Source organism: Oryzias latipes, chromosome 9 (assembly GCF_002234675.1).
Source record: "Oryzias latipes chromosome 9, ASM223467v1".
Taxonomy (NCBI): Eukaryota; Metazoa; Chordata; class Actinopteri; order Beloniformes; family Adrianichthyidae; genus Oryzias; species Oryzias latipes.
This window is the reverse complement of record NC_019867.2, coordinates 1,713,600-1,837,050: the sequence shown is the minus strand read 5'-3', so window position 1 is coordinate 1,837,050 and position 123,451 is coordinate 1,713,600. Positions and strand designations below refer to the sequence as shown.

General features: G+C 45.2%; 5 protein-coding genes and 1 pseudogene across 12 annotated transcripts; 3 read left to right on the top strand and 3 right to left on the bottom strand.

Moving 5' to 3' along the window:
- The first annotated feature begins 293 nt into the window (after positions 1 to 293).
- Positions 294 to 15,799, top strand: secisbp2 (SECIS binding protein 2). Of its 6 annotated transcripts, none has more exons than XM_011478752.3 (18): positions 297 to 481; positions 805 to 884; positions 974 to 1,100; positions 1,790 to 1,859; positions 1,990 to 2,159; positions 2,245 to 2,314; positions 2,396 to 2,478; positions 3,952 to 4,086; positions 4,157 to 4,243; positions 4,336 to 4,395; positions 4,472 to 4,604; positions 4,687 to 4,853; positions 4,938 to 5,061; positions 8,602 to 8,776; positions 8,843 to 9,063; positions 10,240 to 10,394; positions 10,473 to 10,668; positions 10,758 to 11,268. In XM_011478752.3, the coding sequence occupies exons 1-18, from the start codon at positions 449 to 451 to the stop codon at positions 10,868 to 10,870; spliced, it is 2,199 nt and encodes a 732-aa protein (XP_011477054.1). In that variant the 5' UTR covers positions 297 to 448; the 3' UTR covers positions 10,871 to 11,268. The 6 variants fall into 6 exon arrangements, with proteins under 6 accessions (XP_020561305.1, XP_011477054.1, XP_011477052.1 ...); XM_011478750.3 differs by having other exon boundaries at positions 1,990 to 2,168; XM_011478751.3 differs by having other exon boundaries at positions 802 to 884.
- Positions 15,734 to 27,793, bottom strand: LOC101171416 (prolactin receptor). The gene is made up of 9 exons (XM_004072093.4): positions 27,657 to 27,793; positions 23,227 to 23,364; positions 21,627 to 21,759; positions 20,325 to 20,494; positions 18,194 to 18,360; positions 17,371 to 17,512; positions 17,204 to 17,297; positions 17,033 to 17,102; positions 15,734 to 16,952 (listed from the first exon to the last, which is right to left on the bottom strand). Exons 2-9 carry the CDS (start codon positions 23,285 to 23,287, stop codon positions 16,227 to 16,229), a joined length of 1,563 nt encoding a protein of 520 aa, XP_004072141.1. The 5' UTR covers positions 23,288 to 23,364; positions 27,657 to 27,793; the 3' UTR covers positions 15,734 to 16,226.
- Positions 27,794 to 41,186: 13,393 nt separating this feature from the next.
- On the top strand, positions 41,187 to 51,923 carry LOC101171170 (mucosa-associated lymphoid tissue lymphoma translocation protein 1-like). 2 transcript variants are annotated; one of them, XM_011478748.3, is made up of 16 exons: positions 41,187 to 41,445; positions 41,610 to 41,776; positions 42,698 to 42,819; positions 42,916 to 43,063; positions 43,801 to 43,979; positions 44,055 to 44,151; positions 44,244 to 44,291; positions 44,948 to 44,992; positions 45,912 to 46,115; positions 46,285 to 46,462; positions 48,013 to 48,084; positions 48,167 to 48,294; positions 49,052 to 49,201; positions 49,772 to 49,929; positions 50,006 to 50,131; positions 51,327 to 51,923. In XM_011478748.3, the coding sequence occupies exons 1-16, from the start codon at positions 41,297 to 41,299 to the stop codon at positions 51,789 to 51,791; spliced, it is 2,436 nt and encodes an 811-aa protein (XP_011477050.2). In that variant the 5' UTR covers positions 41,187 to 41,296; the 3' UTR covers positions 51,792 to 51,923. The 2 variants fall into 2 exon arrangements, with proteins under 2 accessions (XP_011477050.2, XP_023813953.1); XM_023958185.1 differs by lacking the exon at positions 44,244 to 44,291.
- Positions 51,924 to 54,580: 2,657 nt separating this feature from the next.
- On the top strand, positions 54,581 to 62,763 carry emb (embigin). Its single transcript, XM_004072042.4, has 9 exons — positions 54,581 to 54,827; positions 56,172 to 56,249; positions 56,330 to 56,513; positions 57,785 to 57,867; positions 57,945 to 58,081; positions 61,213 to 61,368; positions 61,458 to 61,575; positions 62,070 to 62,103; positions 62,180 to 62,763. Exons 1-9 carry the CDS (start codon positions 54,614 to 54,616, stop codon positions 62,238 to 62,240), a joined length of 1,065 nt encoding a protein of 354 aa, XP_004072090.2. The 5' UTR covers positions 54,581 to 54,613; the 3' UTR covers positions 62,241 to 62,763.
- A 3,395-nt stretch (positions 62,764 to 66,158) lies between these two features.
- On the bottom strand, positions 66,159 to 69,161 carry LOC101158201 (annotated as a pseudogene).
- A 3,855-nt stretch (positions 69,162 to 73,016) lies between these two features.
- kremen1 (kringle containing transmembrane protein 1) lies at positions 73,017 to 122,780 on the bottom strand. Of its 2 annotated transcripts, none has more exons than XM_011478745.3 (9): positions 122,117 to 122,780; positions 103,269 to 103,431; positions 97,625 to 97,716; positions 81,992 to 82,116; positions 81,081 to 81,234; positions 78,497 to 78,829; positions 76,087 to 76,299; positions 75,684 to 75,768; positions 73,017 to 74,397 (listed from the first exon to the last, which is right to left on the bottom strand). In XM_011478745.3, the coding sequence occupies exons 1-9, from the start codon at positions 122,688 to 122,690 to the stop codon at positions 74,238 to 74,240; spliced, it is 1,899 nt and encodes a 632-aa protein (XP_011477047.2). In that variant the 5' UTR covers positions 122,691 to 122,780; the 3' UTR covers positions 73,017 to 74,237. The 2 variants fall into 2 exon arrangements, with proteins under 2 accessions (XP_011477047.2, XP_011477048.2); XM_011478746.3 differs by having other exon boundaries at positions 76,117 to 76,299; positions 122,117 to 122,775.
- Positions 122,781 to 123,451: the final 671 nt, after the last annotated feature.

Below are 123,451 nucleotides of genomic sequence, written 5' to 3'. Positions count from 1 at the left end.
AATAGTTTCATTAAAATATAAACTCTTTAAAAAAATGCTTAAAAAGTTTAATAAGTGACAAATACATTGTTTAAACTTTGTTTTGCCATTTATGTTTAAAAATTCTCTGTACACTTCATCAAAAAAGTACTGTTTTTGAATTTCTAATTCTAATCTATTATAATGATTATGCAGAGAAAATGTGAAAATGTAAAACATTTGAGCTTTTCAGTCGTTTTCTGATGTAATTAAAAAACACTGGATCCGCTCCACGGTGCACTGCTGCATCCCGCCGCAGGGGGTCGCTGTATCGCCGTCTCCAGTGTAAACATCCGCCGCTTCTGTCAGCTAGCTGCGCGTGGTCCGGAGGCTGCCGGTGCACCGTTTCCCGGCGCTTTGAGCAGCAGATAAACGCTGAAATGCGGAGTTTGAAAACGCAGAGGAGCTCAAATGAACACGCGAAAAGGTGATGGACTTGGAGACGCGACAGAAGATGGAAGCGGTAATATTACGTCTGTTTTTAAGCTAACCGTTTTAAGCTAACAGGAGCTACTAGCGCGCGCTTGTGTGAAGTGTTTTCTTAATTAGAAGTTTAAAACCGGCGGCTTCAAAGTTAGCTAGTAGTTTAAAAATTACACGAAACAAGTTAATTTTAAACATGACCGAGGGCTCAAAAGTTAAAGCGCTTATAAGTTAGCCTTCCTTTATCTTGATAAAACCTCGAGTTAAGTAACCGGAGTTACTCAACAATTCGGGGGATTAAAGTGTTGCGAAAGTGTTTTTGGGAAATGTGGTTTATATGGCGTGTTTTCCTGAACCCAGCAGAGCAGAGCTGCTCCTGTCAGCGTGGAGGTGAAGCGGCTCTCTGCTGCCACAGCTGCTGCTCCGTCACCAAACCCTTCAAGGTGTGTGGATTCTGGAGGTTCTGCTAGTTCCTTCCACATCCGAGCCGACTCCATTTTTACCACCCCCGAAATCTGTCGATATTGTTTAGGACCTGGCCAGATTTAGGCCCCAAACATGGAGCAAACACTGTATCAGGAAGTTCTGGCTGTCCGGTCCAGGAGACCAGCGCCGGTTTCCCGCAGAGGAACCGGGCCGAACGAGATCCAGGAGTGAAGGTCGGACTTTTTCCCTAAGTGTAGACCAGTTCACAAATACGGCAGTGCCCATTGGGTCCTGGCACAGGTCAAAGGTGACGGCCTCACACAAACACGGGGAAACCGAGTTCTTGATGGATTGACGGAGGACTGTCCATTTAAGTCAGTGCTCTCCATTTTCTAAGACATAGCTTCTGCAGAGCGGCAGGAGTTTATTAGAAATTCACCTCTGAGTTGTGGGCGGGACTGTTGGCAAGCCGTATTTTCCCATCATCCCCTTTGTTTACAATCTCTCCCACTAGCTTACAGCCCCTCACACCCCCCAGCCTAACGTTAGCGGTGCAACAAAATTGGCAGCAATATCAGATCTGTCCATCCGTCCAGTTTGGATCCAGATTCCAGCTCAGACCAGGAAAACTGAGACCTGCATGGATCTATTTGTCTGCAGGTGGATGACAATAAAAGGGGCGGAGCTTGGAGCTCCATTGGAAAAATGCTGCAAGAACCCGTTAAAAACACAGTTTTTATTAGTTAACTGACCCACTAACGTGAAAGCGGCGTTTCCACAGGAGCTCCTGTGATTTTTGCCTTCAAATGTGTGTCGTAATAGCTACGTGTTTGCTGCCTGGCGAGGCCTCGACCTTTGACCCTGCATATGTGTGAACTGGTCTGGAAAATGAACTCTACCAACGAGTATCTGGTCCTTACAGACCTCCAAAAGCAGCAGAGACTTTCAGGGAAGAAACGTGGGCAGAAACTCAGCAGAGCGACAGAAAAGAGGTACCAAACACCAGACGTGCTAAATGTAAGGTCATGTATGACCTTTCCGTGCATCCGTGTGGGAGTGTCATCATTTCTATGGTATGTAGAAATGACTTGTGTCGGCGCTTTTCTTTGGTAAACCTCTCAGCTTCCAGAGGAGCCCAAAACTCAGCAGCAGTCCAAGCGAACCTGCTTCAGTTTGAGGGGAAGATGGTGGATTTTCCACAGCTGGAAAGTGTGTCCTTGTCCAAAGAAGCAGCTCAGAAAGACCGCTGGGGTCCAGACCCCCAACCGAAACCCCCCCAAACAGCAAACCAGGTCTGGACGGTGAGCTCATCACCCGAAAACAGTCGGCTGCCATCACACATTTACACTCGGCTCTGACATTCTGTCTCTCTAAAAGGCTGTCGGGAACTCTGACCCTCCTCAAAATGCCCCCCATGGTGAACCGGGGGCTGCCGCCGTCCCAACAGGTGAGCCTGTCGTTTTCAGTCTTTGATCACCTGCAGCCCTCAGAGGTTTCCGCTCAGCCGTCCGTCTGTGTTTGGTTACAGCGGCGGGAAAGTCCTGGGCTAACGTTGCCTCCCAGCCTCCAAAGAAACCCGTCAGAGCCGAGCAGACGACCAGCAGCTTTCAGGTTAGACCACACGGTTCTGAACATGAAGAACGTGTTTTTAGTTTGATCCATGCAGGAACCACTAAAGTTATGTTGTTTTCTCATCCAAAAAGACATTTTTTAGGCTTTTTTAGTCTTTGCTTCATTTCAACTGTTTTCCTTTTCAGCCTTTTGGTTAAAATCTTCTGACTTTGTTGTTTTCATTTAGAAGAAAAAACCTCTTTTTGTCCTTTAAATGTGGTGTTTTTTGGTGAGTTTTGTGCAGAGAGCCCCCAACAGTTTTGAGTGCTTTAAATGTCGTTCTAAAAGCCTTTCCTGCTGCAAAAGCTGCTGCTGAAGCGCTTCCTGTCAAAGAGCCGCTCTGATGAAGAGACTGTTTTTTCTGATGACGGAGGACATTCATGAAGAAAATGAACAAACACATTTTTGTTTGTGCAGACGTTCACATGCATCCCGCCTGCAGCTCCCCCGTTTCCTCGTTTTTCCTGTCAGAGTTGTTCTGCATCGCTGCACTTTTCTCCTGTCAGTCATCCGATCATCCACCTGTCGGGGTCAACCTGAAACAAGTTTAGATGTTCACCCCAGATGCATAATTCAAGGATTTTTCCTAATTAAATTAAATATATGATGAGTGTAGGCCTGTTGTTGCGATATCGAGCTGTGCAACATCGCGAAATACGCTGAAAATTGTGACAAATGGTGCTAAAACAATCTTAAGGCAGCTTAAAGTATTTAACGAATCAGATAAATCCCTTCATATCATCGACCAATCAAATGGAGCTCTTATATGTTAGATGTAGACGAGGGTCATTTGAACTATAATTGAAGTTATGTTGACTTATTTCAATTAAACTGTTGCAGTGACATGGAAAAGATGTTTTTGGTTGTTTTCTTTACTTGTTTATGTGCCGCAAGTTATATCGTCATCGCCATATTCATCACTAATATCTCAAGTTTCCTCGTATCGTTCAGCTATGAGATGTGAATCGTACACGATTGGTTTTATATCACATCCCTTTCTGGTAGAAGCCGTGTCTCTGCTTTCGTTGTTGTGTTTCAGTGTTGGTTCATTTGTTCTGGGATTTGTTGTTGTTGAATCTTAAATGTAAAGTTGTCTTCCACCTCTCAGCCACCGTATGCAGCGCTAGATGACGGCATTAACCCCTTCATGCCAAATATAGAAAAGATTCTTTCATTTCTGTTTTGTTCTAGGTGATGTTGAGTGAAGTGGGGTCCTGCATTATCGGCTGCTTAGCTAACAAACGACACACATTGTGAAGTTATTAAATAAAATAAAAAATGATTTTATACAATTGAGAATCAAATTTTATTTATTCTAATTGCAACATAATTCTTTGAGATTTTAAAATGATTAAGAAAAATGTTTTTCAGTTCATGCAAAAGTTTTTTACTTCGTCCTGATTGTTGGATGAAATCGTTTTTGCGTTCATGTCTAAAGTTGTTGCCTGATTAGTTTTCGTTCGTCATCGTCAGACAGAAGAACCAAAAGACGACGAAGCTCCAGGAAAGAAAAAGAGGAAGAAGAAGAAGAAGGCTAAAGGCGGCGCTAATGACGCTGCAGCGGAGCCGCAGAGCCCCGCCGTCCCGCTAAGACCCCCCAAATTCGAGGTTTGTTCTCTGTTCTCCTGAAGCTTTTGGTTTTCCCTTCATGCCAGGAGATTTTTCCATTTTTGTTCAGGATGAACTTGAGTTTCCTGGTTTGGGAGTCGCTTCGAAAGGAGCTGAGATGTTCATAACCAGCAGTAGCACGAAGCTAAACAGCGAGGTAGAAAATCCTCCAAGTGTCATTTGCAACACGAAAACTCAGTTTCTACATAAATGAAGCTGGTTTTGTGGTGTTTTTTTTTTTTTATAAAGGAGAACCAGCTTCTGTCTGCAGAGCCGAGCCTGAAAAAGTCACCCATTGGAAAAAGTCAGGTTTGTTTCGATTTCACTTTAGCGTTTCTCTTCAACAGAACATTCGCAAACTCGCCTCCTGTCTTTGACTCCACAGAAAGCTGAGAAAGTTTCCGGCAAAAAGAGCAAAGTTCCCGTCCAGCTGGACATCGGAAACATGTTGGCGGCCTTGGAGAAGAAGCAGCGATTCCAGGGATCCAAGCAGGAGGCCAAGCCAGTCAGTCTCTCAGGTCGGCGCTCTCCTCCGTCGCCGCCAGGTGACGCACTCGCTTGCTTTGAAAGTTTGCCCTTTTAAAAGTCCCTTTTGTGCAGTTGGTGGAGGACTGCCTGTCGTTCACAAGCAAGCCTTAGCCCAGAAAAAGCCTCCATGGCAGCAGGAGAAAGTGGCGCACAACCCTCTGGACTCCACCTGCCCTCTGGTGAAGAAAGGCAAACAGAGAGAGGTGCCCAAAGCCAAGAAACCGACTCCTCTCAAGAAGGTGTGTGCGCCCTTTGGCTCTGAAACGCCCTGCGTGGAAACGGCTTTTTACCCAAGAGTTCTTCTTCTTCTGCCGGATCTTTAGGTCATTTTGAAAGAAAGAGAAGAACGGAAACAAAAGCGATTGTTGGAGGAGAGAGGTCTGCTGCCAGAAAACGAGCAGGAGTCTAGAAATGACGCCGCGGAGGAGCAGCGTGAGGAGAACACAGGTGAGCAAACGCTACATACGCACGCCGCTGCTATCTGACCAGGACTTTCACACCGGCACTCATTTGGTTCTGCTGTGTAAGAGGAAACGCTCTGTTGAGTTCTTCAGGGGAGGAACCTCTCACATAGTTGACTTCTTATGCACCAAACGCCACATCATTTGCTGGAGTTCCTAATCCTGCTGCTCCCGCCGCATGTGGGAGGAGCTACCGTCCAACGTTTATAGCAGGGGTCGGGAACCTATGGCTCTTTTGATGGTCACATGTGGCCCACAGACAAATCTTTAATTATACTTTTTTTTTTTTTTTTTTTTTTAGACCAGTCCTTGTCTGGCGCGATGCGATGCCAGGGGCGCGCAGTAGTAGCGGTGCTTGGAGAACAAAATCTACACCAGCACTATCAGTTACTATTATCTATTATTTCACAGAGTTTGTACCAGCCGGAAACCTGTGAATTGCCGTGCCTAAAATTACGCGCTCCCGTCTCTGAGAAAGAGCGTGCAGTTGAGGGGACGGGATGTTAGAGGAAGAAAGCGGGGGGGGGGGCACGGCCAGTAAGGTGAACCGCGCAGGGATTGTAATAACGTAAAACCCGCTGCCCGTCACTCACTGCAGCGTGTGAGTGTGTGTTTGACTCCACGTCTGCATGTGAGCAGTCTTTGTCACATCTACAGAACATTCAGACCTACGATCACGTTTAAAGTCTCAACGCCTGAACGAAGCAGAAACTCACCACGGATCAACCAGACTAGACCATCAGCTAAACTACCATGAGAAATACTCATCATTTATTAGCAACAGCATAACGATATTATTAAAAAGAATCCACAGACTTATTGTACTTTAAAAATGTTGAAATTACATCAAATGCACACATTCATTTGTATATTTAGTTTTAAACATATTGTTGCGGACTTAGTTTAACTTGGCTGTTGGGCCGCATTAAAAGTTCTGGGGTTCATTAAACGCATCAAGCAGAGATCTGATTGGCTCTCAGTTCTGTCGCTCAGGTGGTTGTTAGGTAGTTTGGACCAATGGGGTTCAGCTATGGGCCAAATAAGGGAAATGGGAGGGCTGACGCGGCAGGAGCGAATATAAAGTTGGGAGAAGCGCTCTTGTCTCGGCGGGAGAGATTCAGGAGCTGCTGAATTAATTGAACGGCGTTCGTTGCGGTCTGCAGTAATCAGAATAAAGAACCTTAAATGAGGTTAAGTCTCCGTGCCTCAGTGTGGGAAAGGGACACTACATTAATGGCTCTTTGGAAATTACATTTCAAAATATGTGGCGTTTATGGCTCTCTTGGCCAAAAAGGTTCCCGACCCCTGGTTTATAGCCTCATCGCTACATGGAAGACACGGATGAGGTTGAGAGATCCGGTTTGCTCCACGTCTTCATGTCTGCGTTCATGACATCATTCAGAGACTCTGCCGGTGCGGTGATCTCTACCGTCGGACGCTTTCAGCGCTGCTCCTGTCTCCCTGTTCAACCACTTCCTGTCCCGCATGAGTCTGAGGAGGGACTAAATAAATGTAAAATTAGAGGAACCATTTAGTATGAATAAGAAAACTTCTGAAGTTCAGGAGAACAAACGATCAGATTGTTCTGTGTTAGTTCTGGACTCACCCAGATCACCAACATGACCAGCTTCTGATTGGGTGACGGGTCTTCCTTTAGAAAGCTTGAAGTCTTTTTTCAGCAACAGAGTAATAATATTTTCTCAAACACAGATGCTTTTACGACCTGTGAAAGAAGATGACTGAACGATGCAGCTAGCAGGGACTTAGCTGGTAAGCTAGCATCAGCTTTCCTTCAGAAACTTGCCGTTCTTCGTGCAACCAACAAGTGTTGGAGGAAATTGGACGTCATGGAGTCTCTGTCTGTTATCTTCGAGCTGCAAACTGTCGTTTTAATTCCTGCATGTAGAAACCTTTGGAATCGCTTCTGCAAATGGAATCTGGCAGTTGGACAGATCGTCTTCATTGGATGTCCTGCAGTTTGATTGGTTGGATTGTGTCGGGTGTTGTGCCGACGGCAGACGCACACGTCTACGGCAGCGTACTTTTTACTACTTTTTGACCTTTGGCCGGTGGGCAAAGTCAGTCTTTGTGAGTCAAAAGGCTCCATTCATCCTTTGGTCCACCGTAATCAAATCCATGACTGGAGTCCAAACCTCTGGTGTTTCCTCCAAGGAGGGGTCCAGCTCCAAAAAAAGGGATTTCATGGTTCGTTTGTATTTTTTAATTTTTGGTACATCATCAAACATAATTACAAACATGCAAAAGAAAAACAATAAAAACAACTAAACATATAAGAACAAAAACAGATATACCTCTACTAGTCAGGAAATAAAAGGGAAGCCATCCTTTGAGACATTTTTCCAATACAAATCCTTTTTTTTTTTTAATAGTGAAGGTTTACAGAGTATTTTTAGTCTTGGTCGTCCACAGATCCATTCTCCTCACAAACGTTTTTAGAGGACCTCACATGCCTTCCAACACTCCCCTGTCCTAATACATGTAATCCTTTCTAATGGGAAGATTCAAGATTTAAGATCAATTTTATTAAACCCTGAAGGGAAATTTAGTTGTAGTAGCAGCAGACACAAAATATACAGGGAAGAAAAGAGGAAGAAATTGAATAAAATAGTAATAAAATAACTATACAGTCGAAAAAACTCTAGAACTCTCAAAAAAATCTTATGTACATCCAAGTCTGCCAGATGAATTGTGGAGTCTAATGGCTGATGGCAGGAATGACTTCCTGTATCGTTCTCTGGCACAGCGGGGGCGTATAACTCTGCCGCTGAAACTGCTTCTCAGGTTGTCCACCTCCCTGAAGAGGGGGTGGGAGGGATTGTCCATGATGGTCCCCAGTTTAGCCAGTAGTCTGTCCCCCATTACCTCCTCCAGATTGGCAAGCTTGGAGCCAAGGACAGACCCTGCTTTTCTAATGAGTTATTCAGTCTGTTGGCGTCCTTGGCTTTGATGCCAGCTCACTGCAGCAACGAAGATGGTGCTCGCCATGACAGACCAGTAGAACATGTGGAGCTTCCAACTGCAGACATCGAAGGACCTGAGTCTCCTCATGAAGTAAAGTCTGCTCGAGCCCTTCTTGTAAACCGCCTCAGTGTTAGTGGACCACTCCAGTTTATCGTCCAGATGGACACCCAGGAACTTGTAGGACGAGACAATTTCCACATCCGTCCCAGCGATACAGAGTGGGGAGGGCGGAGACTTTCTCCTGCTAAAGTCAATCGCCATCTCTTTAGTCTTGGCCACGTTCAGCTGCAGGTCATTTTCCCCAGACCACCAGACCAAACGCTCCACGAGGCTCCTGCACTCAACTATGAGCATCTGATGGGCCTTTTTTCCAAAACATTGCAATGGATCTGTTTTATGGTAAAACAAAAAAAACAAACACGTCAATCATAATTTGTTTGCTTTTAGAAGTTATTTCATGTTAACAACCATTTGTCATTCTAAAACCATCCAACCGCTCTTCCTCCTTTCTAACGGCTCTAGATGGTCATTCTGGTTTTTGCAGATGCCGTTGGGTTGGACAGTTCTGGAGGAGAACCTGACGATCCGATGGAGTCAAACGAACCAAATCCAGTCCCAGAAGAAGAGGCAAACGAGGACAAAACCGTTCAGCAAACCGCGACCTCACCTGTGCCCCCCCCAGCAAATGTACCTAAAATCCACAGCAGGAAGTTCAGAGAGTGAGTGTCTGATGTCGGAGAAGTCCTCCTCACCGCTCCTCTGACAGCTCTGCTCCTCTTCGGCAGCTACTGCAGCCAGATGCTGAGGAAGGACGTGGACGAGTGCGTCACCGTCCTCCTGAAGGAGCTGGTCCGCTTCCAGGACCGCCTGTACCACAAGGACCCCATCAAGGCCCGCATGAAGCGGCGGCTCGTCATGGGGCTCCGGGAGGTCCTGAAGCACCTCAAGCTCCGGAAGGTCAAGTGCGTCATCATCTCGCCCAACTGTGAACAGATCCAGTCCAAAGGTACCGGCTCCTCCCCGCCGCCCCGTCACTGGTTCTGATCCAAGCTGTGACTCCCAGGTGGAGCTTCTCCACGACCTGTCAGTCATCCCAATTCTTATTTCAGTTCCTTTATTCCAAAGTCAAACCTCTGAGGTGGGAAAAGTGACGTTTTAATCTGTAGAATCTGTAGAAAAAACTGCTCCTGAAAAGGAAGCTAACCGTTTCCATCTTTTTAGCTTTAGCGCCCATGTTGACGTTCTACCGTAACTCTTCAACCGGATTCGGTGAACAGCAGCTTTTGTGTCCATCAGACTTCATCGGAAAAACGGGAATTTAGTGAACGGTTGAAGAGCTTCTGTAGTTTAGAGCTGGTGTGTTATTTTGGTGTTGTTGGTGACACCTCCAGTGTTAAAGGGATGAAGATCCTCTTGCTGCCGCTCTTCACCAGCGGCCGAGCTGGTGTTCCACGTGTTTGACTGGAGCATTTACCGTATTTTCACGACCATGGGGCGCGGTCTCAGTGTATTTGACACATCCAAAAGGTGCACCGGGTTTTAAGGCGCGGCCACGTTAACACATACCGGTAAAACACGCGTGTTGGTGTGTGTTTAAAACCGGCAGCGGGAGCAAAACTGAGTTGGTTGGGATTTATTTTTTCAGTCATCAATCAGCATCTAAACATCCATCCAAGTCCTCCTCTTCTGGATCTGAAATGAACATTTCTATCAAACACGCCGGGTTCCTTTCGTCATCGTGGGAGTCCGGCTCGGTGCCGTGCGGCTCCTCCTGAAGGACGCCGGCATCTACAGTCGTCAGGCATCTACAGTCCAGCTCGCCCGGCGCAGCGGCGGAAGATGGACGGCTTTTCACCGCAATCCGCTGGAAGTTGCTTTTTTCAGCTTCCTCCGCTTTGATTCGTTCATCTGGAATTCTCTGCAGCTGCTGCACTTTAGTCCTATTCAGGCGTGGGGGGTGTTGTCTTCATTCACGCCCTCACTCCCCTCCTCACCGTTCTCACGCTGTCCTCTCCTACGTCCGCTTTGCTGAAGTCACACAGCAACATTAGGGCTGCAGCATTGGGCGCCCTGTGCATTTGCAGAAAATGTAAGACTTAAGTGCGCCTCATGGCAGTGAAGATACGGTAAAGATAGGACCGGTGGTGACGGCTGGGGGGGACTAAGGCTGTGACCCTCACAGGCGGCCTGGACGAGGCGCTCCACACCATCATCCAGACGTGTCGGGAGCAGGCCGTGCCCTTCGTCTTTGCCCTGTCCAGGAAGGCTTTGGGACACTGCGTCAACAAGGCCGTGCCCGTCAGCTTGGTGGGCATCTTCAACTACGACGGCGCTCAGGTCAGGCGGACATCCAGTACACAGGCTCAAACCCCACGAAACAATTTCTGAACGGCCGGAAACGTGTGGCGCCCGCAGGATCACTACCACAAGATGATCGAGTTGTCGGCCGAGGCCAGAAAGGCCTACGAGGTTCTGGTGTCCAGCCTGGAGCCGGGAGACCAGCAGGAAGAGGCAGACGGCGGCGGAACTGCAGAGGAGCGGCTCAGTCATAACCCGACCGAGGAACCTGCTTCTGGTTCTGTCACAGCAGAACCTGAGAAACCACATTACAGTAAGTTCTGACCAAACGTTCTTATTTTTTAATTTTGACATGTTCAAACGATCTTGTTCTAAATAGAATCGTTTCTTTTTTCATTACAGTCAAATTCTGGGAAACAAAAGAAAATGGCACATTTCTGAACTTTGAGGAGCAGCTGAACTTCCTGCATTTAGACCATGAATGTACAGAAACCTTTGAGGAGCAGAAGAGTTGATATTGGTTAACGCACTTGTTTAATACATTTTTCCCCACAATTTTCATAAACTACTTTTGTTTTCTCATTTGAGAATAAGTTCTGATCCAGATGACGTGGAAATCCTCTTCATCTGAGTATCTATCAGGGATGTCACAACCAGCTGGAGAGAGACGGATGGAGGAAAAAGACTGACTGAAGGAAATGTGAAGCTTTTAATGTGAAAGAGCTCAGAAAGGAAGTTTTAGGCTCAAAAGATGTAAATAAAAGATCTTCTGATGTTAAGAAGACAAACGTGGTACTTTTAGTTTAGAGCTACAAAAACCTTTATTTGTGAAGACACTCGCTCCAGATGAACCGGGTCCAGTTGACCCACTACGTCAATAGAATCAACCTGAATAAAGGAGGAAACACCCAGATATTGTTGTACTCGTTGTTCAAGTCCACTTCCTGTGTGAGGGACACCTCCACACCTGGTCCATCCGCTCTCCAAGGGGCGAAAAGACGAGTCCAAACACGTTTGAAAAGACGGGATGGCCGGAAACGCCCGGCGTGCGATGCTTCTGGCACACGCCGCTCACACGCCGTTTAACTTTAGTCCTTTAACCTTCTTTGCTCAAGTGGTGGAGTGTGTGCCCTGAGACTGGGAGGTTGTGGGTTCAAACTGGTATCTGGCTGAGGGAAATCTTTCAGCAGTTTCGGCATCAACCTTTTCAGCGAACGCCTTTAGCTTCCCCAGCTTTAAATTCACATTTCTGTAGGTAATAAAGGAGACAAAACCTCAAATTTTTAGTGAAATCTGTAAATAAATGGAAAGCTATAACAAGCGTTTACGCCTGCACTTGCAGAAATACCCAAAATATTTGTTAGCAAAGATTTTAGAAAGTCAGTTTCTGTTCTGATATCGACTTTGTGTGCATCAAAAGTATATGCAGATCTGTAACCGTAGAATCGGTCAATGAGACTGAAAAACAAGTGCATATGCGTCTTTACACGATTTTTAGCCATAAAATGTGTTGGAATTTATGTCCAAAACTTTCCATGAAAGTGTCTAGAAGTCAGGAAAACGAAGAGAAACGGAGAGAAAAAACGCCGTTTCTTTTAAGTTAAATGTGGTTTTGAATATTGACATGCATACATGTATGAAAAAAATAGAAATATTTCGGTTCCAAACGTCTACATTTGACCATTTCATCGGGTTCTGTTTTGCACGTAAACATCAGAAGTCATCAGAGTGGAACTGAAAGAGTAGGCGCTCATGGAAAATCATTCGACTGCACCGATTTCCAACTTTAACCTAATTGAGAATCTTTGGAATGTGCAGGAGAAGAGTTTGTTCCCGTCTCCTATCAGCAGGGCAGCGTTGCATAAGAGTCTGCTACCGGGTTCCTGCTGCAATAAACCAGACAGTAAAACACATTTTCCCCAGCTTTTCTTTTTCCTCATGCAAGGAATTACGGCAAAGCACAAATCAGGAGAACGGCACACTTCATCCAGTTTCAAAGCCTCCTCTTAGAAAAGTTGCATTTAATGTGTTTGCTTCTGAAAAAGGTCTTTTTTTTGCATGACGGCCTGCAGAAAAACACATGCGGAGGATCTTTGTTAAAGATGGAAACTTGCATTTTAAGAGGATTATCACTAAAAGAACCGATAGGTGAAGGGCATTTCCAGCATGTGTCGAAAACGGCTGTTCATGCTTTGGAGGAAGAAATGAAAGCAGGTTTTCTAGTTTCGTTACTCTCCAGTGTTTTCTCTTTTAGAAACCCATCCTGTGAAATGAAAAACAAACTATTTGGTGTGGATCATTTCAGCCTGTGAGCTGCAGCAGGTTTTAGGAGTTGTGAGGTTGAAACATTTTGTTCTTTAAACGGTGACAGAACACGTCGTTTCCAGATGAGTTCCTCTGTGCAGCGAAGGCGTTCATGATGGACGTGGAAGGCATGCAGAAAGTTCAGGAATTCAAATGCTTGATCTCCCTGAAGAGTTTATGTCGTTTATTTTAATCAAACGGTTTTCTTAACAACACAATGTGAGTACAAAAAAAGAAGACGTCTGTGGAGTAAATTGCTCAAAGAGAAATGTTATTTTGAATTTTAGAAACAATTTAAAACACAATTCTATGAACTAAATTTAATTAAATCTTCTTGATATCAAATAAAAATCACGAAGGCTGTTAGATGCAATAAAACGACACGATAAATTTCTTGATGAAAGAATGTTTCATTAAGTCATTAGAGATTATTTTTCTTCATGTTTCTGCACAGAAATGTGGTGGAAAAAAGTACAAACTATTAAAGTCAAATAAAAAAAAAGGACTGTTATCCAAAGTAATGTTCGGTCTAAAGGTGAAATGAGAAGAGATGAAAATCTTTTCCATGTTTAGAAAACTTCTATCTTTAAAACAATTCGAATAGTTTACATTTAATTTAACTTCAAAAATAAACATTTGTGAAATGTTTGTCAAAATAATATTATTTGAATGTTCTTCATAAATTCAGCTGTTTGATGTTTGTAGTTAAGATCTGTAGCGGTTTTAGGCATGGGCCATATGAGAAGTTGCCCGGGGCGCCAATTCAAAGGGGCGACTGCATAGCGCTGGGGGGGACCTGCACCGCCATGGGTTCCTATTATTACTTACATCACAGTGTCCTGAAAGCTGTGAATTGGCGCCCCCTGCATCTACGAGCGCTTAGCCGACAGCAGCTAACCCCAACTCTAGGGACCACAAGACGATGATTTCTAAGCTTTCATTTTCTTCTCAAACTTTTGCTCTATCTTTACTTGTAACATTAGTGGCAACTCTCAGACGTCATGACTGGTGCGTCTGCTGTAACACGAAGGTTTTATTCTATAATCATAATGATCATCATAATAATGAAATAATAATAAAAAATAAATAATAATAATAAAATAATTATAATTAATAAACAATAATAATAATAAATAATATTAATAATAATTGATACTTTATATATCCCACAATGGGGAAATTCTTCTCCACATTTGACCCATCCCCTGGGGGAGCGGTGAGCTGAACCGCACTCGGGAAAATTTCTATATGACTATAATTAGCTCATAGTTCAATGATATAACTATCATTAGTCCATGATAAAGGTGGAAAGATTTCATGTAATCCATGGACACCAGTGAAGATCACAAATCATTGAAGAAGAAAGGTTCAGAGCTCTGTCTAGTGGGTCTAGATGACCCAACTCCCAACGTTACTACTTTTCATACGTCTTTAACCAGTGAACTGGGGATTTTAAGTTAAAGTGGGTATGGCGTTTATTTTTGATTTCTTTCCATCATGTTAGGTTCTTAGTCCCTATTCACAAATCTGTAGTTTTGAAGATGAATATTTACTATTTACTACAACTCAATGGTGAGAAAACCTTATTTAACCAGTCAGAACTGGAAATGTGCCAATCATAGGATTGAAAACAGCAACCATGAGCTGATTTTCCACTTTATGTGTTATATGGTGTTAGATGTATTTTGTATCAAGTGGACATGGACAAACACAATTACTAATGGGGGTTGGGGGGGGGGGTAGTTTAGGGTAGAACTGCCACTTGTTAAGACGATCTTTTGGTGAAAAATGGAATATTGATCAAATCCACAAGTTCCTTTTCTGTTTAAGATAAATAGTTTGGCGGAAAGAAAAAGATTTTTTTGTTGGTTTTTATTTTTACAATTTATTGCTGAACATAAAATATCTAGTACTCTGCAGCGTTTATGAGCAAGCAAAACTGGTTTTAGGATTCAATCCAGTTTTATTTACCGTATTTAGCTTTATATAACTCAATGGGCTTCATAGAAGAACAGAATTCACTGGAGGACCTGGTTTCTCTGGACAAGGGTCTGGGTATCTTTGGTGTCCGGACCCCCATTAAGAGGGAGAAGATGGATAAGAGGAACACAAAAATGTCATTTAAATTCCAACGTTGCTTCCATAAGCAGATTCAATTTGTTTCCTGTTGGTCAATTAGAAGTATTGAATCAAAGCACGAGCTTGTGTTTGGTACCAAGTCCAGGTTCATAGTTCAACAACGAAGATTGTTTTATGAGTCCCGATGGCAGAAGTGTGATAAGTGTCTGATCACCTGGATCAGTCTTTGATCGTCACCGTCGGTCTTTCTGTCGTACATCCTGGATCTTTGAACCCACATTCCGGTCAGGGTCCGGTTCCTGTAGACGCTCCTTCATCTCCCAACAGTTCTTCCCGTCAGCTTAACGTTTTTTCTATTTTATCTTTTAGAGTAAAAATGTTCTGGAGAAGGTTGAAATAAGAAAATTTGAACTAATATCAAAATTTGGGGTTTTCATGAAAACTCGAGGACGGGCGATGTGGGAACCCAAGCTATAATCTTCTGATCAGCGGTCGACCGCTCCACATCTGCGCCACTACAAAGATATTGAAGTGTGTTTTATACTAAATTATGAGTGTGCGTGGTTTGAATCCATTCTTTTGATGATTTAAAAGTTTTAACGTAGCGTTTTAACCCTCGTGCTATCATGTGGGGTTAAAATGAACCCCCCCTTCCATTGACGTGTTCTCCCTACCATGACAAAGGTGGATAAAGGTGGAAAGATTTCATGTAATCCATGGACACCAGTGAAGATCACAAATCATTGAAGAAAAAAGGTTCAGAGGGTCATCTGGACCCCACAAGACAGTGCGCTGAACAAGCCAATACCTGTCTTGTGGGGTCCAGATGACCCCACTCCCAACGTTAACGTGCCTTCCTGGGGAGTGGGGTCATCTGGACCCTACAAGATAGCAGAAATGTTGCGAGCGAATGAAAATGAATGTTTGAACTTGTTTTTTTCTCTTTCAGTGCCCTGAACAAACATTTAGAAAAATGAAGAAACAGACTCCTGAGCTGGATTTGAGAGTTTAATCACCCACAAGTTTGTTCAAAGGGAAAAGCAGGGCCTTCCAAACCCAAGGCAAAAGCCCGGCATACCTGTAGAAGTAACATCACGAGCTTACCACGGTCAGGAGTGAAGAGGAGCGGCTGTGGCGTCGTACGAACGTGCCAGCAGTTGGACGTTCCACCACCAGCTCCCGCCTCTGCAGCTTAACTTTAAAGCAAACGCTGAAAACGCCACGACAATCTGGTGATTATGAGCAACACAAAAACATCGAAACCAATCAGACGGCTAGATCAGCTGGTGAGCCGTCCGGCTTCTTCGGCGTGACGGAGGGAGGAGCCGGAGGATCCTCCGTCACTTCTATTCGTATTGATGCAACATAAATGATGAATTCCACTCTGAGCGTCATCCATGAACGTCTTTATCCAACCAAGTCCATCGCTGATCAAAAGCTAATAAAGAAAATCCACGTGTGGCATTTGTCGTCATGACGACGGATCACTTAACAGAAATTTGGCACAGAGTCCACGTATCCGCTGCCGACCAGCTGTGTGGACGATCCTGTGCTGACCTCAGTCCCAGGAGGCTCTGGTTTTTTGCCAACAGTCCATCCCGCATCATGATGCTGCCTCTCCTTGCAGACGGGGAGGTTCTGCAGGAGCACTGTGGCGTCACTGTTCACCTCTGCCACCCTGCTGTAGTCGCTCGCCACGTTGGCCAGCTGGATCTGAGCGTCCGGGCACGGCGGGACCCTCTCTTCTTCCAGGAGGACATCCTCGCCGTGCACGCCTTTCACTCTGCTGTAGTCGTCCGGGGTCGCCGGCGTCCGGCAGTCCTCGGGCGTGGGAATGTCCACGTAGCTGTGGGCGGGGCACTGCCCGGCGCTCCTTGAGGCAGCATCTTGGCTTGCGCTCAGACTCTGAAGCTCAGGCGCCGGCGGGAGCGGCGTCCTGCCGTCCCCGGGTCGAGACGAGCTCCTGTCGAAGACGGGATCCTCCTTGCCGTCCGCAGCCTTTTCCAACTCGAAGCTCTGGGTTTTGGCGCCGAAGACGAAGCCGTTGGGGATGATCAGGCTCCTCACCTTCTCAGACAGGCGTTCGTCCGGTAGGAGCCAGTCCCTGCTGTCCGACACGCTTATGAACTCTTCCATCTCCTCCGTCCTCGCCTTCATGTTCGCCAACTTCTGGTTGCCGAATAGAGCGCTGACCACATCTTCAGCTCTCCCGCTCTGGGAGGAAGAATTCATCCACAGTGAGCAAAAGGAGCGGTTCTGAATGTTCTGGAGATCTTCCAAAAACTCGGTCTTACCTTGAGAAGTCTGGGATCTACTCCAATTATCTTTGGACCGGGAACAGGAGGCAGGAGGCACTGCTTCACCCTGAGGAACGGCAGGTCATTAGCGGCACTTCTATCGATCTATATCCATAACTACCTCTATTTTACAGCATATAAAGCGTCTAAAGATCATCAGGTTCTTACGAATTCCTCTTTACAACCAAGGCACAGACGGCGGTCAACAGTGGAATCAGAGAGACCAGCATCAGGACCCACAAGAGTCTGTCCTTCTGAGAGCCTGAGGGTTCAAAACACTGTTTAGAGGGCGGCGGCGTCTCCTCGGCACTCAATGAGGGGCGTCGTGGACCTACTGCCGGGGATCTTTAAGGAGGCGGTGGAGCTCCACTCGCTCCAGGTGCTGTGGTCCAGGGCGCAGCGTACCTCCACCTCATAGGTCACCCTGGGGTCAACCGTGTGCAGACTGAAGTTCCTCTGCAAGTCAGTGTCGTAGATCTGAAAGAAAAAAAAGAGTTCAGGGAAATTCAGGTCAGACAAAAAAGAACGAAGGGCATCTCTGGGGCTTCATCAAACTCTTTGAAATCTGCTTGGCTTCAGCCTGGAAGTAGAACTATCTTTAAATCTCTAATTTAAACCTTTATTGTCAGTGTTCATATGAACCATTAACCAGCTCAGTGGCCTTGTGGTTGGAGTGTCCGCCCTGAGAAGGTCGTGGGTTCAAACCCAGGCCGAGTCATACCAAAGACTTTAAAAATGGGACCCAATGCCTCTGTGCTTGACACTCAGCATTAAGGGGTTGGATTGGGGGGGGTAAATCCACCAAATGGTTCCTGAGCGCGGCTGTGTCTGCAGCTCACTGCTCCCCCAGGGGAGGGGTCAAATTTAATATCATTTAATTGAATTTAATTAGACAGTCACAGTATGAGCGCAAAAAGCTACACATACCTGACATAAACATGCACAAATAATGTCATTTAATAAAAAAGTAGATAAGACTGAAGAAATATGAACAATATTGAAGTAGAATTAAAGAAGCTCTGCACAAATGACATTAACTGAGAAGAACTTTTTAAAAACATCCGTTTAGCACCACATATATGGGAAAAAAAACAACAACATTAACAAAAAAGTCCTGCTTTCTTGGCTCCACTAAAGCGTTTTATTTTGAAAACCCACCTTCCATTCTTTGCTTTTCTCCGGTCGGACTCTCAGCTGGTATTTGATGGTGACCCATCCGTACGTCTTGGTTTTGTTCAGGGGGCTCTGCCAGCCGATGAACAGGTAGGGGTTGTCGTTGCTCTGCTTCACCTGGAGGACGACGTTTTTGGGGGGGTACGGCCGCACTGTCGACCGGGGGGGGGACAAACACCCGTCAGACCAGATTTAAAACATCAGAGTGAAGCGACACTGAAAGGAAACGCTTTAGCTTCAAAGCTGCTTTATGATCCATCAATATGTTGAGACTTTTATTGAGACTCAGCTCTCATCTGTCTGCCCAGCTGTTGGACAGGACAAGTTAGAAAAAAGAAAGAAAAAAGAAAAAATATGTTGAGACTTTTATCTCTCTTTGCTGCAACTTTTGGTGAAAAAGAACAAACCGTTCCAACATATCATCGGTTTTCACAAAAAGATCATTTATATTTAACTTTCGTGGACATGCGGAAAAGAGGAAACACATTTGTCGGTTGACTAGTTGAGACTTGTTAAAACCGGAGCCCAGCTGGACCAAAACCGAAATATTTAAACCACGTGGAGACGATGATTTTAATATACTGATTTTACGCAGGTGTCTGGATGAATAACAACTTTTTCCGACTAAATGAAGCCAAAACTGAGGTCCGAGTCTGTGCTCCTCCCCCAGATAGTCCAGTGGTTCGGTCCACTTGCTTCCTGTCTGTCAGGAACCTCTGGGTGACTCTAGACCCGGTTTTATCCCTTGACTCTCATGTCGGGTCACTTGTTGGTTCTTTTTTTATCATCTAAAAAACATCACCAAACTGAGTCCAATTGTGTCCTGAGATGGAGATGCTCATCCACGCTTTTATATCTCCTCGTCTTGATCACTGCAACTCCATCTTCACACGTTTAAGTAAAGAGTAAATCTCTAGAACGGCTCCAGGTTGTCCAGAACGCTGCTGCAGAGGGTTCTAACTACGACTGAGGGTCAATGCTGCAGCGGCGTGGAAGCAGCCAAGAAGACTGAATTCCTCCAGAACAGCAGATCAGTCCCAGTTAAGGTGGACTGACAGGCTGTTGGACCTTCTCCTCTGTCATTGAGAACGTTGGGAGATGTTTGGGTCAATCTTTGTACCAAGTCATCTTTGGCCTATAAAAACCAATTACCGCCAAGGACACGCCCCCTTCCCTGAATCCCAATAAAGATAAACCCTAAAACGTTTTCAAATCCCTCCAGATTAAACATTTATAACCTGAAAGAGAAGACAGAACTAAAGGAAGGTTCCTGATCTCCAGAACCACCGGAACAACAAACAACCAGCGTTAGGCTGGACCTTTTATCTCGTCCACGCCGCCTTTCAGCAGCTCAGTACTTTTCCATCCTTCACTGAACCCAAGATAGTTATGCCGCCAATAAAACCTAGACAATCATTAGCTCGGCCTGTGCAGGTAATTCTCCGCTGTGTTGATTTCTAATTTAAGAAGAGGACCTCTGTGGGCGAGGTCAAAGTTTCAGGCTTGTTTTTCTCCGGACAGAACGGCAGAAAAGCGAAACTGCAGACCAGGAAAACGCAGCTTCAGCGTGGCTTCATTTGATTTCTTTCCCCCATCTTTTCTGTGTTTAGTCTTTGTTAGGTTTTTCAACATCACAACGGCCACTTTCTATCAAAAGTCTACGAAAGCGGCCATTTTGGACTTCAGAAGTCTGGCATTCATGTGCAGATACGCACATTTTGAAGACCATTTTCAGAATCTACGTACAAAACGCACCGTTAAATTTAAACCAGGTCGACCGTTACAAACAGGATCGCGAAGAGGGAAATCAAGAACTGCGGTTTGTGTTCGGACGATTTTCGACGACAGAGTCTTTCATTTATCGGAATGGAGCTGAGAAAGAAAAAAACCCGGAGAGAGGTTCCCAAGATGTACACCGCTGGACACGCGCTGGTTAACAGTTGAAAGAGAAGCCCCTCCCTGCTCGCACATTGTGAACACCTTAACCCTTGTGCTATCTTGTGGGGTCATCTGGACCCCACAAGATAGCACAAGGGATAAGTACGTCACACGCCGCATGCCTGATGAGTCTGCAGTTTTAGAACCATAAGCCCCGCCTCCACCCCTCAGAACTCACCCACATTCATGACATCGATACTCAGGGTGTCTGAGGTGGCGTTCCCGAGGGCATTGGTGGCCACCACGGTCAGCTCGTACTCCACCCACAGGGTGGTCTGACTCTTGTCAAAGTAGCAGGAGTTACTCCCTCCAGAGGTGTAGTCGGGACACTCCCGGACAACTTTAGACCTGTGAACACCCAAACCATGGAAAAGTGTGTCAGGTGGAAGCTTCAACTTACCGGACAAACCTAAATAAACAGATCTATCCTTTAAATCAGCGTTTTCTAAACCCTTTCAGGCTGCGGACCGCTTTAACGGCAGACAATATTTTCCCGAACCGACCTGGACCAGGATGAAGTTGGCATCTGATTTTTTAGAAATATTTTTTTTTTGAGAGAAAAGTTTATTTTCATCCTTTTTAAAATATCTGCAGCTGATTTCAGCGTTTTCTGTCCCCTAGATTTGATGTAGGAGCCATTAAACCAGGATCTAGATTTTCACCCATAACTGTCAAAGTCGATGCTATAATGTCAGACGCCGCATTGGCAGCATCCTTGTAACATTAGACAGCCAACTGTGGAATATTCTGCATTATTTCATGTACAGACTCCTGTTTTTCTTCTTCTTTTATTTTGAAGTTGAAGACTCTTATTCTGTTTCCTCTTTCGACCAAAAGAAACGTTCCTATTAGATTAATTTTTTTGTTAGCTTTGGGGTCTCGGTTTAGCGGTTCAAGCAGCTTGAGCTTCAAAAAAAGTAACGCGACCGAGTGACCCGGCACGTGTCTTGGATGTGGTGGGGAGAATCCAGTGGTTTTTCCAAAATAAAACTTCCTTCAGAATCAGACTAAAAATGTCATTTTTTTTTTCTGCTGAAGTACCAACTGTCCTCCAGACCGCTACCGGTCCTTAGCCCTGGGCTTGGAGACGTCTGGCCTAAATTTTTCATTTTTAACACCAACATTTCTGCGTCTGCTTTACTTTGACAGCTTCCTGTCAGAAAAGTCTCTTTTGCAGAAACCTTTGATCTGCGTTTTAACACGTCCACTCGTTTCTTACTCCTGTTTCCATGAGTCAGGCCAAGGTCGACGAAGGTCGGATGGGTGACCCGAGTGTTGGAGGCGAGCATGTGTTCAGCTCACCGCGGCCTGAGCGGAGGGCCGGGTACTTTTCCACTCGCTTGTCTTTAGTGTCATTAGCTGGCGTGGCGGGGGGGACACACTTATCTAAAACTCAATTGGCCATCTGGTGGCTAATGCAAACAAACTGCAGGCCGAGGCTCTAGCAGGAGAACGGGAGGGCGGTGGTCGGCGCACTAACTCTGCTCTGTGGTAGTAAAGGCGGTGAACGGTCGGCAGGCCTCCCGGAGATCCAGGCGTCCACCAGCACGTAAACGTCTCCTTGTCGGGGGATCTGCAGCCAATCAGAGCGGGTTTACCAGGCGGAGATGCGTCTGACCGACAAAAGGAAAAAAAAGAAGGGTTCATAACGTCACAGCTGAGTTTTTAGAACAAGTCACAGGAAAACAACACAGAAAAGGCAGGGAGTGCCACTTCCACATACTAAAGCAGACATTTATGAAGCTGTGTAATATGAACAGTCATGATTTGCATTCCTTCCACAACATGTTGTGTCATTTCCACGCCTCGCCAGCGGATGATCGGCCTCTCGGACGCATTTTTAGCGTCTGTTTAAAAGGGTTTGTTCGTCTGCGATCCAGCAGCTGTTTGTTTACAGCAGCATCAAACCCACAAACTGCAGCCGAGCCTGCCAGCTTAAAAAAGCAAAAGTGGGGCCTTGAACGCAGCCCCGTCTCCGGCAGGAGGGCTGCCAAACCGGCTCCTCCGGTTCTCCTCGCATGTGCACAGACTTGTGAGTGATGACGACGGTCGGCTGTAAAGTGATTCCGTTTTTCTCCATCGGTGAAAAAGAAAAGCAAAGAAAAGTCGGTGGGAGAGAACAGCAACGTGCAGCTGTGCTCCCTGATAAATGGCTAAAAAAAGCAGCAGGAACCACGAGCAACGGCAGGACCGATAAAGGAGAAATTCTTCTACCACCTGCACTTTTTTCTAAACCAATAGTCAGAAATCCTCCAACAGTCAAATCTTTTCTAATCATATTTAAAGAGTCAGATTTAAAGCCTTTTTTGTGAGCTCTTGTAATTGATTTGACCATAAAAAACATTTGATTTTAAAGAGAGCAGCCTAAAGACATAAACTCATTTATTGATTTATGAAAACATTTACATCCCTGTGTAGTAAAAACTCAACACAATCTCATCTAAATGATTCGACCCAAAACATCTACAGTCTGTAGGACAGACCTCTTTGAAGGTCTAACCTTTAATCTGACTTTTAAAGAAAAGCTGTTTTGTGCGTTTATTACATGTTCTTGCGGCATTTTTTCTGACGATGGAGGACATACGTAAAAAAAACTAAGCCTAAAATTGCATTTCTGATTATTCCTTTATTGAAATCGTGAATCGGGAGGAGAAGAAAAAAATCCAGTTTGAAAGAGATTATATTTGTGACATAAAAAGTGTGCTGGGCGGGGCCACGAGCTCCGTGCTCCGCCCCTTTCCAATCATCCACCGTTAGACAAACCGATCCATGAACGTCTTTGTTTTCCTCGTGTGGATGGATCTGATGTTGTTGCCATTTTTGTTGCACCGCTAATGTTAGGTTGGGGGTGTGAGGGGCTGTAAGCTAGTGGGAGAGACTGTAAACAGAGAACTCTCAGCAGTGGGGAGGGAAGGGGGCGGGGGGCATTTCTAATGAACTCCTGCCGCTCTGCAGAAACTATGTTCTAGAAAACAACGCAAGTTTCTGATTTTGGCCCAAAACTGTCCAAATCCTGATTTAAAGACCACTGGGAAGGCTTTGAAAACAAATCAGAAGACGATCTGAGTGTCGGGACCTACCGTGGCACCAGACCGCTGCAGACAGCAGCAGGAGCACCCCGAGAACCAGAGCTCCCCTCATCCCGGCGGCGGCGGCTGCACCTGCCCTTTAACAAACCCGCAGAAAAGCGGTGGCCCGGCGCTGGTTTCTGTTTTCACCTGAAACAAGCAGAGATAACAGCAAATGAGAGCCGTGACTGTTTGTTCCGACACATGCAGGCCTCCACAGACGTGGAGAACGTCGACACTCCGGGTAACAAACGGGGCCGAAACATTCTCCCGGCGCAGGTTCATACGTTCATTCATTCATCTTCTACCGTTTATTCCCTTTCGGGGTCACAGGGCTGCTGGAGCCTATCCCGGCCACTTGTGGGCGAAGGCAGGGGGCACCCTGGACAGGTCGTCAGTCTGTCGCAGCCGGCGCAGGTTATGAGCGGGAAATATTGGCAAAAGTGCTTTGTTATGGTGCTCACATCAAGCATATCAGATCCCAGCATCTGCAGGGTTCTCCTTTCAGAACCGGAGGAACTAGATGTGACAGGTGAGCCGTGAAAAGTGACGTTCCCCTCATTCATCGTCAGGGATGAATGGTTTTTGTGTACTCATCAGGATTCCTCATTAAAACCACTGTTTACATGTTTTTCAGCTTCAGGTGAAAACAGAAAAAGCGCTTTCAGGATCCGTTTCATGACATGCAAACACGCCGCTGCTGCAGCAACGGCTGCAGGTGAAGGCGCCGTTACCGGAGAAGAGACGGCCGGCGGGACCTCCGCAGACCACGCCAAAAGCTCCTAAAGGTATACTTCTCAGTTTATGATCATTTTATGATCTCATATAAACACGTGTGTGGTTTCAGTCACGCTTAGGCAGCCATGTCACGTGTTTGAGATTCAGGCGACCTTAAAACTAACCAACCAAAAAAAACACAAACCCAGAGAAACGACGTTCACTTTTGATAAAGAAAATTCAACTTATGTGGATGAATTCAGCTGTTTTTTTTAACACTATCAATAAAGTTTGAATCTTCAATTCAAAATGTAAAAGGCTTTTACAAGCAAACAGAAAAAAATAGCATATTTTTCCAAAAAGATTTCAGATCTTCACTGTGAAACTCAGGCTTGCCAGGAATCACTTCTGACCATCGATTGTATATAATATCTGTACTGAGTGGCCCCGCCCCCTGGCATTCCAAACAGGAAGTGCCCGCTGTCTACACGAAAGCCAGTCATTCTGCTGGTCAGAATAACCATTCTTGCTCTTTTTTCCTATTTTTTTTCTGTAGTTTAAGTTACAAACTGACCAATCAGATGTTTAAATTAAAGTAGGTGGAGCCTGCTGGCGCCCACGACCAACGTTAAAAACAGATTTCAAGGGGTGTCCAACAAGCTTATTCGTGATTCGTCAGAGTGGTTCCCATAGAAACAATAGCTGCGTTTACATGGACAAAAGTAATCGGAAAGAACGCCTGATCGGAAGAAACATGCGTCATGTAAACACGCCGTTCGGAATACTCCGCCCCGATCAGACTCTTTCAGATCAAAATTCCTTTCCGATGGAGATAGGTGGTTATGCCGATTGTTGATCCGATCGTTGTTCATGTAAACGGTTCATTCTGATCGTGTGTCACTACTGCTCCGGTTTAACGTCACGCAAAGACGGTGTTTCACTCCAGAAAAGCTTTTGAGCTCAAAGGACCGAACGGCGGTGCGCAGCGCCACCCCGCCCTCGCCCCGCCCTCGCTCCGCTGGCCTCTTCGCCTCTCCCCTCTCTTACACCCCTCACGAGGGGGTTGCAGGGGAGGAGCGCTTCGTGCCCCGTGACGTCTGGACCCTGCACGGCCAAGGCTTCGGTGGACCGAGCAAACCGTGTCTCTGAGCAGAGCAGCCGGGTTTATAACTTTGTGTTTGAGGGGAGGGAGGATGCTTTGTTACGTGTGTGTTTTGTTGTTTTGTTATGTGTGGGAGAATTCGGACTGCGATCCGTCCTGCCGCTCTGGGTTTGCGGCTGCCGGACTCAGGAGAACCGTGTGTCCGAGCAGAGCTTTGACCGTCAGCTCACACACAGCGGCTTTGGGGCGACGAGCAAACTTTTTAAAGCAGAGATGTCGCTCAGTCCTTAGAAACTGTTAAAACAATCACGTGGATTTGTGTTTCCAGTCGTGTCCCGACAAAATAAAGGCTGATGTTATTCCCACATATTTACGTGCAGCCAAGATGCAGATTGCAGCATTTCCTCCATGGATTTATGTTCATCAAAGGCTAAATGTTGTTAGCGCGTGTTAGCCTCTCCTAACCCTTCTTCCAGCTCCGTTCTTTCACAAAAAAAGCACCGACCACACGGATTAAAAATAAAATGATGAGCGAACAGGCGCTTCATAATATTCATCACATTAATAAAAGCACGTTTGGAAGATCGTCTCGTATATCGCCGAGCTGCTGCATGAATGTATATGGCAGCTAGGTTTGTTTACAGCGGGACTCATTTCCTCTTCCGGTATTTTCAACACTACTGCACATGCCCACATGATTTATTCTGACTGAAACTGAGACCATGTGAAGGTTTGTTCTAATCTGAAAAAGGTTTTCTGATCCCATGTACACGGTTGGATTTTAATCTGACCATTGGTCCCATCAAGATATTTTGCACATGTAACCACGGCTACTGACTCAGACCGACTCGGACCATCACTGCTTAGTACCGACGCCTGGCTCCAACATGGCGGCGCCTGTATAAGAAAAAAAATGGCGACTGAATTGACTTGATTTGGTCGAAGCTGGAATAAACCATATTTTCATGGATGACGTCGCGCTCTCGCCCATCAGGTCTTAGATACGGTTGACGGTTCACCAAACAGAAACTACAACCAGCGATCGCTGTCAGAATCCAAAAGATGATCAACAAAACAAAATTATTTTCAATTTAGTGCAAAGTCCAAACAAAAAAACACATTATCCAAAAAATCTGTCAATTTCAGACTTTGGTTCCCACAAGTCCCTTGAATTTTCTTGAAACGCCCTGAAGGATCTGAATGAGCAGACTTTTACCAGCAGCGTCTGGACGGCGCGGCTCAATCCGTGCTCCGCCGCTGCGCCTTTCAAACATTCAGTCCACCTCAGAGGCGTGTCGGCGCCCGCGGCTGAGGTGACCCGCATCCCGGGGGGGGGGGGGGGGGGGGGGGGGGGGTGCAGTGCTTTGAACAAGTCAAGTGAATGACAGCTAACCGTCGTCTGCGTCTTCAATAGAAGAACCAACGAAACGGCTGAAAATTGATGTTTTTCTCAATTGAATATAAGCTGTTATATAAAATATTATTTTTTATTAATATATGAAGATGTTTTGGGTATTTTCTGAATAAAGTGAGGTATTTTAATATATTTTAAATGTTCTGTTTCATGGACAAGTTACATAACCGTGTTCCTACTGGGTTTCCTGTACGATTTTGTGCTTGTTTTGACCTAATCCTGTCTGTTTTAGCAAAAAAAAGACAAACACGAGCACATCCTCCTCCTAACATGCCAGAAAATGACATTGAAATGTCGACTCCAGTGTTTTGGCTCAAAGCTTGCTGCCTTTCTGCCCTCAGGACACGTGGAAACACACCAGCTGGGGGAGAAAACTCCCCACTCGAGTCGTTTTTGACTCGGTGTCAGCCGTGAAATGCTTCACGCCGTAGACCTGTGAGAGCTTCCCTCTGCAGACCTGCAGACCGAACAGAGCGGCTACCAGCTCCATTTAGGAGCGGCGCCCGCCGCCCGCTCTGACAAGTTCTGACATGATCACCTGTCGCAGGAGGCGGGACCTGCAGCCTCATTTCCTTATTTCTGGGAAGAGAAAAAAAAGAAAACTCAAAAGGTCAAATTGACAGATTCCACTGAGCGTGAAAGCATCAGTGATGATCAAACACGGCGCCTGTTGTCATCTCATCTTATATTAAAGCATATTTTTAAACAGTATTTATTTATCTACAACTGTACATTTAAATGTGCCTGCACAGAAACAGAGAAGACATCAAGATTATTGGAGACAGTCGCCAAGGCAACTGGGTTTCCACGTTGCTCCATGTAATAATAACACATCTCAGCAGAAGTCAACAGCAGCTTTTCACACTCAAATCAACACAAATCCTCCACTTTTATGCTGACAATGATGACTTCAGGACAAATGAAGCCCAGAATATATTAAATATAGATGCAAATCTATATTTTTTTGTTTTGTTTCTATTATTTTCAGAAACAGTGGATTTATTTTGAAAAGGATGTGCAGGACCCTCCCGGTGACACCGGCTGACCGGCGGCGGGACACCGGCGCAGAGGGAAGTCCCGCAAAAAGAGCGGAGAGAGAGAGAGAGAGAGAGAGAGAGCTGTGTGCGCGCGCGCCCGTGCGTGCGGATAAAGTGGAGAACGTGTTCGTTTGTCCGTCAGCCCCAGACAAACACCCGGAGGGGCACTCACCACTTCGGCAGATCTCCTCCCGGTCGCTGTGCGCGGAAAGTCCGTCTCCGCCGCGGCGTCACATCGCTCCGGAAGACCCGCCGCACCTGGCAACCGCGGCGCGCGCCACTCAGGTATGACGGGTTCCGACGGAGGGCGGGGAGGTGCCGTCCGAGTCCCGGGGGAGGGGCCTGTGTGCGTCACGGCTTGCCCACCTGAGAGCAGCCAAAGGTTCTGCACTGAGCGAGATGCCTCACGTCTTTTTCTGCCTTGTTTGGGGTTTGACTCCGGCGGTTTCCGCTGAACATGGAGTCACACGTTCGAGTCCCTCCAGGTGACAAACTGAGTGCTTTGAAGAGGTGAAGCAGGTGAGACCGAGCAGTCATGTGTGAAGTTAATGTGTGTGAAGAACGACACATTAATGGAGTTTTCTAAGAAAACTACGGATCTTGTTGGAAAAGAAACTCATTCCTCTGAAAAAATGTGAATCCAGGCTGAGAATGAAGGAGGACTGTTCCTGCTTTACATAACATAAGCTGTCATTTTCATTTATTTTATGCTTAAATTTGTTTTGTAAGTGTAATTTAATGTTTCCTCCTGCCTTAAAAAGATTATTAATCTTAATCTTAATGTGTTATTTCCTGGTTAAATTAAGGTTTACTATAAAATAAATAAATAAAAAAAACTCTCCAAACTGCAAAAGGTCACTGGAATGTGACCTGACAGGGAATTTAACCGTCAATCAAATCCTGACCCAAAGGCTTTCCAAGTGACCATTGACTGATATATATATATATGACTATATATATATTGACTGATATATATATATATATATATATATATATATATATATATATATATATATATATATATATATATATATATATATATATATATATATATATATATATATATACGAGATATATATACGATCTTTGCATTTTCACTTATCTAACTGTATAAATTATTAAACTACATTTATTTTTGTGTAAAAAATGATAAAAATTTACAAATAGAGTTTATTTGCAGAAAAACTGCATCAAAGTTCTGACCAGAAAGACATTTTTACTTTCTGTTTTTGATTTTATTTTCCTTTTTTTTTTTTGTGGTACTTTTTCCAACATTTTTTCCAAAATGATGTGAACTGTTCCAGCAACAGCTCCAGTTTTCCAGCCTAAAGGTCTAAAAACCACCACAAAAAACATCCAAAACGTTCATCAGCAGTAACTATTCTTCCTTTATTTATTACTTCCAGATTTCATTGAAAATCCAACTTTGAGACGATTGTAGTAATATTAAATCTGCCATTTTTGTGGTCGTTGGTCCAAAAAAATATAAATCCTTGAAAGCGAAGGTTATGGCATGTAAAAAAAAATGTCTAGAATGTTAAAAAAAAGTCATAATAAAGAATACCATTGTTTGCATGCGCTGAGTAAACTAAATTCCCTAAATTCCCGAGGGATCTTCAGATCTACCGTGAGGCAGAGTTCATTACTGCATCACCTCACAGCCTGAAAGCCTGAAGTCCTGTGACAGCTAGTCAGCTGTTCAAATGAACTTTATTGACAAAGGACTTCCAGAACAAAGTTGCATCTCAGCATGAACCCATCTAAAAAACCGTGCACACACACAGACACATGAATACACAAACACATACATACACACACACAAATACACAAATACACACATGTGCACACAAAGACACACAAATACACAAACATATACATAAACACACACAGACACACGAATACACAAATACATGCACAGAAACACACAAATACACACACACATACACAAAAAAACACATACACGAATACACAAAGACACATAAACACACACAAAAATACATGAATACACACAGTTGAACACAAACAAAAATTAAACACAAACCCGCATAGACATACAAACAAAGATTTTACACTAACAAACACACTTACTAACAAACACACATGCCTAAAGAACACAAACGCACCCACTAAAACACAAACGCACACATTAACAAACACACATGCATACAGAACCACAAACGCACATACTAACAAACACATATGCACATACACACGCAGTCGCACACAAACATACACTAACAAACATACACATTTAAATACAGATTCATAAATATGCATACAAAGCAGATACATATTACACATATGCACACAAACACACACATTTCACACAAACACACATGTACAAAATGTAAGAGTAGTGAAATTCAAAGAGAGGGATCTACAGCAGAGACACTGAAGTAAATCAGTTTTTTATTTAACATCTGACATATCTCAGACATTTTTAGGTTTTCTGATAGTTTTTTCCATCCTGGTGCGTTTGGACCTGTGACCTGTGACCTGTGACTTGTGAGGAACTTGCTGTTGTCTCTTTTCACACCATCAGGACCGACTTGATCAGACCCGATCTACAGTCGGACTTCATCTTTACGAGGAAAAGGTCAAACGTGACGATGATGAGGGTTTTACCATCATTCAACACAGAAATGATTTTTTTCCCCTCAGCTCGTTCACGTGGAGGCGGGCGTCCGTAGACGGACACGGGACGTCTGCACCGCGCAAACGCTCCCCCAGGAGCAGACTCCCGTTCCAGCCTTGGAGATTACAGCCTCCCTCGGTGATACACGTGTTGCAGAGCAGCCAGCTGGTTCTCCTGAGAAACGGCTTCATGTCTGCCGTGTTGTGTCTTTGGAAACCGGACGTGTGTCTGTGGGACGGATCAGAGCAGCAAAACAACAACACAGGATGGGCTGAGTCTAAACACTCGCACAGTTGTGGCTGTAAATGCATCCATTTTGAACAGTGTGGTGGCAGATTAGATTAGATTAGATCAGAACAGGCATGGTTCTCACACAAGGTTCTTTGAGACTCCAGTTAATCTGCTTCTCAAGGAAACCTTTAGGAAAAAGGGAAGTAATGGTTTCCCTGGAATAACAAACGGTCTGACAGCTCCTATAGAAAGAGCAGAAGCACGGCGTCAGAACATGAAGAATCCGCCTGTCACAAAAAAAAAGGCCAGAGAGCGTCTGGTGTGTGGGGAAAGCAGCGGCTGACGTCACACCTGAGAGGAAAGGAGGACGGCCGGCACAGGTGAGTTGATGTGTGCAGCGCGGCCTCACCTGAGCCAAAGAGGAGGAAATGTGTACATTTGCAGAAACGTCTTCTAGCTCGGAACATGAACTGATGTGTACCTCAGAACAACTTTTCACTTTCCTTTTCTTTTCTTTATGACCTAATTTTCCTGTTACTGTACGTCACGTGTCAAGGTGTGCCGCCACTTACTGACGGCACCGTCATGGCAAAACGCATCAACAGTCGCAGCAAAAGAAAACGCCTTTTATCAGAAAGTTGCTTCTTTGTTCTCATGAATTTTCATCAAAAACGTTATCATGTAAGTGTGAACACTGACTGTCATCAGAACTGGACTGAGTGGCCCCGCCCCCCTGCCGTTCTCAAGCAGGAAGTGGCTCCAAGAAGCCAAAAACCCGTGGACGTCCATGGAGAAACAAACAGCTGTTGCTCAGTCGTTCTATCGGTCAGAAGAGCCTTTCTGGATCTGATTCCTTTCTTTAACATCTTCTTGATAATCCGCATTTTTTTATATTTTTTCTGTATTTCAATTTATTCAATTTATAAATTGGGCAATCAGATGCCCCAATAGAAGGAGGCGGAGCCTGCCGATCCCCACGTCCAACGTTCAAAACGTTTGATTGACAGATTTTGTGTAGCCTGCTTTTAAGCTGTAGGGGTGTGGCCTTCCAACAAGCTCACGCTTGATTGGTAAGAGTGGTTGCCATAGAGACGACGACTCAGACCGACTCGGACCACTCACTGCCAACCGAAGACGTCTGGCTCCAGCATGGCGCCGTCGGTGTTGTGAAAAAATGGCGACTGAATTGACTTCATTTGGTTGAAGCTGGAATAAACCATTTTTTATTTGGGGTGGGGGGGTTACACTTACTCGGTCCAGTTCGGTGTTAAAGCCTCTTTAGACTCAAAACTCCATCAGGAGGTCAAATGATTGTTTTTCCCGGTGGCAGATGCAGACGTGAAGGTTTTTAGATCAGTGTTACATGAACAGCAGGTCAAACTGGAGCTTTTTTTTTCTCAACAAAAGCATCTTTTTGTTTTTCTTCTCAAAGAAAGGAGTTCCTGTTCGGTACGTGATGTTCTCCTATTATCTGAACCCTCGCGTGTTAGAAAGGTCATGGCCTGGACTCCGTGTAGCAACAGAAACAACAAACTGTTCTTGACGTTTTGACTTTGTAACACATTATTTAGTCTGATCAAGTCAACAAACGTTTGCAGTAAAACTCCACCCTTCATCTTATGGAAAGCACTCAGTTCTGGAGGATCTTCAACCTCAGCCTCATTTATAGTAAATGTAAAAATACTGAGCTGAAATATTGAAGGATGTGTTCAGACTGGAAAAGTCCAGACCGAGTCCTGATCCGTGCGTATTCAGACTCCCTTTAACCCGACATCTCTGATTTGAAATGTCAGGTTAAAAGTTGAAGCTTGTAAACAAAACCATGTGACTAAAGATCTCGTCAGTCATTGGCCAGGAATTACGAGGGCGGGGCAAAGCCACCAGAAAAGGAATAATGGAAGTCCTGCACTTTGCAATCCTTGTCGGGACAGTTCACTGACCCAAACTTTAGATTTCGCTGACCAGTTTTGAACGTACGGATCAGCGTCAGGGTCAGCGCTTTTTACCTCGGTACGGTGGAGGCGTGCTGCAGGGCGGTTACTGAGGAGACGACAGATGAGAAGATAAATGTTTACTATAGGTTATCGGAAATGCGGGTAGAAGCGATGTGGATCCCGTTGAAAGTTGTTTTAATGAGCCTGCATGCATCAGACCACATTTGAATACGTTGCTGTGTCTTACGGTGGCCGTTTTGGTCCAGTTGTTCCGCTCTGACTGTTCAGACTGAGGGGCGAACGAAGCTCAGTCCAATCGGAGAGGAAAGATGTGTTCGAGAGGAGTCGCTGGTCCCAGGCCGGGGTGACCAGCGTGAAACTCTGGTTCATGCAGAGTTGAAACCAGAACCAGGACAACCCAGATCATCCCTCCTGTCGTTGGTTACCAGCTCAGCTGATTCTAAACGGAAACTCATGACTCCCTCAGAGGTCTCCGACGGGATCTGAGAACCTGTCCGATGTTTGGACGGTTCAGAAATGCAGCAGAGCTCTGAGATCAGCTGTTAGAACCCAGTCAGGACCGGACAGAAGATGTTCTCCAACTGTGTCTGTGTTTAGATTCAAACCTAAAATGTTCTTTTTTCTTCTGTATTTGTCCAAAACTGTCTCTGTCTTTCATTCTCCTGCACGCCGGAATGCTTTTCCATCGCTTTCTGCTCTTTGAAATACCTCCACATGTGAAATCAAAGTTTTGTCCTGACTCAGCACAAGAAAACAAAAGACATTAACAACAAAACACAAAATAAACAGCAGATTACAGAACATACAGCACAGATTTCCCACCTAAACAGGCAGCTGGTTTACGATGAGGAAGACGGCGCCACCAGTTTTTTTCTACCTTTTTGGGAAAATCTGAAGAATGTTTTTCAGCATCACTGTGGACGAAAACACTCCCTAGTCCTGCTGGAGGATTCAGTTGGATCCCTGTCCGTCTGGTGACCTGTTTATGGGTGTACTCTGCTGGGATAGGCTCCAGCCACTCCGTGACGCCCCAAAGCCATTCAGCATCTTCAGAAGATGTGAGAAACTGAAAGTTTTGTGACCAGAATTTATTTAATTTAAAAGTTTTCCAGTTAGAATTATTTTTAATGATGAAAAACATTTCCTGACATCTCATCCATAGAAAGTGTCTTCATCCTGTAATCTGGAGTTATCCAACATTTAGGAATATTCCTATTTGATATTTAATTTTCTTATATTACTTCTGTTTTTACTTTTTACTTGTTTGATTTCATTAATTTTTTTACTCACTTTTAGTGATTAATATGTGCTTACTATAGATATTTATTTATTTTTTTATCTGGGTATTTAGATTTAGACTTAGATTTGGATTTAACATTTAGATGTTTATTTAATATTCAATTTTTAACATTTAGATTTATGTCTTTATTTAGATTTTACATTACGGTTTGCATTTAGATATAATATTTACATTTACGTTTGGGATTTAGATGTGTGTTTTGCTTAAACATTTACATGTATTATTTACAAATAGCTTTAAATTTTACATTTATCATTAATATTTAGATTAAAATGTAGCCTCTAGACCCTGCGACAGACTGGCGACCTGTGCAGGGTGTCCCCTGCCTTCGCCCATAGGTGGCCTGGATAGGCTCCAGCAGCCCCGTGACCCTGAAAAGGATAAACTGAAGAAGATGAATGAATGAATGAATGACTGAACAAATGAATGTAGCCTCTAAAGGTTCATATCTTCAAGTCACAGAGAATCCTCTTATTGGTGATAAATACAAACAAAACGTGATTTAAATGCAGCTCATGTTGAAGGAAATGTCTAAATGTGGTGAAATCGTCACATCATTTTCATGAGGTGAACTTTTACATTCGGCGCCCCGTAGCTTTGTTTGGCGTAAAACGAGTCATTTGACGCTTCGAGCTGTTTATTCTCAGCGGTGCTGCTTTTTCATTCTTTCTTCTTTTTTTTTTACAGCATCTGAATGGTGAGAACTGAGAAAAGAAGATCTCTGTCAGCAGGGAGCAACTCTAGTGTCCAGATAACTGGATCTCCGCTGAGGCTGAAGCTGCAGATCTGAAATTTAGGGGAAACGAGCAGGAAATCCCTGAATGTTGTGATGGGAGACTTATGTCACAGGTTGTGTTATTTGTGTGTGTGTGTTGACACATACCAGCTCCACCTCATTCTGTGGCGGTTTGTGTTGCCAGTCAGTTGTGTTTTTCCATCCTGCCGCTGGAGGCTTGGTCCAGATGGATATCTTTTCCTGCTCTGCAGGAATCAGGTCTCTGCTCTGCAACAACAATGCTTTAATTCTGCACATTTGTTGTTTGGAGTCAGAGTTAATCATTTCCCATGAGCCCCTGCAGCGCTGGAGGATCCATTCTGGATGATGCTCTTTTTGCTTGAAGAATTCAAACATTTGTTTTTGTAATCCATCACTTTCCTGTTTCTCTTTCTTTATTCTAGCATCTTCCACCATGTTTTTTCCGCTTAGCTCCTCCTACAATTTTTCATCTATTTCAACCGTTCAACTATTCAAATGTTCAGCTCTTTCAGCTTTTTCGAGCTGTGACTTTTGGTCCTTCAGATCCTTGAACTTTTCAGGATTTTCCAGGATGTATGCCTCCATTGAAATAAATGGGGAATCCTTGGTGCAGAAGCTCGCTGGTTCGATACCCGGCTCTGGCATTTTACACAAACATGTCTTTGTTGTTATTGTGCTGTTTTCACTTTATTTATGGTCAACTTTGATCATTTCTGTTTCTTTTTTGCCAATTATTCCCCTTTCAGTTTCATTTTCATTCAGCAATATAGCATCAACCTGCAGTTTCTTCTGGAAATGCGGCTCCTTCTAGTTGTCTTTATCAGTTTTTTTGTTGAAATTTAACAGCCAAAAAGGTCAATTTTGACCAACTATTCTGTCTAGACTTTACAAACTAAAAACGTGAGCGTCCCCCGCTGGAAAAGTCCAACACGGATGGGTGTGTTTCTGCTGACAACATGTTTTCCTTTTTACCCTGACTGATGCCTTCGTGGAAAAGCAGGCTTTTTTTCTTCAGGGTCAGATCTTTTGCCTGCGTCAAACAAACAAAAGGGCCGTGAAGAATGTGTCAACAGTCATCGCACGGTTAAGACTGAAGGGACGGAAAGGAGACTCTTTAAACGTAGGAATGATTTTAAAAACAAAGAATCGCTTTTTGCAAAAAAAGTTGCAAAAAGCAGCTGCTCGTCACCTCTGTGGCGTTGTGGCGTCTTTCCGGAACCGGAGGATTTGATGGGAAGCGCATTATGACAACTGTGCAAAAATATAAAATGAAACAACTCAGCAGGTGTGGGATTCTTTAAATGTGCTTCTTCTCCCATTTTCAAGGAATAAATCAAACTTTAGTTGACTTCGGTGATTGATTACTATATTTAGTAATCAAGTGTGTCCAGTCACGATTATGAGTGATTACACTGTTATTTTCTTCATAAATTTTTGTGAAATTTTCTCTGTATTTTGATAAATAAATGTCTTTATTTCTGAATGAGTTTGATATATCTGTTATTTTTATTGTCTAGAATTAATGCTTGAAACAAACCAATATAGCAAACTAGAAGGAGATGCTTTTCCAGAAGAAAATGCAGGGTTAAATAATAATAATAACAATAATAATAACAATGATAATAATAATAATAAACTATTTGTAAAGCATCTTTCAAGGTAAAACTCACAAAGTGCTTTACAGTAAAACACAACAAAACACAGAATAAAAAGAATTATGAAAAAGCAATGGTGAATGAAAATGAAACTTAAAGGGGAATAATTGGCAACTAAAAGAGAGAAATGATCAAAGTTGACCATAAATAAAGTGAAAACAGTCCAATAACCAAAAAGATATGTTTGTGAAAAATACCAGAGCCGGGTATCAAACCAGCGAGCTTCTGCACCAAGGATTCCCCATTTATTTAAATGGAGGAAAAAAATCCTGGAATATCTGGAAAAGTTCAAGGATTTGAAGAACCAAAAGTCACAGCTGGAAAAAGATGAAAGAGATGAACATTTGAATAGTTGAATGGTTGAAATAGATGAAAAATTGTAGGAGGAGTAAAGCGGCAAAAAATGGAGGAAGATGCTAGAATAAAGACAGAGAAACAGGAAAACAATGGTTGAAGGATTTATAGCATCAACCAACCATTGATTGGTTGATGCTATAAAGCATTCAACCAATCAAATCAAAGCAAAAAAAACAGTAAAAGGAATGAAAGTAAAAGTATTTATGCGACCATGATGTAAAGAGTAAAACTGAATGTTCCTGAAATCTCTTCAGAATAAAAACACCAAGTTCAAATCTTTGTCTTTTGGTTGCCATGGTTTCCAGAACCATCTCAAGATCTTGATGTGCTGCTGAGTCATCTTGTAACACCTGAACCGTCATTGTTGGTAGATTCAGGTAAATGGCGTATACTTGTATAGCACTTTTCTACCAACAAGGACAAAGCGCTTTTACAGTCACACACGTGTTTTGGGCTTCCGCGGTCAGAAGGCTGCATTCACACCGGCCACGTCGACTCGCGTTCAAGCATAGACTTAGACTGAGTTAACGCGCGTCCAGAAGCCCCGTGTTCACTATCGCTACGCGAGGTCTTAAGTCCGGTCGTGAGCTCTACATACAGAACGGGCGTTCATTAATCACGCGCTGAAAGTTACTCTGGCGTCCTTAGGGATGATGGTGGACGTCTTCATCATCCAGGTGAGGACGGCTGCCTGACAGAGGAAGATGTTCGGAGTGTTCCTCATCTCCATGGAGACCAGGAAGCACAGCCCCCGGGGAGATTATGCAATCAAACATGGCAACGCAGCTGTTTATGAATCAAGAAATTCATCAAAATTTTCAAAACTGTGTCGCAAAAATCATGAATCAACCTTTTTGCAGTTGTATCTCATTTTTTGTAACTTTATCAGGTTTTTGTAACTTTTTGCTTAATAAAGTTAGTGCCCCCCCTGAACCTGGCAACGATCCTGCCGTCATACTGTCAGTATATTTCCATTCAGTGAGGAAAACCTTTTGGACGTGTCTGTAAAACACCCAAGCTCCCCTGTCAGGTGTTGTGTTAATGAGGTTTGTGGAGCTCCGCTCAGCGAGAACTGAAAACGCCGTAGTTTTCCACGTCTCTGCTGCAGGGCAGAGGTCGATTCTTAGAACGCCGTCGTTTCTGAAAAGGGACAGAGACAAAGACTCCGTTTAAACTTTTTGTTTCTACATAAATGTGTCGTCTGGGTTCATTCTTGTTTTTTCATTTCATGTAGATGTAAAGGGAATAAGCATCAAGTTTAGCTAAGCTGCTTTCAGGCAAGAGGAAAAAGGAATCAAACTGATTCGCTGACTCACAATCCTGTCTTTGTAATTGCAGATGCAAAACTAGGTCAGAAAAAGGTTACATTTTCTTTCTTGCCAAGTAAATAAATAACTATTTTGGGTAAGAAGGGAGCTGAGGAAAAGTTGTCTTATTCTACCCTGCAAAACAGTCCCTGTAGAAATAAGTAAAACATTCTGGAAAAAAATAAAAAGTCTCTGTAAATAAGCAAAAATAACTGTGAATGGGGAAAGAGAAATGGTCTACGAAGAAACCTTCTACTCACTATGTTTTCTTACACTAAGGTTATTTTGCAGCTGAAAATTTTCTTGATTAATTTAAATTTTTCTTGCTAAACATAATTAAACATTTTTTCTAGAAACGAGGGTCTTTTTAATTTCTCAAGATTTCGTTTTTGCAGTGTAGATTTTTCTTACCAGACCGTGTCGCACGGCCTCTACGCACATTCTGCGCGTGTTGCACTGATTGGATTGGATAAATATACGTGGAAAAAGTGAAAATAAGTTATGGTCTTTACATTTTCACAGATGTATCAGAAATGAACGTCGTTAAAACCACAGAAGAAGTATGAAATTACCACGCAAAGAACACGTAAATGATGAATGACGGACGCAAGACACACATGGATATATATCACGCAGGTAACAACAAAGAGCAAAATTTCAGACATGGAAAATGCGCCAAATGTACGTAGTGACCGTGTGACGCAGCCTTTAAGTTTAATGCAAAACAAACCCAACTCAGGATCCACGCTGACCTCAAACATTGTTTGATTCAAATGTTGTGTTATGAAACCAGAAGTGACAGCAGCACCTGGGAAACGGGTCAAACTGAGATGATGAAACCGGGTCTTCACTCTCTCCAGTGTTTGCACTTAAGACAAGGAGCTGTGGTCATTACAGATGACACAACATGAGAAACAAATGAAACATCTTTGTGTGAAAGTTGACACTACAGTCTGATGCAGAGTATAAAGGAAATGTATGGAAGCTAAACATTTTGAGGTTAAGGTTCACACAAAAACATTATTATTAATCATTTTTATGTGATTATTGGTTTAAAATAAAATATATGTATAGTCATTATTAAAAAGAATGACTAAAAAATTACATTATTATTAAAAAATGTTTTAAATAATAATACAATAATAATAATAATAATAATTAATAATAATAATAAAAAACGTTTTTGTTATGATTATTGAAAAAAACAAATAAAACTCACTAATTTCTACATTTTATTATCTTTTATGGAAGCAAAGCGGAAAAATGACAGAGAAATACTTTACAACAATCTCAGATATTTGGTTAGGAACATTAAATTAAAATAAATTCAAAGCATTAAAGTTTTTGATTTTGAGTTTCGCCTTAGCCAGTTTGCAGATGACACCGTATTTTTTCTAAAAGACAAAAACACGGTAACGAAAGCCCTGCACATTATTTCCATTTTCTCAAGAGCTTCTGGTCTTCGACTAAACTTACAAAAATCTGAATTACTCCCCCTGTTCTCTTGTGAAAACATGAAGTGAAATATTTAGGAATTAAATTAATTAGAGATGAAAAAGAAAGAGAAGAAAAAAACATGATGGAAAAAATAAACCAAATGCAAAAATCATTAAATCATTGGTTAATCAGAGATTTAACCATTTTTGGAAGAAATCTGTTGTGCAAATCAGAAGGAACTTCAAATTTAATATATCCATGCCAATCTCCCTACATTACCCCAAAGAATGTAAAAGAAAATTAATTCGAAAATAAAAATTAAAAAATTAATTTTTGAGAGGTATAAAGACGCAATCAGTGGTTGGAACCTTTAGAATAAAATGGTTAAAGACTTTATGGCTAATCCTGACTCAATATGGTTTCATGTTCCCAAAAACATCTTCAAAAAAGTAGGTGGATTAGATTTTTTGCTGAGATGTGACTTTGAAATTTCCAAACTTCCTATAAAGATTTCAGAATTTCACAAAGTACTTTTCCACTGGAAAATGATATTTAGTCACAATTTCACCCCCACTGCGCCCCCCTGTGGAACAACAGAGTAATGACCATAAACAGGAAGACAATGTTTCATCAGAATTGGTTTGACCACAAGATCATTTCTGTAAGTGATATTCTTGATTTAAATGGAGAAATTCTTCAGTTAAGAGACTTCAAAAGTAAATATGATATTGAATGCAAAACCAAGGAATATTAGAAAACCTGCAGAGCAATTCCAATTGCTTTAATACACGTAATAAAAAATACAAAATTGTCTTCCTATGTTCAAATTAAACTACCAAATTTAGTAATAGGAGAAATAAAACTAAGTGAAAAAAATGATAATAAATGATAATAAATACCTAAACAAATCCTTTAAAGGTAAATTGTACCATGACTTTAATAAAAAAGTGAAATATAAAATAACTGAGACACCTGTCACATCAGGTTCTAAACTATGGAAATTCATAAAATGGCCAATGGTCCCCAAAATTCAAGAAACGTGTTTCAAAATCATAGACAATTATTACCCATCGGCAGAGACGTTGAGGAGTGGATTTGGCTTTGAGGTTGATCCGTGTGATTTCTGTCACGAGCCCCAGAAACAACCAAACAGCTGTTTTTTTCATGTCCAGTGATCATAAAGATTCTGGCAAGATTTCCATAACTGGCTTAGTCAAGAAATTTAAAACATACAATTCACAGAAAAATATATTTTGTTTTATGACAGTAAGTTGCCAAAAGAGACAACAAAATTAGTGAACATCCTCCTGATTTTGGGAAAATATCATATTCATAAGAAAAGTGGAGAAAAGATCGTCTGAATTTCCTGTGTTTTAAAAATGAAGTCAGACTGTTTTTATCATCATTGAAATGTATTCCCAACTCAAATCCATTCATTGATGACATTTGTAAATCTGCTACAGAATGGTTACAAATCTAGGGTCCAGATTGTTGTTTGCCTTGTATTTTAATTTATGCTGAAAGTTTTTTATATTTTTTATATATGTGTACATTCTTGTTTTGTTATAGTTTTTTATCTTTGTTTTTGTGAAGAGCTGTGACTTGCATTTTTGCGTGGTTGTGTCTGTTAGAGTTTTGTAATGATTATGTTTAAATAATTTAAAAAAATAAACTAACAAAAACTGTTCTGTTGTTGACGGACTTTCGGCTAAAACCTTTGACTGATGCTATAACAAATGAACGCATGAAAATGACGTAATGGAGGCGGAGACTGTCTACGTCACAACAAAACTACCCAATCTAACTGAAGACAAAAGATTGTATATGTATTATGAAGACACACTCCATCCATGTTATCTTGTGACACACATAAGTTTACAGTTATTAATTTTGGGTCTCGTGTTTTTTTATTTTAGTTACTTTGTTGTTTTTTATTTGAACATCTGATATTTATAACATTTTTGCATCAGGACATGGGTTTATTTTGGGTTTTTATCCATAGAGTAATGCATCTTTACACATAGAGGATCTTTGGCAAAGAGCAGCCGGGGAAACCTAAGGTGGAGTGGGCGTGTCTCTGTATGTCTGAATTTCAAGGAAGTTGTCGTTCTCGCGGCCGGCGGTGGTTGTTGTTCACGGTCGCCGGCGCGGAGAAAAGGCCGGTGGGGAAGAACCACCATGTCCGACGCCTGGGACAGATCTACAAAGATCTCCTCTCTGAAAGAAACTGTTCTGAGGAAACTTTGCGAAGTTCTGGACAAATCAAGCGTCAGAGGATGGAGACGGCTCGGGGAGATCGTCAACAACGACAGACGCTTTGAAGTCAGGTACGTTCACGCATCGTCTTCCGTTCTCGGGTTAACAGACAAACTTTGAGGCTTTGGGTCCTGAAAAAGTTCAGGAAAGTCCTACCAAGTTCTGAAAAGCCTTTAACAAAGGAGAACAGCGCCATGTTTTGTGGTTCTACACGTTTGCGTTCTTTCTCCTGCAGCTCCGACCACATGGAGATGTGCTCCCTGAGGGTCCTGGAGGTGGGAGGGAGCCCCAGCCTCATGCTGCTGAGGCTGATGGGAGATCGAGGCTGCACCGTGGGTCATCTGAGCGACTACCTGCAGACTCTGGGGAACACGGAAGCCCTGCAGTGTCTGAAACCACAAGGTTGTCTGCTGTCACTCACGTGCTTAGCTGGAATTCAGACCTTTCTGATGTTGAATTATTCTGTCAAACATGAGTCATACACACACCTGCAGAAACACACACCTATACACACCTGCAAAAACACACCTGCACACACCTGGAGAAATACACACCTGCAAAACACGCACCTGCTAAAACATACACCTAAAGAAACACACACCTGTAAAAACACACACCTGCAGAAACACACACCTGCAGAAACACACTTGCAGAAACACACACCTATACACACCTGCAAAAACACACCTGCACACACACACCTGCAGAAACACACACTTGCAAAAACACACCTGCACAAACACACCTGCAAAAACACACACCTGCACAAACACACACCTGAAGAAACACACGCCTGCAAAAACACACCTGCAAAAACACACTTGCAAAAACACACACCTGCAGAAACACACACCTGCAAAAACACACGCATGCAAAAACACACCTGCACAAAGACACATGCAAAAACACACACCTGCAGAAACACACACCTGCACAAACACACCTGCAAAAACCCACCTGCAAAAACACACACCTGCAGAAACACACCTGCACAAATATAACTGCACAAACACACCTGCAAAAACACACCTGCAAAAACACACACCTGCAGAAACACACACCTGCACAAACACACACCTGCACAAACACCCCTGCACAAACACACCTGCAAAAACACACACCTGCAAAAACACACACCTGCACAAACACACCTGCACAAACACACACCTGCAAAAACACACACCTGCAGAAACACAGCTGCAGAAACACACTTGCAGAAACACACACCAATACACACAACTGCAGAAACCCACACCTGCAGATGCACACGCCTGCAGAAAGTTTTGCGGTTCTTCTGACCCGCCACGTTCTCCGCCCCCTCAGCCCTGCAGATCCTCCTGCAGCCTCAGTCCGTGGCTCTGCTGGTTGGACACAACCTTCGCCTCAGCTGCCTCGCCGTGGGGAAATCTGACGTGCAGTACCAGTGGTTCAAGTCCCGAGAGGAGGTTTGCTACCACACACACGGTTCCGGACTTCTCCCGGTTTTCCTGCGTCCGTGTGTGGATGACAGGCTGCAGACATTTCTTGCGTCTCCACCTCAGGTTCCTGGCAGCTGCTCTCCTGACCTGCTGATCAGCTCCGTCCAGCTGAAGGACGCCGGCTTCTACATCTGCAGGGTGAACGGCGAGGGCGCCTGTGAATTCAGCCAGTGGGCTCAGGTGGACGTCCTGAACGTCGGGGTGTCTTACGGTCAGACTTAGGGTTTCATTTCTGAGGAATTCACCTTAAAGCCCCCCGCCCCCCTCACTTTGTGATTCACTGTGGTTGTGTCCGAATTCCCACCCTAAATACTAAAAACACCATGTAGTGCCCTGGATTTTAAAAGCTATTGGGACACCACGCTCACTACGTGTTATTTTTTATAAATGGCAGATATGACATCATCGATTTCAAAAGGTTTAAACCTAACTGATATGAGTGTTTTGTGACGATTATTTATGGTTGTGTCGGAATTCCTCCCTACTTCACTCTATAGGGCGTTGTTCATTTTCCAAATCTACAATTCCAAAATCCAGAGCCCTAGAAATTTCCCAGAAGTCTCTGCAAAAAACCAGTGTGCATCGATGCTCACCAGATCTGTGAAAATAGACCACAATGCATTGCGTCGAAACAATTTTTTCCCCAAAAAGTATCATTAAATGTATTTTTTTTAATAAATCATCAACATTTTTATCAGACTCATAAATAATCATCGCAAAACACTGATATCAATTTGATTTGAAAGTCCTAAAATCGATGATGTCCTTTCCGTCCTTAAAGAACAAATTAGCGAGCGTGGTGTCAGAATTGCTTTTAAAATTCAGGGCACTAGATAGTTTTTTAGTAGTTAGGGGTTTGCATTTCTTACCTTTTGGTAAAACAGTTTTTTTTCTATGAGAGGAAAATTGGCTCAGAACCGAACTTCCCCTCTGCTCCGCCTCCTCCAGGGCAGAGCTACCACTCCCTGGACGGACGGTTGAAGCTGGTGGTCCAGCCGCAGTCGCAGACGCTGCACGCCGGGGAGAGCCTGCAGCTGGAGTGTGGCGCCGTGGGGCGGCCCATCCCTCGATACCAGTGGCACCGGAACGGAGTCCCGGTCCCGAACGCCACCAAGCGAAAGCTCTCGGTGACCTTTTCCCGTCTCCTCTTCCGAGTCGATCAGATTCCTCGGCTGTAGTTTAACCAGACGGCGTCGTTCCAGATCCCTCACGTGGCGCCGGATCACGCCGGCAGGTACCGCTGCGAGATCAGCAGCAGCAGAGAGAGGATGTGGACCAACGAGGTGGACGTCTCCATCGGTACGTAGGGCGCCGTTTCCTGATGCCTTCAAGGACAGCAGGTTTTCCGAACGTCTGCACAGTTCTCATTTGCTTCTGCTCTTGATTGAAAGCGCCGAGGATTTCGGTGAAGGTTTCAGAGCCAGAGGAGGTCTCTGAAGGTAGAGTGGAGAGCTGCCTGCATGCTGATGTCACTACTGCTGAGGATTATGGGAAATTAACCCAAGCCAGCCTTTCTGTGGGTTGTTTGTAGATTCTGAAGGGACTAATATTGTGGGCTTTGATGAACACTCAGGATTTCTGTGTTTTTTGTCTTTTCTAAGAGACGACAGAACCCATGAAAATATAAAATATGAATCTGTAAAGTGTGGTCGTCAAAGAAAGAAACGTTAAACGGGAGACTTGATCGTGTCTTGGGCTGCACGTTCTCATTTTAGCGTTCGTTCAATTCTGGTTTCAAAGTCGTGCAGCTTAAAGACTCTGATGCTTTGATCACTAACATTTGTCTTTTGAACGTTAAGGTCTGCAGGGATTTACTTTACGGCGTCGCCTGAGATGTTTGGCGTCCCTTCGACGTCTGCTGATGGGTTTTTGCGAGGCTCCTTTTTATCTTTTCATGGGTTTTGCATGAAATAAATTCAAAAAACCAAACTTTATGTTTCTGTTTTTGCTGTAATCTGTAGTTGCATGAACATTCTGATCCGTTGGCCTCTGATTCTCCCCCGTTTAGTGTTGAATGCTTGGAACGTCTGGAGTCTCATCGGACTCGCTGCTTTGGCCGGTTGGATTGTGACCCTGGTTCTGTGTTTTGTTTTAGTGTCCGGTGAATATTTCCTGAACAGTCTTCCAGAGAAACTTTACGGTGAGTCTCTTTGAGCTTCTTCCTGGTCACATTTTCTCATGACAGGAAGTGAGCCTGCAGAATCCAGACCCCAGAGGCTACAGGTTGAGGACCGCGATGACATCATTGGTCGGACATGGGTCGTTTCCACAGAGCGGTTCAGATCGGTCCAGTATTTTGAGCGTTTCCATTATAAAGAGGACCGGTTAGGGCGGAGCTACTGTTAAAACCTGTTTGAGTAGCTCGCGTCGTAAAAGTGCTAGACGAATAAAGTTTGATTTGATTTGATTTGATTGGCTGAGGGTCATTTCGATAACAGAAAGCACCATGGAAAGGTTCACCTGAATAGCCTGGCCTGTTTTAAACTGGACCGGACCGCCTGATTGTCCTCAGTGTGATCCTTCCTCTCATCATATCTTATTTGATTGTATAATCATTTCATTGTTTTTCCGTATATGTAAATGCCTGACGAGGTTTCCATCATCAGAAAAGAATGGTCACCTCGCCAGGCATTATCCTGCCTATACCACGGTCACGTGTTCAGTTCAATGCAGTTTTATTTATTATCACAACACAGTCGTGTCAACGGGCTTTAGTGGGATTTAAACGCAGCGATTAGTAAAAGGTTTAAATTGATTATTAGAGGATTATTGTTTTTTGCATTTGACTTTGATGTGTACGTAAGGGAGAAATACACAAACATCTGTTTTTCATACCTCTATGTTGTCAATAACTTTAATTGAAGGGATTCCATTTTTAGACAAAGTTTCTACTTTTTCTTCAACTACAAAAAATTCCATTCAGACAGGGGTTTAAAAAGATGGGCGGAGCTCCTTTGGACTCGCCAACCACAGCGTGCTTCAGTTTCCCGCCCGTTTTTTGGGAATATAAAATAGATTTTCATCACCCTAACGACCGTCTGTCTGATATTGAATCCCAGCAACCGACAAAGTGGCGCTGCTGATCGGCAACCTGTCGTACCAGAACCACCCGCAGCTCAAAGCCCCCATGGTGGACGTGTACGAGCTCACCAACCTCCTCCGGCAGCTGAACTTTAAGGTCGTGTCGCTGCTGGACCTCACGGAGTCGGAGATGAGAAACGCCGTCGACGAGTTCCTGCTGCTGCTTCACAAAGGCGTCTACGGTACTTTCAAAGACATTTCATCTTCATTCTTTTATTTCTTCCTCACCGTTATCACTTATTTTAACTGATGTGGCTGGAAAATGTTTAAGAGAATGAAAAACTGTAAATGAGATTGTGGAAACAAAAAGTTTGTTGGACCTTGGTGTCATGGCGCTCCATCCCTGTTCAGGTCTGCTGTACTACGCCGGTCACGGTTACGAGAACTACGGGAACAGTTTCATGGTGCCGGTGGATGCCCCAAACCCCTACCACTCGGCCAACTGTTTATGTGTGCAGAGCGTCCTCAAACTGATGCAGGAGAAGGAAACGGGCCTGAATGTCTTCCTGCTGGACATGTGCAGGAAGAGGTGGGTCCTTTCTGGACTTCAACTTAAGTTTGTATGAGACGCTCAAACCAACCGTTACCGCCAAAGAAAAGACAAAGTTCAAAGTCTCAGCTGTCCTTACGGGTGGATACGGGCTGTCTGTGGGGGGCAAACCCGTACGGGGCATGCAGGTGACCCGCGACATATGTCAAGGTGGTCAACCGCTCAGTGAACCCGTAGAAAAAGATGTTCATGCACATTTTTTATTCATTTATGCAACCAGGTTTATGCGTTCAAGAACCTGTGTTCACGCTATTAGCTTACGGTGATCACACTGGACTGTCGCATAGTACTGGGTACTAGCACATGTACCTGGTACTGGGTACTAGCACATGTACTTAGTGCCCAGTACAAGTTACCTATACCTAGAACTGGGTAGTAGCACATGTACAAGGTACATGTACCTGGTACTGGGTACTAGCACATCTACCTACTACCCAGTTCTAGGTACATGTACCTTGTACTGGGTACTTTCTGGTGGATCTTGCTCCAGGCGTTTTCTTTCACAGCCTTACTCCAGAGCTTTTTTAAAAGGTTTTGCACTTTTGTGAATCCATACATCACTAGAGTCCCTGATTGGTCAAAGTTTGACCTGGTTTAACTTTCAATGCATGTTTCGTCCGGAGAGACCTCAAACGATCGTAGTAACTTGAGTAGCAACACATGAACGCTTAAAAACTGTAACATTCGCACATACGTGCATTTACATAGACTTTTCGCGTTGCGGAGGCCAGTGTTAACAAATCTTTAGAGTAAAAAAGGCTTTAAGTACAATTTGATGCACGTAGAGCCAAAAAACTGACCTAAAACTGTGCATAGCGACACGTGAACGCAAGAGTTTCGAACTCGGAAGTCCGAAACGTGCATTTACACGCATATACTTGGATTTTTCATTGGAAGCGGTCACTTGAACACGTGTTTCTGGGGCCGGTGTGAACTTGGCTTTGGAAATGAGGAAACCAGGCAATCATAGTGTCGTTTGCGTGGACAACCCACTGCCGTCCTACGGACACTTAAGTATCGCATCCACACCCTGTGAGTGCAGCATTTGTGCGCGATCACTAAGGAGCCAGAACTCACGCCTCACTAATCACTAGAGTGAAGCGTAAAAGCGTAAGGACGGCCTACGGCCGCATCACCCGAACGCCATATGCGTGGAACGTCCTTACCAATACTTCACGATACACTTACTACAAACACGGCAATGGTACGTTCCATTTTCATGACGGCCCTTGAGGTGGTCGTACGAGCCTTAAAGGAATTGAAAGACTCACCTGCGCTCCCCTTAAGAGGTAGCCGCTCCTCTCTACGACCCTCCACGGGTCAACATACGGGTCAGTCCCCCTGTGAGAGCATGTGACGAAGGCAGTCTGGTCCTCTGAAGAGTGCGGCGTAAATGCTGACTGAACCAAACCAAACCAGTTCCCCGATTCTTCACGTCTGTTTAAGGCTGTTAACCCAAAGTTTTAGATATGAAACATTCCTGGCTAAATCCGTCTGTAGACTTTTGTCCCGTGTCATCGCTTCTCCAGGAATTTCCACGATGACAGCACGCCAAACATCGTCCTGAGAGTGACGGCCAACATCGTGTTTGGATACGCCACGTAAGCGCCGTGCCTTGGTTGAAACCGTAAGTGTGTGTGGTTTCTGCTGCTCAAACGTTGGATTCGCTGTTTGGCTGCTCAGCTGTCAGGATGCGGAGGCCTTCGAGCTGAGCTCCACCAGCTTCATCAATGGAGTGTTTGTCAAGTTTCTGAAGAAGCGTCTGCTGGACGATGAGAAGATCACCGTGGTGCTGGACCGAGTGGCCGAGGGTGAGAGATCCCAGTTAGTAAGGCATCCATTTTCCATACATGGTATGGCCCCGTCCTATATCAAATACCTCATAGTCCCTTACCATCAATAAGAACACTTCACTCACTAAATGCAGGACTGCTTGTGGTTCCTAGAATTAGTAAAAGTACAGTTGGAGGTAGAGCGTTTAGCCACCAAGCTTTTTGTCAGACTAGCTAGTAATTAGAGAATATTTACTTTACTGTTAACATGTTTGAATTAAACTTAATAACAACAATGAGTTGCTAGTAGGCTGCTCCAGATCCTGCCTGCATCTTAACCCATCTATGACCCGACCCGACCTATGACCCGACCCGACCCTTGCACTACACACACTTCCAGGAAAGATCTGATCCCATTGCAACTAGATCCCATTTAGGAGTTTTTTACCACCAAGGAGGGTCTTTGGGCAGGGATGTCCAGTTGAGTTTCATTCTATCACTTTCTGTTCTTTATGATTCATGTTTATTATCCAGTTACCAGTATGAAGCCCGTTGAGTCGACTGTTGTTGTAAATATTGGGCTATATAAATAAAATTGAATTGAATTTTCTAAAAGCCCCCGTATCCCTTTCGGGGTCACCAGAGCTTAACCTGCCTACTGTTGGGTGAAAAAACTGTGGGTTTCTTTTAAAATGCTAAGGTGTTCCTGGAGGGTTCCAGAAGGGGGCGCTGGCCCACGTGTTGATGGGGTTTGTTGTTTAATTCCAGCGTGCAGACTGTTGTTTTTCTCTTGCAGACATGGGCCAGTTTGACGCCACGAAGGGCAAACAGGCTCTGGAGATCCGCAGCAGCCTGTCTGAGAGGAGAGCGCTGACCGACCCCATCGTGTCTGGAGACGGCCACGATCTGGCTCACGTTCACAGCCGCCAGTGGGCCAAAGCTCACGGTAAGTCTTTCTGATTGATGGAAAAACTTTGCCCAGTCAATATACTAAACCAGAGTTTCCCCTGTTTTCTGGGCTAAACCCGCTGACATCCCTCTCATCTTGTACGATATAGTTTTCCATTCGTACCCCCTGCCTAAAGAAAGTTTTCCTCTTACATTTTCTCTCACTTGCAATGAACAAACATTGTTGAAGGCTTGAATGAAATCCTAAAAAAATGTACTCTGATCTGAATCTACTTTGAAATCATGAATATGTTTTGTGAGGAAACTTGATCAAAACGACGTTTTTAAAACGCCATTGTGGCATTTTTCTGACGATGGAGGACATAAATAAACAAAAGTAGGCATAAAAAAGCAATTCTGAGTATTTCTTTATTCAAACTGCTGTGAATCAGAAGCAGAAGAGAAAATGCTGCTGGAAGAAGGTCGTATTTGTGAGATAGAAAATGCGCTGGGCGGGGCCACAAGCTCTCAGCAACAGAGAAGGGAAGGGGGGGGGGGGTTGCTCTGCGAAGAAATGTCTTGATTTTGTCCAAAAATCAGTAGTTGAAATGTTTGACTCCGTGTCCAGAGCTTCCGGAAAGCATGTGTCTCAGCTTTGACTGCGGCGTCCAGATCAAGTTGGGCTTCGCCGCTGAGTTCTCCAACGTTCTGGTCATCTACACGCACATCGTGAAGAAGCCCGCCGACATGACCTTCTGCCAGGCCCACGTCACCGACTTCTCGCCGGTCGTTTCCCTTTTAAGTCGAATCTATTTGGTGGTGTTTCTGCTTTGTTCTCTAAACCCCGGGTTTGGTTCTGCAGGACCTGGATGTGGATCCTAAAGAGATGAACAGAGAGACTCCAGAGGAGACGGGGATCTACCTGCTGTCCAGCAGCCTGCCGCAGCACTGCCTCTACACCCGCCTCAGCTCTCTGCAGAAGCTGAGGGTAAGGATGGGCGCTCGCCCCCACGCTTTTCAGCATCTTCTCTCTCTGTGAAGAAGGATGTGAATCTATTATTAAACGTCTAGACGGAGCGCTGCGCCAGCTCCTCCCTGAAGCCGCGGCTGAACAGTAACAACCTGCTTTTCTCTGCTTCTGCTGCCGGGACGATGATAGCAGGGCAACATTCGGAAGACGGGACGTTTAGACCTTTAGTTATGGTGATGGAAGCCAGCTTTAGTTCTGCAGGCGGAGAAAAAATAGTAAAAAGGATCACTGAAAAGAGTAAATACAAACACACTGATTTAATCACACATTGCTTTGATAATAAAAAGAATAATGAACACATTTCTGGAAATCGGGTAGAAAAGATTGAAATGATGTCCTAATCAGGAGGACAGTTGACTTCCAACCTGTAATCAGTTGTTTAGAGAAAACAACGGTGCAGTTTGTTGAAGTGAAAATGAGAAATGCCAAGGCGGGAAGAGCTTCTCCAAGCAGCTGGGAGTGACTGCAGGGACTCCGGTTGTTCTGCGCAGGACTAAAGCCAACCTCTGAACGCCGTCAGGGTCAGACCACTGCTCCAAAGAGGCCACCGCTGACGTGCTCCGCCTCAGCTCACAACGCTTGGTTTGGGTCCTGAGTCTTCCAACAAGACCCAAACCAAAGCAAGCAGCTCAGGACACCCCAGCCGGGCCAAAACCAAAGCCCTGGACTGTTTTCAGCCGGTTTGTCTTCTCGTCCAAACCTCACACCGGGCATTTCAACGCACCTTTAGCCAACAGTGTTTACACTGGGCAAGCAGGGAGGGGCTTCCTCTTCTTCATGTGCTGTTATTAGCGCATGTCCAGCACCTACGGTGGAGCGGTGCAAATCTGCTGAATGTGGCTCCAGCCGTTCTCTTTCACAGCTCTATTCCGATGCATGAAACCCTTGACGTCGTAGAATTCCAGCCAGACACAAACCGCAGTTATCAATTCCTCCTCCATGATCCATTTTCACTTCCATGAATAAAAAGAGATTTGACCGTACCATTTTTGACAATGGTACGTTCCATTTTTATGACTGAACCACACGCCTGCGCCCCCCCTTAGGATGCGGGAGCTCCTCTCTGCGACCCTCCACCCCTCGTACGGGTCACGGGGGCGTGTGACTCCAGCTTAACCCTAAAGTGTGACCTTCGTCCTCCGTGTCCCAACAGGAGGAGCTGGTCTTCACCGTGTGCCTCCAGGGCACCTTTGAATCCATGGGGGAAGAGCCCCCCATCCACTGGACCAAGAGCGTCAACATCAGGAAGCCTCTGATCGCGCGGCTCGACCTCCACCGGCCCGTGCGCCGGAACAGCTGCCTGCAGACGTGCCTGATGCCCCACAGCCCCTGCCACAGCCCCTGCCACAGCCCCGGGCCCGAACACCACGCCCACCTCTACCACGGCTCCGGCCAGGCGCCGGACTACAGCCGGCTGCTGTCGCAGCACCACTTCCTGGACGTGGCGGACCTCCCGCTGGGGGCGGTGGGGGGCTGCGGGACGCCCTTCGGTGACAGCACCAGCCCGTGTGGGATTTCCAGCTCGCCCGGCAGGTTCAGCATCCCCATCGAAGCCAGCGACGACATCAACGAGGTGCAGACCGTGTTCATCAACAGCCTGCAGCTGCAGCCGCAGTGAAACGGAGGAAACGATGACGCTTCCTCTGGATTAGAGGCATTATTCTGCTGCTGTAATTACTCTCTGTACCTAAAAGTCACATTTTATACATTTATTTTGATTTAAATTAAAAGAATATAACTTATCAGTCAATAGCTGCTGCTTTTTCTTTTGTTTGCTATTGTTTCCTTTACAGAAAACAATCAGAAAAAGTTTCTTGAATTTGCCTTCTGTCGGCCTAAAACACAGTTTTGAGATGTTAATAAATCATTAGTAGTGAAAAAAGTCACCCTCCAAAGAAACCTGATAAATCTCATCTACTGGACCAGGCGGCTGCTTTTATTCTGGAGCAGAGGAAGTTTGGTTTATTTGAAATAAAAATAGTTACGGTTGTTCAATGAAATCCTTCAAATTTTCTTCTCTGCTTTTTACAGCTGAAAGACGACGACAGAGTAGAAGAGCAAACTTAAAAAAGTTCTGGCAAAGAAATGTAAAATGTTTAAAAATATACTTACTTTAATCTTAGCATTTAAAAAGTAAAATAAATAGATGTAGAACTAACCCTCTTTTATAGATTTTGAATGTTAAGCATGAATTATTTTGCATTTATAAAAGGATGTAAATGTGCACAAAAACAACCAATCAGGTGTCGTCTTCACTTTGGAGTCAATCAGATTCATGTTTGATGAGTGAGTTTGGTTCTTTTTATCAGCCGTTGTGGTTTTATAACTGTTTTTCTGTCCAGTGTGAGAGAGCAGCACCCTGAGGTGAGCAGCACCCTGAGGTGAGCAGCACCGTGTTCCCAGGGTGTTACGTTACCGACATGAGGCCTCCCGCCTGCACAGCCGCACTTCCTGCAGAGCTGGTGTTCAGTTCACTACTTCTGTTTTCTGCTACAGAGAGCCGGAGCCTGGATTACGAAACATCGTTTTATTCCATTTCTGCCATTGTTTGTCGGGTTGATCTTAAAGAAGGTCAGAAATGTGGTGAAATTCTGCGTTCAAAGGGGAAACATCCAACGTTTCTCTACCGACCAATGGGATAGCGATGACACAACCAGTCTGTGCAGCACCACCACACCAAGACACAGCGGCGCTAAAATACTATGTAATACTATGAAATACTATAAAACTTTGAATTTTCCAGTGACAGGGAGACCATAAACATCGTGTCTGGAAGATATTATATTAGACAGAAAAATTTGGGAAACTACGGAAGAGGATTAGGGCCACAGAGAAAGAAAAAAAAAAAGAGCATAGAAAATTCTTACTTTATTCTCAGAATTTTTTCTCAGATTTCTGAGATTAAAGTCAGAATTTTCGATGCCCTTTTTTTTTCTTTCTCCGTGGCCCTGATCCCTTTCCATAGAAAACAGCATCTTATGTTATATAATTTTCATTAGAGCAAATGTAAACTCATGTCACCCTAAAAACAAAACAAAAAAACTAGAAATGAAGACTTTCATTTTGGTGTCGACACACGCAAAAGCACCACCGGTGTGTCAACATGTTCTGAGCATCAATCAACGTTTCCATGACGTCAGTCAACATTTCTACACCTCTTTTGCTCTTCCTTTCCTGTTCAGTCAGAAGAAAATAAAGTAAAATCGTTTGTGGACAAACTAAAAAACGATCACTCCAAATAAGAATCTTGATGGAAGGAAACATTTTTGAGTATTTGACCAAGACGATTGTGACATTTTTCCTAAAAAGGGGTTTTATGTATTTATTTATTATTTTTAAATTTATTTTAGAATTTAGACTTTGAGTTCTACATTTTTTTTTATCTCTTTTTGATCACAAATGTAAGTCTTTCAGGCTTTTTATTGAGAGTTTTTTCTCTCCCTATAATTTAGACCATTTTCCCTCTGTTTTTTCTAATCTAGTATTGAAATTTGTTTTTTTCTTTTATTTTCAGAATGGAATAGGCTCTAACAACGTTGTGACTCTGAAAGGGATTCGGCGAATTCAGAAGATATTATACGGAGTTACGTACAAACAAGTACAAATGTTCACATTAGACCAGCAGGGAGGGGCTTCTATTCCGTGTTCTACTGCTCACTTCTTTAAAACAAACGTTTGCTTCCACCGACCTCGACCGTACCGCACCACGTGACCAATAGTCAGGTTTTGTGAGAAAAAAGCGATCTAAACCGAACAAATAAAAGGAAAAAAGTACTAAAAACGGACTGTTTATGTCTTTTGTAAGTGACCATAGTATAAGCGGGTTAATGGGCTTCGAAGTGCGCATTATTATAAAGAAACGCACTTCCTGGACGGAACCATACTCTGCTTCGCGTAGGATGGTTTGTTCCGCGAAGTGCGTTAATTTCTGATAATGCACACTTTGTCCGCCATTAACCTACATAACCGCCAAGTCCGAGTCCTTGATTGGTTAAAGTTTCACCCAATTTAATTTTAAATGCGCAAACGGCTGCAGGTTTTGCACATAGAGTCTAAAATCCGACTTGAAACTTGCGTCTACTTGAATCGTGCATTAACATGCGTTTACTTTGACTTTTAATCGGAAATGGCCACGTGAACGCGCGTTAGCTCGATGTGAACGTTCCATAAAATAAGAACAGAAAATTCTGAATTTGGTACCAGAAATTTTTACTTTTCTGTAATTTGCTTCTCTCTTTTCCAGATTATTGCTTCTGTGCAATAAACTCCTTCTTTTTGTCTGTCTGCCTCGTTTCTTTTAGAGGCAGGCGGGTCAAATTGGACCCAAACATCTTCTCAAACATGCCCTGCAGAGGTGACCTTAGATAACCTCTGCAGAACATCAGAACGGTCCTTTCGCGCACGCGCAGACTCTGACAGTTCCAGAACCACAGGACGGGGATGCGTCCTGACGGGATCACAAACACAGAGATGTCCCATGACGTCACCGTCAAACCGGACGGGGGGAGGGCGGGGGCGCGCTCGTGCGCGGCAGCTGCAGAGAGGAGCGCGCGGCGCTCCAGAGGACGCAGGATGAAGACCATGCCGGCCTCCTGGAAGCTGCTCCTGCTCCCGACGCTCCTCCTCATGACCTCCTGCGGACGCACCGACACAAGTAAAAGCCAATTTCATCTGAATTCTGAACGGTTTACGCGGGTTTGGCTCCGTTTCTCCCGCTTCTTCTTTAGGGGAATTGTAAGGGTTAAAGTTTATTCATGTATTTTTAATGCTTGTCTGTAAATGTCTGCGTTTAAAGGCCCAGAAAGACATGAATCCACTCAGAACCACAGGTTTAGGACCCTCAGAACCTGAACTGAGACCTGAAGGACTTTTTTCCTGTTTGGTCTTTTAGTCTAAAACACTTGACTTGAACTGAAATTACATCTGCTCTTTGAAGGTTAAACTTCCTGACACAAGTGCGCCATTTCCAGTTTGCAGTGTGAAAGAAAACAGAAAAAGAAAAGACTTGAGCCATTTTGACCATGAGGGTAACAGTCTGCACGCACATCAAATGTTTAGTTATTTTTTCCGGTATTGGCCGTAACCCGCACAAATGATTGGGGTGACTTATGTGTCGGGAGCAGCATCAGAACACACACACTGCCAAATTACTTTTATTATTTATTCCTAATACCCTCTGATGGATGTGAGTGTGGTTTAAGAGGGAAAAACTATGAAATGAGGCACAGAGTATATAGAAAATATGATGAGATGCAAAGAGCCGCGTGCCTATTGGTCGAGAGCCGCGTGTTCGCCACCCCTCCACTGAAGGAACATTCCACTGCACCCAGAACCGGGTCCTGTTCAAAAACCACAGGACCTGGACTGCACAAACCTGAATCATATTATGATTTAGATAGTAAAGAATACATTGAACACATTCTCTGAGTTGTGAAACCTTTATCTTATTTGTGACAGCTTTCTGTTCACAGCTTTATCACATTTTACGCACTGACCTGGTCTTAGGTGGTGTCAGCGCGTAAAATGTGATAAAGCTGTGAACAGAAAACCAACTTCAGCATCGTAATTAATGAGAGGACCCGTCTTTTGATGGTGATGCTGGAGTTTTTACCGTTTGTCACTATTCCAGAGGTTAAATCATGACAAATATAAAAAATGATGTTTGGTAAAAACATGTCAAACTCATTCTATGTTTCTTCTTTGACATAACTTTATTCTTCACTTTTGGTAAGGACATGATTGATTCCTAGTTTTTCTAAACACTAATCAGTACTTATAAAAAAAAAATTCAGTTCATTTTGAAAATTCCTTTAATTCACGGCTCAAACTAAAATTCAAAGTTTGCTCCTTTTCTTTGTTTTTCTGCTCATTTGATTCCCCCAACATCTGAACTCAGACTAGTAATCGGATTACTGGTAACAGTAATGCTGCGTTCACAACAAACTCTCACGTTCCCTTTGGCACCATTTGGTGGTTCAACTATTGCTTTTGCAAACAGAGACACTGGATCCAACCCAGACGCCTCCGGCATCAGTCCCTCCTCTGGCAGACCTAAAGAGGGAAGTTGTCCTTAAAAGTAAGTTTGCTTTTCTTCAGTTCACACTCTGAACTCTGAGACGTCAGGATCACCTTTGAGGCCCTTTTTGTGTCACACAGGTGAGAATGTCACTGAAAACATTGAGCTGCGGCAGCTGGTCAGATTATTCCTGGAGTGTTCCCTGACTGCCGATCAAAACAAACTTCCAAACATGACCGCTTTCTGGAGCCGAGACGGACAGGAAATTCCCGACAGCCGTCTGACGGTGGCGCTCGAAAAGGAACAGTACGGCATCCAACGACTGTGAGTGCTTTCGTGTGCAGGAACCTCACCTCAACTTTAGCATTAAACGAATAAAGAATATATAAATACATAAATAAAATAATAAGAGATAATAAATTCAATTTACCCCCCCCCCCCCAATTACATTTCTTTTTTAAATAAAAAAAATAAACACATAGAAAATAAAAATAATACCTAATAAATAAACTACGAGTATTCTGGGGCAGTAAAATGCAACAAACTTCATTTAATTGAACGATGGAAAATCAGGGCCAGTTTATTTACAAAAACTTTTTTTTTAAATTTGACTTTAAAGTCATAAATTTACAAGAAAAATGTCAGAACTGTTAAACTACCGGAATAAAGTCGTACCTTTACGACTTTCAAAGTTATGCGCTAAATTTATGACTTTCTTTCTGGCAAATCTATGCTTCTGAAATTAAGTATTCTATGCACACACAAAAAAAACAATTTTGAAATTTAAATACTAAAATCCGAAAAGATATGATTCATTATTTGTTTTAGCCAAACAAACTGATAATAAGATTTTAGGGGAATATTTTGTCAAATTAGAATTTAGTCTTTTTAAGATTCTGATTAATTTGGTTTCTGACTTTTTTCTCTAAAATGGTCAGCTATTTTCAAAATCGTAATCATCTTCCTCTGGTATTAAACAGTTGTCGACAACAATTTTAAACCATTCCTAAAGTTACACTTTTAACCATTTAATGCCTGTTGTCGCAAATATGCACCAAACCACATGAAAGCAAAAATAATAAAATAATTTTTTTTTTTCATTGCTGGAAATAAATTCCCACGTCAAAGGAGTTAAATTCAGATTTTAGGGCTCTTGATTTGATTTGATTTAAATGTTGTTTTTTTCAAGCAATAAAAATAATTGAGCAGTACAATGAAAATTGCAAAACAATGTCAGATCTCAAGTCAAACACTGATTAAGAAATGAAGATGATGTTATCGTCTTGACAGTGTTAATACTCATAATCATAATAATTCATTTAGACCCTCATGTCACATTAGATTCATTAGATATATTAATAGGATCTAAAGTTTATAGTAGAGTAGGATTTCTTGCTTGAAAGGGAGTTTTATAATCCTGTTAATCTTATCAAATTAAGTGGAGATTACTGATCAAGATCAATGCGATCTTTGAAAAAATGAAACAACATTTTCATGTACTGTCTAGATGAGTTTTTTCTGCCTTTTCGAGTCACTTCAGTGGGATTGACTTTGGCATTTGGGGCAGAACTAGTGAACCGGTTCTGTCTTCACAGGTTCAATATCACCAGTGAGGAAAAGGTGGGAACATACTCGTGTGTGTTTGAGAATAAAGTCCGAGCAGACTTTGTTTTGGCCAGTAAGTCTCATCTTTGACCCTCTAAGTCTGTTCCCGGGAACGGCAGCAGCTCAGTGACCCTCTGCGTTTGCCGTCAGCTCCACGCTTCCGCGAGAAACGAGATAAGCCCGTGGTCAGCTACGTGCACGATTTCGTGGTGCTGCCATGCAAGATGGAAGGTAGCGAGAACGAATCCCTCACCTGGCTCTGGTTTAAGGGGAATGAAACCCACAAGGTGAGTGAAGGCCTTCCATCTTTGCCTGAATGTTGCTTTAGCCCTTGTGCTATCTTGTGGGGTCCAGATGACCCCACCCTTACATTGACGTGTTATACCTACCATGACAAAGATAAAGGATAAAGGTGGAGAGGATTTCATGTAATCCATTAACACCGGTGAAGATCACAAATCATTGAGGGAAAAAAGGTTCAGCTCACTGTCTCTTGGGGTCATCTGGACCCCACATTGGGAGTTAGGTCATCTGGACTTAGTTGGACCCCACAGTGGGAATGGGGTCATCTGGACCCCATAAGACAGGTATTGGCTTGTTCAGCCGACACCTGTCAAGACAGGTTCAGCTGATACTTGTCTTGTGGGGTCCAGATGACCCACTCCCAACGTTAACGTACCTTGGAGACATGTTAACCGTGGGGAGTGGGTCATCTGGACCCCACAAGACGAGTATCAGCTGAACCTGTCTTGACAGGTATTGGCTGAACAAGCCAATACCTGTCTTGTAGGGTCCAGGTGATCCCACTCCCAACGTTAACGTACCTTGGAGGCACGTTAACGTTGGGAGTGCTATCTTGTATCATCTGGACCCCACAAGATAGCACAAAGATTATTTTCTGTGAATCCGCTTATGTTCTGTCAGGATTCTCTGCTGCTGGATTTTAAAGGCTGATCTAGAACGAAGTCGTCCAAACCTTTTGCAAAGAGGGCCAGATTTGAAGACTGCTAACGACATTTAGCCGTGGATGAACTTAAACTGGAAAACCATCAGCCTTTATTTTGTCTGGACCCGACTGGAGACTCAAATTGTCATGATTGTTTGCACGGTTTCTCAGGACCATTCATTCAATAGCTGCCCGTCCCAAAGACGCTCCTTTGCTTAGAGATACAAATCTCCCGGGAGACATGGTTGTCCAGACAGAGTGCGGTCCGAAGCCTCTGCCCTAGTGCACACCACAAACACGTCCGGCTGCTCTGAGGCCCCTGAAAACTTAACTGCAGGCCAAACAGTTACAGTTACTGAACAGTGGTACTCACACCGGTCACGTATGACTCCAAACTCCCACAGGAAGTCTCCGAGCGATGTGTGCCTGATTGTGCAACGGTACGAGCACAATTGATTAATCCGTGCGCAGGGATCCTAAAACGAGACAGGTTTCTGGATTTTGACCACTGAGAAGGCTTTGAAGGCAGATCAGAAGACGATCAGATTGGGACTGTAACCGTGTGGTGAGGTTGGATAAGGCCCATTGACTCGAAGAAGGTGTTGATGTGGCTCAGAAGTGGGGCTCTCGTTAATGTTTTATAGACCGATTTCTTAGGAAGTCCCAACGCAGAAGGTTCTCACAATCAACCTGAACAGAGTGGTCTTGTTCTGCGTTATAACCGGTGAGGGAGGAGAACGGCGTTCCTCTGTCATTCTCTTCTGGGCTCACTTCTGGAGGTTCTCCTTTTCTTGGTTTTCATGAAAGTCCAGCTTCAAGAACCTCCGTCAGTGTCATTGTTGTTTCTTTGTTCTTGTTCTGATTCTGGTTCTGATTCTCCTAGCTTATGTTCAGTGTTCAGTGGGAGGCATTTTTTTCTGCCCTCCTCACATTCATGCCTTGCTTAAAGTCCCCACACCGCAGCTTTATTTAGCTCCAATAAACGGAATTCCAGCAGATTCTAAAGCGGGGAAAAGCAGCTATTTTGCAGATATGCAACACATTACCAACGTGACGTGCTGGCATCGGTGCCCGGATGCTTTTTTTCTGCTTCTGCCATTGGTTTGGTTTCCTCTGGCATGATTTTGTCTGGTTCTTGTCTGGTTCGAGTCGGGTTTTAGTCTGGTTCCAGTCTGGTTCTTGCCTGGTTGTAGTCTGGTTGTAGTCTGGTTTTAGTCTGGTTCTAGTTTGGTTCTAGTCTGGTTCTAGTCTGGTTGTACTCTGGTTCTAGTCAGGTTCTAGCCAGGTTCTAGACTGGTTCTTGTCAGGTTGTAGTATGGTTGTAGTCTGGTTGTAGTCTGGTTGTAGTCTGGTTCTAGTCTGGTTTTGTCAAGTTTTAGACTTGTTGTAGTCTGGTTCTAGTCTGGTTCTAGTCTGGTTCTAGTCTGGTTCTTGTCTGGTTCTAGTCTGGTTGTAGTCTGGTTGTAGTCTTGTTTTAGTCTGGTTCTGGTCTGGTTTTAAACTGGTTCTAGTCAGGTTCTAGCCAGGTTCTAGACTGTTTCTAGTCTGGTTCTAGTCTGGTTCTTGTCTGGTTCTAGTCTTGTTCTAGTCGGGCTTTAGTCTGGTTTTAGTCAAGTTTTAGTCTTATTGTAGTCTGGTTCTAGTCTGGTTCTTGTCTGGTTCTAGTCTGGTTGCAGTCTGGTTGTAGTCTGGTTCTAGTGTGGTTGTAGTCTGGTTGTAGTCTGGTTGTAGTCGGGTTAGTCTGGTTCTGGTTTGGTTCTTGTCTGGTTGTAGTCTGGTTGTAGTCTTGTTCTAGTCTGGTTCTAGTCTGGTTTTAGTCTGGTTCTGATTTGTTTCTAAACTGGTGTTAGTCTGGTTTTAGTCAGGTTCTAGCCAGGTTCTAGACTGGTTCTAGTCTGGTTTTAGTCTGTTTCTTGTCTGGTTGTAGTCTGGTTCTTGTCTGGTTCTAGTCTGGTTCTAGTCTGGTTCTTGTCTGGTTCTAGTCTTGTTCTAGTCGGGCTTTAGTCTGGTTTTATTCAAGTTTTAGTCTTATTGTAGTCGGGTTCTAGTCTGGTTCTTGTCTGGTTCTAGTCTGGTTGCAGTCTTATTGTAGTCGGGTTCTAGTCTGGTTGTAGTCTGGTTCTAGTCTGGTTGTAGTCGGGTTCTAGTCGGGTTCTAGTCTGGTTTTAGTCAAGTTTCAGTCTTATTGTAGTCTGGTTCTAGTCTGGTTCTAGTCTGGTTCTTTCCATTTTTATGTCTTCCTTTGTGGTAATCATTGGAAAAGGAACGTCAGACTGGAGGAGACCATCGAGTCATCTTGTAGTTTTGCATTCGCCTGACTAAGTCCTGGATGTTAAGAGGGTCATGGGGTTCTGGAGCAGCCTGGAGTTTTGCATTTTTCCAACCTTTCAAATTTCAGAACACGTTCTAGGTCCAAATCCAAACCTTAACGTTGGGCTGCTTTTCCCCCTCTGGGCTGGTATCTGTCCATAGGAGCGAATCTCTGCTCAGCCGGATCGCTTCGAGATCCGCAGCCAAAACCTGACCAGCAGACTCAAGTTGATCAACCTGACCTTCGCCGATGCCGGCTTTTACTACTGCGCCGCCGTGTACGCCGTCGGTTCCACAATGAACCCCATAAAGCTGAAGGTCAGTCTGGAAATACAGAATGGAAGAAAATACTTTTTTTTCTTTTGAAATGAGCTGGGAGTGTTTTTGTTTTCTCCTTGGTTCTGTAGGTGATCACCTTCTGGGAGCCTCTGAAGCCCTTCATAGCCATCCTGATCGCGGTGGTGCTTTTGGTCGTCGTCATTTTTCTCTGCGAAAAACAGCAGTCCAAGAAAAAAGTGACAGAAGGTACCTGAACAGATCTGCACGGTCTGTGACCCTTAGTAATGCCCCTATGGGGGGGGGGGATAAGAGCTGTCTGCGGGTTAAAAATGGTCAAACTTGACTTCATACACCACTCCGGGAACCCGCGGGGCGAAAATCTTCATGCACAAAGTTTTTGTGTATTTTTTCAACCCCCCCCTTCAAATCTTACGGACTGCACAAGAAGCTTAACAGTGCTGTTCACGTGACACGTGTGCACTTCACCATTCACTTACCACACGCACGATAATGGTACTTTCCATTTTCATGACGATCCATTTCAAGACTTTCATTTTCAATTACTGTGATGCAAAGAGAAGCCTGTGATGAGTCCACATCATAACACTTCCACCTCTGTGCCTCACAGCTTGTGTAGACCTCCGTTTTTCAGACATTTGCTGAATATGCGACCTTGTTGTGCATCTTTTTTTTTAGAATCTTTTAGTACAATTTCATTGAGAGCTTAATTCTTTTTTTAGGAAATGAAGAGAATGTCGACCAAAACAACATTAAGTGAGTTTTTTTTCTGGAAGAATTTCCACATTTAAATGCCGAGTTGGAATCTGTTTCATTTTAATGTCAATTTCAGGCTGCAGGAAGAAGAAAAGGGAGCAGAAGAGGGTTCTTCAATGAGGCATCGCAAAGTTTAAAAGCTGATTTCAAACAGATTGCAGCAGATTCCGTGTCTGACCTGAAGAGGCTCAAAGCAAAAACTGTAGGAATGACTGTCTTCACACCAAAGCATAGCAGCAGCAGACACTCTTTACTCATCAGCTTCACTCTTCATATGTTAGTCACGCACATCCTGAGAGGAAACCACTTCTTACTTCCTGTGTTTGGGCACCTGAGCGTGCACACCTCCACTTTAGGAACCGTGCAAAATTCAAAGCATCTTCCAGCTTCTGGATGCCTTTAATGGTTTGCTTGCAGTGCCTTAAAATCCAAAATCCTCTGACACTTTTGAACTCGTCCTGCTTTTCAACACACTGTGTTCCCCTCAACATCAGATCCACACATATCCATCCTGTAATATGCAAATATTTCACAGTTTCACTGAATCCTCATCTAGAACAGATGCTTAACTTAACAAAAAATAACATGTATTTCATGAGTGCAGCAATAAACAGGAGTTCAGTTTACCCAGAAATCCAATAAAACGTGATTTGACCTGAAGGTTTTTTTTTTATAATCAAGACAAACCGGAAGTTGTTTTATTTTGAAATGCTTCTCCGTCCTCTAACCGCGGGACAAAGCTGGACTGTAGTACATCGTTCTGCCACCAGAGGGCGACAGACTGTAATATCTCGACTGTGGCTGTCAGGCACAAGACCTGCCGGCAGGGATAGTTACTAAAGAAAGAGAAGAAAGGACCTTCTGGGATCACAGCCCGAGCCTCCAGGGGTCTACACACCTGCACAGGTATGAAGGGGGAGGAGTCACCGCCAGCTTCAGGCAGTTCAATGATCATCTGGACTTTCAGGAGCAGATAAACTAAAAACTCCATGTTTGAACTCATCAGAAAAGTCATTTCCTGTTTGTCACACGATGCTTTAATGCTGGAGCTATTATTTGATTGACACACTGTGTGGGTGTGTGTACGTGTGAGCACAGTGGGGCAAAAAAGTCGTTCTCCATCTTAAAAAGATGAAAAGAGTTCTGTAATTTTATTCATAGCTACACTTCAGCTTTAAAGGAGACAGACTGAAAGGTAATGCAGGAAATCTCGTTTTAGGAATTGTAATCAAATAATTAGTTACATTTGTGAAAGTGAATAACTTCTGGCTATATGCATTACTGATGCTTGTTATCTTGTATAAACATATATAATATAACACCTGTCCACACCCCAAACTTCACTATGAACAAGAGCAAAGAGCTGTCTAAAGACACCAGAAACCACATTGTTGACCTGCAACAGGCTGGAAGACTGAATCTGCAACAGGTAAGCAGCTTGGAGTGAAGAAATCACCTGTGGGAGAAATTATTAGGAAATGGAAAACATAAAAGACCACTGAGAATCTCCCTCCATCTGGGGCTCCCCCCAAGATCTCACCCCATGGGGTCAGAATGATCACAAGAACGGTGAACAAAAATCCCAGAATCCCACGAGAGACCTAGTTAATTTGGTCAGATGAAACCAAAATAAAACAAAACTTACTCGTCGTGTTTGGAGGAGAAAGGACGCTGAGCTGCATCCAAAGAACACCAAAGCATGGGGGTGGAAGCATCATGCTCCGGGGCTTTTTTTTCTGTAAAGGGACGAGGATGACTGATCCATGTAAAGGAAAGGACGAATGGGGTCGTGTGTTAAACAATTTTGAGTAAAAAACCTTCTTTCAGCAAGGACATTGAAGATGAGCTGTCACAGGTTTGAAACCCAAAGCTGCATTAGAGGGAGAACCGGCTTCTACGAAGCAGATGACGGAAAGACCCACCAGGCAAACGGTAAGTCTGATGGCAGAGGGAGTCTGGTAGTCCTGCCCTTCACACATCTGTACCTCCGTCCCGAGGGGAGGAGAGTGAACAGAACTTGTTGGTGGGTGGGTGGGGTCCTTGATAATGGAGGCAGCTCTCCTGTGGACCCTGAGCTTGTAGATGCTCTGCAGCGAGGGCAGAGGGGTCCTGGTGATCTTGGACGCAGGCTTCACCGCTCTCTTTCAGAAAGACAGTGGTGATTATTGTGGACTTCAGGGAAGTCACAGCCCCCTCACCCCCTCCCATCCTGACAGACTCTCTCATCACCATAGTGGACTCGGTCCGTTTCCTCGGCACCACCATCACTCAGGACCTCAAGTGGGAGGTGTCCATCAGCTCTCTGCTCAAAAAGGCCCAGCAGAGGATGTACTTCCTGCAGCAGTTGAAGAAAGCCAGGCTGCTGGCCCAGATGATGGTGCCGTTCTACACGGCCATCATAGAATCCATCATCACCTGCTCCATCACCGTGTGGTACGCCGGAGCCACAACCAGGGACATAAACAGACTGCAGCGTAGTGTGCGCTCAGCTGAGAAGGTGATTGGCTGCAGGCTTCCATCTGTCCAGGACCCATATGTCTCCAGAACCCGAGGACGTGCAGGTTGGACAGCAGCCGACCCATCTCACCCTGGACATGGTCTACTTGATCTACTCCCTTTGGGCAGGAGGCTAAGGTCCATCAGGACCAGAACATCCTGACACAAGAACAGTTTCTTTTCCTCTGCATGAACTCATGAACACTTTTTAACTCCTCCCCCCTTAAACCTTTTCACCTGTATGTCCTGATACCAGTCCACTACCTCAGTTTGCACTGTTTGCACAATTCTTTTTCTATTATTGTTCTGATCATTGTCATTTTTTTTGCTTACTGTTGTTCATTTTTTCTATTCTTAAGTGTTTTATGTCGCACATTAGCACCGCAGCAAATTTCTATTCTGTGAAGCTGCTCTGTTCACTGAAAATGGCAATAAATACTCCTTGAATCCTTGAATCATCTGAGTGCTTCAGTTGTCACACCCACACTGTAATTGGGTTCCCCCAGGAGCAATGTATTTGCCTCGCCCTTGTTAAGGTCAGGGCAAATACATCATTATCCCTTGTGTTATCCAAGGCACGTAAACATTAACAAGACAGGTATTGGCTTAGTAAGGGTACTGTCTTGTGGGGTCCAGATGACCCCACTCCACTCCCATCGCTAACGTGCCTCAGAGGCACTGTAACCCTTATGCTATCCTAGGCACTTTAACGTTGGGAGTTGGGTCATCTAGACCCACTAGACAGTGCTCTGAACCTTTTTTCTTCAATGATTTGTGATCTTCACTGGTGTCCATGGATTACATGAAATCTTTCCACCTTTATCCACCTTTGTCATGGTAGGGAGAACACGTCAATGGAGGGGGGGGGGGGGGGGGGGTCATCTGGACCCTAAAAGATAGCACAAGGGCTATGACAGTGAAGTTCCGGGGGGTGGGAGGGTCGGGCAGGACTAAGGGTGATTCCTTTAAATCTTGAGAATACAGAAACGGCAAAGATCCAGTTTCCATGTCTGGAACAAAGGTTACCCGCTGTACTTTAAAAGTACTGTACCTGTAAAGGATGATGCTAGTCAGGTGGCTGTGCTGTAGCGGTGTCCCCTGTTAGACAGAGTCTCACATCCAGTCAACCCAACCTCCTGGAGGGACAGGATGGGAGTCTTCTAACAGGGGAGGTTGCCCCAAATGTCTGTGTTTGCAGTTGGCCAACAAAACATGATAAAAATCCCACTGGCAGAGATGAACATGAACTTGGAAGACAATCAAGCGTGCTCTGTGATTGGATGGAGGAGGACGGAGGGCCGTCCACACGGATACAGCCAAAGGATTCTGTCAGGTGGGTTTTCTCACTAACATGACGTTTTTAATGACGTCTGGTGTGCAACAGGGAAGTCTCTTCTAACAGAGCCTACAACTGCAAATAGTTGTGTTGTGTGGCGGTCTTTGATACGTAACAAACGCACATCTTTAACGGAGACAAGTGTTACTGATGCAACAGCGTGTTGGTTTGGAAATGTGAAGAATACAAAAAGAGATTTCTTTACTGTCTGCGACAAAGAAAGCATGTTTTGAATAGTTTATTAATGTAAATATATTTGCAAAAACAACAAAGAAGAACAGGAAGAGCAAAAAAAAAAGAAGCACTAGCTTCAGCACTCCATTCAAAACAATACCGTTGCTAAAAGTCACAAAGTGAAAAGATAACAAACACGTGCATGTCTGCCCTGGAGTCGCATGAGAAAAATAATCATTTTCAGCAGCTTTCCAGGAGTCCATCTCAGTTCTCCAAAAGTCGTAGGCAAACCCAAATAAGAGTATGAAGTAACTAACCTCCAGAGATGTGGGGGCCCAAATGCAGGAATCTGAGCTTGGTGGTAGAAACTGAAACATGGAGCTAGAAGGAGCTGCATTTCCAAGATGAATGCTGTATTTCTGAATGAAAATGAAACCTAAAATGTAATAACTGCCAAAAAAATACAAATAAGGAAAAAAGTGATCAAAGTTGACCATAAATAAAGCGAAAACAGCACAATAAGAAAAGATACGTTTGTGAAAAAAGCCAGAGCCGGGAATTGAACCAGCAAAGCCGTGCACCACACCTCATGTCACACCATGACGCTACCAACCAGGTTCAGCAGACAGGTCATGGAATAATATAATATATATAATATCTATTATATATTATATAATCCTGGAATATCTGGAAAAGTTCAAGGATTTGAAGGACCAAAAGTTATAGCTGGAAAAAGCTGAAAGAGCTGAACATTTGAATAGTTGAATGGTTGAAATTGATGAAAAAGCAGCAAAATATGATGGAAGATACAATAATATAGAAAGAAATAAAGAAAAAACAGAAAAAAATGGGCTGAATGCTTTATAGCATTATAGCTTTATAGCATTCAACCAATAAGTAAACCTAAACAGGTTTAGAACCTGTTTGTGGAGAAACACAAAGGGGTTAAAGTAGATGAACTGGTGATGCAGAACTGAAAACGACACACTTCAGTGCACTGAGGACTAAAAACAGAAATGGAGACCGCCGTGGATGAAGAACTTGAACCTGGAGGGACTGACAGAGAACACGACGAGCCAAACGAAAGCCCACAATCCTCACAGCAACAACATGACCACAACACAAAACATTATTCATGATTCCAGAGAGATTACAACAGTTCTGTTGTTTCATTCTAGAGGAATCATTTGATGAACTTTGATGAAGTGATGAAGAAAATCTTCCCGTTTCTCGTCATCATCAGATAAAGGGGAATGTGGGAAGAAACACGGATCCAAATAGGATGAAACAGAAGTTGTCGGTGGTTTTCATGACCAGGGAGTCCAATCAGGTCAATCAGTCGGACAGATCTGGAGTTTAGACGTTTTCGCTGCTCCACATTTCCCAGCACAGAAATACGGGAAAAGTTTCTCGGTGAACGTGTCTCTGTGAGTGTAGACGTCCGCCTTGTCTTCAGCATCGGAGAAGGTCACCTCCTCGCCGTCATAGTCCAGCTGGACTCTGATCCTCCGGAGAATCGTGGTCAGGGTGACAGTCTGACCATCACCGTTGGTGTATTTTCCCTCCCGGTGAACCAAACACCAGATCCCATATTTGGGTGAAGCAGAACACTCGTCCCTCCTGTTGACGGACTCTTTGGCCACGCCGATGTTCCAGTGGGGGTGGTCTCCCACCTCCACCTCCCAGCCGTGTCTGCCGGAGCTGAAGCCCTCGGAGCCGAAGACGTTGCTGTATTTCATGTGTCTCTCTGGATTGTCTGGAAGCTGCTGAGGAGTTTCTCCGTTTCTCACGCCGGTCAGATCACCAGAGAGATGGAGCCATCTGTTCGCGGTGTTTGGGTCCAGCAGGACCGGGCTGAAGTGGACCTTCTCCTTCATCTTCTCCCAGACTCTGAAGGACAGGTTGCCCACATGTTTGGCCACGTCTAGCAGAGCTCCTGAGGGCGGCTGAGGTTCTGGCAGCGAGCTCTGGACTCTGGCTCTGCTCTGAGCGGCTTTATAGCTGCTGAGGAAGGCCTCCTTGTCTTTCTGCAGCTCTGCTTCAACAGCACTGATACTTTCTGACAGAGAGGACATCTGCTCCTGGATCCTCTTCATCTCTCCCATCATGGTCTTCCTCTTCTGCTCCTCTTCCTCCCTCAGAGCTGCCACCCTGGACTCCTCTTCCTCCTCCAGGAACTGGTGGAGCTTGTTGAACTGGGCTCTGATCTGCGTCTCCGTGGACAGCAGCTGCTTCTCAAAGTGCCGCATCACACGTTGGAACGTCTCCTCCACTCGTCTGCATTGGTCCTTCCTGTCCGTCAGAGACTTCATGTCTGATTCCAGCTCCTCCTTCAGCGCTCGGACTGCTTCCTCCACAGGAACCACTGTGTGACTCTGGTGCTGAGAAAACTCACAGACGGGACACACAGCTCTCTGCTCGTCTTTGCAGAACAGTTTGGGTTCTTCTTGGTGTTTCTCACAGACCACCAGGACCTTCTGCTCTTCTGCCCCTGATGAGGATCCAGATTTCCGTCTTCCAGCAAACGAGTCAGCAAGTTCCTTCAGGCTAAAGTTCAGTTGCGTGTGCTTTTTAGAGGATTTCTTTTTGCAGATGGACAGTTTTTTCTCTGAGTTTGTTCCCAGAACGTCTTCAGGCAGCTCGAGCAGAAGTTGTGGTTGCAGCTCAGAGTTACGGGATCTCTGAAGGTTTCTGAACAGATGTGACAGCTCAGGAAAGATTCCAGAACAGCAGTTCCCTCGGCCATTTCTAACCAAAGTCACTTAGTCTCAGGACTCACCGGCTTCAGGCGGAAATTATTCAATAAATGTGGTCTTTTTCTAACAACGGTCTGATCCTCTCTAATGGCGCCAGAGTTCAGTCCATCAGTCGTTCTTTCAGCTTCTGCGGGTGTCATTTCCTCTCACAGGAAACCTGCAGCAACCAGTAGGCAGATCCGGTTGAAATGACAGAGCAGTGGATCTAACTAAAGTTCTCTCTGCAGACAGATGTTTGTTTCCATGGTAACCACTTCAACCTGGATCTGATTCAGGTTTAAAGCTCTTTATGGAATGAAACTATTTCAGTTCTTGGTCTGAACTGAGCAGATCTATCTGCTGCATCTCTGTCTTTAACATTTTTCATGTCATATCATGTCATATCCACCCCCCCCCTTTTTTTTTAATAGTTTCTATTTTTGTCCCTTGATTTGTTTCATTCCAGGTGGGCTGAGGCTTTTGGAGCCTCCCACTGATTTGAGCTCTTTACGCTTCTGGGTTCCCTCCTGCCGGCTGGCTGCTAACAGAAACCTGCAGAGAACTGGGGGCAGAGCTTCTGTTCCTTCACCTGCAGAGGGGTCGGGCCGTGTCGGGGGCCCAGGTATCTGGTCTGGATGCCACCTGGGGAGGTGTGCTGAGAACATTTGCCAGACTTTGGTCCTCTGCTGGATCATTCAGTCTGAATGCAAAAAGAAGTTGCTGGGACTCCACTGGTCAGTAGGGGGCGCCAGATGAATGAACAATTACAGCTTTTGTTTCCTGAATTGTTTGAAATGGTAACTTTTTAGTTTTAAATTTGACATCCATATGTCTTAGTAAGTAATATCAATGGTGTGATAGTTTGACAGTTATTTTCCCACAGCAGCAGCTTTATTCTCTGTTCTACTTCTTCTTGAGCTCTAAATGTCTCAGGTTGATGTTGGTTCTGCCTCTTCCATGGAGATCTTTTACAGATTTGCTCTCTGACTGCAGCGGGCTTTGTCCTCCGGCCTTCTCACCTTCCCTTCCTTTCAGTAACTGGATCCTGGCTCTTTTGTCCCATTGTTGTCCTAATTGACTGCTGGACTTGGGTTCAGGAGGATCCTCTTTCTCTGCTGTGGAAGGGCTGACCACAGGGACAAGTTGGACCTTTTCAAAGAAGCTCCCCTCTGATTCTGCAGCAAACAACACAGAAGAATCCCCGGGACGATCCCTCGGGTCGCCTCTAGAGGGCGACACAGGACGGTTTAGGCAAGGCAAGGCAAGTTTATTTGTAGAGCACAATTCGCACACAAAGTAATTCAAGGTGCTTCACAAAACAGAAAAATGAATTAAAATCACAATATATCATAGAAATAATCAACGTAAAATTTACCTTAAAAGAAAAGAAAAAATGTGAAAATTGATTTAAAATAAAGGAAGGAAAGGAAAGAAAAGTGCAGATAGGACCTTTCAGTCATATACACGGCTAAACAGAAATGTTTTAAGTCTAGATTTGAACATGAACACAGAAGAGGCCTGTCTTACGACTTCAGGGAGGCTGTTCCATTTTAGCTGCAGAATATTGAAACGCTGATTCCCCTTGTTTAGTTCTGACTCTGGGAATCAACAGGAGGCCGGCCCCTGAGGTCCTCAGAGTACGAGATGGTTCATATGGCACTAACATGTCAGAGATGTACTTTGGTGCTCGGCCATGGAGAGACTTGTACACAAGCAGAGCTGCTTTGAAGTCTATTCTTTGAGGTACAGGGAGCCAGTGCAAAGACCTGAGCACAGGACTAATGTGATCATACTTCCTGGTTCTGGTCAGGACTCGAGCAGCAGCATTCTGGATGTACTGAAGCTGTTTTACAGCTCGTTTGGAGAGGCCGGTGAGCAGGCCGTTACAGTAGTCTAACCTGCTGGAGACAAATGCATGGATAAGTATCTCCAGGTCTGGCTTTGACACTATGTTTTTGATTTTGGCAATGTTTTTCAGGTGGTAAAATGCCGCTGATGTTACTGACTGGATATGGCTGATAAAGTTCAGGTCAGAGTCCATGATTACCCCTAGATTTCTGACTTGATTTGAGGGTTTAAGAGACAGAGAATGAAGGTAGCTGCTGACACTTTCTCTTTGTTTCTGTGGGCCAAAAATAATAACTTCGGTCTTGTTTGAGTTTAGCTGGAGAAAGTTGTTCTGCATCCACGCGCTGATCTGTTGGAGGCAGTGGCTGAGTGAATCCACTGGCCCATATTCACCTGCTGTCAGTGACACATAGATCTGAGTATCATCTGCATAGTTGTGATAAGATATGTTATTACTGCGTATTAACTGCCCTAGTGGCAGCATGTAGAGGTTGAACAGAAGGGGTCCCAGGATCGATCCCTGGGGCACACCACAATTCAAGCCCATGTAGTCTGAGACACAACTCCCAATTTCAACAAAATATTTCCTGTCTTCCAGATAAGACTTGAGCCAACTTAGGGCAGATCCAGAGATGCCAACCCAGTCTTGGAGTCTGTGCAAAAGGATCCCATGATCAACAGTATCAAAGGCAGCACTCAGGTCTAGCAGGATTAAGACAGTGACTTTGCCATCATCAGTGTTCAGGCGGATGTCGTTGGTTACCTTGATAAGAGCAGTTTCTGTGCTATGATGGGGTCTAAAACCTGACTGGAAAACATCAAACGAATTGTTTAATAAGAGAAAATCAGTGAGCTGTTGGTAGACAACTTTTTCAAGGACTTTTCCTAAAAATGGCAGATTAGAGATAGGTCTGTAATTATTCAGTACAGTGGGATCAAGACCGCTTTTCTTCAGGAGCGGTTTAATGACTGCAGTTTTTAAAGCCTCTGGAAATATTCCAGATTGAAGAGACATGTTAACTATTTGAGTAATTGATGGCAACACACTGTTCAGGACAGACTTTAGAAATCTAGTGGGTAACACATCAAGGCAGCATGTAGACGAGCTCAGACGGGTGATGGTCTCTTGGACAGTTTGGTCAGTGACAGGTATAAAGTGAGTCAGCTTAGAGTGAGTAGGTGGCCGTTCGATAGTTATATTGTTGTGGAGTTGATAGCTTTTTTAATGCCCTGAACCTTGTCATTAAAAAATACAGCAAACTCATTACATTTGGGTGTGCAAACCAGTTCTATTGGTAGCTGGGTTGGAGGGTTAGTTAATCTGTTTACTGTTGTGAACAGGACACGAGAGTTGCTGCTGCAACTTCCAATTATTTCAGAGAAATACCTTTCCCTTGTTCTGCATAAGATCTGGTTGTAAGCGTACAACTCCCCCTTATACATTTCATAATGAACCTGGAGTTTTGACTTGCACCACTTTCGCTCAGCTCTGCGGCACTGTTGTTTCTGTGCCCTGACTAGATCATCGTTCCTCCAGGGAGCTTTCTGTCTATGTTTTCTCAATTTAACCTTCATAGGGGCAATGGCATCCAGAACATTCAAGATGCTAGTTTAAAAGGTCCTTTCTGTCCTGAAACTTGAAAGGTCCACTCTGATCGCCTTCTGCTCCATCTTCAAAGTATTCTCAGTGGTCTTTTAATTATGATTATGCCAATTAACCCCGCCCACTTCACCTCCTCGTTGCTGAGAGCTCTCTGTTTACACACCAGCAGAGACTCACACACTCCAGCAGAGTCACACAAACACCGGCAGAGAGTCACACACACCTGCAGAGACTCACACACTCCAGCAGAGACTCACACACACACCGGCAGAGACTCACACACACACACACACACACACCAGCAGAGACTCACACACACACACACACACACACCAGCAGAGACTCACACACACACACAGAGGCTGGTTCCAGATGGAGGAGCAGCTTTTAGGAGTTAACGTTCTCCTGCTAAAGTTGGGAGCCTCCCAGCGTTTTGCACACATCCTCCCATGTTTGTTTTCTGCTGTAAAGCTGCGCTCCTGCTGTTCTCCTCAAATCTGCAGGTTGCATGCTTGACCTCATCCCGGGAGGAGAGGCGAACGGAGGGGGGGGAGATGAGTTGCACATGCTCCCCCAAGTCCTCCCAACAATCTGGGACTCATTGCACCGACAGGAAGAACAAAGTCCCAACATGCAGGCGTCCGTTTAAGCTTTTGGTTTGTTTTTGGACTGGAAAAGGTTCAAATGACCTGAAGGAAAATCCACCAAACCAGACGCCGACTTAAGAAACATGCATACAGTGTTTATTCTGCAACCAGGACACTTTAAATAAAACTACAGATACTTCACGTATACAAAAGATAGATTATATTCCATTCACTTACAAAATAAGAATAATTTACTGTATAAATTAAACTTTTGACTATCCTGCTATTTACAGCTCCTCCAAAACAAGTTTTGGTTTGTTTTCCTGTCATTGTGCATTTGGGGGACTTTCACGATGATCTGGGGAAAAGCGCGTTCTCTCCTGGGAATGTTCCGACTGGCGAGCGCACAGAGCAGAAAACGGCGGTTTGCATAGTTCAAAGGGCAATGCAAACACTGGATCCGCAGTGTCAGCTTTGGTTAGCCCCCGTTTGGTCTGAGCGCGCTCAGAGAGCCTCCTCTGTCTGAAGTGCTGATGCGTTTGTGTTCTGCTTTCACGCTGAATCAGGAAGTGGCGGCGTCGTTAAGTGCAGGTTAGGTGTGTAACCTGTCAGGGAGGAAACACGGCGGCGTTGAGCTCTCAGCAGCGTAGGAGGCGGCGTCCTCCGGAGCATGTGTTAGACATTTGAGTGACATGTAAAAAGTCAGACGAGCTCTTGGAGCTTCATAAATATCAGTTCCAGACAGAATTTTTTTACAAATATTGACACCAGTTTGGACCTTTGGTCTCCTGAAAACAGAAAAGATTTGTGTGAACAATATGTTCAGTAAAAGACCACAGGAACCTGCCGGCCCCCACCAGAGAAGATAGCAGGGTGATTTTACATGGGGAGGGGGGCAGGCTCTCCATATCTGAGATCTTCATGGAGGAAGACGAGGTCCTTAAGGCACTTGAACTGGACGATCTTCAACCCCCCGGCGGTGAAGAAAAAAGATCTCAGATCTCCACAGACATGCATGTGCCCCCCCCCCCCCCCCCACACACACACACGACAGCGTGGTGGTGGTGGTGGTGGGGGCATCCTTTGGCTGAAGTGCTGTGATGTAATTTTGTCCTGCCCCCCCCCCATCAGGAAACAGGAAACAGATTCAGTCTTGGCGGGTGGAGGTACTACTGGACCGGTCTGCTCGTCATGTTCCCACAGTTTGCTGCAGACCCCCCCTGCTGCAGTCCTCACCCCTCCTCTTTGGTGCGAGTATTGGGGGGCAGTCTGAAGCCCCCCGCTGCAGTCGCTCTGGCAGACGGTGGCGTCACACAGTGTTCTTGCCAGGTGGGGGTGTCGGGGTGGCGGCACCGCTAGTTGCCCACCAGGGGGCTGAGGTCTCCATGGTGATTCTTCAGCTTCTTCTTGAAGAGGGAGATGGTGGATGGTCGGTACAGGATGATCCACGGCTCAGAGGATACCGGGCCCGGGCCGCAGCCGTCAGAACCGCTGACAGTCGGGATGGTTGGGGACCTGAGAGGAGAAACGACAACGTGAGGAATAGGGGAGGAGAGGAGCAGGACAGGAGAAGGAGGAGGAGGAGAGGAGGAGGAGGAGGAGAGGAGGAGAGGTCTGAGGAAAAAGCAGCTGAACTTTAGACAAAAACTGCGTTTCACAGATCAAAACCATGAAATGTTTTGAAGTCCGTTTCCAGATCATCTAGGTTCATGTGAAGATGCTAACGTCGTAGTAAAGATCGTCAAAAATCATGTGACCCAGAAACCATCAGAGACGCCACCGCTCTCAGTTTCAGAACCGAACCGTGATTTACGCCGCTGAACCGAATGCAGGGAAAGTCTGTTTATGTTGGACTGCACTGACACGTGTAACACGCCCTCTAGTGGCTGTGAGCTGAAACGCCTCTGATTCCTTCAATTCTACAGAGGATTCCATCCAGAAGTCTGACTGGTGAAAAAAGTACTGAATCCGGCAACCAAATTTGGGTTTGACAGAGAAGTTTGGGCAACATGGAAATGAAATAAACCAACAAACTGATCTGATGTTTCTTAAGCAGCGTTCACACTGAACGGGGTTTGGGCCTAAAGCAGATTGACCCGCGTCAGGTCAAAAGGAGGTCGCGCGGCGTGATTTGATCGTCGTGTGCAGTGTGGCGATCTTTCAAGCAGCATAAAAGTTGGATGAGATCAAATAATTGCAGCTTAAATCTCGCTCTGGAGGAGCAGCAGAGATCAGACTGTTGGTGGATTTTATAAGAAGTATTGATCCCATGACCAAACTTTCAAACAGTGTGAGATTTAAGAATATCTACCAATCACTGGCTTCCTTGGCTTCTTTACTAAATAATAGACTAGGTTGGGGTCAGAATCCTCTGTTCTCGTTCCACAGTCACTCCGTGTTCAGGTGAGGTCGGTTCTAAAGATGCAGAACATCCAGAGAGGTTCCCAGCAGCTGCAGCAGAAAGAGACTTCAGGAAGTAATTGATGTTCTGTGAGAGAAGCAGAACTCCGGTTTGGGTGGATGATGACTTCTACAGATGTCAGGAACGCTGAGCTGGAACATCATGAAACGGGCCGGTCTCTTCCTGCTGCCCAGATTGCATTTTTGTTTGCATCTAAACCTCATTTTTTATTCCTCCTCGGCTCGCTGCTTCTCAGTCTGACATCATTTTTACTCAGAAAAGATCCGAAAAGAGCAGCTGTATTTTTGCGGGAAGGGTTCGTCGGTTTTGCTTCCATCCCTCACCGGCATGAAGGGATGAGGGATGGAAGAAGGCGGAGCGCCAGCATCCTCATACTCACTTGACTGAGACGTGCAGGAGCAGCTTGGCGACCATGGCGAGGACGGTGAGGATGAGGAGCGCTGCCAGAGCGTAGATGGTCCACACTGCAAACAGGAGCAACACGGAAGCATCAGAGAAGCCGTCGCAGCCAAAACACCAAACGGGAGAGGCCGGCCGAAGCTCTGAGCGGCGTGGCGCACCTGTGAGAGCAGCTCAGCCAGGAAGTTGTCAGTAAACAGTGACAGATTATTGGTGCACATCTGCTGCGCTGTGCTTGTGAAATCGCTGATCGCTCTTTTAAATCAAGCATGAAGGGATTTGAATGAGGAATGTTTGCAGAGAGAGGCTGCGGCACATGTGCTGAAAAGATGCTGCAGGGAAAACATTTGAACGGCTGCAGTGCATTGTGGGTGTTAACATACTAGTGGTCTCGCCGGGTCCAGCCCACTGACCTGGCATGTTGTGCTCCGGTTTTCCGGGGCTGGACGTGATGAAGAGGATCTGGGTGGAATGCCCGTTGGACGTGCCGTTGGATCTCTCCGTGATGCCGGCCGGCGCCGGCTTCGCCGTGCTCCGAACGTCCCCCTTCACGCCGTCATGGCCTTCTATTGTTCCAGTCTCCTGGTTTCGGAGCGCTGCAGAAACAGGAGCGGAAATCGCAGTTACCGTCCCGGCGGGATCCCTCCTGAAGTTGTGCTCCCCTGACCTGCCTGCCGCTCCATCGGTGCAGTTTGGTTTCGTTGGACAGCATCTCTAACATAAACTGACCAATCGGATGTCTCAATAAAAGTAGGGGGAGCATGCTTGATTGACAGATTACATTTAGCCTGCTTTTAAGTAGTAGGGGTGTGGTCTTCCAACAAGCTCACTCCTCATTGGTGAGTGGTTGCCATAGAGACGTTGACTCAGACAGACTTGCACCAATCACTGCTTGCTGACGGCGTCTGGAGCTGAAAGGAATTTTCTATGGACGACGTCACGCTCAGTCCAGGTCTGCGATACAGACGGTGGCTGTCAGGCAGACGTTCCTGCAGCTTCACAGAGATCCATCATCTGATTTAAACAAATCCAAAAACACCTGGAGGACTTTTACATGTCCTGAAGAAATCTGACCTCCATCACCTCAGGGGCTCAAGAGCGAAGAGAGACTGGGAGTAAATCCGACTATGTGAAGTTTGGGATGATTCATGATCCTAAATAGACCATCAACCTCACTTCATGAAATAAAAAGTGGTTCCATTTTTTTAACCCTTGTTCTATCCTAGGCACGTTAACATTGGGAGAGGGGTCATCTAGACCCACTAGACAGTGCTCTGAACCTTTTTTCTTCAATGATTTGTGATCTTCACTGGTGTCCATGGATTACATGAAATCTTTCCACCTTTATCCACCTTTGTCATGGTAGGGAGAACACCTCAATGGAAGGGGGGGTCATTTGGACCCCATAGGATAGCACAAGGATATCTTTTAGCCTGATGATGCATCAAACGTGAGGAAGGCAGCAAGGACTGACTAAGCTGTCAGTTGGTGAAGACGTGAGCGTTAATCCAGCTGCTGCTTTCCTTCTTGAACAGATTCATTATTCATTTTCTCCATCTGGAGCTGCAGCAGATGCGTCATTCCTCATTTCATCCTCTTAGTGAAAGAGTCTTAGTGACATCCTAAACAAAAGATGCACAGCGTTTCATCATTTTTAGAACTTTTCTCTCTTTTGTTTTTGCACAAACCATCCTTTTCAGACACAATCATCACTTGAACAAACTCTTTATGCATCAAAGCTTCATAGACTGAAGATGAAAACAGCATTAACGGAGACAAATAAGTAAAAAGGCAGCGTCACACAGCCATACCTACAAACTGCACAGGTGAAAAATCAGTCACATGTGGGGAAAAGTATTAGTCTGTACATGAAATCTTCAGAGATGGACGACGAATGGACCACGTTAAAACCACGGAAGAAGTACAAATAAACCACGAAAAGAACACGTAAATCAGTGTGAAAGCTAAATCCAGCCAAAAACTTGTGAGTAATTGTGTAATTTAACGTAATGTGGGCGCCGTATACGTGATATAAAAGTTCTACATCGGTGGTTCATGCGTGAAAAGTCTGTCAGACATGCATGGAATCACGCACAGTTGCAAAAGATTTATGTAATGATTGCGTATTAACTGCATAATTCTTAAGCAACCAAAACTTCTGAACAGATCAAAACCGAATTCACGTAAAGACCCGTCAGCCAAAACCCTCGACGGACATCTGCTCACACTGACAAATGGCAAACGCATGAATTACGTATACCACACATGTATCACAAGGAAGGAAATACGTACGTAGCTTATGCCTTAAAGAAAAAAACCTCTCAGACCTCGCCATTGCAGCGCCAAAACACCCAACTGGAGGTGCAGTTCACCAGGTGACCACAAGGGGGGCTTGTTATGATGTACACGCAAGTCCATCCATCTATTTCCTGAACCTGCTGAATCCCTTTTGGGCTCACAGGGTCGCTGGAGCCTATCTTAGCTACTGTTGGGGGAAGGTGGGGTTCGCCCCAGAGGTCGCAGGGCAACAAACAAGCCGTCCTTGTTGGAAAAAGTAGCTTTTATAAATAAAAACTGACTGAGTCTTTTTAAAATTAGAAACAAATGCAGGCGTGTCCTTTGATTGTCAGGTGACCTTCGTACCTTTAGTACTACAACATCTTTAATATGCCACTGTTAATCCCATCTAGTTGCTCGCTTGGGTTGAGTTCAGAACCAACAAAGGTTGATCCGCCGATCTTTATTGCCCGTGTAAATGTAACACAAGTCCAACGCTTCATAGGGAAGGCCTACCTTGGTAGAGCAGTGCAAAGCCCTGCGCCTGGTTGGTGCGGTCCGAGTAGAAGTACAGAATGACGAAATCGCCGGTGATGTTCACCAGCTCCCGTGGGGGGCTGCGCCAGTCGAAGCGAGCCATCACCTGGTTGGTGTAACCGTCCAAAAGCTCCACCATGTCCGCCTGGTCGGAGATGTCAAAAAAGGTGAAGTTGAAGAGGATGGCGAAGGATCCGGGTGCCTGGATGGTCCAGTAGCACACACGACTCGCACTGTATTTGTCGGGGAAGTCGGGGGAGTAAATGACTCCAGATGGGGAGGTGTAGTTCCCGCCGCAGGCGCCCACTCGAGCTGAAAGCAGAAACATTCTCTGACACTTCTGCTTTACATCAGGGTTTGAACAAGGTCAAAAAGGGTTTCCTTTGCTTAGAATCCTTCCTTCTCATTAAAGCAGTGACTCAAACAAGGCTCAGGACTTCAATAACAGAGAAATATGTCAGCAAATGTCTGTCCGATTGACCCTTCAACCCCTGGGTCGTAGCTCCAGTCTTTACATTCTTTTCACCACCGTGAGTCAGAACGGTGGTTTAGGGGATGCGGTACCTCAAAGAGCGTGTTATTTAGGTGTCATATCTCTGGTGTTAAAAGGTTAATATGTAAGAATTGTCTGGAACAGACTGATCTACGAGGAGAGATCATAAACCTTCAGAACCGAGATCCCCTGCAGGGAAGACAGCAGTAAAATCTTCCCAAACCACCGGACCACGGACCGGCACCACTCAGTGGGTCTGTTGGTACCGGTGTGACCGGGAAAACTCTTATCTTATTTTATAATAGCACAAAATCTGCTCACGTGTTAGCATACCTCTAACAAACTGCTGCATTATACTCCAAGTCATATGGAAGCATTTCTGTTGCTCAATTAAAAATAAAGGTCAAAACCGGCTTAATTATGTCACAGAATGAGCGGCGTTTAAGTGGAAATTTCGGAGGATTGATCTTTAATTTAATTTTTGAGTCACATGATGCAGTTCCATTGTGAAAATGAAAAAGCATTTCTGTTGATTCATTTTATTGTCAAATTAGATATTTTTAATTAAATTTTGCTACACATTTAGCAGAGAACTTTTTGAAAAGGAACTGTCAAATTCCATTTTATTTATCATTTTAATTAAGTAACAGAATGAGCGGTGTTGAAGAAGAAAATGAAAAAGCATTTTGGAGGATTGATTTTTGATTTTATTTTTTAATCAACAAACGCAGCTTTAATTTGAAAATGAAAAAGCATTTCTGGTTTTGTTTATTTTTAAGGATGCAACAGAAATGCTTCCATAAAGTCATAGCCCCACCGTCGTCTTTTTACCTCCATATATTCCAAAGGCTACTGTCCCCCTCCCCTTCTGTACAATCTCCTGCTAGAGAGGTGGGGGCCATCATCCTAAAATAATTTTGTTACACCAACCCATCCTATTGTTTATTGTCCTTTTTGGTGTTAACTTTTATTTGTATAATTACAACAATATTTGTTTCTAACTTGTGATGTGATGATTACAAGGTATCGATGGCTTAGGAGAGATACTTTTTTCCGTTTGGTTACACTCATACAGTGTATTGTTTACTGTTTGTTTCTTCCCAGACATAAAGGGAGGCTGTTCTGCAGGAGTTAACACTGTGTCACGCCAAATAATTAACCAGCACAACGCAGAAAGCGACCGCTTACACCAGGTCACACAGAACATCAGTAAAAACGTCCATGGTTGGTTGAATGCTATAAAATATCCATTCATTGTTTTCCTCTCTCTTTATTCTAGTTTCTTTCTCCATTTTTGCCGCTTAACGCTTAACAATTTTTCATCTATTTCAACCATTCAACTATTCAAATGTTCAGCTCTTTCAGCTTTTTCCAGCTGTGACTTTTGCTCCTTCAAATCCTTGAACTTTTCCAGATTTTCAAGGATTTTTGCCTCCATTGAAATAAATGGAGGCAAAATTTTCTGTCATTTTTTACAAACATATCTATTTTGTTATTGTGCTGTTTTCACTTTATTTATGGTCAACTTTTATCATATAAAAAGTCATTGCAGATCATTTCTTTTTTTCTTTCTTTTTTATTTTTTGCCAAGTATTCCCCTTTAAGTTTCATTTTTATTCAGCGATATAACATCCAACCCTGCATTTTCTTCCGGAAATGCAGCTCCTTCTAGTATATTTTTGTATTTTTTATCGGATTCTGAAAAAATGTATTTTCCAGAACAGGAGGCCGAGCTGGAGCAGGGACGTGTTTTAGGGACGCCACAGGTAGGACGGTTTGGAGCGGGACGGATGAAAGACGTGATGACCGAGAAGATGCAGACGGATGGTCTCTGAAGTGAAGCTGAGAGGAAAGTCACTGAGGTTTCAGCGCGGCGTGGTCGTGCTTACGCCGACGGTTTCTGCTTTAAGCAACACCATTGTTAGTAGGACCGGCTCCTTATTTGGGGGATTTCCGAGGCCCCTTTCTTGAAACTTGATTTCACAATCGTAAAACTTTTGCCCCACTTGTTTGGTCACATCAGGGTACACGAATCAAACAGACCCAACGTCAACAGCAGTAAGAGCTCACTGTCGAAGACGATGACCCAGCCGTCCCCCCCGCACGGCTGCGTATGGTCCCCGAAGCAGACGTGGTTACAGTCCATGCCGGCCGACTCGCCGTGGTCCTGCAGCTCCACCTCGTTTCCACAAAAACAGGCGTATCCGGACTCCATCCCAGCGAGCTGCAACACAGAAGGGCCGTTTGAGAAACCTGATTACAAACGTCGGACTGCAGCGTGACCTTCCGCCTCCGTCTGCACTGACGGTGCAGAAAAGCCGCCCGTCCTCCTCAGATTCTAGTGTCGGAGCAGAACAGCAGAGAAAGGCTCACACACTCTCTTGACCTGACCGACACTGAACGCTTGTCCTCAAAAGAGCTATTGTTGTTGGTAGAAAGGGGCATCATTGTTCCGATTTCAGGCCCTGCATGACTTCAGGGAAACGGCGACAGCGCATCACTTCCCCCTCTGCGTCCTGTGTCTGGTCACAGGAACCCACACAGCGTCCAAAACCACGTTTCGTGCTGCATTTTTGTCACCGTGGAGTCACGCAAACACGTCATCTGGACTGCTGAATTAAAGAGTCACACGGGATCAGGACTTCTGAGCATGTGCAGTGAGGGCAGGGCAGCTGCCAGTCCGCCTGCTGCCCAACGAGGGGGGTGTCGGGGCCAGTCAGAGCGGCCGGAGCGAATCCGCGGAGACAGAAAACGAGCACCTGGCCGTCTGCGACAAAGTCAGAGAGGAGAAAAAAGGCCTTCAGAGGCGGTGATGCCCCTTCATCTCCAGCTGTCAGCCCCGATGGTCTGACATCTGCTGCTTTCGCCTCTACCTGAAATTTAACGGCTGCAGAAAACGAGCGTCAAAAAGAACGCCAGACGCCCGTCGCTGTGACAGAATCCAGGAAACGTCAGGAGCAGATTTCTGGTTCGAAGCTCACCCTGTATCTCTGCTTCCGGCAGAAGCTGATGCAGTTCTGAATGGTGAGCTTGTTGGAGATCTCGTTGGCGCCGGAGAGCGTGGGTGGGTTACCGCTGTCTTTGAAGCAGCCCAGGTTGCCCGGCACTGGAGACACCAGAGGAGATGACAAAAAAAGAAAAGACAAAAGTTAGTTATGAAGTTTTAGGATGAATTATCCCGAACAGAGGCGCTTTATCCGGACGTTGGACTAATGTTCTCATCAAAAGCTGCAAGGACAGAGGCACTGCAGGTGGACACGAAACCCCACTTTTCCATATCACTCCTTTTTCCATGAACATGAAAGATTTGCCCAACAATCCCAGCTATAGGCTGTAGACCCAAATGCCCTAACCGGTGGATAACGGCTGTCTGTGGGGCAAAAATGGTTAAACCTGTAAATATCAAGGTGGTAGTCCGCTGCGTGAACCCGTAGGGAGAAAAGGGAGTAGGTGAGACGCAGGCGTACAGCTTTCTGCAGATCCCATTAGTGCTGTGGCCGTGACAAATGCGTGTTCTTTGCGTGCAGACGACCGTTATGCTACGCACACTACGCTGCCCTCGGCAACGCAAGCGACCACTTCCAAAGCAAAAGTCTACATAAACGCCTGCGTTCAAAACTCTCACGTTTCTCACCACCACAAAGGTCTATAACCCTTGTGGTATTCTATGGGGTCAAGATGACCCGCCCTTACATTGAGGTGTTCTCCCTACCATGACAAAGGTGGATAAAGGTAGAAAGATTTCATGTAATCCATGGACACCAGTGAAGATCACAAATCATTGAAGAAAAAAGGTTCAGAGCACTGTCTAGTGGGTCTAGATGACCCCTCTCCCAATGTTAAAGTGCTTAAGATAGCACAAGTGGTCATAAATCCCAAACTAAACTCTGTTTTTAGCCTCCATCTGCCAAAAGGGAAACGTCCAATTAGAAATGACTGTCTGTGAACGCACCGTCCTCCAGGGCTGAAGAAACCACATTGGGTTTGTTCATTAGAAAGCACAGAGGTGGGTTCAAACACCTGGATTTGAACCAGCAACCTCACTCACACAGTAAGGCAGGCGGGTGCCACTTCCAAGAGGTGTCATGAAAAGCACAGAGAAATGCATTGTGGGAGTCTGCATACAGATTAGAGGCAGGAAAGCTCTTCCTCCACTTTGCTCTGAAAAGAGGATTGCAGGCTGCAGCCTGATCTCTTCCTCCCGCCGTCGTCTGACAGGCCAGCAGGTGGGTTTGCATCCCTTCATGGCAGCAGAGAGAAGGTGGAGAGCCATCTACATTCCTGCATGCACAGCCCCCCACCACCACCACCAATAAAGCATTTAGAATTGCATGAAAAGTCAGAACAAAGCGTCTGGAAACACATCTGTGTCGCAGGCGCAACAAGTACAGTAGAGGAGAAAACACAAACACATTCGGACGACTTCAAAGCTGTTGATGGAATCTGGTTTTACAAGCCAGAGGGGGGAAATGAAGAAAAACACGCGGTGCATGAATGCAGCACTTAGCTGGGAGCAGACCCCTCTGCAGATGAGTCAATAACGGCTTTATGCTGTGCAGCTCCACACTCACAACAGCACAAGTAGTTTAAAAGTAGTTTTAAAAATGTGGTTTAAAAAAAACATAAAAATGAAGGTTATTGGACCAATTTCTGAGAAAAGAGATGTTATTCAATCAATTTTTATCTTTTTAAAAACTTCTAAATAAACATTTACTGTTAGGGAAGCGCAAAACTAAATATTTTAACCTAAGTGATACTAAATACTCATAAAAACGTATAAATAAAATACTTACAGATAAATAACTACTTTGTTGTTTGAAACAAAAGCAATCCACAATTTCAATCATAAAAAAAAGAAAAACGACTTATTTTCATCTTCTATTCGCAGATTTTAATGGAATAATGAATGTTGCACTTCTTGATATAACCACTAGAGGCTGGTTCCAAAGGGCAGCACTTTGTCACCAACTTCTGTGTAAAAAAGTCAGATTTGAAATGTTATTACAGCCAAGGGACTTCTTGATCAATGTAATATTAAAAAAAAAAGTAAATTAAAAACAGCCATTTAGATTTTGTATTTTTTTCTGTTTTTTGTTGGATCTCTTTTCACCTTTTTGTGTCTCACATTAATTTATCACGACCAATCCAAATGTCAGGAAGTCTGTGAGGATGGGACCTACTTTGTCATTTAAAAAACATCTCCATCAATGTTAAGAAACCACGCCCATAAAATAAGTCCTCAGACTAAACCCCGCCCACTTCCCAAAACATTTTCGACTCTGAATGTGAAGAAAGACGACACATTTCCAGTATTTTTTTTACTAAACTAAAGCAGAAGAGAAAAATAGTGAAATTAAGATGATTTTTCTTATTTTACATTTTATTCAAGATAAAATTTGATATTTGTAATAAATAAATCACAGCTTCCTTTGAATTCTTTGTAACAGGAATTTTTGCTGCCTTTGGACATTTTTACTTCTGTAATCTGTATCTTGTTTCTCCTGAAAAATAAGTTTTTAGATCTTAATCAGATTTATTTTGGTCAAATAAAAATAACTTTTTTCTTCACCACATGATGTACGCAAGTTTTAGCAAATCCTGTTTCTGTTTCGTGAGGCTTCACAGATTCATTCAGATGAACCCAAAACAAACTCTTGCTCTAAAAAATGCCCCAAAGCACCGACGTCCAGCAGACTTTTCTCAGAACCGGCGGTCTGGGTCACCTCCGTCCAGCTGACGGTCAGTGTGGGCTGGAAGAACGCCGGTCAGCGGGGTCGTTCGCTCAGCCAGCGGCGCGTGAGCTCCAGGCTGAAGAATGCCGGGCGTGGGGATCTGAAAGGAACCGTCTGACAGCGCCCACACTCATCATGAGTGAATCGCCCCGGGGGCTGTTCGGCGTGGGCCGCGGCTCTGAGGTTAAACAAGACGTAATGAAGCTGGTGGTTAAAATGAATATTTATCCGCCGTTTGTCTTTGTGTAAAGTCAAATCAAATAGTCTCCAACGGATTTGAAGCGATCAGAGTTTCCAAAACTCAAAACAAACATCAACCTCCAAGATGACCTCAGAGAAGACAGGAACTGACATTTCTAGAATTTACAGTCTCTTGATGCAAAATTGAAACCAAAAAGATCCTGCAAAGCCCAACTTTTACTCTGAAAGTGTTTAGTTAAGGCAATCTAAAATTATTTTAGGATATTCTTAATGTACTGGTAAAATAATCTGATGTTGGCACATCATGTCTTATTGTTGAAGTGTGATGATGAGGACCTGCTACGTATCCATCATTCCTCCTCAGTAATCTGAGGTCGACGACCTCCGCCTCCTTCAGCAGGACGCCATGAAAGCCTGCAAACCTGCTCTTCACCTGAGAGCTTCGTCTTCAGACTCGGCACTCGCTTCGCTGGTAAAGACGGCGTGATCTGCCGACGCCTTCCCTCACAATGAACACAACGCCTGATTATTCAAAGCCTACCCATGGGGGCGGTCCCCCTTCCCCAGCTGATTTCCACCCCATCTCCTCGGCAAGGAGGGCGGAGGTCAAAGTTTGAGGAAAATGATCCATTTCAAAGCAGCAGGGCAGGAATTCCCAAACCCAAATCCCTCCAGAGCTCAGCTTAAAACATTCTGTTTCAAAGGTTTGTTGGTGACAGTACCCCCCCCCCCCCCAAAAAAAAAATAATACTAACAAAAGTCCAAAAGTTTTTATTTATTTATTTGTTAGTTTATCTGTTTTTTTCTCTGGATCTCAACTGGATAGATCTGGTATCACTCCCCATTTTTGTTGCCCTGCTAATGCTAGGTTGAGGGTGTGAGGGGCTTTAAGCTAGCGGGAGAGCGGTTTAACAGAGAGCTCTCAGCAATGAGGGCGGGAAGGGGAGGCGGGGTTGCTCTGAGCCAACAGTCCTGCCCACAACTCAGAGGTACATTTTTTAATGAACTCCTGCCGCTCTACAGAAACTATGTGTTTAGCCTAAAATACAAAAGGGGTTTATGCAAATGCACCCGTACCGTGTCAGAAGATTCAGAATCCACTATTGTGACCAATATCTTTGGATTTTGGCTAAAAACAGCATCATCCTAATGAAAAAAACCACTGGAAACGCTTTGACACGAGATCAGGAGAAGACCGGAGTGGGACGTTAATGTGCTCCTCAGAAAAGCTGAATTTACAGCCACTCTGATCCGATCTGCTAATGACAAACTTGGGTGGCTGTGAAGTCGGGATGCTGGCAGCTCGAAGGGTTCGATCGGGGCGGAGGCTTGCAGCTTTAATTAGTTTAACATCTCAAACATGGAGTTCTGATTTCACCCTGGAGTGACACTAAAAGAAAGTGAAATGAAAGACTGTTCTGACACAAAGAGCTCAAAGCAGCAGGAACGCTTCATTAAGAGTCAATCACAGCGAAACTGGAAACCAAAAAGTACTTTGTGTCTCCACATCAGAGCCGAGGCGGCTTTACGCTCCACTCCCAGCGTTAAAAGGTTCACTGCGAGTCATTCAAGAGAAAGCGATAGCGCCACAAGCCCATAAACCGGCTCCAGCAGCTTCACCGCTCACCCTCTGGTTGCCCTCAGAGGAACGGCAAGTGTTTCAAGGTGAGGAAACAGCATTTATCTCAGTTTTCACCACTTGCTTTTTCCATTGCATCTTGTTCTGGTTCCCTGCCTCTACTCCTCGCTCTGCCCCCCTTCCATTTATTACCCCTACTGTAACACAATATGCCACACACATAAACAAACAGCGCTGATGCATTTCATCAAGTCCCTGATTATTACAGCCGACCGCTGTGCGGCGCCGCAGAACACGAGAGACACGGAGAAGCTCCACCACACCCCCGACGAAGCTTGTTTGTTTGTTTGTGAGGAGGTGGGGGTGGTTGTTTGTTTGTGAGGAGGTGGGGATGGTTGTTTGTTTGTGAGTAGGGGGGGGTTGTTGTGTGTTTCTGCCGCTTTGCTTCATCAAACCTCCAGACTGTAAACAGGAAAAAGTTTGACCTCTAAGGGGTTATAGCTGGATTGAATTGGGGTGGGGGGGTTCATGTCACACGTTCAATTCCTTCACTGCTGCTGATGAAACACTGCGGAGGCAGATCTTTTGCCCCACCCAGGACCGCCATGTACCCACCAACCGTCTAATTACAGGGAAGGAAACTGCGGTCTGAGATGAATAATTAGGAGGAACAATACCGGGAGGACATGAAAAATGGCGCCCCCACCGCATCGCCGCCACCGACAAACCGAAGAGGCCTTGTCCTCAGGAGAACCGGGACTTTTCATCTTCCAACAAGATGAAAAGGTGAGCAGACCCTCTGTGGCCGCCCCCAGGTGAAGGATAAGGACCCCCGTTTGTCATCAGACGGGATTCTCATTCGTCTGCTGTGGAAAGTTGTTCCACTTATGAGGACGTCCAGACAAACACGGAAACAAAAAAATCCAACCTCCAGTCTGTTTGTAGCAGAAATCTGTTCCCGCTTCTGTTGTATGGATCTGTCTTTACAACACACACACACACACACACACACACACACACACACACGCACACACACACACACACACACACACACACACACAGACAAACTACTAATAATTGATTTGGTCTTCTTTTCTTTCAAAAGTGATCATGGTAAAAGCGTGACGATGTCCTTTGAGGTGTCACCTCATCTAGCATTTTACCTTTAAGTATTTTATTTTGGACACTCAGCAATGTTCATTATTCATTTGTTTCTTACCTATTTTAATGTCTATTCCTGCATGTTTTTTTTCCAATTTTATCTATATAAATATATTTTTTTATAATTGTATTCCTTCTTTTAGAGCCACTTTAACTGGATTAACAGTATATTTAGTAGATAGTCAGTGTCTTCCAGCTGTCAATAACTCTTTTCAGATCATTTGTACATTTGCACCAAAATGTCAGATTTATCAACCGAGGATGATTAAATGTTTTTGCAGAAACCTTTTTTTTTTTGGGAAGAAGGGGTAACTGTTGTTTATGATTATTCTATGAGGCTGAAATTAAACTTTAACATGAAAAAATACAAATTTTCCAGTGAATTATGCACTGAATCATCAGATTAGTTATCATTAATTGACACCGTGTTGAAATAAGAGAATGACAAACGACGACAACAACTTCCATTACAAAAAAGCCCCACCTAAAGTCTGCATTAATGGGTAAAATAAGAAAACATAAGCGCCTTATTAAAGCCCAAAAACATGTACTGAGAAGCTTAAAGGCAGATAAAAATTGATCATTTCATTAAATGTTGCAGTCGAAACATCTCTGAAAGACCTCAAACTCTCATCATGTTTTAGTTCTGAAGTATCGAAGAGAAAGACTCGAGCGTAGAAGACGCCGCGCACTCATTGTGTCCATTAAACATTACACTACCTCTACCTGCACAGAGGAATGTCACGTCTGGCTGAGCGACATTTAAAGTAATGGAGCTGCTCCTCTTCTGCTCCGTCTCCAGACGAACGCCAAACGACGGCGGCTGCCGGCTCTCATTGGCGAGCACAAAGCCAGCGAGCCTCATAATCGATACCTTCATTTCATAATGGCTCAGGCTGACCATGGATGTCCACGGCGTCTACGCATCTGTGTCCTCGTGCCCGGTATTTCTCCTGAGGCCAGGTGTGGGTGGAGCCACGAGAGGTCAAGGGTCAAAGTAACCGGATACTGAGCATGTTCCAAGCACTGCCACCCACTCTGCAGGTAAATATAAGTCTGATGCAGGCGAGAAAGGTTTGTGCTATCTTACATGACCCCCCCCCCCCCCCCCCCCTTCCATAGACGTGTTCTCCCTACCATGACAAAGGTGGATAAAGGTGGAAAGATTTCATGGAATCCATGGACACCAGTGAAAATCACAAATCATTGAAGAATAAAGGTTCAGAGCACTGTCTAGTGGGTCTAGATGACCCACCTCCCAATGTTAAAGTGCCTAGGATAGAACAAGGGTTACGGAGGATAAATAACTGTGAGGATTACAAATGTGTCAACAAATAAAGAAATTTTACATGTTTGCTAAATGTCTAATTATTGTTGGTAAAGGGGGCTGCACGCTGGTGCAGTAACCGCTATTGCTTCACAGCAAGAAGGCCCCAATTCAAGTCCCGGCTGGGGGGGCCTGAAACCTCAGGTTGGAGGTTTAATTCTTCTGTCTTTCCTTCAGTTTGCCTGCAAAAGGTGTGAATTAGGCTCTGTTCCTCTGAGAAAACTCGCCCGTTCTTCCGAAAACGTCTTAAGGAGCATTTTGACGAGTGAATCTGCTGAACCACGACTTCAAAGTGCCTTCGGCAAAGCCATAAATCAACCTTAATGAAGGCAATATCTCATCACCGCATATTTCTGCTAATGTTCAGCAATAAAACAGACGCCCGAACACATGAAATTGTTTTAATGAGCTCAAGGTGTGGCCGCTTTGTCGGACGGACGCGGAGCCGCGGGTGTTTTCGCTTAAGTGTTCCCGTTAAAGACTCCCTCCGCAGAGTCTTTCACAACGCAGACGGGGCTTAAGAAAACACCGCGGCATGGCAGCGGGTTGTTACCCAACCACCAGAGACCAGTACCGTCAGACGGGTCCACGCCGTCTGGGAGGAACACCAACGATAGATGTCCACGTACATAAAGATGTAAACGAGGGAAATGGGAGTGAAAGAGAGGCTACCGTTTCACCTTTACAATTGGCAGAATCTAAAAACAGCAGTCCTTCTGGTTCTCGTTAACCCTTGTGCTATCCTATGGGGCCCAGATGACCCGATCCTTCCATTGACGTGTTCTCCCTACCATGACAAAGGTGGATAAAGGCGGAAAGATTTCATGTAATCCATGGACACCAGTGAAGATCACAAATCATTGAAGGAAAAAGGTTCTAGACGGGGCAACCCTCTTGGGGCCCCCGGTCGCTCTGGGTGTCATCCGCTTCGGCTGCGGGGTCTGGGGGTGGGGTGGGGTGGGGGTCTTGTCGGCCCTGTCCTGTGGGGGGGCATTCTGGGGGAGGGGGGGGGCACTATTGATACGGGGCAGGGGGGGTTGACGGGTCGGGGTCTCCGCTGAGGCCATCGGCGGTTTCCCCGGCCGGTTGGCTGCCTCGGTCCCGTCGAGGCCTGACCAGAGCTCTTCTAGGGCCGGCGTTTGGGGGTGGGGGCCTGGGCTCGGGGGGGGGCGGCGTTTTCTGGCTCCTCTCTCTCTGTGTGGGGGTGGTGGTGCTGGGCCTGGGGTGTCTGCGCCTCCGGGGGTGGGGCCCCGGGGCTGGGTGGGCCTGGCCCCCTTGCTGGGGTGGGGGGGGGGCGGGGGACAGCTGTTTGACCACCGGGGGACAGTCTATCATCTGTCCCCAACTTACCCCCTTCCTCATATAACCTCATAATAGGGTGAGGGGGTGGGGGGCTTAGCCTGCGATGAGCCTTGGGGGGGGGGTTTACTAGGCAGTGGCCCCCCTCCTGTGGTTGCCGTATGGAGTGGGCCCCCCCTCTTTCGGTTTTATTTGCACCTTAGAAATGTAGGGCCCTTGGTAGGGGGGGTGCTTGGACATCACTGCCAGCAAGCAGCGGATGTCCTCCTACCACCCTACCCGCCAATTTTAACCGCACCTTAGACATTTAGGGCCCCTTGGTGGGGAGGGTGAGGGGACGTCACTGTGAGTAATCAGGAGATGTCCCCTTAGTGCCCTACCCGCCAATTTTAACTGCACCCCCCTTAGTACACACACCCCTCCCCCCTCAATATATACATCCCAACATAAACACACACACATGCACACACACACCCTTTCAAACACACATACACGCACACACATTTTGCAAGGAAGGTGGGACCTAGGACCATCTGTCCCCTGCCTCTTCCCTGGTGGGGGGTACGGGCCCCTTTGCAGCGGCGGCCGTGACCCCGGGGTGCCGGCTTCCTGGGCCCGGCGGTGCTCTCTCCGCGCGGTGGGGGGGTTCACATTACATCTGAGCCGGGGGTGTCTGGTCCCTGGGGGGTGGGTTCTGGTCCTTGCTCCTGAGTGCTGGGCCCCGCCAAATTTCCAACTGTGGCCGAGCCTGGTCGGGCCATATTTACAACACCCCTTGTGGGCCCTCTTTTTTCCCCGGGGTTCCCCCCTCCTGGGCGGGGGCGGCGGGCCCCTGCCTCGCTCCTCCCTGGACCAACCGTGGGCCGGGCGGGTGGCTGCCTGGAGTGCGGAGCGGGTCTCCCTTGGGGGTCCTGGCTCGTACCTGGGGTTGGGGCGGGGGGATGCCCGGAACTCCTGGGTGGTGGTGGGGTGCTCGTTTGGGGCTGTGGGCGTCCTTCTCCGGTGGGGCCCTGCGTTGGGTTCTCCCGGCGCGGCGGGGGGGCTGCTCTCCTGGTTGGGCTGGGGCGGCGCCCTCTTTCCCTCCGTGCCTCCCTGCTCTCTGGCTCTGGGGGCCTTGCGGCGGCCCTGCTGGCCCTGGCCTGGGTGGCGGGCTTGGTCGCCCGGGCGGCGGTTGTTCCCTGCCGGTTCCCGTGTGGCGTTGGGGGGATTCCGGCTGCCGCTGCTGCTGCGGTGGGGGTCTTGGGGTGGGGATGGCTGGGCACTCTCCCTCCTTCTTGTCACGTTCCACCATCCATTTTAGAAGAACATAAACACTCACCTGAGCACTGGTGTTAGCTCACCTTTGCACTAACAGTTTGCATGACTGAATGACTGAAATATTTCACATTAGTTGGTTTTAAGGCATAAGTATGCGTGTGTGAACACTATCTGTTTTGTGTACATGTCGACAGGTGGACATTTTTGCAGCTAGCAGGTGTGTTTATAACATTTGAGTGTGTGTGTGGACAGGCTCCACCCCTTTTTTTTTTTTTTTTTTTTCTACATTTGAACCTTACCATAATGATTAACAACCAGTAAACTTGTTGCTTTATGCTGCTTCATGGTCTTATCCCCCTTCCCCTCCTATTATCACCCCCTACCCCCCCTCTCTCTAACGTCCCTCTTTCTTCTTCCCCTCTTTCCTTTTCCGTCCGGTCCAACACCAAAGATTTTCAGACATGTTTGAAATTAATAAAGTTTGGCCTCAATTACAAAAGGGGTTTATTCAGACATACCTTTGGTTTGTCTGAAGATTAATAACCCCTCTTGTTAAAGTAAAATATGTCCAACACAAGAGGCCCTCAGCTCTCATCTGTCTGCCCAGCTGTTGGTCAGGACAAGTTAAAAAAAAAAAAAAAAGGTTCTAGATGACCGCACTCCCAGGCACGTTAACGGGTCATCTGGACCCGACAAGATAGCACAAGAGTTAGGGTGAAAACTGCTTTTAGAAGCACAAAACTGGGTTCACATTTACACATCAGTGTTTTCAACTGTTACTGTTGGATGTCTTAGGTTAAGAAGGCCAAACTTGATTGGCCTGATAAAGCCCGAGTCACATGACCCGTACAGGTTCTGTGTGTTTTTGGTTCGTCCCGGTCCATGGAACGTCCTGGAGCGGGGAGCGCAGGTGTGTCTGGCAGCTCTCTTGAGCCGCGTCCAACCGCCTCAAAAACGATCATGATATTGGACCGTACCATTGTCCTGCGTGTGGTAAGCGTACTGTGAGGTATTTGTCTGTAAAATGGAAGTTACAGGTAGGGGTGATGGCGTCGTACGGTGTCCTTGCGCCACGCTCTAGTTGTTAATAAGGTGTGAGTTCTGGCTCCTTACTGACCGCACAAATGCTGCACACACGAGGTGTGCACGTAATGCGTGGGTGCCCGTAGGATGTCAACACAAACTACACTGGGATTGTCACACTTACACATTTCTAGCAGAAATGAGTGCACACAGTCACAACCACGGCTCTGCAGGGCAGGAGGGCACGGCGGCACAACAAGTTTTTCTTGGTTATCTGCTGCTGATGGATGAACTTTCGGCGTGCCCATCAAAGCATCTTTGTCTGCACAAACGCTCGAGGAGTTTCACTCCGTCAGTCAAACGGCGGGTGTATTGTTGCTGCATGTCAGCGCCGAGGAGCCACGCCAAAATGAAACGTGTGGAGGGAGTCACACACTGTCACACAAACCAGTCTCTGAACACAACAACACAAAGCTGCACTTCCGAGCAGCACTGAAGGCCGGACGACTTCATGCCAAAACTCTTGGGCGTTTAAGGAACATTGCTGACATCAAATACCTTCTTCTCTGAGTAAAAAGGTTGAATGTTTGACTTTTTCTGGTTACTTCAGTCACAGCAGGCAGTTTGAGTCACTGCAAAGCTTCTCTCTGCGGATTGTCTGCTCGGTTGGACAGGTGTGAAAGCTCACCTCAACTCACCTGAAAGTGATTTATGCTTTAAACAAAGGTGAACGTTTTCTATTCGAAAAGGTTTTGTCTTAGATTAAAAACCGACAGTAGAGCTATTTGTTGTCCCAAATATGCAAGAAGTTCATTTACAGAAATGTCCCTCCACGGAGTTGTCCATTTATGTGGCACCCGTGAATGCAGGTCAGTTGGAATCCATCACTGTTGCAACCCCTCTGGGGGTTACAGGGTTGCTGGAGCCTAACCCAGCTGAAGATGGGGTTCAGTCTTGATGGTTTTCAGCTCATCACAGGTCCACAAGCACACTCACATTCACACATTAGGGACCATATAGGGTCACCCGTTAACACGTCGCTCGTGTTTCTGGATCCATAAACAGGCTTGAATCCAAAGTATAAACTCTATAGGTTCAGTTTTTTTTAATTAAATAGCTGTTTTTTGGTAAATGTTTTACAAGAATTCAGAAAGTCCACCAGCAACTATTGCATGTGAAAACTGGATTGAGTGACTCCGCCCCCTCCTGGCGTTCCAAACAGGAAGTGGCTCCAAGAAGCCAAAATCCCATAGACTTCTATAAAGAAATAAATATCTGTTACTCGGTCATTCTGTTGGTCAGAAGAACCGTTCTGGATCTGATACCTGTTTTTTTAACATCTTCTTGATAATTCTCTGTTTTTCAGGATATTTTTTTCCGTAGTTCAAGCTCTAAACTGACCAATCAGATGCCTCAAAAGAAGTCGGCGAAGGCTGCTGGTCCCCAACGATCAAAACGTTTGATTGCCACCGCTTTCAAGTGAAAGGGGTTTGGCCTTCTAACGAGCGTACTCTGGATTGGTCAGAGTGGTTGCCATAGAAACAATGACTCAGACCAAGTCGGACCAACATGGCGGTGTACGTATCATGAAAAAATGGGGACTGAATTGACTTGATTGGGTTGGAACCAGAAAAAAAAAGGCATTTTCTGTGGATGATGTCACTCGGTCTCGTTCTCAGGTACAGTCGACGAATGTCAACAGGTCAACTGTTTTTAGTGGGATTGGGTGGAGCTCATGTCACCATGCAACTTTGATCAAATGCTCTCACAGCTCCAGCACATCTTAACCCCAGCCAGGAGGATCAAAGGGATCACCGCATGTAAACGCAGCCTCCCTGCTGCCAAGCGGGATGTCACGACCCCTGATGCTCGGCTGGATGGCAGGTGAGCGCCGATCCTCCACCAACCGCCACATCAGGCGAAGACAAAACAAAAACAACGTCCAAACACGGAGCACTTCTGGCTCTCTGCAGCACATCCTTTGCTTTGAGGTTTTTTTTTGCCAGCTGCGGAACAGCGACACAAAGAGAGCAACGCTTTCCCACTTGGCCGCTGAATGCAGCAAATTGAGAACAAACAGTGCCAGAAGGTGAGGCACCACGTGGCGATTGTGGTTTCACAATAGATGAGCGCCTGTGTGGGAGAAGTCCCTGCAGTGAGAAACCGTCTCCGCTGTGTTCAAGACGCATTCCTCGTTCTCTCGTGTTACCTCGTTGAACATTTCAGAGCTGAAACAAAAAGGGTGGCGGTCGTGTAAGACGCCATTAGATATGGGCAGAGCTCTCAGAAAAGAGGCGTGCTGCCTGGATGGGTTACACGCTTCACAGAACCGGATCTTTAACAACAGACTGAACTAAAAACCCATCTGGAACAAAAGGTGGCCTTATTTTGCCCAAAACAAAAACCAGTTCCAGAGCGCTTTCACTCCCTCCTGAGCTGCAAAGGTTTGAATGAAACTGATCCAAATTTGAACAAACTCTTAGGTGGAAAATGAGCAATAATACCATGAATGAACACACTGTACACAACCCAAAGAGCCACAGAGATTAGATCGTCTGATGGATCCGGAGTCGTTTGTCTGCAGACTTTAGTCAAGGATGTTTGTCAGACAGGATAATGGGGGGACAGCCAGAGGCTCCCTGATGCTCCTGAGGCCTAATGCAACCAAATGAAGAGTCGTCTCTGAGTTCCAGCTCTGCCACTCAAACCTCCATCTCAAGTTTGAGCACGTAAAAACCCACAGTTCTGTTCTGCTCCGCAGCTTTACCTAAACAAGCAAAACCATGCAATTCCAGCTGAGTTTTCATGAAGGTTGGAGCTGGCCTGGAGACGCTACGTGTTTCAGTTCTGATCCAAAAGCTCCTAACTAACATAAATGAAGCTGACATGCAAGTGAACCCTGGTATGATGTTAACCCTTGTGCTATCCTATGACCCCCCCTTTCCATTGACGTGTTCTCCATACCATGACAAAGGTGGACAAAGATTTCATGTAATCCATGGACACCAGTGAAGATCACAAATCATTAAAGAAAAAAGGTTCAGAGCACTGTCGAGTGGGTCTAGATGACCCAACTCCCAATGTTAAAGTGCCTAAGATAGCACAAGGGTTAAAACACTGCAGACAGACTATAAAGAAGAAAATTCCATAAATACACTTTTGCTTCATTTGGAGCCAACAGAGTGAATCCAAGAGGGAAAACAAACATGAACCTGCTGGAAAATGTCTCTTTGGTAAAGTCGGCATGACGGCGTGGATGTTCATGGATTAGGACATTTTATGCTGCACAATTAAGTTGGAAAGCTCAAACTCTTTGATCCTCAGAGGTCAGGCCACCGACTGATGGGAATTTCTGTCAATTCATACACAAATTGGACGGAGGAAAAGTGTCTGTCGGACGTCTGTAGAAAAGATGTGAACAAACCTTTTCTCACTACGCGCTCTACCACCTTGATATTTCCTGCAGGTTGGACCATTTTTCACGCGTAAGGATAGCCGGGACTAAGGCTTTAGCTTAAAGGTTCTACAATAACGTGAATGAATAAAAAAAAAAATGAACCCCATTTGCTTTTAACAGCTGATAAAAGCAACAATCATTAACGCACATGTGGCATTGTGTGAACCTCAAATGTCAAAATTATCCCAAAAACGTGAGCTAGCAGTAAACTAAAAGGTCATAAGTTCCACTTTTAGCCTTTAGCTTTATGACACTAGCTGTGTTTCCATCACACACACATGCGCAAAACTTGATCCAAATTCTAGAAATGTTGAGAAAAAAAAAAAAACACAATTTCACTGTTTCTATTAAATCCTAATTATGCAGATAAACACAAACCAACGAAGTCATTAAGAAACAACCAACACTTTGATTGACAGCAGGTCCAGTCAAGTTTCTGCCCCGCCTCTCGCGACATCATCATCATCTATCAAAGCAGACGTCGGCGTCTTCTTCAAGCCGTGGAGCGGCGAGCTACTTCCACGTGGGAGGGGCTACGGATGAAACCATTCTGGGAAATGGTGGTTGGTGATTTTCCAGACGAGCTGTGGATCCAACAATTCCACACGACACGCTCAACTTCTGATGAGCCGTGTGACGCTGTGGGACCTCTGGTGGCGCCGCCGTGCAGCGCCCAAGGCCGCCAGTTCCTACCAAGATGCTCATCGCCGTCCGGTTGTTGGTCATGTGACTCATTTTAACAGAAATAATGTTTCACTGCAGTTTTGGGAAATCTGTCCATTTGGATCCACCTCAAAAAACCACCTCCTTCAACCGGAAACCTTTTGTCGACAAAGCCGAGTTTTTTCTCTCTAAATTGTCGTGTTTCCTTTAGGCGCATTTACCATCACAAATGCAGTTAGCACAATTTCCTAGTCAATGGAAACGCAGCTACTGAGATCTTCTGTAGGTAACTGGGCCACAACAACAAAACAATCCTTCAGTGAGAATCCAGAATAAAGGATCTGGAAACACTGGAGGCTGAGCTCACACTGAAGTGGAATGTTCCTCATGACTGAAGATGAAAGCGCTGTTTACTTTTCTGGTTGTTTTTATCAGATGTGGGTCGTAGTGAAAAGAATGCAGCAACAGGTCTGAGCTGATAATCTGTGGACCGTACCAAACTCGATGAACGGAGGGAGGAGAGCAGCTCTGCAGGACTGTTTCTTTTTCCCATCAAAGCCTTTCTCTGAGTTCACCTGAGATGCTTTCAGAGCTGGAGGGCTGAAGGTTTGGATCCTGCAGCCTTTTGCTGTCACACGCAGCAGCGCAGCCTTCAGACGGTGAACCAAACATCCATCCATAACGGCTGGATGCACTAAATGACTTGCATCAAACAGCGTGTCCAAACAAGCAGTGAAGCTAAAGGGGAACTTATGAGCGCTGAGACGCCGAGTGACAGTTCGCACTAACGTCAGAGCAGGTCCAGGCACGGCAGAAGAACAACCGACGGGAGGCAATTAGGGACATTTCTCTATGCTAACAGCTCTGCATTCTCCATGCAGGTCTCCCTTCCTGCAGACAGAAGTCCCGCCTTACTCTGGCATGTCGGGATGTCGCAGTACTTCCAGTAGATCCCGTCCTCGTGGTCTGCGATGTAGCACCACGGCTGCACGTCTCCGTCAGGATTCCTGCAGGGAAAAAAACAAAAAAACAATGTTAACCATTATGCTTGTTTTATCTTTCTGAATCAACTCTTTGGTCTTTTGATTATTATCACAATTTTAACTTGAAGTTTGTTTACTCTGTCACTTCCTGTTTGGTTCTGAGAAGAGTTTGCTTTTCTTTTCTGACATGTTTGGGTCGCTTTAATCTTTCCTTCAATCTTCCTGCATCGTTCCATCTTTTATACCGGCTGCTTATCGCTGGACCTGCAGAGCTTTATGTTGCAATGTTTTTTTTTATAAAGATCCATTTTTCTTCAGTCTTCTGTCACTTTCTCAGCCTGGTTTCGTCTGCTATGCAAATGAGGCAGAAATCAAACTGTTTCAGATTCAATTCTGTTTATTTTTTCAAGTGCAGGTTCACAGCTGAGGCCGAGGAAAGAAGGCAGCTTCTTTAGGAAAACCTCTGGATGTACTTCTGCTTTTATCAAAAACCTATGGTGCCCAAAAATCCATTCATCCGTTCATCCACTGTCCATGTATCCATCTATCCACCCATCCATCCATCCAGATAGATGCCCTGCAAAAACACCAAATATTAGTGTAAAATATGTTTTTACACTTGTTATAAGACAAAACCAACTTTCCAGTAACTATTCAAAAACAGTAACACCCTAAATCTAGTTGATTCATTTAATCTTATAAACATTTTATTTTTCATAATTTCTCTAATCAAACTCGTTATTGTGACTCATTATTTACATATACATTTGACAGTTGTCTATAAAATGTCTGTTTTAATTTATCTAGAAATAAAGATAGATGGATTGTTGTAGCTCTTAAAATAGGACATTTTGGAGGGGGAAGTATATAAAGCTTTTATATTTTATAAATAAATCTTTCTACTGTAACCCTTGTGCTATCCTAGGCACTTTAACATTGGGAGTTGGGTCATCTAGACCCACTAGACAGTGCTCTGAACCTTTTTTCTTCAATGATTTGTGATCTTCTCTGGTGTCCATGGATTACATGAAATCTTTCCACCTTTATCCCCCTTTGTCATGGTAAGGAGGACACGTCAATGGAAGGGGGGGGGGGGGTCATCTAAGATAGCACAAGGGTTAAAGATATAAAACTTTTTTTAACTATAAATGAGTATTTCAAGATGTAATAGTTCTAATTATTAGAGCAATATACTGAAATAAGAGAGTTTATGGCTTAATAACTTAGTCTCAAAGAGCAGAGTTTATTTTAAGAAATCTAAATCAAAACAAGAAAAATTCTAGCTCTAATGACAGATTTGTTCATGCATAACAGGAAAAAAACATCCAGTATTTTGTATTTGTAATTTGTCTTGAGATGGACATTTTTCCAGTGCAGATAGTTCTTTATTAGCACAACAAAATGTAAAAATTGCCATTTTATCTGTGCGTCCCACATGTTTATAACATAAAATATATGACCAAAATACTATCAAAAATATTTATAAATAATAAAAGTGCAAAGTGTATAAAAGCAGAAAAAAAAATAATAAATATACAGTGGAAACATCACATGACCACAGTAAATCGCCACATAAAAACATCCAGTATTGCATGGTTCCAGCAGGACCAGATTACAATTTCTAGTAATGTTTACATTATTTTTTGCCGTTGGATCCATTGTCTGGACTCTGCACACTGGGAGCCATGTGGGTTTATCCGGGGCGGCAGGCTCTCAGGCCCAGACCTCCCTCTCCCACTTCCTGAAAAGGTACCACGGCGTTCCCAGACAACAGACACGTGGTCTTTCCAGGTTTTCCAGCCCTCCTCCCAGCTAAACGTCATGCCTCACTAGGAAGGCTTTGGTTTGCACTTTCCCCCCATAACTGTTTTTGTTTTTTATTTCTAAAGCAGGAATTCCTCACTCGATCAATGGAAGTTCCCGCTTTATTTATTCAGGTTATGAGAATCTAAAAGGACAAATAAATCTGTATCTATTTGCTGAATCAGGAATCAAATCAGGATTTGAACTTCGGCCACTGAGCAGCGACGCCGGACCATCGGAGCATGGAGAAGGCCAATTCCCGTCAGAAACAAATGTTTGCAGCGTCTGTAAACATACAGGTTCTGCCGCCGTTGTCCTTCATCACAAACAGAAAACCCACAAATCTGCGTTTCCTGTTTTCGGGCTAATCTGGAGCAGAATCGGTTCAGTGAGGAACTTGAAAGCGCAGACGGGTCAGCGGCTGAAAGCTGGATGTCTGTTGTGGAAACGTCTGCAGACGCGTCAACCGTGCTGGGCGGCGTCCCCCACAGCAGGGGCTTGTTGGTTTAGCCTCCTCTGTGGCGCTCTGGGGCTAAAGACCAGAACAAACTGTCCGGCTGGAGGTCAGGGGGGGAGAAGCTTTTTGTTCTGAGCCAGACATAGAGCTTAAAAAAAAGGAGACGGCTGATGGGGTCTGGCCTTTGTGAGGCTTTTGAACAACATCAATGCACGTTTGCCCCGTCATAATAAAGCCCAGGGGCTGCTGGGAGATTTTCTCTTTCTGTCAGAAAAGCGGCGAGGGACTGAAGAAATGCTGGAAAACTCCATATTTCTGAACACGCATACACACAAAACACACACACACCAACACACACACACAAACACAACTGATTTGAGGCTTCCTGGAAGTCTGTTCCAGATCTGTGGAGCATAGAAGCTGAATGCAGCTTCTCCACGTTGATTTTGGACTCCAGGAACCGACACCAGACCGGATCCGGATGAGCGGAGAGGTCCCCCGGCTTCAGACTGCAAGGTTCACTGTGTAAAGGGTCTGGAAAGAGAGTTTCTCCTGAAGATTCTCCTAATTCCAGATTATTCAGCATTTTATTGCTTTGTCTGCTCTTTTCTGTCACAGAAGCCTGACCCACACGGTCACCAAAAGCTGTTCAATGGCGAAGGCAGCAGAAGATGATGATGCACCCCCCCTCCCACCCTGTGATTAACAGAGCAGAGGGGGCCCCTCCCACACCCAGAGGTAGATCACTGAAGCTGTTTGGCCTCTTAATGGGCCCAATTACACCGACCGGCTCTCTTTTTCTCCCCCTGCCAGCTTGCTGCACGCCGCGGCGCTCAGCCAGCTGCGGCCACATCAGCCTGGCACGCTCTGCAGCCTCGCCGTCGCAGGCGGGAGCGGCTCAAAGCAGCTGTTCTCCGCTGGCTGCTGCTCAGACGCTTCTCCTCCACTTTAATCGCTGAGTTTATCATCTGCTTTGTAATGCTTGGCACAGACGGCTCTCATATAAAAGCCTAAAGTCATTTAACAAGCAGCAGCGCCTTTCATGAAGCAGACATTTGCAGAGCGAGGAGGAGGAGGAGGAGGAAGAGGAGATGAAAGATCTCCCTTGAACAGGAGGAGGAGATTGGCTGATTGCAGTTGGGTGGTTGGAGACTTTTGGAGGTCTGGTGTCTGATCAAGTCATTGCTGACATTAGAGACTTTAGGGTGGAATCGGAGTAATGACAGCGAGTTTAAGTCCCGCCCCCAAATCTAAGTGTGGTAAAACCTAAAAGATGAATAAGGAGAAGAAGACAAAGGATCAGATTCACTGATTACTGACGTTAAACACTGAATCGCCATTTAAGAATTTAGCATTTTCTTGCATTAGGTTCAATTTATTATCTAAATAGGGTCAAAGGTCAAAAATCTTAAGAAATCTTTTTTATTTATTTATTTATTTTACCAAGAAATCCCAGAAGATGTTTTTTCCAACGGGGACCTGGGCTGAACGGCCGTTGAAGGCGGGAAACACGTTTTTTTCACCGCCGGAAAGGTTTTTGGGGATTTTGGTTTATTCTAAACAATTAAAACAAACAAGAATAAAACAAAAAGACAAGACCTACGGCAAATTAGGAAACAAAACCAAAAAGTAAAGTAAAAGTAGAACCGACATAATCTGAACCCAGAACAAAAGATCATCCGACAGAAATTGAGGAGCTTCAAGAGGCCGTTTGATTCACAAATCTGCAGATTTGCAATTCAAATACGAGTAAAAACGGACAACCCCCCGCCCCCCGCCCACTTACTTTGCTCCTTTCAAAGAGACTCACACAAGCAATGAGGACTACACTGTGTGCAATATTGATCACTGAAATGTTTGAAAAACAATCAATAAGCTATTGATTCTCTTTACTAGATCTTTAATGTGTAGCAACAAATACCGGTTTCCTGTGTTCTAATAATAATCAATGATTATTACATATCGGTTACCTAAAGTGTGAATCATGAACTGAAAAGATTCAAGAATTCTTTCTGAGGATAATCAATAATCAATTTTGTTACTTGATACCTTGATCTGAAATGTATAGAGAGGATATCTGGATTAGTATGAACTTGTAATCTGATTACAATCAATGGCATTACATTTCTGTTACATGGTGTGTGATTCAAGTTACTGTTTACTGAAATCATGAATTAATGATTTCTGAAGATAATCAATCATTACTAGACACTCAAAAAGAATCTATTGGATCAGAACCGGATTACAAAAACGATGTCAAACTATGAAATGACTGAACTCAGTAGAGAAACTCGCTTCTTCCTGATCAATCAATCAATAAATCAATCTCAGGATGACTTTAGTTAATGATCAATAAATCTCATTAAGAAAATTTGACTTAATGTGTCTTTGTTTTTGTTGTTTATGCATTTCATCATTTCTGTAATGATTTTAAAAAATCTGTGTGTATTTTGTCTTTTTATTGTATTGACTACAATTAATGTTTGAAACAAAAACATCAAACAAATCAAATTAAATCAGGAAAACTGTCCAAAGTGAGGTAAGAACCCACCAAAGTAAAAATGTCAGAGGGGCCCCCTACGGCCCCGCGCCCGGGTGCAGCGGCCCCTTGTGGCCCCCCGCAGTCCCGCGCTCAGCGCTCGACCATCATGCTTTGCATAAATCCAAATCCTAAATCCTCCCAGAGGAGGATGCCTGCTGCTGCTTCACGCGTTTACAACCAGGAATCATCGAAGAGGCTGCTTGTGTTTTCTCCCCGGCCCGGCGCCACCCGGGCCAAGCCGCCGTTTTGAACGGATCGGCTGGTTTACCGTGACTCCCGGAGCGGCTTGTGTCGGTGGAACAGCCTGAGGCATGGCTGTCAGAGCGAAAGCGCAGAGACGTGTCTCGCTGAGCCTTTGTGTCCGTCACGCACGGCGCTTCTGTAAACTCTCTGTGTGCTTAAGCGCTCGTGCTGACAGACCCAAATACCCCGTCAAGAGTTCAGGAGCAAATAAACCCCGAACAAACAGCAGAGACCTCTGCGGTCGCTGCAGGATCTCTCTGCTGAAAGCCGGTTTTTCACAATGAGCTCTCACTGTTGGGAATCTTTCCTTTTTTTTCTTTTTTTTTTAAATGGTGCCAGGTTGGTAAAAGACACGGAATTGTTGATGGCATACAAAATCTAGGAGTGGCTCCGCCCCCCTGGCGTTCTAAACAGGAAGTGGTTCCAAGAAGCCAAAAAAATCCCATAGACGTCCATAGCTTCAGTCATTCTATTGGTCAGATGAGTTTTGGATCTCATAGTCCTCATGGTTCCAAAAGGGCGGATGCTCACCTGCAGTAGTTGTGGCTCCCCAGACCTCCCTCTCCGTTGGGATACTTTAGGGTGTTGTACGGATGCTGGAAGGTCTCGTTCCAGAAGAGGCAGGGTTTGCCAGCCTGGAGGCTGGTCTGGTTCTGGAGGCCTCTGTAGTCCTCGCCGTTGGCGGTGTAACACTCTGAAAGCAAAGCACAGAGTAGAAATGAATCCCAACACAATCTAGGATTTTATTAGTTCAGATATAAGATACAAATATTGGTTTTTCAGATCAGCTAAGCAAATGTTTGAATAAAATGCAAAACATTAGTTCAATAGACTAATATTAGATGCAGAACAAAACCCTGAAAAATAATACATAAACATCAAACATATATATAGATATAGTTTACCCTGAAAAGCTTAAATAAAGCAGGATATATGACCTTTAAAGGGTTTAATATGGCCTCATTTAGTTGTTTTGTGCTTGTAACTGCTCCTATGTGACCGGCTCTCTATGGCTGCATGTATGTTTACATTTCATCTTTGTTAGTAAAATTCCTTATAAAATATTTTAACAGGAGATACTTTGGTGTTGAACTTTAAATGTTCAAGCTGTGCAAAAGACGTCAAAAATTGTGATAAATGTTTACCTTAAATGTGCTAAAACAGCCTTATGGGAAATAAATCCTTCTATGCATTTGACCAATCAGACGGACGCCTTCACGTTGTTGACCAATCGGGTGGAGCTCTTTTACGTTTGATGTTGGCCTCCTATATAGATGAGGGTTAACTCTTATTTAAATTAAACTGTAGCAGTAGAATGGAACTTATGTTTTTGATTGTTTGCCTTTTTGTTCATGTATCCAAAGTTATATCGTCATGACAACATTGATCACTAATATGGCACTTGTCCTCATATCGCGCAGCCCTACGTAGTTATTTTAGCTTTGTAGTTCAGCTTTTGTTTGGCTGCAAACTGTCTTTTGGGGAAGAGGTCTCTCCAAACCAGTCGTACTCGTTCCGTCTGTTCTAGAGCGCTCCGTCAGACGCGTTAGGCCTGAAGGTTTCCACTGAAGCCTGAAGAATCGGAGGTGATGCGGCTCCACCGTCTTCCCAAACCACAAAGACGGTGACTTTTTAAAGGTTCAGCTCTTCAGCTTTGCTCAAAACAACAGAGACGCGTATTGTTTCAATTAATGCTCATGCATGGGGAGGGGCGGCAGATATGAAGCAAGCGCAGAGATGGTTTGAATTTAAAAGCGTAGAACAACCACATGTGGTTTCCAGAGCAAAACAAAGGCCGTTGGGGAGCTTTTCTTCCCTGGACGGAGGAATTCAAACAAACAGAGTGATGGCAGGTTGATGAGCCGTCGGCGGGCTGAGCCTCGGGGGCTCCCGTCTGAGAAAAGAAAAATAAAACACCTCTCACAGCAACGCCAACTCTGGTCTTATCGCGTTATGATAAAATGAAAGCGTCAGCTGAACTAATTGCATTGATTGATTATGATGGATTGTCATCATTTCAGTCTGCAGGAACAAAGAAACACTTTTTCTCTGACAGAACAGAAAATGAAAAACGTTCCAAATTTGTCATCCTTTTGTTGGGCTCCCGCGGTCTAGTGGACCCCGCCCTCCCCTTATCTGGAGGAGGTGTCAGAGGAGAACATGGATACGAGCAGAGCATCAAACCCACGGTGGAGCAGCCGTGGCCCATCAGGCTGCGGTTTGCCGTTGAACTGAACTTCCTTTTTTCTGACCTACAGCGACGGCAGGAACGTTCTGCCTCCTTCCTGGTTGTTTTCTCTCTGCTGTCACATTTTTTGGAAAGTTCAGATTCTTCTGCCACACCCTGAACTGCTCACAAGCACCAAGAAATAAACACACCTCTGTCCTGTAACCCTTGTGCTATCCTACGGGGTCAAGATGACCCCCCCCCCCCCCCTTCCATTGAGGTGTTCTCCCTACCATGACAAAGGTGGATGAAGGTGGAAAGATTTCATGTAATCCATGGAAACCAGTGAAGATCACAAATCATTGAAGAAGAAAGGTTCAGAGCTCTGTATAGTGGGTCTAGATGACCCCACTCCCAACATTAAAGTGCCTAAGATAGATCAAGCGTTAAAAACGTTCAGAACCAGATAAGAACCAAAATCTCAGACGAGTCTGGAAGAGTCGGACAGGAACGTCTTATTTGGTCAATTTTATGTGAAACTGATGTGATTCTAGTGATTTTAGTCGGTGAATTCACTTATGAAAGGGTTTTGGCTTGTTGGCAAAAATCTGTAAACCAGAAGGAGCTGCATTTCTAGAAGAAAATGCAGGGTTGAATGCTATATTGCTGAATGAAAAGGAAAGTTTTTGCAGTAATTGGCACAAAAAAAGAAAGAAAGAAATGATCAAATGTGACAATAACTAAAGTGAAAACAGCACAATAACAAAAAAGATGATTGTGAAAAAATACAAACACTACTGAACCAGCAACCTTCTGCACCAAAGCTCACATGTGGTGTCATGACGCCACCAACCAGGTGCAGTGGGCGGGACTTATAACAGCTGTTTTTGATCATTGAGTGTTGATCTACGGCTCTGCGGCTCTCTGGCCTCCCGGATGACTAAAAAAAAAGGAAAACTGACAAATTGACACAAAATAGATTTTTGAAAAGCCAACAAACATGCCTACGTTTTTATGTATTTTTCATTGGGATTGATTTGATTTTCTAGATGTGAGGGAGCTTTGTTTGAAAAGTTGAAGGCTTTTTTCCTCCGTCGACCGGCACAGCGTATGACGTCATGCCATCGCTGGGGAGATTGTTGAAAAGTCATCAAAGTTTGAAGTCCATTTGTCAAAAAAATGTACATTGCATAATCACCAGACTAAGATATGTTGTAGTCCAAAGCCTTGTGAGCGTTTTACCGTTTTAACGGTGTCTCTAGCTGACACAATGCCAAAATAAGAAGCTCCCAAACAGGAAGAACTTTGGTGAAAATGTCAGAAGCCTCTCCCATCAAACCCATTATAAAGCTGAAATGACCACAAAGTTTAAAGGTTTATATTTCAAAAACCAAAAAATATTTTAAATTGGATTCAGTTTAAAGTCTTGTGAATAAATTTCAGTTTAAATGGTGCCTCTAGCTAAAAATATGAAGTTGTAATGGTTGAAAGAAGCAAAGGTTTTCAAGGATTCTCCATTTATTTCAATGGAGGCAAAAATCCTGGAATATCCTGAAAAGTTCTAGGATTTGAAGGACCAAAAGTCACAGCTGGAAAAAGCTGAAAGAGCTGAACATTTGAACAGTTGAATGGATAAAATAGATGAAAATATGTAGGAGTTAAGCGGCAAAACATGGAGGAAGATCCTAAAATAAAGAAAGAGAAACAGGAAAACAATGGTTGAAGGATTTATAGCCTTTAACCAACGAAATAAAACAAGTTCAGAAAATGACTTTCCATGTTTACAGCTGTTGGCGTGCACATCTGCACGTGCACGCCAACAGTCAGAGGTTTGTTCTCAGTGTGTCTGTCGACGTTGCTTCTAATCAAAGTTGTTTTTTTCGCTGCCATTGTCCAGCGTATCCGCCGTCCTTCGTGCGGCAGACATGAACCCTGAGGCGGCAGAGGTGGCGAGGAGCTGCAGGGTGTCATGTTCCTGGTCCTCTGATGCCCCTCCATTGTTTGTGAACGGCTCTCGTCTATTCGGCGGATGAATGCGGCCCTTCATTCATGAGCAGACTGTACCGTCAGCGGAGAACGCACCGAGAACAACTCGACTCCAACTTGAAATAAAAAAACAAGTGCTTAATGGGGTTTGGGCAGAGGTCACGCCGCTGTGGACCGGAGGGGCGGAGCTCCGATTGGGTTTATCCCCGGAGGGGAGGCGGTAAATAACGCCCAGGTCTCAATAGATGCACCTGTGAGCAGATGTAACCGATCGCTGAGAGCAGGAGATGTGGAAGATAAAACGTTGTTCTTTCAGCCTCTGAGTGACGGCTGCCTTTGTGCAGGTCAGGGGGGCTTCAGGGGGGCTGCAGAGGAACATCGACTGATGCAAGCAGAGCTGCAGCAGACAGGAACCGCCTCGGACTCCTGTCTTTGTCAGTGAGCTGCAATCTGATTCATTCACCGCTTCGGTTTTGGAACCAACCATGAAAAAGTTCAAAAATGTTCGATTTCTGGACTGAAAAGGCAACAACTTCCTTCTCCTGTTTGAGAAACTGGAGCCAAAAGAGTTCACAGAGTGACCACCGGGGCGCTTCGGACACAAACAAACACACCTCTGATCTAAAAGGCTGGATCTGTTGACCAACAGATTTCACTTCACTTTCTGCCACAGAACCACAAACGTCTGTCGGTTCTGTTCAGCAAAGACTTCAACCACCTCTCAAACACTAAAGAAACAGGATTTACAGAGAAACGTTTGCCTTTTCCAGCATGAGCAGAACTATTCTGGTTTCTTCCGAGAGCTGGACTTCAGTGGGTTTCTCTGGTGGAGACCACCGTGGACCACCCCCAACATGACTTTGATCAGGAAGGTCCTCCTTGGGAGGTGAAGAGGAGCAAAGTCTTTACAGAGGCGGGACAACAGCTGCTTTCTGCCCTCCAGGGGGCGCTCCTCCAGAGTCACCAGGCTAGTGTGTTCCACCAACGCGTAAAATCCTGGGGTTTGGTGATGGACCAGGACCACAGGTCACATGACTGCAGTCTGTCTGATACAGTCAGCAGAAAATAAACAAGAACAAATGTGACCGGGCCTCTGGCCTGCCGCTGGGGTCTGAACCCGGGTCTACACATGGAGTCGCCTGGCATGAAGTCAGAGTTTTTAAGAGTTAGACGGGGTCACATGTCAGTCCGGGTGACGTCAAACAAAGCTCAGGAACTGCTGGGATGATCCACCAGGAGATCATTTCCAGAAATGAGTCCCACTCCGATCAACTTCTGATCTTTTCTCACTCTGATGCTGCCGTTTTTAGCCAAAATGATTTTTTTAGAAATTCACCTTTAAGTTGTTGGCATGAGCAAGCCCACCCCTCTTCCCTTCTCCATAGCTGAGAGTTTGAAGCAGGGAGCTTGTGGCCCCCCCAGCCCACAACTACAATCTTCTCAAAAGACTTTTTTTTCCTCTGCTCCAGATTTACTAGAATTTAAATAAAGAAATACTCAGAAATGCAATTTTGAGCTTCGTTCTCTATTCATACGTCTTCTCAATTGTAAGAAAAATGCCACAAGAAAATGTTAGAAACGCCAAAAACAGGATTTTTTATCAGTGGGTCTTAAAACTTGAGAAAAACATCGTCTTTATTCAAAGTGAATTGATTCAAAGGAACCAGAACTGCTGCCTCTGTTTCAAATGCATTTCCATGATATCAGCAGATCTGTGTTTCAATCCGGACCAAAAGGCAAATTCCCACACAACCCGAGACATTTCCCATCATTAAAACAGTCAAAAGAAATAATCTGTTAAGGATTTCATGTCCAGATCCTGCAGAATAACAGAACAAAGCTGAGATGTAGTGGTTGAACTGTCCCCTTTTGGGATGTCTTTAGAGACCCCCCCTTCTTTTTGCTCCGCCCAACTTCATGTATTCATTTGCATCTTTACCATAACGGAATAAACAGATATGAACTCTATGATAACATTGTTTCTGTAGCATACAATACCAGAAATGCTACACCAAAAAACGAAAAAGCAATCCCCTCTTTGCATTATCGCTCTACATTTGTCACAGAATGAGCGGTGTTGACGTAGAAAATGAAAAAGCCTTTTGGAAGATTGATGTTTTATCTTCATTTTGAGTGATTTGATGCAGTTACATTGTGAAAAAGAAAAATGATTTCTGTTAATCCATTTTAATTGTCAAATTAGACATTTCTAAATTTTACCAGAGAACCGTTTGAAAATGAAATGTTAAGTACCATTTTCTTTATCATTTTAATTAAGTGACAGAATGAGTGGTGCTGTTTGGCAGATTGATTTTTACTTTTAATTTTGAAATAGAAAATAAAAAATCATTTCTGTTATTGACTTTTAATTTTAGTTTTGCTACAGAAATGCTTCCATACAATAAGGGTACAAGATAAGTATTTAGATTGTTCCAGATGGTGGTAACCATGACAACAACGAGACAAACAAGGAACCGCTTCTATAAGGAGCTGAGCAGCAGGACCGACTCAGCATTGAGTCACTGCTCTCCTAAAGGAGTCATGACCGCTCCTCAACCCCAACGAGGCCTTCAAACGGAGGGAGGAGGAGGAGGCAGGGGGCCGGACCGGTCCTCCTTCCGGAAACCTTCCCACTCCACTCTGGCGGCGCAGCTCGTCTGCACGTGGTCGGCTGGGATCCGACTGCAGCTGGAAACCATTCCGCCTCTCTGCGGCCGAGCGAGCTTCCAGGATTAGACGGTAAATATGGCAGCTCTTTGCCACTGTCAGGATAATAAAGGAGGGGCTTTCATGTGGCAGCAGTTTTTTTTTTGGGCGGAAGCAGGTCATGGCAGAACCCTGAGAGACCATCGTGAGGATGAGGATGACAGTCGTGTCAAAGAGGAGATCTCCACCGGCCCACCTTTCCCAGAGAGAACGAGGAACTCCTCCTGACCCCCCCCCCCCCCCCCCCCCCCCCATGTCAGACTGCTGTGGGTTGGAGCTTTTTTGTGGTTTGGTCATAAGCCGTGATGGGAACCAGAACTGCAGCTGAATGAAAGACTGAAAGGACTGAGGGGGGAAAGCCTCAAATAATAAAGATCTGCAAATAGAAAAAGTCCGGGAAAGAGACGGGGGCCCCAAAAAGAGAGAACAGCAACATCCACTCACCCCGTTAATGCGGTGATGAGATTAGTGCCTAATGACTTCCACATTGATGCTTTACATGTTTGATGTGCAAAAGCAGAGACGCAGAGCAGAGTGGAACTGAGAACGCAAACGTCTCCGAGCCGCCCCTGAACGCCTCACAGCTTTTTCTGAGGGCTGAAAAGACGGATAATTACAGACGACTGCTTCCTCACACGAGGGCCGACAGAAACAGCTTCCTTCCATCTTTATTATGAGCTTTGGGCTCATCAGAACGGGCTTAGTGTACAGGCAGCGCTAAAAGAATACGAGTTTCAGCTGTTTGATGCACAAAAACGCACAAACGCAGAGGAGAAGCCGCGTCCAAACGTCACCGAGGGGCTGACGGCGAGCGCACAGAGGAAACCAACAATCCGCTTCCCCTCCGTTACTGCTGCGGCGCCCGTTAGTGTCAGCGAAGTAAGATCGGAGGCCACGGCCGGGCCAAACCGGGCCAGATGTAACGGGTTACAGAGTTCCTCCATGGATGGGGGGGGTTCACAGCTGGCTGAAGCTCAAGTCTGGTTCCCCTTTTTTCCAACAGTATCCGTTTCCACATCAAACCCACATCAGACGTCAGAGGCCTGCTGGAAATGCGCCTGAAATTCACCGCCGCGGCGCTCAGCTAATGATGCTGGTCAGAAGTTCAGGAAGGTCAAGCAAAGGTCAAGCACAGGCTGAAACCTGCAGACCATGAATCCTCTCTCCTTCCATGCTGTCGTCATGTAACCCCACCCCCCCGGACAACCAGGTCATAAAGCCAGAGCTCGTTTGCTCCCAAAATAGCTTCCAAACCCACAGCTCCTCCAGAAAAAGCGGCGCTGCACCACCCTCGGCGTTCACTGCAGCCGCAGACCCGCAGCCCCCGCTTCCAGCTTTTCAAGGTAGCACCTATAAAACGCGGGCCCGTCCCGCGCCCTGTTATTTAGCCGGGTAATGGAAAGAGCCATCGGTGGGCTGCAGCCACAGACCACGTCTGCTCCCAGTGCAGATGTTTGTGCATCAGAGAAGGAGAGGCCAGAACCTCTCCGTGGAGCGGATGTGCCGGCCTGGCCCGGCCTGGCCCGGCTCAGGGCCGCGGCGGGTTTGCTTTGGCGGCGAGAGACCGAAAGAAGACCGGCCTGAGGGAGAAACGTGGACACGAGGCTTCCTGTTATCTTCATGGGAGGCTTTTATTTTGGTAAACGAAGCTCAAACTCATCTTCAGAGTTGGAGCCAAAGATCTGGACGACACACACCAAGCAGAACCCGCTCAGAACCGTCCAGACTGACGGGCTGTCTTTAACGGTCTCCTGGTGTTCTCCGTTTTACGGTTGTGGATTAATCAAAACTTAATATGAACAAGGAAAGAGTCGCACGCCGGTCAGGGCGGGCTGCCTTTACGATGCCGCAGACTCGAACCCGACCGTATCTTTTCCCTCTCTTATCAAGCGATCTTCCAGACGAGCTCTGGGACACAGATGGGAGCGTTTAGCAGGAAGTGGGACGTGCTAATCCTGCAGGACGGAGGAGAGATGGCTTTGATGAACGATGACCCCGCCCCCTCATACAGGGGCGGGGTCAAACTCCATGTGATGTAAAGCCATCGTCAGGCCATCCTCCTAGCTGAGGATTCCACGCTAGCTCCTTTGTTCCTTAGCTGTGATGGAGATGAGGCTCCGCCCACATCTGAGCAACTGGTCGGATGGCTTTACCTCGTCTGCTGCCTGTGACTTCATGCTACATTAATGCCAATCCATGCTGATCCGTGCTAAACCAAACTGATCCATAGTGATCCATGCTGATCCATGCTAAACCATACTGATCCATGCTAAACCATACTGAACCATACTGATCCATGCTAAACCAAACTGATCCATGCTGATCCGTGCTAAACCAAACTGAACAATACTGAACCATACTGATCCATGCTAAACCATACTGATCCATGCTGATCCATGCTAAACCATACTGATCCAAGCTGAACTGTACTGATTAATGCTGAACTAGGTCAGATCATTAACCTGTGCTGATCTGTTCTAAACCATACTAATCCATGCTGAACCAGGTCAGATCATGACCTCCACACACGAGGGGACGTCTCTAATGGGACGGACTAACCACACCTGTTTTCCATCGGCCTGCGTGCGCTCAGGTTAGCTGCCATCCCAGGAATGTAAATTATACGTAGTTTGGTTTGAGGTGAAGCAGTGAGCGCGGCGTGCAGCCACCACAAAGCGCCCACCCCCACCCCGGCAGGCGTATGATTACAGGGAAGACGAGGCCTGACGGGGATAAATAAAGGTCTCAGGTTTTCAGAGCGAGATGGACGTGACCCCGCCCCGCTAATGCAGGGAGCAAATCAAAACAAACATGGAGAAAAGCTGGAGCGGCTTCAAAGGCGCCCGTCTGCTGGCTGCTAACCGACTTGGTTATGAACGTGGAGGAACGTATCAGACGCTGCCGCCGTGCTGCAGAACAAACGGCAGAGGTCACGACCCACAGAGGAGAAACGTTCTGAAGAAGCGCAGCTTGATGAACTTTTGGATTCTTATCTGCTGATTACAGCGTTTGGTCAACTTCACGTCACTTTTCCCCCTAAATATCTGTGAACTTTCCAAAGTTGCTTTTTCTGAAGATAGAAAAACATAAAATGTAAATTAAGAGAACGCACGACCAGACTTAACAATAAACGGAAAGGTTTGAATGGTTCCTTTTTTAATTTGGAGCTGTTACCTACGGTGGCCCTGAAGGTCAAATCACATCAACAAATAACTCAAGACAAATTAAATATTACAAAAACAAATAAAATTACTTTTTAGGAATCAAAATTATGTTCCAGAAACCAAAACATAACTCCGCTTCTCTGATTTCTTATTTGGTTTCATTTCAATTTGGATTTCTGGAATTGGCTTTTGTTTTGTTGTCAGGTAGATTTAGATTTAGAAGTCCGGCCCAGCTAAGAAACAATCAGAGTAATAGAGAAAAAAAGAGACATGTTTATTACAATAAATGACAACATTAGAAACACAAACAGACTAAATTACTTTTAAAACCAAAATTACTTTAAAAAAAATCAAAACAACTGCTTTTTCTCTTTTGCTGTAAACTAACATTTTTCATCTAAAATCCCGGATGGTGTCCAATCTGGTCCAGATCAACGGTTCTGATATTATGTCTGAATGCAGAAAATGGAGGGTTGAATGCTGTATTGCTGAATGAAAATAATAATTAAAGGGTGATAATTAGCACAAAAAAATAAAGAAAGGAAGAAATGATCACAGTTGACCATAAATAAAGTGAAAACAGCACCAAGGATTCTCCATGTGTTTCAATGGAGGCAAAAATCCTGGAATATCTGGAAAGTTCAAGGATTTGAAGGACCAAAAGTCATAGCTGGAAAAAGATGAAAGAGCTGAACATTTGAATAGTTGAATGGATAAAATAGAAGAAAAATTGGAAAAGGAGATAAGCAGCAAAAAATGGAGGAAGATCCTAGAATAAAGAAAGAGGAAAACGATGGTTGAATACTTTATAACGTTCAACCTGTAAAGTGTAAAGCTGTTGCAGGACTTCAGCTTCTGGTTTGCAACGTCGGGTAAACAGACTCCATATGTGGAGCCAAGCATGCACCCATAAACACAGCTGGGGGGGGGGGGGGGGGGTTTCTGTCAGTTTTGGGCATCTTGTCATTTTTTTCTGTGTTTTTTCTGAATGAGGAGATTCAGAAAAAAGCAGAGAATCCAAGGAAAAAATGTTTACGTAGAAATATTAAAACAGCAGCACAAAGGCTGCTGTTTAAGACCCCCCCCCCTCAATTTGAAAGGCTTCAGTCCTGGGAAAGCTATCCCTTTTCTGTGGGAGGGGCTGCAGCGCTGCAGGACAAAGACGAGGGGGGGCCATTGGACCAACAAAAGGATCCATTGCTGGAGGATCCATTGACAGCCATAGATTGTGTTTCATGGTATTGGCCGAGTGTGACCGCCCCCCTACAGTCTGAGGGGGTCAGGGCTGGTGCCACCACGACAGCTGCAGGCCCCCCCCCGCCGGTTCTGTGTTCACCTGTGAGCGCCGCAGGACGGCGCCGTCCAAACCTGTGCTCCTGTGGGACGTTCTGTTGCCTCTTCAAACCAGCGAACAGGGAAGCCGGCGGTTCGCCTCTCTGGTTCCGAGCTGCTGCAGCCGGACACAAACCAGAGCCCAGATGGCTCTGCGATTCCTTAAAGTGGTGCCGTCGCTTCACCGCAGCGCAGCAACGACCTCAGCCTCCGACCAAACAGACGGAGAACGTCCCACACAGCAGCAACTCCACATCCTGTGTCGCTTTCTAGGACATCGTTTCTGCAGAGCAGCAGGAGCTCATCAGAAAGTCACCCCTGAGTGTGGCGTGGAGTAAGCCTGCCCTCAATTCCCATCATTACCCATCTGTTTACTCTCTCTCCTGAAAGCTTACAGCCCCTCACACTCCCAAAATGACATCACCGTTGTGACAAAAATGGCAGCACTATCAGATCCATCCAGGCGTCCAGTCCTGATCCAGATTCCAGCTCAAACCGGGAAAACAAAGACGTTCATGGATCTGTTTGTCTGCAGGTGGATGCATCAGAAAGGGGCGGAGCTTGGAGACTCCAAGTGCATTTTTTCATCTGATTCACAACGATTTGAATTAAGAAATACTCAGAAATGTAATTTTAAGCTGAATTTTCTTAATAAGTACAACAAGAACAGGTTTAAAAACTCCCAAAAACACTGTTTTCATCAGAGAGGGTCTTCATATCAAGCAAAGGAAAACACACTCATCCTCCTTTGTTAGTGTTGAGATGAAAAAGAAAACCTGACCATTTTTAACGACACATAGACCAGCGATTCTCCCATCAGACATGAAGGTCCTGGTAAATGAAATAACACAAAGACAAACCTGTGTAGAGGTGGAGGAACCTAAAGGCCGCGTCATTTTGCATGAAGGACACCCAGCTCTGAAGGAGAACTTTCATCATTCACCTGACCCCCCCCAGCAGGTCGACAGGTAAGCCTGGTGAAAACTTCTGAGGGCTTTTCTCAGGGACAGTTGCCCCCATCCTGCCTCCTCCCCCGTCCCCTGTCATTACCATCATAAATCCAGAAGCTGGACGGGCTGCTTTGCATGCTAGGTCGCCCGCTCAGCCGCCGCCCCAGCAGGTGCTGCTTTGCACAGAGAGAGGTGCGTGGATCAAAGCGGCGGCCGAGAGGCGAGTCATGTCAGAGGCACGATAATAAGCAAGAGCGTGTTTATAATAACCAGCTGGGTTTCCAGGCCTCCGCGGTCGGTGGTTTGGTGGGCGGATCTGTCCCTTGGCACAGGAGGACGCGGCGGTCGGCCACAACTTGACCCCTTGAAGGGTAAACACCCATACGTCAACAGGAAATGGATGGTGCTCTGCGTCAGCCCTGCGCCGCTGCTTCCTGTTCTTCCAGATGCCGCTCACTTTCATCCAGAAAATGAGGGACTTTCTCAAAACGCCGCCGCAGTTGAAAGGCCGTTTCCTCCATAGCCACTGACGTCACCTGAACTCTTCCTCTGAGTCCGTTTGAGAGCACAACGTCCAGCTTCACCTGTCGGGGCGTTAGGTGAAGAACTGAACCCGCGCGGCGCCACATCTCCGTCCATTTGTCTCTAGTAGTGATGGACGGGGTCGTTCACACTTTAGAAACACTGCAAACAAGGATCTAACATCTAGAAATCTCAGTGTTTGCTCTTCATGGACTTAAAAAATGCAGATTAATCCAATTACTGAACACAAAAATCAGCTTTTCTGGAGATTTTTTAATCATGTTGGTGAAGGTTGTCATCATCATTCGAATCAAAATCAGAGTTTTTACACGAAAACTGTTCTTCATGATCTAGAAAGGTTCTCCTGGGAACGAAAAACAACAAATTTATGAACTAATTCAGCGCTTTGGCAGCTTAACGTGATCCGTCGGTGTGAAAGCAGCAGGGTGTAAAGACAAGAACCCAAACGTGCAACGAGAAAGTGGAGACAAGTCAGCAGTTTCTGTCAAACAGGCCGCAGATGTGGATTATGATTCATGGAGGAGGACGATCAGCCTGCTTCTCATTCGTCTTCTCTTCATTAGAACCTAAAGGTCGAGTGTTTCTCACAAAAACACAGCCGGCTTCATTCTGGCGAGCTCTTAGGAGGGTCATAAGGAGAATCTTGTTTCTCTACCGAAGAGAAACTGCAAAAAGCCTCAAAGCAAAAAGAACTTTAATGTTTTGTGCATTCATTAAAAATATTAATCGTTTAAATATGTAAGTAGTCTGATATCCAACCACTCACCTGGAATTTTCACAATAAGAGCACAGTTGGTTAATTTTTAAGTTTTCTCCTCAAACTTCAATCCCTCCTGAAAAATCTATATATTTTTGACAGCATATCTTTACTGCTGCTATTTTCTTTTTTACTCTGTTCAGGTGTCAAACAAATGAAATTGATAAATATTCTCATTTGTTTACTAATTGTTTTTAAAAAGTAAGTCGGAGCACGGACAGAAACCGCAGCTCCTCAAAGTTTGTGGTTTGAAGGATGAATTCTAAACTCTTGATTTTCACTTTTTAATTCAACAATCACCGTTTATTTCTTAGACGCTTGCGTGTGGCGTCCTGCACAGCACGCTCCTGCTCAACATGCCGGTTTTCCTGCGATGTCACACGACCAACGACATCCTTTTAGGCTAGAACGTGATGCCGTCATACCATGATTCTACAACAAAAGGATCTTTACACATTAAACCTCCATGTGTCTTCATGTAGAACCTCTCCAGTCATCGTGAAGCCTGTCTGTCCTCCACATCGTCCCACAGACGTCTGATCATCAGAATAATCTCCTTCTTCAATCATGACGTTAAAGAGCCAAAGGAGGGTTTACGGCCCGCGCTCTGATTTATGGCTCCCTTTCTTTCTTCTCCACTTGGGTGCGGTGGGGAAACCACATCTCAGCCCAAAATTCACCCGTGGAACCAGAAGGAGCTATAAACGAGATGAGAAGCGAGGCTGCATATGGGAATGCGCTCACGTCCGACCAGCGCCAGCCGCCACTGTGGCTTCGCCCGTGCGTGTGATTGGGGATTCCACCAGGTGCTAGTTTTGGGCCCCACGTGTTTTTTCCATCCATGCAGCACACGGATACAATTAGGGATCCAGACAGGATGGAGAACCCAACGCATGTGGTTGACCAAAGCCGGTCCATGCCCGTTTGGTGTCCCTACACCGACGTTCTGCCTGTTTTCCAGATCAGACCCTGACTCGACATCATGTATCAAGTCTAAGAGGAAATGATCGATAGATTGTTCATCCCAATAAACGGATTGCTGTAATATGAATACGACTGTCTTTAAGGGTCTGGAGGCGATCCAAATCTTTTTGGTACTTTCCACTTCATTTCATCAAATCTCAAAATCCAGGTCAGACCAGAAGCTAAAAGCTAAACCCGTCTTCTCCGTCGTGAGCTTTGTGGCTCTGCACACAGAACCGATCTATGCGAACGCTTAATCCAGCCATACGTCTTCTGTACGGAAAAGCATTAAGGGAGATCTTTCCATCTCTGCTCCTGCACCAGGAAAGAATGAGCGATCCCAGCACCCACATCTGAGACCCAGACCCAGGACAGCCTGCTGCCTTAAAGCCCTTATAAACCCCCCTCCCCATGGAGCTCAGGGACTTTACACACACTCCAAGGCTCTTATAGGAAAGTCTTTAACATCCCGCTGTCTCTCCTCAGACCGACGCTCCATCCCCGCCGCCTCTGCCAACACAAGCTTGTGTTTCTTCCAGCGCTTGAGGATGGTCTGTTATTATCTTTCCCCAGCAGACGAGTCAATGAATCCCTCTTTCAGTCACAGACACTCTCTCACAAAGCTCCCTCTGTCTCAGGGGTCACAAAGGTCGAGGAAGCCCAGTCCTGAGCTGCTCTCTATAGGCTGCCATTACAAGTCCAGAACAAGACGAGGAGGATCCAGATGGTGCTGTGCTTTTCACTTTTTCTGTCTCCTTTTAGGGACTCTGCTGGTGGGGTTCCAAGAAGACTATGTGCTGCCCTAAAGGCCATTTCAGGATTCCAGCTCCAGGAACAACGTATCAAAGATAAAAACTAGCCAGAGATTTAGAAAGTGAAAATTGAGAACAATTTGTTGAAACCTTGGTCCCACCTTTCTTTCCGGGCCGAATGAGGAAATCAGACAACCAGAGTAGTTTGTGTGGACGTCCTACGGGCACGTACGCATCACGTGCACACCCCGTGCGTGCAGTATTATGTGTGCGGTCAGTAAGGAGCCAGTACTCCCACCTTATTAACGAATAGAGTGTGGCGTAAGGACGCCGTACGACGGCATCACCCGTAAACCATAAATGTGTGTAACTTCCATTAACCTTACCAATACTTCACCATCCGCTTACCACGACAATGGTACGTCCCATTTTCCTATCGTCCCTGAAGGTGGCCGCACGAGCCTAAAAGCAACTAATCAGCTCAGTGGCATTGTGGTGGAGTGTTCGCCCTATGACTGGAAGGTGGTGAGTTCAAATCCAGGCTGAGTCTAAAAGACTCAAAGACTCTAAAAATGTGACCTGATGCCTCCCTCCTTGACACTCTGCATTAAGGGGTTGGATTGGGGGGTTAAACCACCAAATGGTTCCTGAGCGCCGCTGTGTCTGCAGCTCACCGGGTCAAATACGGAAAAAAGATAGAGGGACTTTAACATTAACTGCAGACACACCTGAGCTCACCTAAAGATGCAGCCGGTCCTCTCTACGGACCCGGACGACCCAAAAACCGCACAGAACCCGTACGTATCAACCCTTCTGAACACGTGTGACTAAGACTTAAAGCTTTGACTTTCCTGATCCAATGATTTGTACGTAAAAGTGTCAATACAGTCAGATTGCTGCCCTCCATGGCCGTATGCTTGGAGTTGTGCTGAAAAGCTTTCACGACCAGGTCCCTCTTGATACTAACGCTAAAGCTAAGGCATGTTCTTGGCTGGTTGGGTTTTCTTTCACTCAGTCGCTCTTAAAAGACAACTAAAGGCTTAAACGGAGTAAAACGCCCGCAAAATCTTGCAGTTCCAAACGCCGCTCACTTCGGGGCGCTATTGTCTCACTAAGATGGAAAAAAGCATCAAGAAGAAAACTAGCTAAACAGGCTAATCCACTGATCATGATGGTCTGTAGATCAACATTTTCCTTTTTCACACTTCTTCAAATTCTTAAGGATGCGTTTTTTTGGCCAGTGAGGTACGAACTTCTTCCTTTCCTTTGATCCACCCCCAGGAGTGAACCGAACTTTGCTCTGAACCAAACCAGGTCTCACTGGTTTGATCCTCACCTGGTGGTTCAAAAGGTGTGACCAAGCACACGCAAGAATCCGACCTTCAGTTAGAAAATGATCAGACTGTTGCCAATAAAAACTCTGGAGATGAATCCAAACAGACCTGTGACAGAAAGGGGGCGTGGCCTTTGGCACTTTGATTCTCACTCATCTTGGACCTGAAAGCAGCTCTCGTCGGCGCTGGACCTGAGGGTTTGTGCAGCTTTCAGGGCTGCACACAAGCACCGCAGATCCTGCTGCTGTGAATTCAGCTGCAGATCTAAACGTTAAGGCATGTACTGGCTTTGATTATCTCCCTCACTTTCCATTGCTCAGAGTTTCTTTATGCACGACTGCTTTAACCACTCTCCGGGGTTCTGGTCAGTCCAGCGAGTCCAGCACATTCTGACATCCACCTGCCGGTGTTTTTGATCTGCAGCCGCATCTGTTAGTTGGCTGCAGAGCGACTGGGTTCGGACACACCTAATTCAAGAAGAATGCTGTTGATTACGGTTGCATAAGCCAGCAAGCCTCCTCAGTCAGCATGAGACTGAACTCAGGGCCCAGAGTGAGGCTGAGGCATCGTTTCAGTCCTGAAGCGGGAACGGTGCTGAGCTGCGAAGGGTTGGGGGAACAGACCCATGCAGGAAGATAAAACGGCAAAGAAAAAGTTGCATTAATATTGCAGAAACTACGCTCTAAAGCTTGTGGCAACATGTTGACTCCACCTGTTGTTGTGCAGGTCTGCTCAGAATGTGGCCCAGGGTTCAAACTCCAGACCCTGAAGGTCGATGTGCAACAGGGTTTGCAGCAGCAGGTAAGGTAGGATCTCTTAAAAACAGACCCTCGAGGCCTGGAGTTTCACCCCCCCTGGATTATGGCATTTGGTCCAATCCGTCTCATTTTGGCTGTCAAGGATGCTCGCACCCCATTTCAGTCAGACAACTCTTGCAGTAAAGAAGATTTATTCCATATTTCTTTTAGTTTGGCATAAAGCTCCGTTTAGATACCTTAAACAAAGATCTCCATAGAAAACTTTGTGTGTTAAACTACCTCTTACGGAGCTCACAGGTGGAAGCCGGGGAGGAAGGGGGGGTGACGAACGCAGAGCTCGCGGAAATGGAAAAAGAGGATTGAACCGCACACCTGGAACTTAAGTAGGACGCTGAGCAGGTGAGTTGATTAGACTGAACCGCCCGCAGGGAGGAGTAACCAGGTAAACGCTGAGCTGCCTGCCTGAAATACTCCCAGGGTCGTTCACTTATTCAACTCATCGTATATAAAATAGACACCTGTGAGGGGAGGGATTAGTATGGAAAAACGTGCATCAAAGACTTTAAATCTGAAAAAAAAAAGTAAAAATACAACCAATAGTTTTGGGATCACTGGGAAACTCCCTAAAGAAAAACCTTTCTAAATATCAAAGACGTCTGTAGTTGTAGTTACTTTAAGAACAGAACAAGCTTTTTTAATCCAAATTGCTCCTTTGCTCCTTTCACACACCAAAAATCCCATTTTCAGACTTTGTCCTGACAACCAGAGGGGGGAAAAATATGTCCAGTTAAACTTTTTTAAATCCACAAAAGCTACAATTCCCAGAGTTCCACCCCTTCACATTTGGTATCAGTCAAAAGTCCCAAATGTCCTCTGTAGATGCATAGAAGGAGTTCCCTCAGTGAGATGCAGTGATTGGAGATATTGGGGTTCAGAGACACATCTGCACACATCTGCAGCAGGATTCCTGTCTGCATGAACGTTTCTATTTAACTCCCCAAACCACGACCTTTCAGAACCAAAGCACCACTTGAAAGGCGCACCAGCTTTCATCAGAAATGCATAATTAAGACTCTGCTCTCAGAAAAACCAGCAAACATCAAGAGCAACATAAATCTGCAGCCATTAAGCAGCTCTGGCTTGTTTATGACACCAGCATCCCATCATTACAGGCTTACAGAGCTGACAGGATCATGGAGGCCTGAGCAGAAGCCAGGGGAGAAGCGGGATGCAGGTCAGGCGCCCCGCGCGAGGACACCCTTCATCCACCCGCAGAGTTTGGGTGAGGGACAAATCCAACGCTCCAGCTTTGACATCTGCAGATGGATGTGAGGAGATTCTCCTCCAACACAGCAGATGAAACCTGGAGATGAGTGTTTGTTTGTGACCTTCTCCAGTGTTTGTGGAAGCAACAGACCGAGAGGCTCCGCTGACTTCCAGCAAACATCTCCGCTCGCTGAGGGGGAATGCCGCCCTTCACTTAATGCATAGGTACACATGGGAGCAGTTACGCACAAACCCAGATGGCGGAGCCTCTAATTTGACACCCCAGCCTGTAATTAAAAGACACAAAAATACAAAAGAAAAGCGGGAGGATTTGTTGCTCTGACATGGGGGGGGCTTTGAAGTTGTGCATGGACGTGAACTCACATGAAGCCCGAACCGAACCGCGTGAGAGACTGCCGGTTCCTCCTGCAGGAGGAACGACGTCCGACATCCGCGCGCCTCCGTGCGTGGAAGAACGCGAAGAGGAACCAGCGCGTCGGTTCCAAAAACGGTTCATGAACCAGATCTGCAGCCAGACGCCTCGTCTGTTTGGGGGAAACTGTCGGGCTTGGACCGAAACGGACCGACTCGAATGAAAGAACCGGACAAAAACCCTGAAGTGTTCGGAGCGGTGCCAACACTGTTCAGAGGCTGAACACCGGAGTTTCGGAAGGAAAAAAAAACAAGAAATCTGGACTCACCGGTGTCAAAGTGACTCAGAGCCGCTGAGCAAAGGAAGCCGGCGAGCAGGAGCGTGGAGGAGACCCCGCAGGAGTCCATGGTGCGTAAAAGTCTGAAAATCTCAGGTGGACTGGAGAGCAGCCGGATGCGCACGCCGACCTGGACTGACTGACTGACTGACTGACTGACTGACTGACTGACTGACTGACGCTCCGGAGTTAAAGTCCCTGAACTTGTAGGCTGGTCCTCCAGCTCCACTGACACCACAAAGACACCAGATAGTAGAAAACAAGGATCCGATTTCCAGCCCATGTGACAGGAAACAGGGGCACAGATTGAACCTGCGGGGCTGGGAGGCAGCGGAGGGGAAAGGGGGAGGTGAAGGAGGAGGAAGAGGAGGAGAAAGGAAGGCTTGCAGCGGCGCTGGGTTCGGAGCAGACAGACAGGTTGCAGGACTCCAGAAGCGCTGCGCCCTGAGAGGAAGAGTTGCGCATTTCTACCGACATGAATGACGAAGGGCGGGATCAGAGGCGAAACTCCAAAGACTTGATCATCATGCGCATTTAGAGCAGAACTGCTGCGCTTCAGTTTCATGAGATTAGGAGGGAAATGATCTAAAGTAACGGTACTTCACAGCAAACTGACCGTTGTCCTCTTGGTCGGATCGGGACAGGTGCACACACCGACCTGAAGCCGGTCCCTTTGGCACCGGCGCTTTGTGACACATCCAGACTGATACACGTTTAAAACGGCTCCCTCTAGCGTTGAAAATTAGCTGCGTCATGGGAGGACTTCCTGCAAAAACCACGAAAACTGATTTAGACATCAGAGGAAGGAAAAGGCATATTTAGGTACAAACTTTAAACCAAAATGAATTGAGTAAAAACTCCAAACTCATTCTGGGATTTTCAGAATGAATTTAATTTGTTTTTGTTAAATAAATACAAAAAGTACACTTCCAGTTTAGTCTGTGGGGGGTGCTCTGGGAGTATGGGGTCCGGGGAGCCTTACTGACGGCTGTCCAGTCTCTGTATGACCGGAGCAAGAGTTTGGTTGCTGCAGTAGGTCAGACCTGTTAGACTCTGGCAGGGCTGCCCTTTATCCCCGGTTCTGTTCATAGTTTTTATGGACAGAATTTCTTGGCGCAGCCAGAGGCCAGAGGGGGTCTGGTTGGGGGGCCACAGGATTTCCTCTCTGCTCTTTGCAGATGATGTTGTCCTGTTGGCTTCATCAGGCCAGGACCTCCAGCGTGCATTGGGGGCGGTTTGAGGATGAGGGTCAGCACCGCTAAATCTGAGGCCATGGTTCTCGACCAGACAAAGGTAGTTTGCCATCTCTGGGTGGGTGGAGTGTCG

Excerpts from the sequence above, each read along its gene's own strand:
- LOC101171416 (XM_004072093.4), bottom strand. The coding sequence starts at position 23,287 with ATGAGGGGAGCTCTGGTTCTCGGGGTGCTCCTGCTGCTGTCTGCAGCG. Across the intron at positions 17,513-18,193 it reads AGAAAAGCAAAGAATGGAAG|ATCTACGACACTGACTTGCA; the intron begins GTGGGTTTTCAA and ends TTTTTCTTTCAG. Across the intron at positions 17,298-17,370 it reads CTCCTTAAAGATCCCCGGCA|GCTCTCAGAAGGACAGACTC; the intron begins GTAGGTCCACGA and ends TTGAACCCTCAG.
- secisbp2 (XM_011478749.3), top strand. The coding sequence starts at position 449 with ATGGACTTGGAGACGCGACAGAAGATGGAAGCG. Across the intron at positions 2,169-2,244 it reads CAGCAAACCAGGTCTGGACG|GCTGTCGGGAACTCTGACCC; the intron begins GTGAGCTCATCA and ends TCTCTCTAAAAG. Across the intron at positions 2,479-3,951 it reads AGACGACCAGCAGCTTTCAG|ACAGAAGAACCAAAAGACGA; the intron begins GTTAGACCACAC and ends CGTCATCGTCAG.
- LOC101171170 (XM_011478748.3), top strand. The coding sequence starts at position 41,297 with ATGTCCGACGCCTGGGACAGATCTACAAAGATCTCCTCTCTGAAAGAA. Across the intron at positions 41,446-41,609 it reads GACAGACGCTTTGAAGTCAG|CTCCGACCACATGGAGATGT; the intron begins GTACGTTCACGC and ends TTTCTCCTGCAG. Across the intron at positions 46,463-48,012 it reads CTGGACATGTGCAGGAAGAG|GAATTTCCACGATGACAGCA; the intron begins GTGGGTCCTTTC and ends TCGCTTCTCCAG.
- emb (XM_004072042.4), top strand. The coding sequence starts at position 54,614 with ATGCGTCCTGACGGGATCACAAACACAGAGATGTCCCATGACGTCACC. Across the intron at positions 56,514-57,784 it reads CAGTACGGCATCCAACGACT|GTTCAATATCACCAGTGAGG; the intron begins GTGAGTGCTTTC and ends CTGTCTTCACAG. Across the intron at positions 58,082-61,212 it reads AGGGGAATGAAACCCACAAG|GAGCGAATCTCTGCTCAGCC; the intron begins GTGAGTGAAGGC and ends ATCTGTCCATAG.
- kremen1 (XM_011478745.3), bottom strand. The coding sequence starts at position 122,690 with ATGAAACTGAAGCGCAGCAGTTCTGCTCTAAATGCGCATGATGATCAA. Across the intron at positions 81,235-81,991 it reads GCCGGAAGCAGAGATACAGG|CTCGCTGGGATGGAGTCCGG; the intron begins GTGAGCTTCGAA and ends TCTGTGTTGCAG. Across the intron at positions 76,300-78,496 it reads CTTTGCACTGCTCTACCAAG|CGCTCCGAAACCAGGAGACT; the intron begins GTAGGCCTTCCC and ends CTGTTTCTGCAG.